Genomic DNA, 133,642 nt, shown 5'->3' on the forward strand with positions numbered 1-133,642 from the left:
TGGGATCCCCGTCAGCTCTGCATGTAGCCCTACAGTATCAGCTCAGAGAGCAAAGATAGTAGCAGCAGTGGCAGCACACATTTTACGAACGGTAACCCTGTGCTGGGCAGTACACTACATGCTTTATAGGCATTAGCTACTCTAATCATCACCACACTCGGTGAGGCGGGTACTATCCATTTTACAGATGAGGAAATTGAGACACCAGTAGAGAAGGGGTAGAACAACATATAGAGGTCTCCAAAATGCCCACCTTCCATCACTTTCTGGCTGCAAGAGAACAAAGGCAAGAGAACTTTCTGTAGGGTTCCAGCGCAAGAGGAGGAGCCAGAGATAAATGCAGGGCCTGGGTCATGTTCTGATGCTGTGGGCCCCCAATGTGACCTCCAAGGCAGGATCCGTACTCTACCGAAGGCAGGTTGCATTGCAATTTTTGTTGTTGCTGCGATTGAGGGTCACATAAGCTGTCCCAAGTGGGGACAGGAAAGGACTGGTCCCCTCCGCCTGTCCCCTCTTTCCTTTGCTTATTCAGCATCTTCTCCCTCATGTTGGGAGCAGCTGGGGTTAGTGAGGTGGAACCCAAGCAGATCAATACCACGTGCGCTTAAGGATGTTCTTAGCAGAGTACTAATGCTTGTCACGGATACATCGCGATGTAGAGGTTAAGTAGACTTTGTCTAATGTCAGGAGGTTCATCCCACTGGAACATGGAACATTTTTCTGCCTCGCTCACCCATAGCTTTAAAGAAGGTAAACTATGTGCTGTTTAAATACTTGTAATAATGCTTGGTATGTGGTGTTTGCATAAATAATAAAAATCCCATCTATCAATACATACATAAAACATACATGTATAACACACACACATTCACTCTTAAAAATTGCATGCAGTTTTCACTGTGCTGTAAGGTGCTCAGATGCCAGATTTTTTTGCAAAATGAAAAATACTGTGGTAATGTACTTACATGTTTTGCAACACTTGTTTTTGTGTTTTCGTTTTTTTGGTCATCTTTTTTTTAAAATGAAGGCATGGCACCATTGCAATGAATAATAACTTACACACACTTGAATTCCTTTCCTGATGTGGCTGCCACCTCCCCATGCAGGAGGACCCTTCCTGGTGGCGAGCAGAGGTGCAGGTCTGTTCCACAAATGCCAGCTTCCCTCCAAACGGTGCATCCGTTCTCTAAGTTGTGTTGGGATTACACACAGAGTCTCTGCTGGTTCTCTGCTTGGTTCTGTGCTCAAGCTTCACATGTTCTGTAGCCCTTTAAGAGCTGTGAAGAAAACAGGAGACAAGCTCAGTAAAATGGAGGAAGGAAGTACTACATTCTTCCTTCTTGCTAGAATATTTCCAGGAATGATTCTCCTCAAAATTAGGGATGTTTCACCGAATTTGGCTAACTGAGGCCATTCATACAAAAATAATAGCTATATATAATAGGCCATGGATTCTGTCTCTCCTAAAGGACATTGCATTTTCAAGAAAATTCCTGCATAAATACAAATGCACAGAGAGATATTTTGTCAGATGTCCAGCCACACAGCTAAAACTGCCCCATGTGTCATTTTTCTTACTAACACCCTAATAGGGAAAGAGGAATCTTAAGTTCCTGTTGCCAAAGGCATCCCTGGGCCCTGAAACACAATGCCAGAAAAAAGAAAAGAAAAGAAAATCCTTTTAAGCCAACAAATAATGATGTATCCCCAACCATTTGGAAAGATGGAACTAACTACCTGGCTCCCCCAGTACTAGAGACCTTTTATCCAAAGTCCCCCGTAAGCTGGAAAGCTGCAGTCAGGGGGATTGTACAGATATTAGCCCTTAAAAGGAGCCCACAGATCTGAATTCCTTGCTGAGCTATTCAACAAAAAGTGCTGTATAAAGCCACAGTGCTGAAGCAGCCCTGTGCAAGGCAGGAACAAGTGGGTAGAACTCACTCCAGTGTGAAATATTTATTTATGCAGCTGTTATCTTTCTGGAGCATAGCTGACCAGAGGTGGACTAGGGCCTGTTTATTTTGTTATATTGCCCTTCTGCTGTATTAATTTAGAGCAGCTTGTAAAATAAACTACAGGACTCTTTAGGCCCCTTTAAACCGGCTATGCATATAAATGTTTAGGGGCAATAACAATGCAGACAATGCAGTAATATGCTTCTAACTACATGTGAAAGTGCTTGGTACACAATGAAAGACTAATAATAACATATAAGATATAATATATATACTAATATAAGATATAATAAAATAAATAATGTACAATGTATATAACTTAAAAGATGTAATAAGAAAGAATAATAATAAGATATTATTCTCCACATTGCTGCTATTTACAAATGAAAGGGACTGTGACATAACGGGAGATTATTAGGCTCAACCTTGTGAGAGAGATTGGGGTTGGAAGGAAATCTGAAGTAGATACACTCGTCCTAGGCAAGAGAAAGGTAAAGAAAGCCCTCCACCTGGATGACTCTGACTTAATCTGGAGTGTTTGAGGTAATTCAGACAGTCTAGGGAACTCGCAAAGCACGTTAACCCTGTTGGAGCTGAACAGCTTGTCTTTATAGTCCAGGCAGCTCAGATCCCTGTAATATTTACCCCACACTGTGTTTCTGTGTTCTGCACTGTCTGCAGGACATCACCCGCATCAGCCAGGAGAGGCGGAGCGCTCAAAACATGAAGTAGTTGTGGAAGAGCTGCTGAACTTAAAATTACTACCAAGTTGTCTTAAGGACCTTTAAAAGTCCAGACATATCCTTCTCCTTTCTGGTCTAGTGCCTGTGGGCACAAGGACAAGAAGCCCATCCTCTGCTGTGTCATTGCGTTCCATCTTCACTTTTCTCAGGGGAAGAAACTTGCAGCCTAGACAACTGAGAGCAACAATCTCCTGCCTTGAAGTACCCTTTAAGAACTTATTTAACTGAAATCCACCCGTGTTCTCATTATACATGTTATGGGTCCCTAAATATTTTCCAGGAACAGCTCTCTCCGCTGTTGTTATGGAAGGGCAACAAAAGAGGATCCCTGCCTCCGACAAGTGAAGGCCACTGTGCCTCGAGGAAGGGAAGCAAGTCATCAGATCACACGGAAAGGTGATGTGTTGTTTGAGTTTATGTGTTTTCTTATAACCGTTTTTTTCTAAACCAAGATGATTTATTCATATTGTTTTCATTGAATGTAATAGATTTTTTAGCCCATCTTCACCTCCACATGACCTTGGGTTTTACGGTGTGAAAACTGTGTTGATTACCATTGCGTTGGATACAAATCAAGTCTAGAATAACCTGGATGACAGCATGGCAGGGAGCTGCTGATAAACAGGGAAGCTCCGGTTATTAGATGGGGGATGACGGGGACTCGCACAGGAGTTATGGCCTGCATGTGGGGACAATCTTCCCAAGAACCGGTGGGACGGGATGAGAGAAGCACAGCCATACTCTTGCCGACTTTTCCATGTGGTTTCCAGGCCTGCACTAGGGAAAACAAAATGTGATCCCGTCCTTGATCTAACTGGGCTGCTCCCAAGGCAAGGCTACTTGAAACTTTGTACTTGCTTCTTCCCCAACCTCCCCATGTTAATAATAGCTCCCAATTTTTGAGCATTTTCTCCGTGCTATGCAGTATCTGTGTGTTTTATAGGCATTGATTATCTCATACTCACAACTACCCTGTGATGTGGGTTATTTTTATCTCCCTTTTACAAATGAGGAGTCTGAGGTGTCGAGATTAGATAATTTGCTCAAGAAGTGGCTGGGATACAAATGGAGGTCTGATGCTCACGTGAAGCAGAACATTGGAGCTTTTCTTTCTTTTTCTTCTTTAACATTCTTTTCCTCCCCCAGGGCCCTTGCTTTGCTCTTCAACCCTCTCAGCTTCAACCTTTTAGCGCTGGTGCTTAAACTCTTACTGAAAGAAATGACAAACGACTAATTGCCTTGAACTTCAGTTTCTAGGTTTGTGTCAACATCTGGGGGTCAGATGTCTTCTTAGCAGCTGATGCTGGGGTATTGGGAAGAGGGAGCAGGACTTTTTGTTTATTGCCCAACAAAGGCATCGTGTTTTAACTCCTGAGCAGTGCTGAGATGCACAGAAAGAAAGGGGCATTTAGAAGAGCCCGAGGTCTGAGGGGGCCTCTTGAAAGAACATCTACCTCTGAGGAGTTTTCAGACATCAGCCAGAGAACCCGTTTTCTCCCATAAGCATAGAACTTTGAGTACACATTTTAGCTGTGGCTTCTAAGTGCCTATTTTTATCGCTGTCCAGTTTTCGGTGAACAGAAATGTCTTTTATTTTCCATCGACACTGTCATCTTTTGCTATGTATTTTAGGTAGATAAGATTCTGTGAGAACAAAACGTCACTGCCACATCCACTCGACAGAATAGGAGCAATTAGAAAACTCTTCGATTTATTCTCAAGGAGACCATTTTCTTAACTAATACAGGTGGTTGCAGTCCTGTTTTGAGTTTTTTGGTGGGACTTTTCAATATTAAAGGTCTCAGATTTTTCCAGAAGAGTTTGTGGTTTGCATCTGCAGTGCAGAGGTTTACATCTTGGAACTATTCTGCTTAGCATCAGGGCTATGTGAGTTGCCGCAGTTGTGTGTCCTCCTGTCCTGTCTCCTCCAGAGGACAAAGATTTCTGCCCAGAAGCGTTGACCAGCCACATTCACAGGTTCAGGTCCTATTAACTCCTCAGCCCCTACTGGAGGAAGTCACAGAGCAACTTCCTGAGGGCTGCTCTTCTCCCTGCCGTCCCTGGGGCAGTGGGGGCACTGCCAATCATGACAGCAGTTCACAAAGATGATTTGAGATCTGGCTGGACTTCTCTTGCCAGTACCTTATAGTAGCTGCCCGAGAAGCCTGCAGTCACCCTCTTCCCCTCTCCAGGGAAAACTGAATGAATGATCCAGAAAACAAAGGTCCTCTTTTCAAGGATCAAGACACCACACGCCCTAATTTCTCTTCCTGATAATTTTGCTGTCAGAGAGAAACCTCTCAAAGATCGTATTTGTAAGAGGAAATCAAGATGGAACACTGCCCCATGGTCTGTTTGTCTAAGTGAAGGCACAGAAAACATGGAGAAGCATCTGACTTTGAAGCCCAGAGACCAGATATGAATTATAGCATAAGAAATGTAGGTGTTCTGTAGGTGATGATTAATTAATTTAACTTTCAAATAGGTAATATAGTCACATGGGTCAAAACTCAAAAATGTATACAGCAAAAATTCCCCACTCCTCTGTGGCTTAGCCATTGGGTTTTCTCCTCTCTTGTGTGTCTTTCCAGAGGTATTCTCTGCATAGACAGACATCCCTCGGTATCCATGGGGGACTGGTTCCAGGACCCCCAAGAATACCAAAATCCATGGATGCTCAAGGACCTTATACAAAATGGCATAGTATTTGCATATAACCTACGCACATCCTCCTGTATACTTTAAATCACCTTCAGATTGCTTATAACACCTAATACAATGTAAATGCTTTGTAAATAGTTGCCCGTGCATGGCAAATTCAAATTTTGCTTTTCAAAAATTTCTGGAATTTTTTTCAAGTGTTTTCCATCTGATGTTAGTTGAATCTACATATGTGGAACCCATGGATACAGAGGGCCAACTGTACAAGCAAGACATATATATATCTAGCTACTTTTCCCCCCAAATAATAATAACCCGTTATATTCAGCACCTTGGTTTATTTTTTTTTCATTTTACAATGTATTTTAAAGATCTTTCAATATCAGTACATAAAGAGCCTTCTCTTTTTCATGGCCACACAGTATTCCACGAAGTTAATGTACTATTTTTTTTTTGTACTGTCCCCTAATGTTAACCAATAATTTCCTGTGTTTTGGCCATTAAAATCTGGACTAGTCACTGAGAGCATTGAAAATCTGCCTACTTAGAGGTATTTAAAAATAAGTTCGAGACTTCCCTGGTGGTCCAGTGGTTAAGAGTCCTCCTTCCAATGCAGGGGATGCAGGTTCAAGCCCTGGTCAGGGAACGAAGATCCCACATGCCACGGGGCAACTAAGCCTGCGTGCCACGACTACTGAGCCCGCGCACTCTGGAGCCCATACACCACAACTAGAGACTCTGCACACTGCAGCTACTGAGCCTGCGTGCTCTGGAGACCATGCACCACAACTAGAGAGATGCCTGAGCACTGCAACAAAGAGCCCGTGCGCTGCAGTGAAAGATCCCTCATGCTGAAGCAAAGATCCCGCGTGCCGCAACTAAGACCCAACCGAGCCAAATAAATAATAACTAAATAAATTTTTTTTAAATGAGGTAAGTTCTTATCACACAGCAATTTGAATAATGCCCGTGAGACAGTTCCTTTTGAATAGTGTCAGCTGAGGATTCCTGAGGACTTGGACTCCCGAATCTTCCACAGCACGCCATAAGGCACTGGGTGGTTGCTAAGAAGGATTCACCCACTTTTACAGCATTTTAAAAAATGAAAGTGAAACATTAATAAATAATTTTGATAAAAACTTACATAAACGTCCATGTGTACTTAAATGAGTGTTATTCTAACATTTTCTTTTAAACAGCTATAATTAAAATATTAAAAAGAAAATATTTGACATCTGCTCTGTTCTGCCATTGCACTTAACGGGGGTAACACTCCCTTTGCCTTATGGTATGCATTGCAAATACAGCAGAAAAGGATTAACTGCCTTCTAATTTGGAGCTTTAAAGATTCAAACTGAAGCTATAGTGATTAACTTTAAACAACATTTGAACTATATTTAATTATAGCCTTCAAATCCATTTCCCCCACTTTTAGAGCTACATTATTTATGTCACTGACATAATAACATCTATTTTTAAAAAATTTATTTATGTTATTTATTTGTTTTTGGCTGCGTTGGGTCTTCGTTGCTGCGCGCGGGCTTTCTCTAGTTGCGGCGAGCGGAGGCTACTCTTCATTGAGATGCGTGGGCTTCTCATTGCTGTGGCTTCTCTTGTTGCGGAGCACAGGCTCTAGGTGCACAGGCTTCAGTAGTTGTGGCATGCGGGCTTAGTTGCTCCACGGCATGTGGGATCTTCCCAGACCAGGGCTCGAACCCGTGTCCTCTGCATTGGCAGGCAGATTCTTAACCACTGCACCACCAGAGAAGCCCCATAACATCTATTTTTGATAGATCTCAGGACCAAGCTTCATCAGCCATACTGGGAGAACAAAGGCCCTCGGAACAGGTGCTGGAGAGGAAAAAAACAATGCGACTGCAGCAACTGACAGCAGATGGGAGAATCTATCTTCCTGAAATCCAGTTTGGAGATCTTGACTTGAAATAAATTACCAGGATGAACTGTTGAGTTATAACTGAGAACAGGGTGAGTGGTGCTCCTCCCAGGACTCACTCTTAGGAGCCTGTGAATTAACTGAATTGTGCACAGGCCATTCGGAGACTCAGCCAAGAGGCCTTGTTGCCATGATTCCTTTATGGATGAGAGCTGAGGCCAGGCACCCAACTTCCTCTCATTGTAGTTCCTGTGTCAGGCACACACTTGGTGCTCAATGTGTGCTTACTGAACTGAGCTGTTCCCAGTGGCCTCACTCTGGGCATGAGACAGTGAAGGAGTTTATATGTTTACCACATATTGTCAAGTGGGGAACAAAACCAACCAACCAACCAACCAACCAAATAGGGCATGAAGAGGGGGATTTACTGAAAAGCTAATGGAGGAGCTAAACTTCAGGACCCCTGATGTGCACAGCCCCTTCCAAGGCCCTGTACATATATTTGTATTCATCATTTTGATATGTTTTCTTAGAGAAGACCCCAAATTTCATAAGCTTCAGATCCACGAAGTCTATATCCTCTCTGGCACAAAATAGCATATAAACACAATTCCATTTTCAAAATGAAAAATTCTAATTTTCATTCTTAATGGAAAATCCTGTTCAAAAACAGAATAACAAATCTCTATGCAACATGCACACAAACATACCCACAGGAAGGGTATATATCAAAAATGTTCAAACCGGTTTTCTCTGAAAGTGACTATTTATTTATTAATTTGCTATTTTCTATTTTACTGGAATGATCAAGGGAATTAGTGCCATGTTAAAACTTACTTTTTTTTCCCCCATGTAAAGAAGTATTCCTTTGAACTCACTAACCTTTTCCCAAACTTTTACTTCCAGTCAATCAATACCATATTTCTCTTCATCCAGCACTAGGAATGAAGTTGTATTTTTAGGTTCCTCGTAATCATAACTCTAACTTGGGGAAGTGAAATGAAAATATATGAGCTAAATTGTCTCCCTCTGGGTTAAAAATCTTCATATTCACGGAAGGATGCACGTCGCTATTTGGCAGGTTTTTGCAGGAAGTTGATAAAAGGGTCAAGAGCCTCTGTTTCCCACCCGCCTTGGTTCTGTCTCTAAGCCCCTCACCCACACGGGCATACTTTGCTTCAACACCAAGCGTCTTCAGCCCTGCTAACTCACGTCCCTCACCATCACCTGGTAACGAACTTGAAATGGGAAACTCTGAGGTTATAGAAGGGACAGCTGGCCTTCAGGTCTATACCCACAAAACCCAGGACAGCAAAGGCTGCGTCCCCTGAGTTCAAGTCTCTGTTAAGATGTCTGAGAGTTACCTTCATCAACAAGAACTGGTGACAAGTCCTGTCAAGCACTGTCCTTTGTCTGTCTCCCATACCCTCACTCTCAGAGCCCAACCTGTCGAGTTTTTCACCTGTCCCTACATCCTGGGCCAGCAAACAGGAGTGGGCAGGAGGCAGTAACATTAACGTTGTCCTGAGGTTACTACTCCTGTCCTGCTGTATTCTCTGTGACCCTTAAAGAAGACCACAGGGGAAAAGACCACACTGTGAGTACATGGCTGTGGTCTTGGTGGGTTTGACTAGGAGAGAAAGAGGCAGAGCTGAGGGTTAGGAGTTGACTTGGGGACCATAGCGTATGTCTGTCGAATTTCACTCATTTATTAATTTGCTCACTCATTCAGTTTTTCAAGCATTCAACAAACATATATAATGTTCTTACTATGTGCCAGGAACTGTTTTATATGCTGTGGATACAGACAAATGGGGTTGAAACAGATGATAACATTGCATTTAGGGATTCACAATAAGGTGAGGTCATTTCCTGGTCATTTTTAGTGTAGTTGTAACTTTTATAAAAATAGGCAGACACAGAAACATACACCCAAAAATACAGACTAGCCATCTTCTACCTTTCTAATGAAATTCAATTATAATGAAGTCTATGCCTCAAAAACATTAGCATGGCTGGAAACCCCAGTCTCAATTTAGTATTCCATAGTGGTACCAGCCCCCAATGGAAGATGAGAGAAGACATAGCACTAGTCCAAGAAATGAGGGTTCTTCTGGAAAAGAAAACACTTAGAACAGTGAGAGGCACATAGTAAGCACCATGTAAGCGTCAGCTATCATCATCATCATCATTATTTTAGACAAAAGAGACAGCAAATGCACAGGTTTGGAGGGAAGAGAGACAGCATGGCATGTCAAGAAGTTTAAAGGAACTTGTGATCAGCATAGGTGTGGTGAGATATTGGGCTGGAGAGACAGGTAGGGGACAAGCCATGGCCCTAGAGAGCCACTGATGTGTTTTTAGTGTCCTTCACCTCCCCCTCCCCTATGTCAGGCTCTTCTTACCATTCCCCTAGACTTCTGCTCAAGTGAAATATGACTTGGCATCTCTGCGTCCCGTTTATCTATTTTACCGTATCCTGGTCGTAGCTGTCTTAGTTTCCCATCATTCCTAAAACAAGGCTCCCCTTGGCTCACTCTCCAACTTAAAAACCTTCGGTGGCTGCCCGTTGTCCGTGGAGTTCAGCCAACTGTCTCAATGTGGCATGCAAGCATTGCTGGGCTAGGGCTGCAGCTAACCGGTCCAGGGTTCTCTTTTCCCATCCCCTGTGTGACCTCTGTATTCAGCCACCTGCGGCCTCTTGCTTCCAAATGCCCCCTTGCCATCAATATCCTCCCTTCTCAATCTTTTTTTTTTTAATTAATTTATTTATTTGTTTTTATTTTTGGCTGCTTTGGGTCTTCGTTGTTGCACATGGGCTTTCTCTAGTTGCAGCGAGCGGGGGCTACTCTGTTGTGGTGCGCGGGCTTCTCATTGTCGTGACTTCTCTTATTGCGGAGCACAGGCTCTAGGCACGCGGGCTTCAGTAGTTGTGGTACGTGGACTCAGTAGTTATGGCTTGTGGGCTTTAGAGCGCAGGCTCAGTAGTTGTGGTCCACGGGCTTGCTTGCTCTGTGGCATGTGGGATCTTCTCAGACTAGGGCTTCAACCCGTGTCCCCTGCGTTGGCAGGTGGATTCTTAACAACTGCGCCATCAAGGAAGCCCCACTTCTCAATCTTTTGAAATCTCTGCCCCTTTCAAAGCTCTTCTGAAGTCTGCCTCGTTTGTGAAGTCTTTTCTCAGCCTCCCAGTGGGTTGTGTCTCCTTCCATCTCTGAAGCCCCACTTTGTGTCTCCTCTGAGGTCCTTTTATGATGCTCTGCACCAGTCTGTTTCCCAGCACAAGGTCGTAAGCTCTCTGAAGTCCTTCCTTGTCTGGAGAATCTTTTGGGGTGAGAGCTCTGTAGAATACGCTTTAGCAAACACAATGGGAAGGTCTGGAACCTGATCCCAGGGTGGGCTGTTCTGCATCCCCACTGCTCAGGTCTGCTTTGCTTTCTGATGGAGGGAGACTAGGGGTCCCCTAGAGAGTGAGGCAGAAAATTCGTGGCCAGAGCAGGATGGAGGCTACAGCCACGCTGCAGCCCACCAGGCTGATGACTGAGCCCAAGGAAATGGCCAGTCCGGGATGTCTTTCAATGTAAGAAAAGCTAATCCAATCATTAAGGCCGTAGGTTGGAGATAAGATAGGTGAAAAGAGATTTACTGAAAGCACATCAAATTTTTCTCCCTCATTTCCTCCCTCCCTCCCTCCCTCCCTCCTTTCCTTCCTTCCTTCCTTCTTTCTGCTAACAAGTATCTCTGCCATGTGGTTAAAAGCCCTTGTCCCAAGGCCTCGCAGCTCACCTAGATGCTCCAGTTTGTCTTGTTTCCCCACTTAATTACTGTTATCAACTTTCCAGATTTTTGTAAACGCAACACACTGAATAATGAGGTTAATAAAACTGGTGAACTCCTTTGCCATGTACACAGACTATTTCTAAAAAATGTCAAATGTATTATTAGCTCAGATTTAATCATCTTTTCTTGTATTTTATAAATTTATCCTAATGACCTATCGGCTTTCCAGTGGGGCCTTTACTTATTCGGTGTTAGATTTTTAATTTCTCTGGACTTGATTAGCGTCTGTATATTTATAGCTTCTAACACTTGTGCACTGAATAATTTCCCCAGTGAACACGCATCTGGAATTCAAATCCGACAAGCATGAAGCCCTCAGCAGAAACATTGACTCTCTCTGGCCATCCTGGACCTTCGGACAGCCACTTCTTCTAAAAAAGCTTCTTATTGACTCTCGGTTCACAGGGTTGTCAGGAGGTTGAATAATGCAAAATATTCAAGTATATGGGCTTCCCTGGTGGCGCAGTGGTTGAGAGTCCGCCTGCTGATGCAGGGGACACGGGTTCGTGCCCCGGTCTGGGAGGATCCCACATGCCGCGGAGCGGCTGTGCCCGTGAGCCATGGCCGCTGAGCCTGCGCGTTGGAGCCTGTGCTCCGCAACGGGAGAGGCCACAACAGTGAGAGGTCCGCGTACCGCAAAAAAAAAAAAAAAAAAAAAAAATCAAGTATCGGATTCTTTTTAATAGAAGAAGCAGTCTTTAAAATTGCCTCACATTCATTCAACAAACACTTGAGAGCTTCCTATGGGTCATACTATACACCAAGCTCCATGGATACAAATTGAATCAGCCAGGTACTGTTCCCAGATGCCCCAGCCTCCTGAAGCTTATACACTCGCCGGGTAGACAGGCTTTTAAATGGCTTTTTTTTAATATATATAAATTAAGGCATGTGTCTATTACAACTTTGCATATGATGAATTCAGGAAGGTTTGTGTTGGGCATAGGAGCAGTGGATTCAGGTTTTTTTTTGGTCCTGATGTTTTTTTGTTTGTTTAATTAATTTATTTAATTTATTTTTGGCTGCGTTGGGTTGCGGTGCGCGGGCTTCTCATTGCAGTGGCTTCTCTTGTTGCAGAGCACAGGCTCTAGGTGCCTGGGCTTCAGGAGTTGTGCCTCGCAGGCTCTGGAGCACAGGCTCAGTAGTTGTGGCACACAGGCATAGCTGCTCTGAGGCATGTGGGATCTTCCCGGACCAGGGCTCGAACCCGTGTCCCCTGCATTGGCAGGCGGATTCTTAACCACTGAGCCACCAGGGAAGCCCTTAAATGGCTTTTTAGGTTATTTTCAGGAGCATAGAAAAATTAGCAATAGGTAAGGGAATAAATAGGCTCAAGCCAAAAACATGTTCTAAAAAAAATCGAGTTCTATTTAAAATGCAAATAAACCCTTGAGACAAAAGATACTTTTTGCTTTCCTTTGGGGTGCAAACTGTCCCTGAAAAATAGCAAATCCTTTGGACTGAATTCATGTACTATTTAGTAGCATGCGAAGAAAGTAAAAACAAACACTGAAGGTCAAAAATGGGGATATAGAAAAATGGAGCACAGTTAAGTAAGGGTTATTTCAGGGAGAAAATTAGCAATGACCATGTGTGCTGGGTTTAACGAAGGATCCAAACATAGAACCCATAAACAACCTAAGGTGGTTTGAAATTTATCAAACAGGTCAGGCTCTGACCAACAGAGAAGCCTGGAAATGTATACTTTGCTTACTCCTTCTTCAGCTGGCTGGGATACACAGTCTAGAAATAAATTCCAACTTTGGGCTAAGTGATGGAGAAACTCTAAAGCTACACTCATACTTCCATGATGACTCCATCCTCGAGCTGTAGTGGGGACTCAGCCACATCAGGCACTGTACCCAGTCCAGTGAAAAAGAGGTGAGAGAAACGAGCCCTACTGCCTAAGGCTTGCAGACGGTGCTGAGGTGATAAGAGAAGAGATGCTCTCAGCAGTTCCCGTAACTATAGCTGACACCTACTGAGTACCTAATATGTGCTTGGTACTGTGCTAAGCACTTGGTTCTTTTTTAATGTCATTCAGTGCTCATTTGAAATAAGTACTGTCATCACCCATTTTAGAGAGAAGAAAATTAAGGCACAGAGAGGTTAAGCAACTTGCCCATGGCCATTTCTGCTGTTGGGTACAAGAACCAGAGTGAACTCAGAGCCTCTGTTTGTAACCTCTGACCTGCTCCCTTTCAAAGACTACATTTTCCACCAGCATAAAAGAGACACTTCTTGCAACATTTACCCTGCTGTTCAATCTACCAATGTGAACTCTTCTGTGATTAGGTCGTCAGTGTATTTGAAAGACAATGTAAAATAAAGTGAATAATTTCTCTCAGTCAAAGTGGAGCTAGAGCTGGGTAAGCGTAGGGTCAGGGTAAGTTTTATCAGAAGCCAAAAGAAATAAGGATAAAAACATGGGCAGAGGCAGAATCCCTCAGAAAAGGGGTGATCAGGAATTGACAATGCAGCCATGTTTGATTGGCATGGCCAGTTGGCTTAATTCCCAGTGCATTGGGGCCCAAGGGAGATTCAGAGGGGAGGGTGACACGGGCTCACTTCAGAATCACAGATTCACAGGGAACTGTTGAGAAAAGAGGTCATTTCAGAAAGGGCTCAAAGTTGGGAAGAAAGAGGTACAAAAGAACGTCAGGGACTCCTCCTGGATACAAAGGTGAAAGGAGTGGCATGACCAGTGCCCGAGAGAAATACGTCAGCCGGGACGGAGGCAGGCAGCCAGCCTTCCTGGGGCAGCTGCACCTGACAGCCTTTCTACGGACTGGCACTTCTGCTGATCCCACCGCCTGATTCAGGGAGAGTGGGGACCCTGCAGATAACTCGTGTCACCAGGAGGAGCTGGGATTTGAGTAAAAGGGCAAAAACTTCTCTCTTCAAGACTCTGAATTGCTGGTAGTAGCGAGATCGCCCCCGAAGCACAAGCTTGGAGTCACGGAGTGTTGCACGGTGGGTAGAGGGAGGCGAGGCAGAAGGAGATGAAACCCCCATTCTGAGAAAAAAGATTTTAGTTTACTCAGTGTCTATAGCAAAACCTTTTCCTTGGAAAGCTCTGAGAGTGCAGGGAGGGGCCCAGAGGGAGACAGGGACACAAAAGGTGGTTCCTCCAGCTCCTTTGACTCACTCTCCTTAGCATATATGTATCAATACATCCCCAGGGCAACCCCACTTGCGGAGGCCAGATGGAGTATGGGGGCTGCCGGGCATCCTGCTCGTACCTGCTGTTAATACCATGTGCACGAGTCATTGAATGAAGAACTGGAGGGCTCCTGGCCTAGGACTGGAGATAACCAGATTCACAGTGGTCTTTCCTCCCACTTGGGGTTCCAGGTGCTGAGAAGGCCAGACTACCAATGAAGGACCCTGTTCAAGGTGAGAGACTGGACACCCAGGCCAACCCTCAGTCCTCCCCTGGGTAAGCCTGTATGGAAACCACAAACCTGGGTGTATTTCTGTTCTAACGTCCCCACGGGGCAACTGGACTGGCACGTAATGTTTGCTTACACGCCTGTTCTGTAGCCTGTAACTGTTCACTAGCTGTGTGCCGCCAGGATGGGGTGAGCACGTGTGGACAGTTATAAACATGAGCCTCAGAGCCAGTGGAATCCCAACACTGTTGACCTTGACAGCACCTCTCTGAGCCTCGTTTTCTTCATCTGGAAGATGGGCTAATGAGAGCATGCACTACTTGCATGTTTGTTCATCACTTGCCCTGTGTTCATCACTCACACGCTATGTTGCCTTCTTCTGTTTCTCACACACCCTGAACTCAATCCCATCTCAGACCTTCCGGAAGGCTCTCCCCACTGTTCTTCCCATGGCTGGTTCCTTTTCACCCTGCAGGCTTCACTCAACTATCACCCTTCGCCATACAATCATACCTTCCTTGGCCAGACAATCTCAAGTAGCTTCTCCCGCAAACTCAAGTTCGTCTTTTTATTCTGATCTACGGTCTTCACAAAGTTTGCTACTCTTTGAAATTATCTTGTTTACTTGTTTACACACTGATTTCACACTCACTCAGTAAGAACTCACCTTACTCCTTATGTAAAATTATACCCTATGTCTCCCCGATTCCCCTTCCCTGCTTTATTTTTCTTCTTGGCACTTATAGCATACCATTTAATTTACTTCCTCCTTTAGTTTACTGTCTGTCTTTTCTCCACTAGAATATAGCTCTGTGAAGGCAGACATTTTTGTTTGTTTGGGTCACTGCTGTATCCTGAGTGCTTAGCAGAACACTTGGCACATAGTAGGTCATCAGTAATGTTTACTGGTTAGAAGGATCCATTTGTTCATTGTCCGTCCCTCTCCACTGGAAAGTAAGCACTATTCGAGCAGGTACTTTATCACCCTGTTCACTGTTGCACATAACAACTCCGTAAGGGCACCCAAGAAATATATGTTCAGTTCATGAGTGGCACCCATTTTCTAGGGATATCTGAAGGTTCAAATGAGATAATCCCCATAAACTTGGCATAAGTGCCATGCACATTGTAAGAGTTCAGTAAAAATTAAGATGCAATTACTATTAAAAATTGAGCTTTTGGTATTGAACCTGTAGAAACTCTTGTGCTTTCTTTTTTTTTTTGTGGTATGTGGGCCACTCACTGCTGTGGCCTCTCCCGTTGTGGAGCACAGGCTCCGGACGCGCAGGCTCAGCGGCCATGGCTCACGGGCCCAGCCGCTCCGTGGCATGCGGGATCTTTCCGGACCAGGGCACGAACCCGCGTCCCCTGCATCGGCAGGCAGACTCTCAACCACTGCACCACCAGGGGAGCCCTCTTGTGCTTTCTTGATTTGGGTTTCAGAACCCAGGACACCTCATATTTGTACGCTGAGACTTTGCATCTGCTTCTGGTTCACAGGGGGCCAGGCAGGATGGGGGCCCCTAGAACTCGATCCTGGTCTAGGAAATACTCTCTTTATTACCCTTTCACGGTAAAACAAATCTTTTTGTTGAGTCGACTTGGAATATTGAAGCTCAACTGTTAACAAGTGCTATGTTAAATTACATTGAAGTCAAGGTTTGAGCATTTCACACCAGCTAATAGTCCCCCACCCCTTGGAAACCTGATTGGCTTTTAGGTCAAGGTGAGTCTAGAAGGAATCTATCCATGGTAGACACATCCTGGCTCTTCCAAAGTTTGCCATGTGTCCACTCCCGTGCTGTTTGATTTTTAATGAACGGCTGTGTTTTCCTATGCCCAGTGGAACTGCATTGAAGCAGAGGGGCTGTCTGGCAGAGAGGCCAGCAGTTTAGAGTACTGTATCATTTTCTCAACAGAGAGAAGCCCAGACCCAGGCCTGCTATACACTGGGTTTCCACCATGAAGAGTATTTTTTTTTAGGAATGGAAGGCCTTGTTTGAGCATTCAGTCCCACATTTAGGGGACTCTTCTGATACAATAGACACATCCTCCCCCAAAAGGAATTTAACAGTTTGATGACCTGGTAAATCCCACTATTTGAGGCTTGAAAGTGGGCACGGAAGCCTTTGAGAACCCAGCTTTCAGCTGATTTTAAGTATTTGCTCTGACTTTAAGAGCACTGGGAACTTAGTGCATATTGTACCTGAGGTTCACTGATTGTCTTTAGACAAATCTTAATCTCACAGGTGTAGCCTTGGAAGGAGAGAACTTGGGTGAGTTCCTGATCAGGCTAATTGTTTGCAATTGGCTGCCTAAAAACAAGACCTGCTACATCTCCAGACCTTTGGAAGTATGGCAGCAACCAAGATTTTTGTTTTTAATGCCATGTTCCTACAATAGCAGATGACAATAGCAGAGACCACTCTACCAGCTCCTCCACCCCTAGGTTGACCCAGGTTCACTGGAGATCTCAAGGCAAAGAGCTGGACCTTCACAACTCTCTTCACCATCCCAGAGACCTCAAAGCTCAAGAAAAATGGAAATCGGTGAGCCCTCACCAGTGATGGGGGAATCCCTCCCCTGGGAAAAGCAAAGGCTAGAGCCCAGCTGCCTTTTATTCTTTGTTAGACGAGCTAATTACAGCCTTAACTCACAACTTTGCTCCTCATTCAAACCTGAAATCTGGACAATTCCCTTTTCTTGCATAATATCCTGGAGTTACCACTGCAAAGGAAGGTGTGTGACAGGTAAGTTGCCTTCTCTGTTTCTAGACTAACTAAGATAGATGTGAGAAGTGATGTAATCACTGACCATGAAAATGTTGTTAAATTATCTAAAAAAATGTTTGTTACAGTTTGCTATCTGTACATTTAGAAGTCACAGTCAGTATTCTGTGAGCACATTTTTTAGGCCTGGTACACTTCATACAACAACCTCCTCTTTGAAAATAGTTCTTAAAACGGAATTAGCACAAAGCATTGATGTCACTTTTAAAAGTGGTATTTTAAAATGAGTTTAAAATGCCATTAAGTTGTAACCACCTTACAAAACAATATGACTAAATATAAAGCAATACAGTACAAGCTGAGTTCACAAGTTTGAAATGAAATTTTTAAAGATGAAGCAAGCAGTGAAGTTCACATTCTGTTTAAGCAGATCTTCTGCCCATTGTAGCTCCTTTTCCCCTATTCCAATAATTTGAATTTTTTTAAATTATGGCAATTTGAAGAGTTCTCAAAATAACACCTACCTTCATCTCAGTAACAACAGACATATGGTTTTATTTACCTTGAATTATAAGTTGGTGAATTTGGGATATTTTTTTCAATCACACATACAGCAAAACTTTATCTATACAAAACTCAGCTATCCTGAAATCTCAGGGAGACAGGGGTTGGCTCAGGACCACAAAAAAATTAAAATAACTAAATAAGTAAAAGAGGCCTCTGGTTAAGCAAATACATTTTGGAAAATCTATGCACTAAAGCTCATGCACTTGATTCAAGTGGCAGCTCAGAATCTGTTTTGGCCTAGTTGATTTACCATTGTAAACTTACAGATTAAACACTACATAGGGGCTTCCCTGGTGGCGCAGTGGTTGAGAGTCTGCCTGCCGATGCAGGGGACACGGGTTCGTGCCTCGGACCGGGAGGATCCTACATGCCACGAAGCGGCTGGGCCCGTGAGCCATGGCCGCTGAGCCTGCGCGTCCGGAGCCTGTGCTCCACAACGGGAGAGGCCACAACAGTGAGAGGCCTGCGTACTGCAAAAAAAACCAAAAACCTAAAAACAAAAAACACTGCATAAAAAAGAGGGAGTTAGAGATATTTCTTCAAGGTTATAACATTATCATCATCAGTGATAGCTGAAATCTCATCAGCAATGAAGGAGGTAAACAAACCAAGAACCAGCCAGTGAAATTACCTATATGAAGTAGATATTTGACAATTTATTACAGGGACAAAATCCCAAGAGCTGTCACTGTGTTTCAGCTAATGTTCACAGTGATAAACCTGAGTCATCAAAGAAAGATAAGTTAGGTTCAGAACATTCTGTGTACAAGTGGAGATAGATGTTTAGCCAAACAGAAAATTAAGCTGAGTTATTCATTCATTCAGCAAATCTTTACTGAATATATTTATTTATGTGCCAAGTACTGTGCTAGGCAGGTCTTGGGGACACACAGATACTGAGACAGCAGTTCCTGCTCTCAAGAAATTCACATTCTGGGACTTCCTTGGTGGTTAAGAATCTGTCTGCCAATGCAGGGGACACGGGTTCGAGCCCTTGTCTGGGAAGATCCCACATGCCGTGGAGCAACTAAGTCCGTGTGCCACAACTACTGAGCCTGCACTCTAGAGCCCACGAGCCACAACTACTGAGCCCACGAGCCACAACTACTGAAGCCTGCGCACCTAGATCCTGTGCTCTGCAACAAGAGAAGCCACTGCAATGAGAAGCCCGCGCACCGCAACAAAGAGTAGCCCCCTCTTGCTGCAACTAGAGAAAGCCCGCACGCAGCAACGAAGACTGAACACAGCCAAAAATGAATAAATAAAAAAATTTATAAAAAAAGAAAACAACTCACATTCTAAGCCAGAGCTTTCAAAATATGGTCAGGGAACCCATAGGGGTCCACAAGATCCTTCCAGGCTATGTTCAAGATGAAAGCTATTTTTATTAATAATACATACTAAGATGGCATTTGCTTTTTTCCCACTGTTTTGGCATTTTCACTTATAGTGCAAAAGTAATGGTGAGTAAAACTGCTGGTTCCTTAGCGTGAATCAGGACAGTGGCACCACACATACTAGTAATCATTGTACCATTCACCCCCCCATGCACAGAAAAAAACAAAAACAAACAAACAACACTTTCACTGCAGAATGTCCTTGACATAGCAGGAAAACTGGTTAATTTTATTAAATTTCAACCTGAAATATATATCTTTTTAATATTCTGTGTAATGAAATGGGAGTTATGCATGAATCACTTTTGCTGCATGTTGAAGTACAATAGTTGTCTAGAGGAAAAACGCTTGTGTGATTGCTTGAATTACAAGCTGAACTAGCCACTTTTTTAATGGAACACAGTTTTCACTTGAAAGGATGATTGACATATAAACTGTGTTCAAACTCGGGTATTTGGCAGAAGTTTTGTCAAAAGTGAGAAAATCACTTCAAGAAAACAACCTGTATTATTGGTTGCCAATAATATAACTTGAGCTTTCAGATGACACTTTGAGTTTTGGAAAACTAGAGCTTGCACCTTCCCAATAATGAAAGATATGTTTGATGAGAATGATACTAAGAATTTTTTAATATTATATAATGAAATCATCAAATTAGAATGATGTGTATAATTCAGTGAACCAATCTTTTCCAGATTGCCAAAATGTATGTTACAAAATCACGCATGGATAAAAAATTTCACTCAAAGTGAAGAATAGACAAAATGGATTTTAATGTAACAAAATACAAAAAGTGCATTGATTTCGCTTTCACGTTACACATCGAACGTAAACTTTAAGAATCTACCACTTGTTGAGTTTTAGCGTAGTATCAAAGAAGCATATCCACAGTTACCTGAAAAGGTTATAAAAATATCTTTCCCTTTTCCAGCTATCTGTGTGAAACTGGATTCTCCTCATATACTTCAACCAAAAGAATTTATTGCAACATATTGAATGCAAAGGCAGACAGCAGAGTCCATGTACAAATGTATAACAATGCCATTTAAAAATTATAACAATGCCATTTTTTCTCTGAAATTTTTGTTTTGAAAAATATAATTTTCATAAAAACATGTCCTTAGATGTTAACATGTAATAAGTTTATTACCATTATTTTTAAATGAATTGATAAAAATATTTTAAGAATTTCCCCATTTTAATTTCTAATACAATAAATATCGATAGTGATACCCACATTTACAAAAGCTCTTCAGGGTCCTTAATAATTTTTAAGAGTACCAAATACTCTGAGTCCAAAAACTTTAAGAACCACTGGTCTAGAAAGAAGACACAGAGCTATAAGTCACTAATTCTAACCTATTCTATATGGACTTTGATAGGAAGCAGCACAAGATAACATGGGGGACTAGGGGATCCAGCCCAGTCTTGGAGAGTCAGAGAAGGCTCCCTGGAGGAAGTTATCTCTATGCTAGGACTTGATGGATGAGAAGCTAGCATAGTAAGAGGGGTAAGATGTTTAGGATAGAAGGAGGAGCTGATGCAAAGGTCCAGAGGAAAAAGAGAGTATGGCTCGTTTATGAAAATAAAAGTTACTTGGCAGAGCTAGAGACTAGTTCGTGATAACCTAGATTGTTCTGCTTATATGATCATTTCAATAAAACGAGCATATATGTGCAGTGAAGGGTTAAAAATGGACTCTCTGTCAAGTATACATAATACTAATAAAGGGGGGAAGGTGGAAATAGTCTCTGGCATGCTGTAGATATTTATGGAAAGTTTAAAAGAACCACCTTAATAAGTTGGCACAAATATTTAATTAGAAGTTGTAATCTACATTCCATAATATCTCTAAACTTAAGCCAAAATTCAGACTATCTTTAAAAGATTTTTTCATGTTTAAAAGAATTCTAATGAGATATTTAAAGTCTGATTTGAATTTGAAATATTACATGTTAAAGTTTAAAGCCTTATATTCTTTATAAATACTGTTTTCACCCCGATCAGTGATAGTTATCTCATGAATTCAGGTTATATCCAACAGTGATTTCCTCTAAGAGTGTCATAGATTGTAATGTCAACTTCTCCACATCTTGGTGGCTTCTTTGTCATGTTTGCCATATGGTCATGGTTTCCTGTTTTCTCATTTCCATTCTCTTTAATAGAATCTTCACATCACACTAAAGAAAACCTTTCAATCAAATGCCCTGGAAAACTCCACCAGGAGTGAGATGTTGGCAGAGGCCAAGGTAGGCATGTGTCCTGAAGACCAGGTAACCAGCAACTCTAAGAGGCATGTTCATACTCAACGCCCCTGGTCTATCCCATGGGTATTCATGAGCTGGAACAGAGCTTCTGAGAGTGATTTTTTCTCTTTTTGGTAGGAGTTCAGAAGCAGCAGAAACAAATATTTCTGGCTCAGAGGTTGGGCTCTGTTTAATTGGTATCTTGGAACAGAAAGCCACCCGCAATCACGTGACTGCAATCTTTGGATGGCAGGCTGCTGTTACATATTATAGAATTAGGATTCACTGTGAGGAAAACGCAGTGGCCAAGGCTGTATTGCTACACTTCACAAACCATCTGAAGGGCTCTATTTATTCATAAACATTTATAGGGCACCCCAGAGATTGTTTAGTCAGCTTCTGTTTGTAAGTCTGCCTGCATGTTGCTTTATCAGTATATCTTCTGCATTATATGTTGCATGTTGTTTTGCTTGTCTATATCTTTTGTGGTTCCTGAGACTCTGAAAGGACAAAATAATACAACCATGGGTGGATTATAGTGTGACATTTTTTATAGTCTATTGTACTTTAAGGTATTATCAAAAACAAACCAAAAAAGCGGCAAAAATATGTCAAACCAGTAAAACTAAGTCGTTTAAAAATAAGGTCAACTCTGGAACTGTGGACACCACCTGTATCTCCTAAAAGATTTAAAAGGACATTAGACGGTTAACATACTGTATCCCCAGCAACTAGCACTGTGTCTGACACCCAGTGTGTGTGTAGTAAACGCTGAAGGAGTAAATGAATGGATGACTGAATTCTATGTTATAGAAATGATAGTTGTGTACAGTTTTCAAATGAGGAGATTGAGACACAATGAGGTGAGGTAGCTTGTCTAATACACACGGCTAATAAAAGGTGGGGCTGGGCTTGGAAGTCAGGCAACCTGACTATAAACTCACTTGATAAACCTCTATGCCATGCTTGAACGTAATGTTAGTGAAGTTTTCAGAGATCATTTATATTTAGGTAATGTGACATTTTTCCATCAAATATGATGATTGAATATTTAGTCATTATTAATATTTAATAATTATTTTTTAGGATGAAAGGTCTAACCTCCTCGCTGTCAGTAATCACTTATTGGGGTCATCTCATTGGTGACAGTGAGGGGGGTGGTGGATGAAAATCTCAGGGGACGGCACGTGTGGCTCAAAGACTAGCACAGTGACCTTCGTATTCACATGACCTAAGTAGCCCCCTCTTGCATGCTTCCCTGCTGTGTGCCCCTCCTTCATGCTGCTGTCATGATTAAGGTCAAATGCTTTTCCAGATCAAATCAGAACCTTCTTTTACAATTACCATTTGTTTTGTTTTGTTTGTAATCCTGATGATTAATACATTTTGGAGTTTCAAATACTTAAAAGGCAGTCGATTTTTATATTTGCCACAGGAGGGCATATGGTTTAAAAGGCTGAGAAACAACAATATAGTCATGTTGCCTCCAGGTTATAATAATACCTGTTAGTGATGGTCCTAATGACCTCCCTGTGCCGGTGTTGTGTCCTGGAAAATGGAAGCATGGGAATTGAGAGAGACAATGTTTCTGAAGCCTGCTACAAGCTGTGAAGGCAGTACAAATGCCCAGTTACACGGGGGCTGTTCTGAGTCTGGTCATCATCCCACACCCCTTTAGTTCTGGCAGATTCTCCACACTTCTCACTGGCAGTTGGCTCTTTCTTCTGTCATGGTCCACTAGCGGCCAGCTTCTCACTCCCTGGTGTGGATGGAGAAACGGTGGTTCAAGGGCATTCAAGATGCCATCTCATTCCACACTGAATCTGTGCCACTTCACAGTTCTTTCAGAGACATTTTGTCCAGTGAACCTTCCTTTATTATCATCTAAAGAATGTTTAAGATGCCGTTTCTCCCCTTTCCCTGGTTTTCCGTATCTGTACTTCTTCCCTTCTGGAGAGTAAGCTCTATGAGGGTAGGGACCAAGCTTGTTTTTCTCATCATTGCATCTTGAGGAAATACAATAGTATCTGGTACATGGTAGGTGGTTATTAAAGACATGCTGACTGAACAAATGTATGAGTGACTTAATAAAGGACTATCCCTTTGTGCACTGATATCACATCTTGGAAAACTTTCTTTTATTCTGCTTGTCTGTATATGATTTCCCTTTTTTTTCCTATCACTTTTAAAAACTTCTCACACGTACACACAGAAGGAATCCATCTCTGAAGTAACTAATCCATAAGCAACTATGGAATTCTAAACAGAACCAAACTCTTTTCAGAAATGGCAAAACTTGAATACCATCTAATGGGAAATCGGATACTTGCTGACTATGGGATTCGAGATAGATGGCCCACAGTTTTCTAAAGGGCAACTTTGATTGTATCGCTATTTTAAATCCCAGTGGTTTTCAGATGTTTTTGCCCAGCTCCAACCTATTTAGAGGGTGAATACCTTGTACTCTGAATGTGCTCTATGAGAAGCACAAAGATGAGAGATGCTGCATCAGGCAGCTTCACAAACAGTCCCAATCCTTCATTCTCAGACCCATTCTCCCCATGACCCAGCCCACAATGGGTGGGACTGGGACATAGCCATCCAGGATGCCAGGCTACATGAGAGCTTCCCAGAAGGCATGACACAAAGAATTAGGTTCCCAAAGTGTTACCTGTGTTAACAAATTACCACAAGTTTAGTGGCTTAAAACAACACAGATGGATTCGTTTACAGTTTTAGGGGTCGGAAGCCCTAAAATCAAGGTGTCAAGCAGAGGTTCGTTCCTTCTGGAACTTCAAGGGGGGAATCCATTTGCGTGTCTTTTCCAGCTTCTAGAGGCCACCCACGTTCCTTGGCTCGTGGCCTTCTTCCCCCATCTTCAAAACCAGCGGAGTACCTTCAAATCTCAATCCCTCTGTCTCTGTCTTTCTCAGCTCATCACATCTCTCTTCCATCATCACATCTCCTTCTCTAACTCAGAAACTCCTGCCTCCCTCTTATAAAGACCTTTGTGATTATACTGGGCCCACCCAAATAATTCAGGGTTATCTCCCCATCTCAAAATCCTGAGCTTAATTACATCTGCAAAGTCTTTTTTGCCAGGTAAAGTAACATATTCACCCATTCCAGGGATTAAGACATGAATGTTTTGTGGGGGGCATTATTCTGCCTATAACCCCACCCCCCTGCCTTCTTCCTAATAGCCTCACAAAGTGGCCTCAGGTCCTCTCCTCTCCTGAGGCTGAGCACACACTCACAGGCTGCTGGAGGCCTCCTGCCATTTCCTCCTTCTTCGTTTTCCTGGTCCTCCCATCCGGATGCCACCTACTTCTTTCTCCACGTTCCTTGGAGCAAGCCGGACCCTCTCGGGGCATTCCTTTCTGCTGCCTTCCACCACGTGTGTGTGTGCATGTGTTACTTTCCTGACTCACCTGAGCCAACTCTCTGTGCCCTCCTGGGCCTAGAGCACTGCGGCGGATTACAGGTGCTCAGCTGTGGCTCCCAGTGCTCAGCGAGCCACTTCTCCCTGGGCCTGGGGCCATCCGGAGGTTTCCCCAAGAGTCCCCAGACAGCACCCCTCACCCCAACCCCGGAGCACCTCTGCCAGCGAGGGATGGCTTCCCTGACTGTAAGCTGGCTGGATCTGGCTGGGGCAGGGGCCGTTTGCCTGTGGCCCGGGAAGGGAGCTTGCATTTATGTCTGCAGCTTCCCACCAAGCCGGCTTGTTATTGCTTTGCTGTTTACTGTGGCCCCGGCAGTTTGTCTGCAGTGCCAGCCGAGGAGCTCCGTCTCCAAGCAGCCTTGGCTATTTCCACTATAATTCTCTTTCCCTCAGGATGCCATCCTCTACATGTGTTTGTATGACTCACTGGGCACTTGTACTTGGTAAGGGCCTGAGCTTAATGAGAAGCCTGGCCGAGAACTTCCCAGACCCGTTTCAGCCACTTCCTGGGCAGGTCTTACCTCAGCACAGGCAGAATCTTACCTCTAGCCATCAAGAAATGCAGAAGTAAGAACTGCTTTATTGCCAGACACTAGGTGAAGCTTGGGGCTGGAGTTGAAGTGGGTGAAAGGGCAGGGCAGGTGAGGGAATAAAAACATGAAATCAAAGTTTCTGCTCTTACACATTCAAAATCGGCTGGGGAGAAAGATAGGTTACCAAGTCATTGCAAAATCTTCTCTCAGCAAAGTGCTGTGGAGCTGAGGCAAAATGAGTGGATTCATGTCTCCCAGTCTTCATCTGGATAAATCCAAATCATTAAGAATAAAGTCTTAAAAGTACTAGAAAACTCCTGGGTGAATTTTTCCTACATAATCTCAGAATGGCAAAGGCCTTTCTAAATATAACATAGGACTCATAAACAATAAATGAAAAAATAGTTAAATTTAACTACATAAAGAATATTCCCCATGGCAAAATCTACAATACATAGAGTCAAAAAAAAAAAAAAAGCCAAAATGAGAAAAAATATTTGTAAATCTTACTACAGAAAAAAAGCAAAGTTCCGTAATGTATAAAAAATAGACACAGATCAATAAGAAAAACACTAATCATCCAATAAAAAAATGGGCAAAGGATATAAGCAGACAGCTCACAGAAGATGAAATGCAAATCACCCTTAAAAGTATGAAAAGATGGTCCAGCTCACTTATAATAAGAGAAGAAATTTTAAATCCATTCATAAAAACTGAGAACAAAATGTAACAAAGGAACCTATTTATGTATTGAGTTAGTGGCATAATATATAAAAAGGAATTAACTCAAGTGACTTTAAAACTGCATCCCTGTGGGATATATCTAATAACAAAGAAAATTGCAAAAAACAAAAAATCCTAAATTGCTTTCAGTAATCCTATTGATATCAGTAGCATTTTTATTGCTATTCTGTTATTCTAAGAGGGTTGTATACGAATTGTAAAATAAAACAAAAAGAAAAATGACCATTTTGGTGTTTTTGGCAACTGGTTATTTTGGTTCTCTAGTGTGACACATTCTAAGGAAAAAAGTAATTGCAAAAATTTTAAACTGCTTTTAGTAGTTGTTGGCAAAAATATTTTGACCTGAGACTCCTGTGAGTATAATTTTTTTTTTTTTTTTTTTTTTGTGGTACGCGGGCCTCTCACTGCTGTGGCCTCTCCCGTTGTGGAGCACAGGCTTCAGACGCGCAGGTTCAGCGGCCATGGCTCATGGGCCCAGCCACCCCGCGGCATGTAGGATCTTCCCGGACTGGGGCACGAACCCGCGTCCCCTGCATCGGCAGGCGGACTCTCAACTACTGCGCCACCAGGGAAGCCCCTGTGAGTATAATTTGTATATATTTTCAGATAAAGAAAATGAGAAATTATATGTTCTTCTAATTCTTTCACCCTTGGTGACTTTGAGAACTGGAATTCTTGGCATAAGACAAAGGAAATACGTTGTAAAATTGAAGGGTAAGCAAAATCTCTGCAGTCCTGATCCTGAATTGGCAATTTCAGAATGAACTCTTATTATCTTGAAAAAAAATTCACTTTCTATTTCTGTCCACTGAAAATATCTACAAACAATGACTAAGATAGTAGCAACAAGTCACTCCTAGTATTCAGACTATGGTCTCTAAATACAATTTCCCTCTTAAGGAACTAGGGTTCCTTAGAGAAATGGCTAATTCCATGTTCTGAGGCCAGGTATATTCAAGGTGAGCTGGGAATATCTTAGCATATCACTGCCCAAAGATTGAAAAATTAAAATATCAATATGAATAATGACTTAATTTATATTCTTAATGATACAAAAAATTATTAATCACCTTTGGAGGGATGTTATGGAATTCATTATTTTCAAAATTAGTAAATAAAGAGAATCATGTGTTTATCTTTCCCTTCCTGCATAAGTGTACCTCAGGCTAACCAAGTGACAGGGTGATATTTCTCCGAACAGAAGTCTCCCAGCTGTCAAATGAAGAAAGAATAATAAAATTAGAATATTATTATATTCCGACCTTTAATGAAATAAAGGATCTAGGTAATGGTCATCAGTGGCTGCCTAGGCCTCAGGACAAGGTCACCTAGTTTTTATGTGCTTCCTGATGGAAGAACACAGTATCACCCAAGAAGTATAATTGCAAAAAAGTATCAAACCTGAATGTGATCAAGCCTTTAGATTTAACTATCAATATACAGATAATTCAGGAGTTGGACGAACATGTTAAATAACACAACAGAGATGCAATCAGCAAAACTCAGACTGTGAAATTCTGTAGAACAGATGTTCCTACTATTCAACAAGAAGTTTCAAAGGAAAAAAAAAAGGGTAGGAACACATAAGGAGACATAAGGAGACATATCAATCAATCGAAATATATGGATCTCATTTGGATCTTGATTTAAATAAGCAAACTGTAAAAATCATTTGATTGGGGATAATGGGTACATGGAGGTTTCTTATACTATTCTCTCTCCTTTTATATACGTTTGAAATTTTCCATAGTAAAATGTTTAACAATAGCAGGAACAACTCACCCTTACTGAGTGCTTATTATATATACGGCACTATTTTAAGCACTTTACGTATTTAAACTGTCCCCCTGTCTGTGAGGTGGGCACTCATCTCTACCGTGCAAATGAGGAAACCAAGGCATAGAGTGGTTAAGCATCTTGCCCAAGGTCACACAGCTAATAAACCATGGTGCTGGGACTTGAAAGCAGGCAGTCTGACTCCAGAACCCAATTTCTAACCTGTACACTACTACCTCTCATGATGATGGTAGCTTGGACCAGGATGGGGACAGTGGAAAGAAGTAGAAGGATTGAAAAGATACTTAGGAGGTAAAATAGACCAGACTCCATGCTAAATTGTACATGGGGCTGAGAGGAAGGAGTCCAAGATGCCTGTGAGGTTTTTGCTTGATCACAGGATAGGTGGTGATACCGTTCACTGAAATAGGAAAAGTGAGAGAGGATCAGGTTTGGAGGCCAAAGACAATTTGGGTTTGGAGCATGTTGAGCCTGAGAGGCCTTTGGGACACCCAGGTAATGTCAAGTGGCAGCAGGTAACACAGGTACTCTTATATGTTCGTTTTCCCCTTCTTCCTTAGGACTGTATCTTTTTTTCCTGAGATGGGGATGGGAGCAACTACTTTTCTTGTTTGTAGTGTCACTTAATATTCAATTCTTCTTTCAGAGGTGTTGGTAGTTGTGCCCAACTTGATGTCACCTACACATTTTGTAAGGGTGCTTTTACTTCATTATATGAGAAACTTGGTCAAAAGAGGTCTATTCATCAATCATGTCTTGAGTGCTTACTATGTTCCGATCACTGTATTAGGCATTTACATTTATATCACTTACTCTTCTCTTATGTAGTTACTCACACAGTTGTAAATATACTCTGCCCAGTATATAGATGAAGAGACTGAAGATAATAAGTCACTTTCCCAAAGTTACAAAGTTTTACAGTGGCAGTCAGCATCTCTGGTCTGTGTTCTTCCATTTTGTCTCTTTCTCAAAGTGTGGGTAATGACTTAGGTGGTTCATGGTCATGGCATTTAATTGCATGAACTCATACAGTAAAAAGGCTCTTCTGTTGTTTATTTTCATCCAACCTTCTGTTATGACAACGGAGAATGACTCTGGTGCTAGTATGTCTTCAATACCTCTCTAACACTTGCTACCTCTGTGTTTAACTTAGGGTACACCTCAGGGTCAGAGTCTTTAGCAAATAACAACAGTGTATAGCAGGAATTTTATTATTTACTTATTTTCATTATGTTTATTCTTAAGGATACCTCCTAATTATAGTAATATTAGTGTTTCCATCTCTACAGCAATAAAGAATTTCATTTAAAATAAATTTAAGTAAAAGAAATAGAGCTAATGAAAACTATTACATAAATAGAAGTCATGGTGGCTCAGAGAAATGGAAGACAATCACTAGCTGACGCTAATTCCAAAGCCTGAAATTGGAAAACAGTGCCCTCGCCATTTCTCCTCCCCCCATTATGGGCTTTGGTGCTGGCCTCATCTCTCTAACAGCAATTGAATGCCTTCTCTTGACCAAAATGTGATCCGTTACCATCTCACTTGGAAACTCTTTGTCACTGCTCACTGGTGAGTGCAGCTCACCAGTAAGGTTGTCACAGACCCCACGTGCTGTGGGCCAGGTGGTATCTTTAGTTCCCATTGATCAGACCGGCATTTAGGATGGGGCTAGGACCATGTCAGGGTTTCAGGAAGGAGCTAAGAGCAAAGAGTACATTACCAATAAGTCAGGGTGGTTAACAGCTAAGACCATGGGCTACTTTGGAAGTCTTAGTATATCCAGGTGATTTTTTAAAATATGCATTCTAGTATTAAAACTATATTGACTACTCTAGTTTCCATCCATTCCGCTTTCCTAAGCCTCTTATCCCCCAGTCTTTTATGATAGTACTGTGTTTGCACGCTTTGTTCCTTCTTCACCACCACCACCCCCTTCCTGGGACAGAAGCTATATTCAGTGTTTGTGAGAAATGGTTGTAGATGGGCTGCCTTTAAACAACATTTTTATGAGTTATTCTAAACATAGACAAAGACAATAAAAATTCCCAATGCTACATGTATTTTAAAAGACATCATTGTCACATGAAATCATTTTTCTTGTGTGTTCCCCAAGGAACTGAAAAGTATATTATAGTCACTATACTCCGGCTGGGTAGAGACAGTATCTTCTCTTTATTCTTTGTTATGCCTGATATCTGTTCAGCATATTATTAAGAAAAATCTGTATCTGGAATAATGCATCTGCATTCTTTTCATTTCCCACGAGCACCACAAAGCCAGTACTTTTTCATCAGTGGCTCCTGCAGAGTAAGGTCCAAAGCCTGAACAATGGTAAGCTTAGGTTTTGCATTTTTGATGTATTCTTTACAGTGAAGGTGGTGAATACTGGTAAATATGTCTTCCTGAATTCACATCAAAGAAGAGACAGGTTCCATCTTCCCGGGCGGGGTACCTTCTGCCCCAGGTCCGCTGTGCTAACACAGCTCCTGAGAACCTGGCTTCAACGCAGACAGGACACAAGGCAGAGACCTGACTTGTGCACCTCGGACAAGGTAAAATATCCCGACTCTGAAAACGGAAACACATCCCATTCTCCTGCACCAGCGGGGTGAGGGTTTGCAGCGGGCGGTGGGTGTGGTGTGGGGTGTAGGTTGGGAGTGTTTTCCCCCCTTAGAGTCCTCCTGCCACTTGACTCGCGGCCCTGCCCTGACCATTGTCCGCACATCTCGTCCCTCCAGCTTCCGGGCCGCGGGCGAGATGATTTGCTGCAGATGACATCAGCTCTGGGCCAACGGCTGGAAGAGCGGAGGCAGCCACCCCGTGAGGATGTGCCGGGTGGTCCTTGCCTCCTCCTCTTCCTCCTCCTCCCCGGTTCCCTGCCTAGTCTCCATATAAGAGGCGCCGCCTCCCCGCCCTCTCTCACTCCCCACTTCTCTCCGCCGCGCGCTCTAGGAGAGGGCGGAGGGGGAGGTGGCGCGCAGCGCCAGGAGGAGGGGAGACGCAGGGGGCGGAGCGGAGACTGCACCTTCGGAGATAATCCTTTCTCCTGCCGCAGAGGAGAGGAGCGGCCGGAGCGCGGCACTTCGCCGAGGCATAGCAAGCCGGCAGGATGGCGACCGTGGTGGTGGAAGCCACCGAGCCTGAGCCGTCCGGCAGCATCGCCAGCCCGGCGGCGACCACCTCGCCCAGCCTGTCGCATCGCTTCCTCGACAGCAAGTTCTACCTGCTGGTGGTCGTGGGCGAGATTGTGACCGAGGAGCACCTGCGACGCGCCATCGGCAACATCGAACTCGGTAAGAGGCCCTGCGCCCCGAGCGGACGCGTCTGGGGAGACGCGCAAACGCGACCCCACCCAGGGCGCGACGGCCACCTTTCTCCTCCGGCACACCCCGCGCCCATGTCTTTCCCCGCTACTTCCCGCACTTGGTCCAGACTCTTTTTCTGGGCTCATTTCGGAGAATAATTCGAATTATCAGATTTGAGACGCAGTGGGAGAGCCTCTCCTAATCTTGACGGATCCGTTACCAGGCTGGGTCGGCAGATCCCAGCTGGCTACCGCCTCTCCCGCTAAATGAGATGCAGGTGTCAAAGGGGCAGAGGCCACAATAAAGCCGCAACCGCAGGAAACCAAAGGGGGGGGGGCGCTGATGCGGCCACTCCTTTCAGCCCCCCCTCTCACCCCCGCAAAATGCTGGGATTGCCCCTCGCCGGCAGACCCCAGGCTGAAGTACCATGTGCCAGGGCTCTCGTGGGAATCATTCCCACCACAAACACCTCAGCCCCCGAGAAGTGCCTTTGCTGGCTTAAAACCTCCCCATCTTTTCTTTCCTTGGAACGACTACGCTAGTCCTAGGGCCACGCCCGCTCCCCCCCACCCCCAGGGATGCGGAGATGGAGAACCGCCTGCGCCTCCTTCCCAGGAGGCGCCTGCCTCGCTACCGCCCCTGGGGCCTTGGTTGCAGCTTTTAGCAAGGACAATGGGACCCCCAAGTTGTGGGGTGGGGCTCCTTTTAAAAGTCTCGGCCTCGGGAGTGATGGCTTAGGGAGGGGGACGGCGGGAGGCCCGCGGGTAGGGCCGGCGCCTCGTCCGGTGCGCGCACTACTGGCGCGCCCTGCAGAGGCCGAATAGCGGTTTGCCTGGAACCCTGGGCGGGGCCGTGCGGGGCCGGCGGGCGCAGCCTCGGGCGAACGGACCGACCCGCCCCGCAGCCCCACCCGGGCTGCCGCAGTGCCCCCGCCCGCCGCACCTGCCCCCCGCACTGCGGCGCCCCCAGTGGGCGCGGCTGGCCGGGAGTGCGCTCCGCCAGGGCTTGGGGGTGCTACCTGCCCCCACCTCTCCCCTGCCCGGCTTTGTTGCGCTCGAAGTCCCCGGGTAGGCAGTCTGTCCTCTGCCTTTCCCTTTACCCTCGGCGTCCCAGACCTCCCCTCGCCCTGACAGAGGTCGCTACTCCCTCCCCAGGCCCAGCCAGCGCTCTATTCTCTCGGGGTGGTGCTGAAGCGGTTCTGCCCGGAGACACCGGCTGGTGGGCGTGGTGCAGTCCGCACTGCGGTCTCTACGGCAGCCCGAGGCGGACAAAGGGCGTTCACGCAGCCCTCGTTCCCCGCGCCCGCCCCCACCCCATAAATTTAAGAAGAGAGAAAAACCTTGTTTTAGATTAAAAAAACAAATAAATAAACGCTAGTAGTCTGCCTCTGCATTTGGAAACGGTCGCCTGTCCCCAGAACAAAAGGCTGCAGGGTGGGGGCTGGAGTTGCAGACCTGGTTCTTTTGTTTAACTTTAAAAGCACTGATGTTCCCTTTCAGATTAAAAAATAAAGAAAGAAAGAAAGAAAAAAGAAAAAGTGAGCAACAAGCAGTCTTGTTATTTTCTTCGGAAAACAATATTTAAGAATAGGATATGTCAATAGTGAAATGCCTCATTTGAGCATCTCAAAAACGCTTCATTTTCAAACTACAGCCCTTTAATCTGATCTGTACTAATTTAGTTTATTTGCACATTTTCTCCTTGGAAGATTTCACACGTACTGATTTTGGGTGTGGCTACTGTATGAATCAATGACTTTGTATTTTTTAAAAAAATATTATTTGTCAGCACCTTTGCTGGGAAGCAATAATACATCAGGAAGTGTTTTTCTATCTATAAAAGGTTCATAACCACCCGATGCAGTGCGAGGAGAGGGACCACCATCCCCAATTTGGAGATGGGGGGCCCAGAGAGGCAGGAAGGATAAAGGGACCAGCTCAAGGTGACACCATTCATAAGTGACAGAGGTGCCAGCACTGCAGCATCACTGGTTTTCTGGCCCTGTCATGATGTTAGTGCAGGACAAGCTAACTTCAGGGAGATCAAACAGCAATTTTCAGAGCTTGCCTTTATACAAAGGCAATAGTCATCCACTTGTGGGCAGCGCCCCATGCAGGGAGGTGGTTCAGCAATCACCTTCCATGTAGTTATACTCCTGCTTTGTTACTCTGCTGATATCCTTTTAGTGCCCTGTTTCTCAGGCTGCTTCTGTTTGAGGATAAACTAGAGGCATTCAAGTATCGTTGTGAAGTGCTCTCTACTGTGTTTTACACTGCTAGCACTTAGTGATAATATTCAGATTTGTCTTCCTGTCTTTTAAAAAACATTTTTTTATTGATGTATTATATAAAGAGGAAAAGGCACAAATCATAAGTGAGGAGCTTGGTGAATTTTCACAAAACGACATACCTGTATGATCCTGATCAAGAAGCAGACATTACTGGAATCCCAGAAGCCCCCTCAGGTTTCCTTTTCAGTCAGCATGCCTTTCTGATTTTTTTTTTTTTTTTTTTTTTCCTTTTTTGCGGTACGCGGGCCTCTCACTGTTGTGGCCTCTCCCGTTGCGGAGCACAGGCTCCAGACGCGCAGGCTCAGCGGCCATGGCTCACAGGCCCAGCCACTCCACAGCATGTGGGATCTTCCCGAACCGGGGCACGAACCCGTGTCTCCTGCATCGGCAGGCGGACTCGCAACCACTGCGCCACCAGGGAAGTCCGTCTTCCTGATTTTGAATTCCCTGATTCAGTCAGGTTTTTGCAGGTACCTCTGAAATGGCAGTATTGATCCCATTAAGAATCAACCAAGTGAGTGAGCAGAGCCATTTCCTAACGCACAGTAACAGATGCTGCTTTTCCTCTGGAGATCACTCTCTTGGGTCCTGGGGTCTCGGATGCAGATCAAGCTGCAGGGCCTTCCAGTGCTAAGTGAAAATACTGCTCCCGTAGCTTTTCCGACAGTCTAAGATGACCTAGCAACAGGGCAGGCTGGCTGTTTCCCTGTGCCGGATTCGCTGCCGCCTCAGCTTTCAGGTCCCAGCTGGACCTCCTCCAGAGGTCACTCTGATACCACGGCTGTAGTTGCTGGTGCCCATGGACCCCGTTGTGTGAAGCAAGATGGAGATGCTCCAGGGTGTTCGGCTCTGATTGTGCGCTGCAGGCTGGGAAAGCCGTTCATCATCTGTTCCTCTTGCTTCCCATTTCCCCTCTTTGCCTTAACAAAGGCTCTGTGGGTTTGGAGACCCTGGTGACTTGGATTTTTGCCATTTGATGACTTAGGCCTCTTTGGGAAGTCCAGCAAATAGGTCTATAGGAAGATGGTGGTAATGCAGTAAATCAACAGGCCTGAAACACCCCAGCATGGATGCTTAGTAAATTCTTCATGAAACCAGGTGTTACTGAACCAAACTCAGGTCTGCTCACCCTTGCACAGTAAAGCCAATCTACTGACACCAGGTTGTGGCGAAGGAAAGTGCAGCTTTATTGTGAGGTGCCAATACAAGGAGAATGGGTAGTTTGTGCTCAAAACCCTGAACTCCGCGAAGGGTTTCAGTGAAGCATTTTTAAAGGCAAGGTGAGGGAGGGCGTCCCAGGGTTTGTGATTAGCTCGTGCACAATTCTCTGGTTGATTGATGATGAGGTAACAAGGCGGTAATGGGCAGTATGTGCTCATGGTCATCAAGTAGTTAATTCCTTCCATTTGGTGGTAGTTTTAGCATCTGAAAAACAAGTCAGGAAGTAATGCATCAGATACTAATATCTAGGTACTTCAGAGAGGAGCTAAAGCAGAGGATATAGGGGAGGGGTCTGTCCCGGGAAGGCCCCATAGGGTCCTGCTTGGTTACACAAGGAAGAGAGACCATCATTCATTTCTTCAGCTGTATTCAAAATGCATAATGGAGGGTCTGGTCATTTCTTCTCAAATTTGAAACAATAGACTTTCCTCAGACTGGTCTAGCTTTAGTTAGTTAGTTATGCAGGACTCAGTGCCAAACCATTGTTGCTCCACCAACTGCTCTTCGGCACCTCTGTTGCCCCCTTCCTAATTAGTCCCCAAGAAGGACTTAACAGTCATCCCTATTTTTAGCAGAGCCTCCACTCCTCCTGTTTATTTTAGGACATGGACTACATATATCCATGCCTTGCAAAACTAATTCTATAGCCTTGTGAAAAGTTTTCTTTGCTTTATTTTTTAAAAAGAAACTAAAACATATAAAGAATACTAAGTGTCCGTTTAATGTTTTCAATTACTGTTAAAGAGTTTAACTTTCCTCTAGTTAATATTGGGAATCAGTGGGATTTGTTCATAATAAGATAGATGTGTGTAACATCTAATGTCCTGGATTTTTAGATGTAAGTTTCGCTAACTACAGTGTTTCTGATGTCATTTATTGAATGTTTTTAGTCTAAGATGGTTAAGAGAATTAAGAACCCAGGAAAGATTTGGGGTTTCATTTCCGTTTTGTTTCAACAGAAAAACAACAACATGGTGGGAATTAAAAGAAATGTTGGGGACTGTTAACTTGATTATATTCATCTTCATACGTTTCAAAGTCAAAAGGCAGATGCCTTTCTGCTTGCACTGCTTAATTGGTATTACCTACTAAGGGTTCTTTGATCCATGCTGAAATATAAGCCAGACACTAAACTTAAGGTCATTAAATTGATGAGTCATTATTAACCTTCTCTAAAGGCTTACTTTTTAAATAAGTTCTGACTTTTAGGCCAATAAATAAATTATTATAAATCACTTCTTTTGCTTGCTTCTAATGTGAAGTGCTAGCCAAGACCTAAATTATTTATCATCAATGCTTTGAAATGATGAACTCTGTAAGATACTGTCTGCATTACACATAACATATAAATTATGAACGTCAAATTGTTGGCTTAAAACAAAAGGAAAAACGCAAATTGAAGGTTAGGTCAAGGGAAAAAATAGGAAAACTTTTCTCTAGGAAAGAAAACCTTATGGAATTTAGCATTTCCTTTGTTTTAATTGTTTCTTTATGATTCAAATCTGACTTCAGATCACGTTTTAGCATAGTTTTGAAAATAGAATCTTATGGTTATAGTTTAGTAATAATTTAGGAACTTGGGCAAAAAATATTCAAAGTCTGTTTCTGAGAGGGAGCAACTAAAGCTCATGGAAGAAAACCAACTTGCTCAAATAGCAGTCAGATAGAATCCGTGTACATTTCAGCACACAATGCATGGTCATTTCTTTCTGCTTTCTTCAATCTATTGTTTATTTCAGGATATAGATTTTCGCCTTTAAATGAGAGGCGTTTTTAAAAAATTGTTGGTTTTATTAAATAATCCTGCAAAATGCTTGCATGATCAGTAAACTTGGCAAGATCTAACCTATGTAAAATAAGGCAACCTGGTTCTTCCTTATTGTTCACCCTGACTTGTCCTGTGATACCCACCCCCCAACAACACACACACACGCACACACACACACACACACACACACACACCCTTTTCTTTTCTCCTTTTTTCATCTGTCAACTTTATGTGCACTTTAGCCTCCCCTTTGTGCACTGCCACTCCTGGAATCAGAGAACTGAGATGGAAATCCATGATCCTTTGTTCCCGCCTGGTCATCAGGCTATACACAGACAGTGATGGTACTTGCTTCCAGGGCTGGAAGACAGTGCCAGGTTAGGTAGGGGTGTTCTCAGGATGCCTAGCCATAGGCCAGCTGCCCATGGGTCACAGATGTTCTCTGGGCCCAGTTTAAAAAGTGGAGGTTGATCTCCTCCAACTGGTGGGGTTGTTTTGTCCCCACCTGGGTAAGCCTGTAAGGGCACAGTCATGGTAGAGTTTGCTGGAGAAGCAGAGGCCCAGGGAGGAGCTTGACCTGGCGTGGACTGGGGGATAGTCAGAAAAAGAGCCAGGAAATTCCATGGCTTTTGTACTCCCACTGGAAACCAGGATGACCTGCTTCTGAAAGCCTCTTCAGACCTTCTTTACCAGCACCCCACTATCCCCTCCAGCCATGAACTCAGGGAGGGGACTATGTGAGAAGAGCCAAAGAAGACATTTTTTTGTCCCGTGAGCTTTAGAGGGGCCACCGCTGGCTTCCTCTTAGGCACAAAGGAGCGATATATAAACTGACTAAATGCAATATGAATCTTCATTGAGAAGTAGTATTTCCCTTTACTAACGTTATCCAGTAGAAGGTACAAGGTAATTACACAGTATTTTCTTTCTAAAATTGGTATAGAAAGTGGCTTGGTTCCAAAATTTTCCTTTCCAACTAAAATTACTAGTAAATCCATTGTAACCTTTATTTTATAAGTGGTAGTAGTGATGATGCATCATTAAGATGTAATTTGGCTGGAAATTGCTCCCTTGAAAAGAGAATCCTGAATTTTTAATTTCACTGGGAGTATAAGTTACATTATCAGCTGTTTGCTAATGTAACTTAAAAATTACTAAATGGTTTTTCTACTGTTTCATACTTTTTCCATTGCTAAATTACAAATCATAGAACCAGGAGTTTATGAAATAAAAAGCAAATGTTTAACTGCATGTGTCATGACATTGAAGTTAATTGAAGCCAAGGGAAAAATGGCAAACAACAATCTAAGAACAAGTCTATGTATAACTCTAGATGAAGCCATTCAAATAATGTAGCAATTTAGACATTTCTTAGAACAAAGGCAGAAAAATTATACGAATTTAATTTTAATACATATGTTCATTATTAACTTTATTGACCCTACTTGACAAGCCTGAAGACAAAGTGGAGCTCAGACCTGGAGCACAGATAATCCAGTCACGAATTTCCAATTAAGCAGCTCAGACAGGAGCTCGATGATTTTCCATGCTAGCCGAATACGTAGTATATATACGTGGAAGTAAAATATTCTAATGAACTCAGGCCTCTCGACCTGTCAAGCTTTCTGTGAAACAAACAAACAAAAACCCATTTATCATTTCTGCACGGAAAAAGATCTGCAAAATCACAACATGCCTTTCTTGTTAAAATTTAAATACTCCATTAGCACAAACGCAAACTGACGCTGTTAATGTTTCCAGGGAGACCCATAAGCTTCTCCCTTGTAATTTAGCCTGTCTTTAGGAATGTTAACTCTTGCACACCTGAATTCTTCCCAAAGATTGTATGAGAAATCTCTGCCTCTGTGTAGTAGATGTATACATCTATTTGAAAATATTTCTCACATTCGTAAAGGTGTTTGGTGTGTCATCTGAAGATATTTTAGATGTGTGGTCAACTCAGTTTCCAGAATCTGTGTGTGTGTGTGTGTGTGTGTGTGTGTGTGTGTGTGTGTATCTACCTTCATTCTTTGCAAGACAGGAAAACTGAACAAGATTTAAATGGGGGTAAGTGCACGTATGCCTTAAGGATTTGAGAGGTGTGTTTAAATAACACACTGCCATTTATGCTTCCGAGTCTGTATGCATGACTAATGACCAGCGAAAATGATTAAATGACCAAGTGTTTATTTAGAGATAGTTCACCTGTGTGGTACCCCTAGACGTTCAAGTCCCTGCCTTTAGTAGATAGGCAAGAATGATAGTTGTTCCAGAGGTTTGTTTCCGGCAATTGAGGATGCTCCATGCAGGGGTACAATCTAGGATACTACCTACATAATGGCTCTACCGTGAGCCGTCTATTTGGGAAGATATAAAAATACATGAAAAACAAACACACACTCCCAGTTCTGTGGTTCCCCAATTTTGCCTGGCCTGCTCCCCAGGACTCCCACCTCTGCTGTACCCTTTAGCCATCTCTCTTGGAAGGTCAGGAGAGAGGAAGTGGGAAGAGATGAGGGAGGTAGGGCGTCAGCACTCCTTACCCTCGTATTCCCCTCACCCCAGCTTCCAGTCTTGTGAACGGAAGCCTCAACTTTTGTGGGAATAGACAGTTCATGGCCCTCAACTCTGTAGAAGTTTTATACAGTATAAAAAGTTGCCACATTTCTTTGCCTCTGGATAAGAAAATTCAGGACAACTAACAATTGTGAATGAAAGAGCTGTCTGCCAAGCTAGTCAGGTAAATGCCTGGGAGGACAGAGAGGCCGGGCGTCTTTTAAGATTGAGATCCAGCTTTCTTAGCAAAGATCACACAAATTTTGATTGATATCTAGGGGTTGAGAAATCAAGGTCAAAAATGGGAGGGGTAAAGAAAAGTGACCAGATACACAAAATGCATATGCACACTGCAAAAAGCTTTAAAAACAGAGCCCTGGACTTGAATGCCAGCCTCCATATCTCTGCTTCCCCACCCTCATTCTACATTTTCTAGCCACGTACAAACGGACCATGGGAAAGCTAGCGATTGTCTGGTAGCCCCCTAACTGCTACAGGCTCACCATCTTCCTGTCCTTTCTACTCCCACCCTGGAGTAAAGCCTGTCATTTTCCTAATAACTGTTTTCCTTTACTCTTCCAGAAGAGCTGCATTTACATTTTATGAGGGGCAGGAGTTCAGTCCACACTGCTAGTTATCCTTCCCCTGTGGCCTGGTGGAGAGACTTCCCCGGCCCTCCCATTTTGTGGGCATCCACTGCTGGTCACCACGCTCTTCAGGAAAGGAGTTTCCACATCCTTCCTTAAAGCTTGAGAAATGCTACCGTGATGTTTTCCAAACCATTTCGAAATGAGTAACTGGAGATCTGTCATCTGTCTTCCTTTCCTTCCTTAGGAATCCGATCATGGGACACAAACCTGATTGAATGCAACCTGGATCAAGAACTGAAACTTTTTGTATCCCGACACTCTGCAAGATTCTCTCCTGAAGTTCCAGGTGAGGCTTAGTTAAGTATTAGTCAACGTAGAATTTGAAAGGATGAGAAACAGGCCATTGGCTGGAAAGCTTTGCCTGGGGCGTGGAAAAGATTTCCTCTTATTGCTAAAGGATGCTTTGTGTTTGTTATTATCAACTAGGTTAGCAAGAAGCCATATTTTAGGAAGGTCAGCTAACTCTTAAGTTGTCACTGTGTGGGTTTCCATTTTGTGGAGTCTTAAAAGTTTTTAAGTTCTAGGGTAAATTAAAAAATTTTTTTCGTATTTATCTCATTGTACTCTGAGCTTAAGGGTTTGTAAACTATTTAAATGTTAATTTTACTCACATGAAGTTATGAATACAAATTGGATGCTCCCAGAATTTCATAACTGCCCTTCCCTCTCAAGAAAATGAAATATCTGCTTTACTGCATTTTCTATCTGAATGAAATATACATTATCATTTTCGTCATTGCATTATCACCTACTTTTCTTAGTGTGGGTAAAAGAGTCTGAAATTCCAAACTACTGTTAAAATAGCCTTTCTTTCAGAGATGAAAAAGAATACTGCAGAATAATTAAAGGTAAGGACACAAACATTTGTCATTTATGAAGATGCTGCCGCTAAGTAGCCGCTTCACTGGGGATGTAGTCTACCTGTGCCTCTAGGCCTGGGGATGTAGGCAGACTCACCCACCTTGTCTTCCTCATGTGAGCTGTGACCCATACTTCTCCCACTTAGTCACATTTGAGGATTATGAACAGAGTTACTTGCCCATAAAGACTCTAAACCTGGGGTGTGTTTTTCAATAGCTCTGCCATTGATCTATCACATACGGTTTTGCATTTTATTTCTTAAATACCACCTAAATTTTATGTAAAAGAGAGAACACCCTTTTCTGTGTACATGATTTTGTTGTATGATTGCAAATTTTGTTGGCGTTGATAAAAGACCAGCAAGGAGGTTCAGCCTTTTTTTTTAATCTTTTTTTTTGCGGTTCGCGGGCCTCTCACTGTTGTGGCCTCTCCCGTCGTGGAGCACAGGCTCCGGACGTGCAGGCTCAGCGGCCATGGCTCACAGGCCCAGCCGCTCCGCGGCATGTGGGAGCTTCCCGGACCGGGGCACGAACCCGCGTCCCCTGCATCGCAGGCGGACTCTCAACCACTGCGCCACCAGGGAAGCCCGGTTCAGCCTTTCTGACTGATTACATCGTTGTACATACTTGTACATACTGAGATTGGAAATCACGTACAGACTGTCAGTGCCTTCATGCATCACACTTGGCTGCAGCAGTATGCCCATGAGACTGGGATAGTGCTTCTCTTTGAGTTTGCTATTAGAATAAAATCCCTTACTTTTCAGTTATCAAATGAATTGTAGCTTTCAAGCATGGAGTTGAGTAAATGTGTTAAGAAAAACTTATCAAGAACTGGTTCATTAAAAGTTAAACTTGCTGTAAAGCCATGTGAAAATCAGCTCTGTAACTTTGCGTCGAGCAAAAAGAATGATCCAGAGACTATCAGACAGCGCGTGATTTGCTGAAGTAAAGGTACAGTATATGGTTGTTTCTCTCGTTGTTATGTTGCATTTTTATGTCTTGCACATTTCTGTGACTTTTGAATTCATCTCACGAGAAGAAAAATAAGGGAAGTACCCTTTTCCAACAAGTATGTTTCAAAATGTAAAATTCAAGCTTTTATCCTTTCTCTGTAGGTTGTTCTGGCTTTCTTGCTATGACTTTTTTTTTGGTAAATGAATCCTGTGATTTGCATTGTGTTCCTTCATACTTGTATTTGACTTTATAGAATGGCAGTATATTGTGAAATGAAAGGCTGCAAGAATTGCTAAAGAATTAACCATTTTTGAACCAGGGACCTAGTATGACTCTTGTGGACTAAGGAAGGTCAGGTCCCCCCCACAAACCACTACCGTGGGCTCATGTAGCCCATTCTCCCTTCTTTTCCTGCTGTCACCCACAGTAAAGGTTGGTTACCGACCTAGTTGTAGCAGTGCTGTGCTAGGCTCTGTGTCTAGAGATTGGCGCCTGGACACACAGCACCCTCTCATTCTTGCCAGGTCCAGGAAGAGGTTATGAGCTTCCTTCCCCAGCCTAAGAGTGCAGCCGTGCAGGGCTGGGCCTGTGCTCTGAGAACCGAGCATCCAGAATATAGCCATGGGGGTGAGGCCCTGTGTGGGAAGCATTCAGAGCGGGGTGAAGGTTTCTAACCAAGGCTACAGCAGAGGATAAAAGCACACATCAGCTTCAGTTCAGGTAGGTAAGTGTGTTTTAGAGAGAAGAGATGTTACGTTAGAGGATGAGGATGCCAGATTGGGGTAAGCAGAGATCGTAGGGTGATCGCTGGATTGGACCCAAAGAAGCCTTTAGCTTTTCCTGGACGAACTGAAGGGTTTTATGGGAAAATGTGAGATCTGTTTTTTAAGTGGCTCCAAATCTAGTGTGTCTTCCCCACGCACTGATAGTCTGTAGAAGCTAATGCATGCACCTGAGGCCCCTAAAATGGAGTCAGCTGAACCTCTGCATTTAGAGTTCCAAGAGTCCGAGTTAACTTAGAGGCAAGGAATGAGATGAAGGTTGAATCCTCTAAAAAAATAAAGCTGTTCCTTCAGCCAATTAAAAAAATACCTAAATAGCACCTACAGTGTGCCAGGCCCTGTGGGGTGTGGAGAAGGTGAACACACAGTGATGAACAAAAAAAACACAGTCACTGCTTTGCTTACTCTTGTCTTCTTGTGAGAAGAGTAGGCATTTAACAGTCGTATACAGACTAGCATCAACTCTAGCACCCTGCATCAAATCCAGACAGTTTTTTTTTTTTGCTTAGGCTGGCAGGGTTTTAATAAAATATTCATTGCCCTCCCTGATGGCACAAGTATAGGGGCACTCAGAATCTGTAGAGATTTGGTCCAGGACTCCTGTGGGTACCAAATCTGATGAATTCTCAAGTCCCTTATATGAAATGGCATGATGTTTACGTATAACCTACGCACATCCTCTCATATACTTTAAATCATCTCTAGATTACTTATAATACAATGTATAATACCTAAAAGCCATGTAGATAGTTGCCAGCCTGTGGCAAATTCAAGTTTTGCTTCTTGGAACTTTCTGGAATTAAAAGTATTTTCAACCCTTGGTTGGTTGAACCTGTAGATGTGGGACCCGCAGATATGGAGGGCAAACTGTAGGTGAGGAGCTAGGGTTGCCCATATATCTGTTTTGCATTCATGCTACCATACCCCTGTTGCTATATTTAAGAATTGGAAAGTCCTTATAAAAGACTGGTGATAGCCTCAAATGCAGCTAATAGCTCATGTGAACAGCGCAACCAGATTTGTCAGATTTGTTCCCTTGTACTAGTTTACGTCTTGTACTAGTTTTTAAACATGGTTTTGAGATTCAGTTGGCCTATTTCTTCAGGATTGCAGGTCTGATTGAATGGCTTAGTCATATCTTGAACAAATATCCTTTGAGCAGGAAGCTGGACTATGTTGCTTTCTCTGCAGAGGTGGAGGTCATCTACTATGAATAATGAGGTGATGGGTCCCCCAGTTCCCCAGAATGTGAGCTCTGGGATCACCAAGTGCCGTCCAAGTCTGGCATGCTCGAATTCTTGGAATAGTCAGTCATCTAGGGTCATCTTACTCGCTCAAACCTGTTGCAGCGTTGACTTCCTCAATATCCTTCAGCAGATGTCTCTGTTCCCAGGGCAGGTCTCTACTGATTAGCCCTGGTGTAACACCACTCCTGGCCACATCTAAGCAGGGTTCAAGTGAGACCAGTTATCTTGAGAGAAAAGGTTATGTATTCTTTCATGAACACCCCCCAGTCTTTTCCCTCAAGTCAAAGTTCAACAGTTGAGTCTTTTCAAAATAGAGGCATAGTCATATATTTCCTTATATGTACAAATTCAAATCCTATTGTAAATTTTTGTTTATATATTACAGTATGTTTCTTGTACCTTAATTGTGTTGGATGAGAATCATTTTGATAAATCTTACCATGAGAGTAGAGCTAGGTTTACCGTGCTGAATGGAATTTATTTCACTCTCCATTCCTGTTTGCTTCTTTCCCTAACTTAACTTTAGATCTGTCTGCCCCTAACAATAGAGAGGACTATATCCTAGGGTTATAGAAAGTGTCCCATGATTGCCCGTGTTAGACAAACATCGTTTCAAAACAACAAACAAATACGGAGCATTCCTAGGACAAGGGACACCAGAATGAAAATTAATTTCAGTCCTTTTTCCATCATTTTGCTACTTCTGCCTAGAAAAATAATTCACCATTTTTGTTAACCCAAATCCTCACCAACAACACTGCACGATGCAGATTCCGGATCCTGGCTCTAAAAGTTATTTGCTGTGGGATCTCTGACAAGTTACCTAAGCATTCTAAGCCTCAGTTTTGTTGTTTGTAAAACAGAGATGATCCCTTCTTCCTCACAGAGTTTTCATGAGGATCAAGTGAATTAATTTGTATAAAGATCTTGAAACAGTGCTTATCACATGGGAAAACAATAAACATAAGCTGGTATTAAAATTGTGGCCCTTGTTGAAAATCTATCAGATTTGTATATTTGGTGATTATTATTATCTAGGGGAAAGAGTGGCTTTAGATACTGGCTGGCTTCCTTTTTGTAATTAAAAAATTTGTATGAAAGGTGTTTCTCGGAGAAGCAGTTGCCATTGACATTATCAGAAGGCACATAGTTGCTGGTTATGTGCAGGAGACAGCACCATTCTTTGGCTGAGTTTAGGAAGGTCCTTTGGGTGTGAGAGCGAAACGGAGGTGATGCATTAAGGTGCTGCCGTAGCAGGACCGTAGGGCAGGGTTGCAGACCCTGTGCAAAGTGGTCCTGTTGCTGCCCCTCTGAGGATGCTGAGGTGGGTGAGGTTGCTAGCCTGCTCTCTCGCTGTGATGATCTGTCCACGGGCGACGTCTTCTGATCCCTCCTACCCCTCGGTTCTTTCTTCTTTTCTCTCCAACCAACAAGTGACTATAGACTTTTCCAGTTTTAAGAAACTGAGATTTCTTATGGCTTATTTTCTTAGTCAGCTGAATAAATAGTAGTAAGACTTTGGTACATTTACATTTTGTCACTCGTTTTATAACTCCTAGATCGCATTCACAAAAACGCTTCATGTGGTGTGATTGACTTTGTAATGCGTATATGGGTGGTTCTGTTTCAGAATCCATGCCTTTTCTCTGCAAGGTAAATAAACCACAGATTTGTGCTGAGTGACTGCTCAAAATATCTTGCCTCAAGATTGGTTTTTGACGGAGAATTAAAATCAAGCCCTTTGAATTTAAGTCATGAGAATCCCTTTCACGTTGAAGAGTCAAGGATTTACAACATTTGCTGGTAGAATGATAAGAAAATACTAAAATGCTCTTAGAAAAGGTCTAAGAATGTTTGTACTCATCTTCTTTCTCTGTCTAGACTTGTATGTTTAGTCTGTCGTTGTACAGAATTATAGCCTAATTGTATGTGCCTAGAATACATCAACCCCTCTATAACAGCCAGTAATGAATGTGTTTTCAGCCCTGCTCCCAACCTTTAAAAGATAAAGCACACAAATACACGTTCACTTGCATTCCAGAGGCTGACTCGACCCTCAGGGATCCTGTGATTTCCGAGGGAAAGCAGATGCGTTATCCTCCTGTTCTCTCTCTCACGTGCACACGCACAGGTACACGCACTTGCTCACATGCCCAGCGGACTCATCTTTTCTCACTGCATCATCATATGAGGTTATGGCAGGAATCCTGGTCTTAGAAGAAAATGGCAAATAAAGAGCCTGAGTTTTGTTGAAGTAACCAGACCTCTGCTTAACATCCATTGAGGTCAATGCCGCCCCGCCTGGGAAGGGGACTCCCATTTTAATGCAAATCACTCGCCTTTCTCCACTCGCCCCCTGCCCTCAGCCTTCCCGGCCCCTCCAGCTTCGTGCTCCACCCAAGTGCTCCCATTCACACGCTGCCCCAAACTGCCTGCTTGCCCCCCCGCCCCCCCCCCCCCCCCGCGCCCCGTCCGCATTCCTTTGAAACAGTGAGAGGGCCAGACTTTCCAAGGAGAAGATCCAGAACTTGGTAGTGTGTGCGATACAGGCGTTAACTCCTGTGAGGTTTGCAGTTTGCTCAGCTTTGAAATGTGGCGATCCTTTATATCCATAGATCCTTACAGCGCATGTGATTTTATTTTTCTTTTTCTGGTGCAAGTGTGGCCAGAGGAATAAAACGGTGTTTCACTGCCCTGTGCAGATGCCTTCATTCCCCAGGGTTGTTAATGATGGCTCATTCGGACCACCCTAGAAATACCTATTCATCTCACTTTTTTTTTCAGAGTCAGAAGGATGCTTTACTCTGCCGGCTGTAATGGCTCTCAAGCAGTTCCTAATGGGCACTGCGGGACCACTCAACATAGGCAAGCATAGGCAGGAAGGTAGCAGAAAATTGGCTGCCCGGGCCCAGTAGCCATTTTGGGGACTGTCAGTAACCCCGCCATTAAATCTCACTCGGTGCATCCCAGAACAGCTGCTACCGTCGCCCACCAAGGACGGCATCTTATGCTGTATGTCAGTGGTTTTGTCTTCATTTCCAGAGACCAAAGAGAGCCCATGGTTTTTGCTAGATTTGTTGCTGGGGTGGGTGTGTATTTGTTTGTTTTTAAAGCACACCACACAGCAACCAGCAAGTACAGTCCCTTTACTTTTTACTGCCTGCTTTTTTTTTTTTTTTTTGGTAGAATGTTTTGTTCAGCATCTATGAAAACATGCTGGAAATGATGGTGGAAGATGAGGAATAAAGCATAAGCTAGTAGATTTCTTTTAAAAAAGTCAAGTAATATTTCTGAGTGTTTAGGAATAAGCAAGGAATTTGTAAAGGGATCTATGGAAGAATTAGGTATCCCCACTGCTTATAAGTTAGTTGGGAAAATATGTCATTCACAGCTTTAAAAGACACTAACAAAGAGTGTTTCCTTAATTTAAAAACCATGTGTGTGAGAGAGACAGACACACGAGGAGGGGTGTGGGGGTGGATTTAGTCAAATTCCTAAAGAAGACAAGCGGTGAGAAATGGACATCATAACAAGCATTGCATTTTGATTGTTCAACCACAGATTGAGTCACAGTGACAGGTTACCCAGGTACCAGCACCCCACCCCAGCCGCAACCGAAGCCTAATTAAACGCTACCCAGGCAACCATCAAGTATCTCCAAACATCATACTCCAGGGCTTACGCCTTTTGTTTTCTCCGCCCGCGGTCTAAGGGTAATTTCTATTGCATGTGAAGTCAGATTTCTTTGGTCCTAGAGAAATGTGAGAAAGTAAGAAGTGCCCCTGGGGACGTGCACGTAAAATTGGGCCACAGGGACTGGAGAAATTAACATAAACACAAGACGAAAATAATGTTGTTTTAATAAACTTTTCTAACCCATGTCGAAGACTTGCCTACAGTCAGGACTAGAGAGGTGACTGCTTGCAGAAAATGCAATATGAGAGTCTACATATGATTTAAAAATAAAATTATCTAATTAAAAATGAGCATTAAAAGCCTGGGGAAGGTGGCGTTCTATGAGATGTAGCTCCTTTCCACAGTTACAGCATTGCTCATTTTAAAGACGCAAACTGAATTGCCTCTAAAAATTGCCTTATGGAGTTAATTACCTGAGGATTTGAGATAAAATATGAACATCCCTAGGATTTCCTTGATTTGGAAAGCTCTCTAAACCTGCCCTTTGCTGGCCCTTTCTTTCCTGATCAAACTGATTTTCATTGGAGGCTGTGAGTAAGTGAGGCACACTGGAGCATTTTGGATGAAATTCATAGATTCCCTGTTTGCATCTCCCATGGAGAGTCTGGGGAAGGGACAGCTGCACCCCTGAGGGAGCACCACATTTTGGTGCACCTTGTCCCTAGGATGCTGCTCCATAGAGACGTTGCTTTTTGGTTCCGGAAATGTCAGTCGGTGGAAATGTCACATTTGGGCAAGCTAACTTGATAGCCATAAAACTAAAGACGGAATAAATTCTGCATCTCAGGCTGACGACACTCTCTTGGTACAGAGCTCCTCAGCCATTTTGGGCAGTGGTTTTCTGCATTCTAAATTCCCATCTGGAAGTGTAGACCTGTGTAAAGAAAAAGGCCAGTGAAATAGGCATGAAGACTGATTGATGGAACTCTTCCCCTTTAATGTTTGTGTGCCTCCAAGACAGAGAGAGAGAGAGAGAGAGAGAGAGAGAGAGAGAGAGGGAGAGGGAGAGAGAGAGAGAGAGATGGAGGGAGGGATACCATATCATATTTGGAAAGGAGATAATCTTTTCATATTATGTCTTTTGAGAAGGTGTCGTAGTATCAGCCAGTCATTAAACATTTACGTGGCAGTTCCTGGGAGCTGTTTACAATTGAGCCTGAAAATAAGATAACTAACAGAACAAGTCAGGGTATAATAATGTGTCAAATGAGAACTTTGCAGGAGAGAATCCTTCTGTAAATTTTTTTGTTCAAGCTATTTAAAAAATACAGGCATAAAAATATGCACTAAAATCTTATTATCTATACAAAATGAGGCATAAATACAACAGATCTAATGTACTGGATTCCCTCTGTGATCGAGAAATTTGGATTCATACTGAATTAATTATTCCCTAGTTTGGAGCTACATTGTAAGCCCTTAAATTTAATTATGAAAAGATTGAAAGTTTTAGGATTCCTTCCCCCCTCTCTCCTCCCCTTCCCCAAAAAAAGAGCATGTGAGAACAGAACTGCCGAACTGAATGTAGAGGCTTGATTTCAAAATTGTCTTCATCTTTGAGTGCTGGAAAATTATCCATTGGCAGACTCTGAAGACACTTGGGAGAGATTGTGGCAGTGAAAGGTTTTATGGAAATAAATCTGAAGTAATCGGTTCACTGCCCCGAGGCTAGAAGGGACACTTTGGAGAGAGCTGGGAGGGGACGTCTGTTGTGAGCTGCTTCCCAGGACTGCCCCCTTCCAGAGAGTCCTCGAAGCCTGACCTAGTCAGCAGCTCTGGGCCACACCTGGAATTACTGTTGCCCACGTAGCCCCCTGAAAAGTTGCTATGAGGCCTTTCCCCTTCTTGCAAAACAAAGAGGCTGGACTAGATTGGGGTATCCGAAGCTTTGTTCTGCCAACTGTTAGTTCTCTAAAATATTAATAGATAGTCAGTGGGGAGGAATGCCATGGTGAAATAAATCTGGGAACTATGGCATACTAGATCTTATGTTTTGAGGAGCCATAAGGTATGTAACTGCGTGTAAATAAACTTGTTTAATTTTGTATAACAGTAAATGTCCTTAACCTGTTTGACCTGTCACTTCCACCGCTGCTGTCTCCCAGGGATCTAAATTTCTCTAGAACACAATTTGGGAAAGGATGGACTAAATGATCTCTGAGTCCCTTCCAGTTTTTGTATTCCGTGATTCATGGATTTTTACTAAATTGTCTCATCTGTGAAATGTAGAAGGGAATTTGTCCTGTTCTGTGTTTAGCTTACAGTGGCTTTTAATCCAAGTTTTAAAATGTCAGTGAACAAATTTAGTTTAGAAAATCTGCCTGTCGCATCTGCTAGGATTATTAATTTTCGGGGAAGATGCACGGCTTTTTGACACTCAGGCTGATTTCCCAGTTTGGTAATCCTTGGCCCTTGGCTTTTCCCATCTGTCTTTACCTTGCAGACAGACCAAACAAGACAAAACTTAATTGTGTTTGCACGATGCCAAACACCTGCATGGAAAGTATTTCAGATGTCATATTCTTGAGTGTTTTGTCTACATAATGCCAAATAGGAAATAGCTCCATTTTTTCCCATTAAAATTAGAATTTCCACGTTGATGTTTGGTGCTGCATTGAGCTTCAGATTAGTTACTTATTCACAGATCTTTGGAAGGAGGCTGAAGACTCAACCTCCTGAGTTCTGGGGATCATCTGTAGGTTGAGTGTATTAAAAGTGCCAGGGACCTCCTTTGTTCTGGATAATTGAGAATGGCCTGCGTTTTAATAAGCATGATCAGCTATGCATATCTTGTCATGTGAACCATCAATTAGCACAACACAATTTAACAAGTCAGTACATGCAGATATGAACACCTTTGGGAAGCAATGCTCAAATCAAATTATTACTGACAGTGTACAGCTTGCATGCAGGTAATCATTATCAGAAAGCCATGATTGTCCAGAAGGGAAAGTGATTTTTATGGTAATGTGTCATGAGATTGACTCTTGGTATCTAATAACCTTTGAGGTAGCGATTTCAATCTGTCCTCTCCCTAATTTGATTATGTTTGCAAAAAATGTTTAATTCACTCCCTAAGACCTATGTGTAATATTTTTACAGCAAACCTTACAGAGTGTTCTAAAACCCAAATGAAATAATCTTTGTACCAAAGACATTACTGATAATATCTCTATGGATGAGAAGACTGGTGGGCTGGTTAATCAAATATTCTATGTAATAGAGAGTTGCCAGTAATTCCTTGTGGGATTATTATTCTTTGAAAGTTTTAGAATCTAGTTATACAGCCCTTTCTTTTATATATACCCTCAAATTTATCTAGAATTAGAATTCCTAAACCAAATTTATTTCTTTAGCTCAGGATATATTTAAACAACGTATAGAAAACATGCCCTTAGAAATCTGTTGTTCCTTTTTCCTTCCGATTATGGTGATATTTTCAAAGGGAGTTTTTAATAAATAACTATTGTACATTTGGGGCAAATATTGGCATTTTATTGAAGCATGGGCCAAGAGAGATGCACTCACACAAGAGAACACACTTTGTTTGCCACCTACTTGGAACCCAAGCTCAGAACAATCTAAGTGAGTCTTCCTTAGATAATTCAGGAGGAAATTCCCCTGTGCTTTGGGTCCTCATTACAAACGCTAGTGGTAACTACACTGTCTACACAGGGGTGTGCTGATTAGAAGCAAGTTCTTGTTATTGAAATATTAGTGAGCAAACCATTTATGTTGAGCTAGCCAAATGGCCACCTCAATACTAATATGATTGTGTTTCTATATAAGACATTGGATATCCCTGGTAGTTATACTGCTTTTGAAGAAGAGTTATTGGATCTAAATATTGCAGTGGAACTCAGAACTGCTGTAGGGAAAGAAGGGGAGAGTGGAGAAAGAGACGACGGCAGTCTTCTAGGTAGCTTTACAAAATGTGACTTTGCAAAATATGTGTTAGCCCACTGCATTTACATTGTCCTGTTATATATACAACTACTACACCCCACTCCTAAGTCCTAGCCATTTTTCCCTTCTGCTTCCTATGTCTCTTGCACATGAAAACATGATTTTTTAAATAGAGAACTGTCTTCTCCATCACACCATCTCCCTCCTCATGAGCTAATAAACAGAAAAACCCAACCAAGTGGTAAAGGAAATGAGAAGTGAGATTATTTTTAAAGGCTTATGGCCTGTGCTTTTAGATGGTCTAGAATAGCTTTGGATCTGGGAATAGACAGGTTGTGTGGCTAAAACTGTGTAAACATTTCCATGCACATATGTAATTATACGTGTGTGCGTGAATGACTTTGCTTTTACATTATTTCAAAAACATCTTTCCTCTTTAAAGAAGCATTCCAACAGCCAAGTAGATATCCGTTGATGAAAAAGTGACATTTCATGTGGGTTTACCTCCTTTACTTCCATTGTTTTATCATCTGTATCAATCACTCAAGCCTTTTTTTTCTAATCTAATGTCATCTATTTCCCCCGTTTCTCTTTTCTTTTTCTTACCCTTTTTCCTAATATGCCCCTCTCCACTCTCCAATCACAGTTTTCTTTTCTACAAATAATGCCGGTTTGGGTTATTTTAAAACATCTGACAAGATCGTTGTCTGCTTTCTAAAGAAGCATTATATTATGTATTCGTTATACATATTATTATACTGTGTCTTATTTTCGTTTTATTGTTTTATACGTAGAACAGAGACTATGTGGAGCCTTTGGAATAACATTCCAGCATATAAATATAAATGAAATCATTTGGCAAATTGACTCACCCTGGGGTCATCTAGAAATATGATTCCATCATCAGATAGAAATTTCTGTTGTTGGGATCCTTTAGCCAGCAAATGGATTTTCTATGCTTGGTAAGCAGACTCATCAAAAATATGAAACTAGTTGTTAAAAAACAAAACAAAACAAAACAAAAAAACCCAAGCTCTAACTTACAACTTAAAAAGAAGGAAAAGAAAAAAACCAACTAACCAAACAAAAACCTATTTCGAATGAAAAAAATGGAGACCAAAGACCTTGAGTCAAGTAATTGTAGGGCTAGATTTTTAATCTTTCAGGATTCTAACTTTTCAGAAATGGCTTTTTCCCAGTCGCAACTGAATGATAAGAGAAAAGGAATGCAATTAGGTCATAACCACAGAACTAAGGAGGCCTTAGGCTAATGTCCCTTAATAAAGAACCGTAGAACAGTGCCTGGCATGTAATACTGGCTTAGTATGTGTATGACAACGAAGAAGAGGTGTCACGGGTTTGAGAAACTATAATTAGCTCTCAGGCTTGACAAATAAGCTGTGTAAGAAATCTGAAAATTTGTAGTGATTACTTATATAGCAAACAGTTTCTTTATTGCAGATGTCCTTTAAACATTGAGGTGTGGCAAAATGTTTATTTACAAACTATTGATTACTTTCAGAGACTTGGTAACCTAGAAGCTCTGGTTAAGAGCCAGTGTCTTGAGAAGCAATGGATAGAACCTTTGGAGGATGGAGGTGAGGGATAGAAAATGTGTTCCAATCCCAGTTTCACTAGTAGATTGTGCTATTGTGGACATATTACTTAGCATTTATTAACTTCAGTTTCATTACCTCTAACGATTCCTTTTATGTTCAGTACTCTGATATAATGCCAACCCATAGTGAAAAAAGTCATTTACATATTAGAAAAAAATGGTTTGCCTGGAAAGTTGATAGGCATAGCCAACGTGTAGAAGCAAGATGTGTTGTTAGTATAAAGTGCTTTGGAATTCTTAGGATACAATAACTTGCTTGGCTGAACAGTGCATAAAAACATATACACTCAGTCTATTCCTTTCACAGATATATATTGCTTGTCTGATGGGGCTGGTCCTGTGTCAAATATTGAGGTTAACGATAATAAGCAAAGTAAATAAATCCGTATCTCCTACATGGTCTCCCATGGAGCTCTCAGTCAAGGTAAGGAGGCAGATATTAATCAAATAGTCATGTAAATATGTATCACAATCTGTGCTAAGTACTAGGGAAGAGAAGATGGTGCTATATAAGGATATAAGAGAGGAAACTGACCTATAAGGGGAAAGTGAGAGAACTGTGGAGCTGAGATGCGAGATGAATGCTTTTTATTTTATATTAAAACATTGGACACTGTATTTATCTTTCCCTTTGAATGCAACATTAGCAATTTAACCTAGTTTTACAGGTTCTAGAATATACAGATATTTCTTGACTTTTACAGGGATCAATGTGAGGTTACAGTAGCACATTTCTCAGGATATAGGAACAATTAAATAGACATGATTTTAAAATATTTCTGTGAAGATACTAACATTCTTGTAAGGATTCCACTACTTTGCTCTGAGTTAAGAATGGAAGTAAAAGAGAGCTATCTGAATATTCATTGGCCTCTTAAAAGCATGGGCTTAATTACAAATTTGCTGGGCTGCAAAAATCCCAATGAGAGGGAAGTGAAGTAACCAAAATTTCTGAATCAGAATTTGAAGGTTTGTGTTGCAAAATAATTATGGTCCCTGAGTCCCTCTGGAACATCCCTCATATACATGGTTCTTAGAGGTTCGTTCAGTACCTTCTTCCCAGCATCTTCCCTGTGCCTCCTTCAGGGATACTCACCTGGTCATTGTAGGGCTCTGTTAGGCCAGACATCCCCTACTGATGTTTTCTTTTTTTTTTTTCAGGCCAATTATAAGCAGCTTCCTCGCATCACCTCTCTGATCATTTGTCATTTACCTTCTGGTTTAAATGTCCATTTCTCCTCTTGCATGGCAATTAATATCTCTTGGCCCTACTTGATGAAATATAAAAATATTTTTGCTTTAACCTGGAGGATATGACCATTGCAAACAATCTGTGTATTATTGGAAACCAGTGTCCCTCACTGGGAAAAAGAAAACCCGACTTTCCCATTAAGTCTAGTATAGAACAGGCTTTCTTGTTCTACATAGGATTTTATGTGAAGGTGTTAAAAATTCAGTTGCGTTCAGATTAACTTTCCCAGTCATTTGTTCACTCCCAGATCTTGGCTACTCTTCTGACGCTATCTGACATTAAAATATGTTGTAAAGAAATGTTGAGATAGAAGTATTTTTCATTATTTTTTTCTGAAATACTCTTGAACCCTTTCGGACTGCAGACTTTGGTCTTTTTTCAGGTGCAAAGTTCCTTTCCATATATCCTTGCCATTGTCTCTGTTCCCGTTCTGATTTTAGCCTTAAGAATATGTATATAATTCTTATAATAGTATAAGTTGTTTTTATACTCATCCTCTGTCTCATCATATTTCTTTGATCTTTTGCCACATGTTCTAGAACACCTCACATTTGCCTTGTACGTCACGGTCAGTATTCTACAGGGTTTGTCCTGCCCTTTATTGCCAATTTAATTTCTGCTACTGCATTTCGTCTTTCCCAGAATTATTTTGTTAATTCCAACTGTCTTCTTTTTCAATCTCTACCTATAATTCGGCCCATTCTATTTTTATTGTTCTCTGTCATTTCACAGAGATGATGTCTGCCATCTTTTGTATCGAGTGTCATTTTCTAAAATTTTATTTTTTTCCCTGTGGAAAGTCATTTTTAGAGATAGGGTTTTCCACCAAGCCTCAAAACAGTGCTCATTTTTTCTTGTGCTGCAGACTCTTTTCAAAGGTCCCATTTTTTTCTATTTATTTTCTGCTTCTTATGACACAGAGAAAGGTCTGTCCAGGCACAGCACTGGCTAACAGAGGGTTGTGGAGACTACTTACTGATCCCCACTGCCCACTTGGGTGCTGACAGTTTCACCCTTTCATAAGTAGAGCCTGGAAGTCAGGTTCAGGTGCATATCCCCACCCCGTGTGTCCGTGGTCCAGCATGTGGCTTGGGATGCAGGCCTGAGAAACGATGGTGTGTCTTTGCTGTCAGAGCTTCTGCCTCTGATAGAGAACTAGATGGAACCTGCAGTTCTGCTTTGTACAAATAAGATGTCAGGAAGACCGTGTACGGTATGGGCTGCTCTCTGAGTTCTTCCTCTCTCTGCTTCCACTTGCGAGTGCTTTTCCTGAGAAACCATTCAGCTCAGGTTGGAATGCAGGATGGCAATAGTTTTCTACCCCCAGTGTCTGCTGGGTTCTGAAGGTGAGTAGCTGGAGGGGAGGGGGGCAGGGAGCAGTGAGAACAGAGTTATCAGTTACCCTGCAGTAAGGGACCAAGACTTCTTTTTCTGGTCTCTGCATCCTAGACTTAGGGGCAGGTATTGAAAGGGTGAGTCAAAACCTTTTTAACCTTCTTGAATCCAGCAAAATGGTGAAGGGCAGGGACTCAAGGGCTGGAGTGCCCATGTTCAAATACAAGCTTCACCTCATGCTTAAGTTCTTTGTGTCATGGTTTTCTCATCTATAAACCCCACCTTTAGGGGATTTATGTTCTTCATCTATAAATCTACCTTACAGAGGATTTATGAAAATTTGGTGGCATTAGGACATGTAAAGCATTGAAGTGGTGGATGGAACATACTAAGTGCTCTACAAACGTTAGCTATTGTTAATATAGGTACTGTTTTTCTGGGGTGGAGAGTGTGTTCAAGTGTGTCCAAAAATGTGTATTTATTTCAGTTCCCTTTGGTGCAATTCTTCTGCCCCCTGCTGAACCCCTCTACCCACCACCTTTCAGCATATGGCCGTCTATTTACTTTTTTTTTTTTTTTTTGGCTGCGTTGGGTCTTCGTTGCTGCACACGAGCTTTCTTTAGTTGCATCAAGCGGGGGCTACTGCTTGTTGCAGTGCGCGGGCTTCTCATTGCGGTGGCTTCTCTTGTTGTGAAGCACGGGCTCTAGTTGTGTGTGGGCTTCAGTAGTTGTGGCACTCGGGCTCAGTAGTTGTGGCTCACGGGCTCTAGAGCGCAGGCTCAGTAGTTGTGGCGCACAGGCTTAGTTGCTCCGCGGCATGTGGGATCTTCCTGGACCGGGGCACGAACCCGTGTCCCCTGCATCGGCAGGCAGACTCTCAACCACCGCGCCACCAGGGAAGCCCCAAAATCATATTTTTAAGAGAGAATTACACATGTCATTTGTACGAAACAAATCCTCTGGTAAACTTGATTCGTTTCATGGTAAACAGCATACCATTCTTATTCTAAATAATGTGTAGAATTCTGTACTATAAACCAATAGTTTTCTTTACCAAATATGTTATATTTTCTAAAGGGATTTTTAGATAAAAGTGCTTTAAAAGAAAACTTTGTGAATGATTAATGCTTTTAACCTGCCGTTCAAGGAAATGAATTAGAAATGTTAGCAGGAAAAGCTGATTCATCTTGATGTAATGTTCAAATGACCTGTAACATTTGCTACTCATGAAATCTACAGTATTATTCAAGCATAATTTGTTTGGGCTTATGGTTTCTTTATAACATTATCAGTTCTCTTTACTTGAAGTTCCCTAGAGCTAAATATCTTTATTTCTCTGTATCTAATCAAGGCTTTACACATTTCAAAAGTTTATGTAAATCCCTCTCTTCTTTACAGTTTAGAAAATTCCTTCCTGCACCTTCTAGTTTCTGCCAAATGAAGTGCCACATTCATTCTTATGTCACTATATGAAAACCTTGTGAATTACAGCTTTCTTTTTTACCTTCAGTTTGTGCATGTTTGTGAGTGTTTTATGTGTGTACATGTTGTCTTTTGTGACACTACAGTTCTACTTGGTTGAATGAGAAACATGCAGTTTTATTTAAGTGGTATCTTGGGGACGTAAAGTTTGCATCAGAAAAATCAAGCCTGAACCCATGGCCCAGGTAGTGCTTTGATTTCTGCTTCTTTTGGTATTGTCCCAGCAAGACTCCACCACTGCATTTGTGGGTCCCATTGTATTCACAGAGAGGGCCCAGTGGGAAGGGCTTGCCTGCCCCTCCCAGCGCCTCCATCACTCTGCATTATTAAGCCTGTAATTACAGCGGACATTACATTTGTCCCCAGCTTCTGTGGGATGATGTCATCACCCGTCAAACAGGGGATTAGCATGAAGAGCGAAATCCTACTGACATGTTCGTTTTCATTAAGAATTTGGTTTTACTTCATTTTGTTAACAGGAACTGTTGTCTTACTTCATAGGATAAATTTTTAAAAAGGAAAAAAAAAAAAAGAAAAACTTGAGAACGTAGAAACAGACATGCGCTTGACTGCATGAATGGGAACGTGCTCGGTAGCGCTACTCTATCAATTAGTGAGAGAGTCTGGGACACAAAGCATGCCTGGGAAATCTGCTCCCTTTCTTACAAAAGCAGAATATCATTCTTCTCAAAGCCCACAATGGCCTGGGCCTGGCTGCAGAAAATGTTCCTGAAAAGAAGGAAAGCAAAGACTGTGGCTACAGCTGAAAGGGTTTGCAGGCGGCTGGTCCCACCCACCTCTGAAATGTTTCCCTTTCTCATGATGGTGTTGATCGAGGATGTCTTAAAGTCTCATTCCTTACATCTTAGGGGAAAGCTTAGTTCCCTTCCCATGTGGAAAAAATAAATCAGGGAGAGAGGCCTGATGGCCAAAGGATGCTTTGGTCCCAGAGCTGAGTCCATAGGAGAACATAATTTATATCAATCATTTTCAGTGCCTCCAACAAAAATAAGCATAGGAAGAAAGTCATGATCAGGCTTGGGAAAGGGAGTCCTATCCTCCTTTGGAGCAAACTACCAATAATTCTGCATCAGGAAAGCTGGACTCAAACGCCAGCTCTGGCTTTTACTTAGCTCTGTGACCTCGGCCAGCTGAATTGCTCTGAGCCTTAGTTTGTTCATCTGTACGGTCGAGTTAACTAGCAGGAGTGCCTGCACCTCATAGGGCTGTGCCTGCTACCTTTTGGCTGGTTTTCATCTCCCAAAATGATGTCCTTTCAGAATATAGTTCTGAAGTGGCCTTATTACTCGAGCGAGTAAAGGAGGCAACCTCCTCTTGTCCTTTGTCTCACCATTTCCCTTAGCGTCTTGCAGGCACAGACCTAGATTCTCGTCAGTCTAGATTCTCTCCCTGGAGCGTGGGCTAGGAGCCGTGAGATTGAGGAGATCGAGGGTCCCTGGATTAGACAGGCTCTGGAATTTCAGTCTTTTTGAATTTTGTCACAGCACTGGAAGAATTTTTAGAAGTTCTCACAGATTTTTCTTGGGAGATTTTCAAACCCTTCTAATGTTTCTCAGTTCTCTATATTTGGACACCAGAATTTTCTTAGCATCCAGTTTCTTTGGAACAGAGTCGTCCTGTGAAGAAGGCTGAATCCAGTCCAAATCAGGCCCTCCTGCCGAGTGATAATTTTCCATCCACACTGCCCTGGGACCTTTCCATTTTCATTTTTGTCTTGCTTTGAAAGGTAGCTGGTAAGCTGTTTCTTTTTTTCTCGTCTGACTTCTCAGGTTCAATTACCTAGCTGATTGTTGCTTGTTAGAATGACATTTTAGAAGATCCTGAACCACACGTGGTTTTAAGGTGTAGCACAGCTGGGTTTGACCAAAGGTCAAAGGTCAATGTGTTTGATTGTTGTGCTGGAAGGGAACCTAGATGTACCAAGCTCTGCGTGAGTGTTCTAGAAAGATCTAGACCTTCCGAATCACCTCTCCCATTGCCCTTGTGTGGAATGAGGAGAAGGGAGAAGGCACTGACTCGCGCTGAGCACTTAACTGCGACGTGAAGTGCCAGTTACTGCCCTGGACATACCTGGGTACATGTGCTCTCTCTGAGTTTCCCCTGAGTTTCTCTACTGAATTTATGGAACTTTGCCATTGTTTCCTTCACCCCCACCTCCAGTACTCCTTAGATTATCTGAAATACAGGACAGGTCTCTTACCACAAGTTACCCGCGTGTAGCTGGAATTCCAAGGAGACGTATTACAAATAGGAAATTGGCAGTTGCTTTTGGAAGCTGAAATTGCTCTCTGTCGGTGGCAAGATGCTCTTTCCTGGGCGGCTGGTGGGGCAGTTAGGTCATCTTCCCAGTGCCTCATTGTGTCCTCTCCAAGCTCTCAGCATGGTGCCAGGATAATTAAATATCTGTTTTCCACCCCCTTGCCCCTCACCTCCCCAGACCTGATAGCTGAGATGGTAGGAAAAGGGAAACATTCTCAGATGCCCCAGATCATACCTGGTCTAATGCTTTGTTCTCTCTACTTAATTGTTGGCCAGCCACTCCCTTCCCTTCCAATTAGAGGGTATTCTTGAGTTGTTTTGCATTCTCCCCTGATTATAAACTGCAGACTTACAAATTTTGTCTACTGAGTCCAAGTCAGCCTATAAGAAGAATCTTGTCTAGAGTTTGCCAAGATGAGTGAATAATATGTGAATCTTTTTTTTTTTGCAAACACAATATAAAAATTTATTTTATTAAAAATGTATTGAATTCAGTTTTGAGTATTTTACATTCGGTCATTACAAGTTGTAGAGAGATTCAGATTTCTGCATCTTCTTCCACCCAAAGAACCGAGTGATTTTACTGGTACTGAAGGCTGTGCTTATGGCACAGCAAATCCGTGGGGTTCTTAGAGTGACTGGCATTTTTGTTTACAGCAGCAGTCTCAAGGGTTGAATGATGATTCACAGTTCCACAAAGTCAGTTCAGTTCATTCATTAGGACGCTTTTTTACAAAGCAGCTTTTCCATTTATCTTCCTAGGGATGACAGACCATTTGGTGATAGATCCTGTAGCTTGGCTGTTGACCTCCATGGGTAGGAGTAAAATCAGTGACGTGTTGGCCCTGTTGCTTTAGTGGTTGATAAGCTTGACAGCCTGTTTCTGTAGAACCTTGGAGTGGATTGTGTTTCCCAGATCAGTTTCTTCGAGACATACAGGCAACAAAGGTGTTCCATAATTGTGGTTTCGTGAAAACCACACATTAAACCATTATTTTTCATTTGAATTACATGAAAACCTTCTGATCTTTAACTGGTAAGACCCATCTTCCTCCAAGATGAAGTGGCAGCATCCTCCCTTAATTGGCCTGGCCTGTATTAATTTTAAATGACCTGTATTAATTTTAAATGATCTGTAACTAGTACATATCATGGTGTAGGAGAAGCTCTGGTTTGAAGATACCTCTTTCTAAAAATGCCTTTTGAAAAAAAATAATAAGGCCACCTCTCTCCATTCATCTGATATTTAAACTTGGGTTTTCAATTATCACGATTCCTTAAATCAAGGCATGCATACCTGTGTCTAAAATTGGTTCCAGAGATGGCTTCAGAACTAAACTTTGCTTTCTCTTAATGATATCTAACATGAATCAAAGCTTGTCTGTTTAAGTGAAGTAACCTTAAAAATATTTAGTGAACAGTTATTTTTTTTTTTTTTTTTTTTTTTTTTTTGCGGTACGCGGGCTTCTCACTGTTGTGGCCTCTCCCATTGCGGAGCACAGGCTCCAGACGGGCAGGCTCAGCGGCCATGGCTCACAGGCCCAGCCGCTCCGCGGCATGTGGGATCCTCCCAGACCGGGGCACGAACCCATGTCCCCTGCATCGGCAGGCGGACTCTCAACCACTGCGCCACCAGGGAAGCCCATGAACAGTTATTTTTAGTCATAAGATCCATGTGCGTGAAATGTCATAAATCGCTCCAGTCCACCATTTGTCTTTTGTTTCCAACACTTTAATATAATCGGCATGGAAAAAGTATTAACTCTGCATCCTATCTTAACTCTGCATCCTATCGTGGAAACATGGAGAATTGTCGTCTGTTTGTTTTGTTTTTTTACCAGCAGGTGGCATGAGTTATTGCTATGCTGGTAACAATGTAAAAACCAATGCATCTTGTTACTTTAAATTATTTTAGAGTTAAGTGATTCCCAAAGTATTTGCTCAAAATATAACAGTCAAGATTTAATATTTATATTATATAAAGAGCTTTTACAAGTTAAAAGTAAATCCTTAACATTTCAGCAGAGAAATGGGTAGATACGAACATTCAGTTTACACATATGTACACAGACACACACACAGCAGGGAGTTGGTGGGGGGTCAGGAAAAAGTGAGGGATAAAAAATGGCCAATAACATAAAATAATAACATAAAAAACACTCAACCTCTCTATCAATTAATACAAATGAACACAATGAGGTACAATTTTTTACCTATAAATTGTAAGGCTTTAAAAAATTATACTAATGACTGGCAAAGAGGACAAGATAGGCAGCTTCATATTTTGTTCTTTGAATATAAATAACCTTTCTGGAATGGAATTTTTTAATATATATCTGGAGTCTTAACAGTACTCACACCCTTTACTCAGTAATTCCCTACAGAGAATTTGTTCTATGGAAAATAAGCAGAGATATGCACACACACACACACACACACACACACACACACACACACACACAAACCTATGTAAAAAGATGCTTACTGCCACATAATTTATATATGTGAAAAACCGGGAAAAAAACCCTCCGAAGTTGTCAGTAATGGATAATGATTCGTCAGCAGGATGCCACATTTGGCCCGTTTTATGAAGCATATATTTAAGGAATCTTTACTGATTCATGTATTTAATGAATCTTTACAATCATTACTGATGTGTAATGTTGAGTGAAAAGGGCAGGATATATGAAAGTATTTTTCAGTTTGATCACAATTTTGTACCGAAAGAATTTTTGTATATTCATAGACAAAATACACCCACATTTTTAATATGGGTTATCACTGACTAATATGTCAACAAGTTATTTTAATTGTCTTCCTTATCTTTTTCTGTAGTTTTTACATTTTACACAGCGGGCACATGCTATGTTACAGTGAGGGAAAAGTGTAAGACTTTTCAAAAATGGGAAGCCTAGCATTGGAGACATGAGTCATGAGTGCTTTTGTGATTCTCATGGAAATGAGATTCAGTAGTAAGTTATATGTCTGGGGAAAATAGAGCTCATTTGAGTCGGAGGTTGGGAAGCTCTTACGAACACTAACCTCAGAAACCTCAAGCCAGTATAAAGTGGAATAATGACATGGCACTAAAAGCCACAGATGTCAGTTTGAGTTAAGGAGGTTAGGGTAAATACATAATACAGCCAACAGAGGAGAAAACTCACTAGTGTCTTATCTCCAGCTCTGGTACCCTCTAGGGTCAGTCTGTGTGGCCATATTTAATCTGTATCAAGGTGCATTGCACTGGGGCTGGGTACTGGAGGCCTGTGTTCTCCTTCTGGCTGCTGTGCTGATACATTTTGTACTTAACCTTGGGCAAGTCACCAAGCTTTCTGAACTCTGAGTTTTCTTCCAGGGCTGGATGTTTATTCCTTTTTGCAGTTTGGCATTCTGATACAGTTTTGAGCCCTATAAGGTGAGTCTCCTGTGGTGTCTGGCCAAGGCTGAGGCAGATTGAGGCCCCTTTGGGGTCACACCCTTGAATCAGATGCGTCTGATGTAATCCTGGTCCTGTCATTTTTGAATAATAAGTTACTCTGACATAAATCCTTGAGAAGGACTGCAGTCGAGGGTAAAAAAGGCAGTTTCATTCTCTCTCATTCTCTCTCGGAGCTCACAAAATGAAAGCAGAGATATGTCACAGAACGTGAATAGACCTGGTATACTTTAACGATATATTTTTTTCTTATATAAAAATTCAAGTTTGCAGACTCACAGACATAAAGAACAGGCTTGTGATTGCCGAGGGGGAGGGAGGGAGCCGGGGTGGGGGCAGTTTGGGACTAACAGATGCAAACTATTACATATAGAATGGATAAACAACAAGATCCTATCATAGTGTATAGCACAGGGAACTATGTTCAGTATCCTGTAATAAACCATAAGGGAAAAGAAAAAATTTCAAGTTTGCAATTATCAAGTTAATTTTCATCCCATCAATGGTAGAGGTGGTTTTAGAATTGAGACTTTAGGGGCCGTGGATCTGCATCCAGTAAGTACACTGGCACGTAAGGAGGGCCCAGTGCAGGAGATTTTATCATTTAACCCAGACGAACTTATATTCAGAGATGTCTAGGAATGTTTTATAGACTTGTTTTACCATAACTGCAGTATAAAAAAATATGTGGTGACTCATGAATACGTATAAAATAGAAATAAAATTCTCACAAGGCAATACCTGTCCTTCCTATTTTCGGTGTGTTAGGATTATTTTTTCTTCTATTTTATTCTATTCTATTAAATACTGGTTGCGGCTCACGAATGTGATTTCCTGCCACACCACCATATTGCAAACTTCATTTTGAAGAACCTGGTATAGAGCTTTTTAAAGAGGTGCCCAGAATGGAGAGAAAAACTATTAACTAACCTTGAGAGCTATTAAATATCACTTACAAATTTCTTTGCAGAGAAATAGGAAAGGAAAACAGATCCTTTCTGTATTAAGTTCTTTGTGAGGAAACAAGAACGCAAATAACATAGGAAGCACACGTCAAAGAGGAGGTTTGCACATATCCAGTAATTTTCAGGTGAGAAGAATGCATCTGAAAAGAGGTAAAATTGTGCTCTTGGAAGCAATCACTTTAAACCTCTGCAGGTGGAGGAAATGGCCACGGACTTTAGACACCTCAGGAAAAGAGAAGGGCCAAGATCTAAGTGGGCCTGTTTCTAGTGTCCACCTAGTTCTTTTTGCTTTTTGTCTCAATACCAACCTCAGTGTATGGGTCCTTGTGATTGAAAGGATTACCACACAATAAACCAGCTCTAGGCAGCAACTCCTGGGGGTGGGGGGGTGGTGCACTGTCCAATTTCCACCTGCCATCTGGACCACTCGATTACTGGGGATGCCCACGACATCACGTGCTTTTTCTGGTGTCTGGGTCTCCTGCAGCATCACCTTGGCTAGCGTAGGGAGGAGTACCCTGCACCCCAGGACTCCACTCCCACCATGTAACTCCCTGCACTCCGTTTCTGCACATTGCCCTCCTCCTGCCCGTGAGCTCTTCTCCTCCTTTCCTCCCATCCTTTCCTCTCTTCCCCTCTTTTCTGCTTTTGCTTTGGTAATGGCACCGGTGACCATATGGCTGGTAAGGCTGAACACTTGTCACCCAGTGTGCCAGGATTTAAGTGGTTGGAGGTCCTTGAATAAGACTTGGTAGCCACAAGTCTTTAATTTCTTCAGCAGGTTTTTAATGGCCTCGGATGCCCAGTTAGAAATAGATGAAAAGACCTTTGTGCCGGGCACTTTATCAGCAGGCCAGCCCTGTCTGTGGGCCGAATGGGTCTCTTGAAATCATTAATGCATCGAGCGGGGACCAGTAGCCAGACTGACCTTTCCCACTCGTGGCCAGCCTGGAGCTTGGAAAGGTTAAGCTCTTTCCTGTGTGAGCTACCCCCTCCGTCCCGGTACTGCATGACTCAGAAAGCTTGAAAGTGCCCTAGGATGACTTTCTCTGTTGAGCCCAAGAAACATTGTGTAAAATCAGTGTGTCTGAAACTCCTTATATGGAGAGGTTCTGAGACTCTATTTTATGTTTGGTTTGTAAGAGGATCACAGCTTTAAAAAAGAAAGAAAAGAAAGGAAAGCCTAAGGCAAGGGAATGATATCATATTACTAAGAGGCTTGGTTAGAGAAAGAAAAATACCCATTCCAATCCGTTCCACCCTAATTCTGGATTACTGTCGGGGCGACAGCAAATCCATCATTTGCACTGGTTCTGGCCGACCTTCCTCTGCATCTTGAACCCTTTGGACCAAGGAAGCCTTCCCTGATGAGACGCTGTCTGCCCGTGTCTCCCAGCGCGGGCTGCAGAGAGGCTGCGAGGCCGAGAAGTCCTGCCACGTGTTTCTGTAAATGGGAGGTTTTTATTATTTCTGGAACGCAGCCCCCAGCCCTAAATCTTAAAATGCTGACAGGGCGAAAGCGAAGGAGATGTGTGGGGCCTTAACCAGCTACAATTTGCTGACCCTCTCCAACCTGGCTCTGTGCCCGGAGGAGTGAGTGACAGCAGTGGGGGACTGGCGTAGGGGCTGGGACACCCTCCCTGTGCCCACCGTGGACCCCCAGCCCTCCTAGCTGCCCTGAGTTGACTGGGGGCGCGGGCTAATCAGTGAAGAGGAGTAATTGATTAGGTACCTCTGTGGGATGGGGGTCTGGGCGCTGCTTATGATACAGATGAGAGTGTGTTGCCAGAAACTTGCCTGCCTGTGGGCGGGGCCTGCCTGCCTGTGGGTGGGGCCTGCCTTTTCACATCCACCTCCTTTCATCCGGGAGGAGCAGGGGTAGGCTTTCTGTGAAACCTCTCAATGTCCTTTAACGTAGTGTTGACCTGGAACCTCTGATGGGTGAGCAAGAGCCGAGAACTGTACCTAGGCGTTTCTAAGCCAGGATATTGGAGCTAATTGAGAAATAATGACGTGGAAACAAATTCAATATCCAATCTTAAATGGATTATTTAAAATGTAGTTAAATAAGCTGTGCACTTCTAATTTTCAAAGGTGATTTGAGAAGACAAGACTTTTCAAGTCAAAGAGACTTGAAATAAAGAAAAAGAGATTTCTCGGGGAAAAAAATTGCTCTCCAAGTGGAACAAGTGAAATTTTCCAGCATAAGTTTCAATGAAAACAAACAAGCAAACAACACCCCGGCAAACTGACTTCAGCACATGGTGTTTGAGCAAAGAATCAAAGACTAAATCAGAACTGTTGTGGGTCATTTTTATATGGCCTGTAATCTATAAACATTTTAAACTTCCAGTTTTGATTTTCTATTTCTTAATAGGTTGGGGGTGGGTGGGTGGATTGAGGCATAGAGTTTTTAAGTGATTTGAAGGAAAGATAATCATTCTAGGTCCAACTGCATAGTTGACCCTTCAGAAATAAGATTTTCTGGTTCTTGTGTGAAATCCATAGTGAAAAGTTTGGTTGTCTAGGTGCCAACATGTTGGTGTTCTAATAAAGGATTCTTCTGTTGTGTTCTTAAGGGGTGTGTGTGTGTGTGTGTGTGTGTGTGTGGTTTCTACAGGAACACACAACTATTGACTAAGTGTGGAAAATCTTTATATTTACTTTAGATAAGCTGTATCGTTTGACCAGGATTCCCAGACAAGAAAATGTGAAATACTGGTCCTGGGAATTTAGTAACAGAAGAATACACTGCCTTGTTGTGATGCTATATAAAAGAGAATGTTCAGTGCAGTCCAAGGGGCAAATATGTTTCCTTTCAAAGACCCTGGGGGGAGGCAGTGCAGTGAGGCCTTGCTTGAACATCCTGAACAAAATCCAGCCTTTTAAAAACCAATTCAAGGTGATCGTTATGAACGTCCACAATTGGATCATGTCATTGTGCATTCATTGTCCCAGCAGAGTGGACCTGTTGGTTTTTCCATCACACTAAATGGTCTCATCTATGTTTTTTTATTTTTTATTTTTAAAAAATTTTTATTGGAGTATAGTTGACTTACAGTGTTGTGTTAGTTTCAGGCATACAGTAAAGTGAATCAGTTATCCATATACATATATCCACTCTTTTTTAGATTCTTTTCCCATATAGCTTCAGCTATGATTTTTTAATTCATAGTCTTTTAGAAAACTTCTCCATCTTGATCTCCTCCATTGGTATCATGCTGTAGGTTGTTTCTTTCTAAGTTACCTTCAGTTGTTTCTAAGTACTCTTCCATGTTAGTTTTCTACGGCTGTCCTAAGGAAGAATCACAAACTGGGTGGCTTATAACAACAGAAACTTATCCTTTCACACTTCTGGAGGCCGGAAGTCTGAAATCAAGATGTCAGCTAGGCTGGTTTCTTCTGGAGGCTCTGAGGAAGAATATGTTTCATGCCTCCGTCCTGGCTTCTTATGGTTGCTGGCAATCCTTGACATTCCTTGGCTCGTAGATGGATCTGCCTCTGTCATCACATGGTGTTTTCTCCCTGTATCTCTGTCTCTGTTTTCTCTTCGTATAAGGACATCAGTCATTGGATTAGGGCCCACCCACCGTAATGTGATATCACCTCATCATAACTAACTATATCTGCAAAGAGCCTATTTCCAAATAAGGTCACATCCTGAGGTTCCATGTGGACATGAATTTGGGGGGAACATTTTTCTTCCTTCTATTTTGTTCTTTTGAATCTGCAGTAGATTAAAAATCTAGCAACAAAGCCTTATTAGACCTCGTATCTAAAGGAGAACAAAAGAGGAGAGACTTGACCCCGCGTGTTAAACCTTGAGGGATTTCCCTGGAATAAAGTCCTTGAGCTTTAGTGCTTTGACTTCGTTGTATCTGTTTTGGAGCTCTTTTCTTTTCTTCCTGGACTCTAGCCTGAATGTCCTGTAGTGGAGATTGCTGAGTAAAGAACCTCTGAATACATGATGTGTTATGGTTGGATCCTTCAGACAGCGCTTTGTAGGGTACTGGGGGAAAATGAGCCAAGTAATGCTTCTCAGAGGTAGTCTAGGCCATTACCAGAAATGGGCAAGAAGAGGCTGTGTGGGAGAGGTCCTAGAATGCATTCCTTCTTACAGCTGAAACACAGATCCCTCTTTTTTCTTGCCCATCTGAGTTGCTGGAAACTGTTGGTGCTTGTGTGTGATTTTAGAAGAGGGCCCATCCCTGCCTATCTCTAGTGCTGCTTGTGAATTACTCTCTGTGTCGGTGCAGGTCATGTTCTGTACAGCTGTGGGGGACAGTGTCTGGGATAAACTCCCTCCTCAGTTCCACTTATTAATATTTTTTAAGAACTACCCTTGTGCAGATTTGCCCACCAGACTGTGGACGGGGAGGGCATTGGCCTCTAAAGAAAATGAGAACAACCCTAGTGGAAAATGGTCATCCACACAGTATGAAGTTATGGAAAGATCTTCCTGGGAATTTGGGAGCCCTTGCCACCAACCTTTTTATTTCTCTGCCGAAAGAAAATACTAAACCTCAGAGGAACACAAAGAAAGAGAATGATATGAACTGCAGAATGATTTTGATCTTTGGCAGCAGCCCACGTACTTAAAAAAAAATCCTGTTTCCATTGTCGTGCACCTGTCATTACACTGAATGAGTTCTTTTTCTCTCTTGATGGATGGTGGTCTTAAAAGCTTGGTGTTTTTCATTAACAAAGTGAACTGGGGTGCCAGTGCGAATGCTCTGTCATTCTGATGGAGTATAATGCCTGAATCGGTGTAATTATTCAGTGTTTGCTTAATCAGCAAGATTTTGAAGGGGAATGTTGCACAACTCACAAGTGGCCTCATTTCACCTACAATATTCCATTCAGACTCCAAGCATCCCCTTCAAGAAGAAGTGAAGTGTTGGTGGATTTCTGTAAGGCACAAGGCAATGATGATGGGAAATTGAGTTGTCCTAAATCACTGGCTAATTATGATAATGCCCAGTGGGCACCTAGAGGGTCTTGCTCTAGATCTCAGGTATATTCATCGCTATTGTTTTAGAAATGTCCTTTATTTATTATGCATGAAGTATGATACGTCGTCCCACATGGGTCCAGTAAGGAACGACCAGCCAAATCCATTAAATTTCCATTCAGGAGGAAAGTGAGACCCAGAAATATGGGCAGTTTGTCGGGAATCCTGACAGAAAGGCAGAAGCTGAATAAAGAGGTAGGTCAAATCAGAGAGACCCATTGGGAGCGATTTGGAAAAAGCTACGTAAGTTAAATGTATACTTTCCTTTCGGAAGGAGAGGGTCTCATTTATCTATACAAGGAAGGAGCTTGCTCAGTTGAGCTGTTTCAGAAACCCTTGTAATACCAGTTGCAAAGAGGGAGACTGAATTTTTCATTAACTCATTTAAATCAATTTATTTCAGCCCTGCGTGACAGCAGAACCAAAAATCTGAACAGTGCCCCAGGGCTGGATCTCACAGTCATCCAGCTTCATCAGACTTGGACTAGATTGCTTTTTTCATTAAATCTAAAAATAATTTCAGGCAGGCCACCTTTCTAGGGATTTCTGTGGTGAATCATATTCTAGGGAAGAATGCTCGCCTTTCTCAGACAGAGCTAGTGGCTTTTGAGTCTGCGTTTGTTCCCCTTTTCTCCATGAAGCCAGCATGTCTTGATCCTCATTTTTTTTTTTTTTCAGTTGAAGTATAGTTGATTTACAATATGGTGTTAGTTTCAGGTGTATAGCAAAGTGATTCATTTATATAGATGTATATATATACGTGCATATATATACATACATAGACATACATATATAATCAAAAACAATATATATATTCCTTTTTTTATTCTTTTCCTTTATAGGTTATTACAAGGTATTGAATATAGTTCCCTGTGCTATACAGTAAATCCTTGTTGTTTATCTATTTTATATACGGTAGTGTGTATCTGTTAATCCCATACTCCTAATATATCCCTCCCTGCTTCTCCTTCTTGATGAGAGTTAATAATAATAATAATAGCTAACATTTGCTGAATGATCACCTTGTGCCAGGCACTGTTCTAAGCACTTTACATGTATTAACTAATGTAATTCTCACAACCTCCCAAGAGGGAGGTACTATTATCATCCCCATTTAACTAGGAAGAAACTGAGGCACAGATCAGTTACGTAGCCTGCCCAAGGTCACATAGCCAGTGAGTAGTGTAGAGAGATGGGGCTCAGACTTCAGCAGTCTGGCACCAGGGCTCACTTCTCAATTCTCCAAACCTCTGAATACAAGTGGAGAGCGTTCTCTAGGTAAAGAACTCCTGCATTCCAAGGCAGACCCTCTGAGCACCTTATAGGTCTGGGGCAAATGGATTCCAAGCACAGGTGGTACATGCATTTGAGATGCAGCATCGACTCCTTTCAGGGACACCTAAAACCTTTTTTGAAAGCGGAGCCTGGGGCTTCCCTGGTGGCATAGTGGTTGAGAGTCCGCCTGCCGATGCAGGAGACACGGGTTCGTGTCCTGGTCCGGGAAGATGCCACATGCCGCGGAGCGGCTGCGCACGTGAGCCATGGCCGCTGAGCCTGCGCGTCTGGAGCCTGTGCTCTGCAACGGGGGAGGCCAGAGCGGTGAGAGGCCCGTGTACCGAAAAAATAAATAAATAAATAAGCGGACCCTGACTGGCAATGAGATATGCTAAAGGATACTCTCATACACAGCTGATGGAAGAATATATTTTATCAAAATCCTCTTTCTTTTTTTTTTTTTTTTTTTTTTTGAGGTACACGGGCCTCTCACTGCTGTGACCTCTCCCGTTGCAGAGCACAGTCTCCGGACGCGCAGGCTCAGCAGCCATAGGCTCACGGGCCCAGCCGCTCCGCGGCATGTGGGATCTTCCCGGACCGGGGCACGAACCCGTGTCCCCTGCATTGGCAGGTGGACTCTCAACCACTGCGCCACCAGGGAAGCCCCCAAAATCCTCTTTTTAAAAAAAAAAAAATGAGCAAAGTCTAGAATCAACACTGCTGGCCACTTTCTCAGTAAGGCTGTACCAGAAAGGCCTGTCTTTTGTCACTGGGCCAACATCCTGAAGGACACCTGTGCCGTATCACTTGCTCTGTAGTTATTTATAGTCCACGTTAGAGGAATTACTGGAAGGATCCCTTTTAGTGATTAAAAAAGAGACGGGGGAGATGTCTGGGAGGGAAAGGCAGGCTCAGTCCCTGGAAACCCAAAGCCTCGGGTGAGGCCCACAGAGGACAGCCCGCTGAGTGATGAACCGGCCAGTGTTCACGTGTCCTCCTAGGACTGCCCATCCTCTCCTCCCACTGCAGTCGGACGATCCGTGGTGGAGTCGGGGTGGCCCGCTGGGAGGGGAGGACTTGGGAGAGATGTCAGGGGAGAAAACTGGTGACTATTGGATGGACCAGGGTTGGTGGCTGTTGTCTGGGAGACCCTGCTGACTACAGAGTGGACCAGAGGAGGAGCCAGTTTGCTGTCTTCACTGACAGTTTTATAGACTGAAAAACAAGGCTTTCTTACCGGACCCCAGTGAGAAGTTAACGTGAGAATGAAAAGGAGTCTCTGCAAAGTGGTGTTCAGGACAGTGGTTTCCAAAACATCTCTTGGGTACAGAGGAGAGAAAATCACCCAAATTAGGGAAATGATAAGTTTCCCTAAATAGAAGAACAATTTCTTACAAAGATGGTACCTAGTTTATATAGCAAATGATCCATATTAATTATAAATAAATTTTTTGGTAGTTAGGAGGGGTATGAAGACTTTAAAAATAGGAATTATTTTGTAAAATACTTATTTCCTGAAACACTTCTTTTGCAATGCTCCTTGGAACCAAAGAACATATCCAGCTCAGTGAAGCCACTTCTGAAGCTTTCTTCTGTGAAATTTTTCATTTCACCCTGAGGCAGCACAGGGCTTCTTAAAGTCCTCTTTCCTCCTAGTCCCCTGGGGATTCAGAGGACACCCCCTCAGCCCCTCTGGTTCTTGGAGACCAGTGGAGGCGTGCAAAAGAAGAGCACTCATGCAGGGAGGTCTTTGCTAGCACCGTCTAAGGAATTGGCCACCCGTCCTCGATGTTACCGTGCTAGGTTTTTCAATATTCTCCTCTTCAGATTCATTGCAGAAAGTCCAGCTTAGCTAAAGCTTTCATCAGACTCCCTTGGTGGGGGCATGCATGTGACAAATCTACAGATTCCTGAGTCTCATCCCAGAGCTGCTGAACTGGAGCCTCCCAGAGTGGGATCCAGGAATCTGCATTTTGAACAAGCTCACCACCAGTGCTCATCAGAGCAGTTTTCTGCTCTTTCTAGAGTTTGGAAAGTGACATGCTCTTAAGCATTTTAAGATCTGTTGAGGTCTTAAGCATCACTGTTCCTTCAAACTAACAAGGAAGAGATTTCCGATTTCTAACCAAATGATTTATCCCCTCTTGGGGCAGTGTACTAGGCAAGCATGTTAGGGGAGGTGGTGAGCAATATCTAATTTCCCTTTTTTTCAAAATAGACATTTATTTCACTGTATACTCTCAACATACGTCTGATGAACATTATATTTGACAAGAAGTGTTTGGTAATTTGTTGCCTTTGTTGAAAAGATTGTTAGCTCATTAGGAAGACTCTGGTCCAGCTTCCTAAGATTGGAGAACTTGATTTTCTAAACAGATTGTTGTAAGTCTCCCAGGACGCCCTCTGGATAGAGTTTGTTTGCTCAGTGGGGATGCCTCTGTCTTCTTCTGTCACTCCTCTGAACTTTTATTTAGAACCATGGAGGCAAGTGGATTGGAACAGAAAATGGGGGAGGTAGGGGCAGGAGGTGGGGAGCAAAAGGAAGGTTTTCTCTTACATATACCCTATAGCCAGAAGGGAGAAAGTGGGATAAATGAAATTCAAAAATAAGAATTGAAATTTATTCCTCAAAGCCAACTTCTCTGTGTATGTTCGGGTTTTTGTTTTTTGTTTTTTCCTGAATATTGATGTAGCCGCTTGAGTGCACCATGGGGAGAGAAATCTTGGCAGGATTAAGTTTGTTTTGGGATTTGGCCGTGTGTGTGTGTGTGTGTGTGTGTGTGTGTGTGTATGTCTGAGAGGGTATATCACATGGGATCCCATTTTCTCCACTAGGAGCTAGGCGTAGGCCATTTCTGCATCTTTACATACGTAGGTTTTCACTCATTTCTTAATATCGGGCTGATATTTATTCCCATTTAGGTTTTTACAAAAATGAGTGTGTTGACTTAGTGTGCAACACAAGCAGACTGGCTCATTTAAAACACCACCATGGTGTTCTAGGTCTTGATGTCTGCTATTTTTATTTTACTATGCACTGATTTCTGATTCAGAACCCATTTAAGATTTTATACCCATGTAACTCAGGGCACTTGCATTCTCTTTTCTTATGGGCCGAAATTTTCTCTGGTGGTCCCTGGCATTTTATTCTAAGCATCATTAACTGACCACAAAGCCAAAATGGACCCAAACATTCTGGAACAACCTGTTGTGCCTAATTTACCAGTGAGGAGTAACTTAACCCCAGAGAGAACTGGATACAGGACTGTTTTTTTCCTTAAGCCATCCCTCTGGTGTATTAACCGAGTGGGCACAACTTGGATGCACCCTGATGCAGTGGCTGTCCGGTTAGGGTGAACTGCAGAGCTGTTGCCCAGTGGAGTTTGTGGGCAGCCATTGAACCTGTGTTTGCAAAGCTTTGGGTTCACGTCGGGAAGTCAATTACGAAGGAACATTAAGTGAAGAAAGCAGGACCGCAGAACGGTGTTTTTCCAACATGCCTTCAACTATGTAAAAAATGTGCGTGTAGAAATGAGAGGAAGTACAATGAAAGATGAACAATAATGATTGTTTCTGGGGAAGGTGAGTATAGGTGAATGCTAGCTGCTGCTTCATTTATGGCATCCAAACTGTCCACAGTGGGACATTACATTTACTTTCAAAATTTGTTACAGGTGTTAGAAAATCCATCTCTGTGAGACTGAAAAGGGCATGGTCTTGCTGTTGGTGTAGGTGGCCTCCCAAGGCGGCAGCGCCGAGCTGGCCTGACCCCAGGGTCCTGGTTCTATCCCTCCGTGGTTGTCACAGCTCCCTCCCTTGTTTTTTGGGTAGGTAGTAACCCCTGTGTGTGGACTGAGCATATGTTTAATCCCTTTTGACATTTATTTTTGAATAATTTTAGCTTTACAGAAAAATTTCAGATGTACAGACATTTGAATAATTCTGGACTTATGCAAAAGTAGTACAGAGAGTTCCTCTAGATCCTTTACCCAGCTTCTCCTAATATTAACGAGTTCTATAACCATGGTACCTTTATCAGAACTAAGGAATTAACATTGGTAGGGTGCTAGTAAAGAAACTGCAGATTTTATTAGAATTTCCCCAGTTTTTCCCATTAATGTCCTTTCATTGTTCAAGGATCCAAGGAAGAATTCCACAGTGCATTTAGAGGGCGGTTCTTCTTAAAGGTACAAATCAGAACAGCATTCTAGCAGGTGTGTATGTAGATTATTCTATCTGTTGTAGATTATCGTATCTGTTTTATGTACATAAAAACCAGATTTGTTTTCCTCTAGGGGTGGAGTGACACAGTTAAGCAATCAGCCTCTAACTTCTCAAAATGAGAATTTATTTTTTCTCCAAAACCCAGGGGTCTAGTCCTATTCTATCCCCTTCCCACCCTGAGCATTATGTTGAACATAGCAGAACAAAAGAGAGCATTTGGAAAATCCCATATTAGTTTTGATGGCATTTCTTATAAATAAATCAGGTTCTGTAAAAAAAAAAAAAAAAAATACAGCTTTTGTTGAGAAATGCCATTTCAAGGGAGGACAGTGTACTACAGCTAGACCTCTGAAAGCAGTGTGGCTGCAGCGTGGCCCCCCGGGCTGCTGGCCGGCCTGGCTGTAACGGGAAGCAGCAGCGTGGTTCCCCCAGCAGAGCCACAGGGAAACCCAGGCCGTCTGAAGTCTGAGAAGAAAGCCTGTCCAGGGTCCCAGGAGTGAGCATAAGAAAACAAAAGTCAGTCGGGAAATCGCACCGTGGCTGTGTCTGGCGTCCGGCTCTACAGAGTCTGACCAGCCGATAGACAGGTGTTCGCTCAGTTACTTTGTATTTGCGGAACCTTTTTGCATAGGTTTGTCTTTCTTTGTGTGCCACCAGCACACGCGAGGCCACAGGTCACCCTTGTTGCATGGCAACCGGCTGCGCTCTCAGTGCCCGAGTTCTCATGGGAGGGTGCTGAGCAGGTGCTGAGCCCACACATCATTGCCCCTGGAAGCTGTTTCACAAATAGGCAGGGGCCGCAGTTGACTTGAAGAGAAGCACTCACTTGATCTTGTGAAGGTATGAGGTCTTTTGATTGGCTCAAGTCAGGAAATATTTGGTAGAGGCAATAGTATTTTTCCATTTTTTCTGCGGGTACCAATCTTCCATTATAGTCGCACTCAAAAATGAAGTGAAGACAGGCAGAACTGAGGCCTTAAAGCTGTTGTGGTGGTGATTTATAAGGGTGGGTTGGAATTGAATCTGGGTGGGACCACACATAGCGGGTGGTGTGTGGCTTTGGGCGGTGGGGGATGAATAAGATAGGCAGTTAGGAACATAAACCCCTGAAGATGTCGGAATTGGTTTACTTTCCCCTTTCCATTCCCTGGGTTCCCTCCTGTGGGTCATGAAACAAGGAGAGAGAGGGCATCCCTTACCCTGGGTTTAGAGACCACAGGTTGACTCTGAATAGCAAATGAGAATGGAAATGCCCAGAACATCTCCAGCTCTCAGCTGTGGGGCCCTGTGGGCAGCATGCTGCACGGACTCGCTCCCAAAGCCTGCGCTGGTGCTTTTACGTTGTGTATTTTTTTTTTTTTTTAATCTCTTTTCCTTAGATGACATTCAAAACACAAATTCTGACTAAACCCTGCAGGTTGGAGCTATAGTTAGGGACCAATTCCTGATTAAAATACCCTGGAAATTTCTCATATATTGAACAAAAGCAAAACCAAAACACGTATAGTGGTATAGAATTATTATTTTGCTTATATTTCCACTGGGGGATTGATTGTCTTTATTACTTGTCTCTTCTTCCTCGCTCACCCTGTGGTGTCTGTCGCAGTGGGCATGAGGCCGTCAGGTTCTCTAGGAACGTTATGTACATGGAGTGTTCTCATGAGCAGAGGGGACAGGATTTTGGGCCAAGGAACAGGGATGGCCCTGCTTAGGGCCCACGTGTAATGCCACACAGACTGAGTGACTTTCTTCCAAGTGTATGTTAGGCTGACATATTTTTGGATCAGTTGAATGTTTTTGGTCCCATTCCAGTTGCTGTTAACAACTTTATCTATTTGTAAACAGACATAGAGGTGGTGTCTCTACAACATGAAGGGAGGTTTGACAACTTACAGTTAATTTGGCCGATCCAGATGGCCACGGGCAGGCGAGAGTCAGAGGGACCTGGGGGAGCAGTGAGCCTTGTGGTTTCAGCTGTGCCCAGCATCCTGTCCGGTGGAGCTCGTGAGCTTTGCCAGCCAGGGTTTCCTGAATCAATAAGCACAGGGCCCCTAGCAGACAGAAGGGTGAATGTAGCACAGGCCTCCAGGCGAGCGATTGTACCATTCTCTGAGCCCAGGCTTGGGGGACTGAGGAGCTGCTGCTTGTTCATGGGGGCCTCTGTCCTCCAGGTGCGCTGGATCCCAGCAGGGCTGGGCTTTCTCATTGCTTCCTTTCGTGCATGCCTCCTTGCATTGTAAACAGGCATCCTGACAGCTCCCGTCTATCTCTGCTCATCTTGAGAGTGTCTTCTAAACAGGCGGAATCTTTTATCTGGGGAAATTTTGCCCTGACAAATCCAGGCGCACTGCAAAGTTTTGAATGTCGTCAGCGTGCTCCAAAGCCTAGGTTATACTACACTCCAGGTTGGACAACAGATTAGGTGTTTTTCCAGAAATAGAGGGCTGAGCAGTGTGGTGAATTGGAGATGAATCCATGTCCTTACCCACTGTGTCCCTTCCCTGGCCTGGCACTTGAATATATACTAGCATATATTTTCTAAATATTTTCTATACAAAAATCTGGCCTCACTGACTAGAATGTTAAACTCCTCAAGAGTGATAATTCCATGTTTTGTACATCTTGTTCCCCCCAGAGTACAGCGAGAAGCCAGCTTGGGAAAGGGCTTAAATTCTAGGCCGAGGAACTTGGATTTAATCCTGAGGGCACTGGGAGCCATTGGTGGTTCTTGAGCTGTGGACTAACTCAACAAAAACAGTGATTGAGAATGTGATTTAGTGAGAGTGTGATGGCTTGAAAACAGGTTGTGGTTTTGTGTATTCCTGTCCTTGAAAGTTTCTGGTAGTTGTGCTAATGACAACAAAAATATGTTATGGATTCCATGAAAATAGTGTTTAAGTCTGTGAAGGGTAATGTCCCTCATCAAGGAATTGCACAACCATCGCGTTATTTCCAGGCTCACACAGCCACATTCAGGGTCTCCATTCTGTGTTCCCAACATCAGCAGACGTGGAAGACCAGTAATGTTCTCTGGTCTATGGTGGCCTTTTCTTTAAAAGCATATATATATATATATATATACACACACACACACATACATACATACATATACATATATGTATATATATTTACTTATTGAAGTATAGTTGATTGACAGTGTTTCAGGTGTACAGCAAAGTGATTCAGTTATGCACATATATATATACACACACACATATATATATGTTCTTTTTCTTTTTCAGATTCTTTTCCATTATAGGTTATTACAAGATATTGAGTATAGTTCCCTGTGCTATACAGTAGGTCCTTGTTGTTTATCTATTTTACATGTAGTAGTGTGTATCTATTAATCCCAAATTCCTAGTTTATCCCTCCCCACCCCTTTCCCCTTTGGTAACTATAAGTTTGTTTTTCCATGATGGCCGTTTTTGAAACATTTCCTAAATCACTTTGTTTCTTGACAGTTTCCCCCTCACTTTCGAGTAGCCTTTTGGTAGAACATCCAATAAGAATGGTGCAGAGGTAGTTGAAGGATTTTCATGTTGAACACACATCCAGCCCCTCAGGCTCACCCCTCTACACCTGCCCTCCGATTTTCACTTCCTCTGCTTCTGAAACACCGAATTTTCTTTATGGCATTCACGTGCCGTCATGCTTGCTACTCCAGGCTGCGTGAAAACAGCAGGGGAGGTGGGGACCTTGCCCACAAAACCCACCCCTTTCTGCTCCTCAGCCTAACTTTCTTCTGTCTGGGGTTTCTTAAGCCCCCTCTGGAGATAAGCACTCAATTTAGGACACAAAACAGAAAGCTTTCTGGCTAAGCAAACATTTACTTATGGACCAAGAAGACAGTAGATGAGGGCAGGAGATTTTTAAAAATCTCATCTTACAAACAGAAGGCCACCTGATCGTGGAGTATAGCATGGCCACATAGTAAGAGCCACTATGTGCTAATGGAATGGTATAAGCGTAAAATATGACAGAGATGCTTAAGCACAGTAGAAAGATAAGCTATTCCTGATCCTGAAGATTGTTACATTCCAGGGATGTGAGTGATACCTTGCCTTCCAACTGCCTTCCAACGCAGTTCTCATGTTACCTCTTAAATTTTGGAACAACCCTGTAGATAAGAATTGTCATTGTTCCCATATTGTATACCAGGAAACTAGGACCTAGTAAGATTTAGGGACTTTATGGTTCTTCTGGTTCCAGCTCCTGTTGCCGTACTTTTCCACGCACAATGTGGGGAACTGTTTTTTCTGACATACACAGGAACACAGAGCAAGACCAAAGTACCCGAGTTCCTCTGGAGTGTCAGAGCAGAAAGAGACTCTCTACGGAAGTCAGTACAAACTCCCTCCCCACCTGTTCCCACTTTACAGATGAGGAAACTGAGGCCAGGGAGACCTTGGGAGTCAGAGTGGAGAAGCAGCGGCATCTCACGGAGCAGACCTTCCGCCTTCCTGGCTCCTAAGCACTTTGCTGTAGGCTTATTTGTACTGGGCAATGGACTGTAAGCTCCCACATCCACCCTAACTGGCTGGGGGCCCGTGACCAGCGCTGGGTTAGTGCTTAGTAAATGTGCGTTGAACAGATGTATGAATGATTGACTGCCTTCAGTTGTAACTGTATGCAAATGGTAAATTTCTTTTGTATCTGATTTTTCACTCTGGATTGAGAGGGTGATGTTTATAAAAATCCTGAGACAATCAGCTGAGAGGCCCCATATGTGTATCAAGGACCATCAGTGGTAATAATGAGTCTCTTTTCTGTGGTACTGTGGGTTAATCAAAGACCTTTGTTATCGTTGTTTTAAACACAAATCTCCAATTTGTTATTTAATTTCTTGCTTTTTCTTAATGTATTTGAAATGCAGATAGTAGCAAAACACAGGTCAACAGCTGCAGCTGTGGGCTGAAGACAGTGGGAGGCAAGGGACAAGCTGGATATGGGATCCCATGCCCTCCCCGGGGACTGACTGGGGAGGACAGCTTCGATTACAGGGAAGGGGGGAGGGTCTAGGAGCAAGGGGGCAGCAAAACCTAAAAGGAATCATTGATCTCATTCCCTCAAAGTGGAAAAAATGACTAGAGAGCCCATACCTGCCTGATAAGATTTATGGCCATCCCCTAATGGATCATGGCTGGAGAAGCAAAGTCCAAGCCTTCCAGTAATTGCTCTGGACTATGGGAAATGACAGTGGTAAAGGAAATAATGCATGCAGAGCACTTTCAACAGTGCCTTGCCCAGGGCATCCCTGGTGGCGCAGTGGTTAAGAATCCGCCTGCCAGGGCTTCCCTGGTGGCGCAGTGGTTGAGAGTCCGCCTGCCAATGCAGGGGACGCGGGTTCGTGCCCCGGTCTGGGAAGTTCCCACATGCCGCGGAGCGGCTGGGCCCGTGAGCCATGGCCGCTGGGCCTGCGCGTCCGGAGCCTGTGCTCCGCGGCGGGAGAGGCCACAGCATTGAGAGGCCCGCGTAACGCAAAAAAAAAAAAAAAAAAAAAAAGAATCCGCCTGCCAATGCAGGGGACACAGGTTCTAGCCCGGGTCCGGGAAGATCCCACATGCCGCGGAGCAACTAAGTCCGTGCGCCACGAGTACTGACCCTGCGCTCTAGAGCCCGCGAGCCACAGCTACCGAGCCCGTGAGCCACAACTACTGAAGCCCACGCGCCTAGAGCCTGGGCTCTGCAACAAGAGAAGCCACCGCAGTGAGAAGCCCGCGCACCGCAACGAAGAGTAGCCCCCGCTCGCTGCAACTAGAGAAAGCCGGCCAGTAGCACCGAAGACCTAACGCTGCCAGAAATAAATAAATAATTAATTTTTAAAATGTCTTGCACATAGAAAGCACCTACTAAATGCTAGCTATTATTACTTTCTCATCTGATTTGTGTAATATTATAGTCCTCATAATCAGATGTATTAGTAAGAGAGAGTGGGAAACTCTAAAATGATGCAAAATGAAATGAACTTTAAATCTTGTCCTAACTTCGCACAACTATTGAGGTGACTAAAGCAATTGGAGAGAAGAAAGAGAGGTGTTTGGGAAGCGTGACCGGGTTCCCTTCCCGCTAGCAGCGATGGATACACAAGGGAAATGTCACGTGGCTGAATGGGGGAACTTTTCAGTGTTGTTTTATAGGTGTGTGACTTTTAGGCTGACTAATTCGGAGAGGATCACCGATGTATCGATTGGTAAAGCAATGACAGCTTGGAATTTTGGTGAGATCTAAAACTCATGCTCAGTGGCAATGATAAAGGAAGTGGCAGGTAAGGTTGAGGCGCACAAAGCACTGTGCTGTCCCTGTTCTAGGACTCTTACGGCAGAGCAGTTGGGGAGTGAGAGCTGATGAGTGGAGGACAATGAATGGAGACAGTCGGGGCTTCCTGGAGAGGAGCACAGGGATGGTCCGGGGGGGCGGTTATATATAAATGTCTCTATTTTTGTATTGAAAGGGTTCATTTATGCAGGAAGTTAGATATTTGGGCAATATATCCGACTCTAATTATGATAGTAATTATAGCTACGCCCATTTAGTGAGTACCCGCATGCCAGGCTCCTAAGGAACAAGACCTCATTTAATCCTCACTGCGGCCCTATGAGGTGTGGGTCCTGTTATTCCCATGTAATGACGGGAACGAGGAACCTGAGGATCAGAGGGTTTCAGTAATCTGCCCAACGTCGTAGCTAGCCAGTTGCAGCGCTGGGATTTGAACTCAGGTTTGCTTTCTCCACAGCTTCTTTCACTGCCTCTATTGAGAGAAGGAGCTTTATACAATCAAGACGGGGGAAAAAAAATCTGTCTTTGATAAAAGGCTGTAGAGAGGTGATCCATCGTTGAAGAAGGATGTTTAGGAATTAGTCAAATTGATAGATTACTACTCCATTATGCCTACATTTGCACTTATTTCTTAAGAATCCTTAAAAGTAGCAACGACTCTCTGAGTCTTTTGAAGGGGCAAAAATATCCAATGTCTGGAAGCTCCTGAATAGGCAGATAGGCTATGTTAACACAGTGAAGAATATTGCTAGGTGCTTACTTCCTAAGGGCTGGTAAGTAATTAACAATAGGCCATCTTCTAGCTTGGCTGTGTATATGAAATTACGTGGTTTAAGTTGACATATTGTGTTGTTGATAAACATCATATACCAGTGATTTAGTTTATGCCCTGGAGGAAGAAGTGCCTTCTAGACTCTCTTAATGTTCATTAAAAGTTGGCATTGGTGGATTTTTGAGGGTGCCCTCTAGCCATTGAATGATGGAAATGAAGAAAGGAACACTTACAAAGATTCAACAGGGATTTCAGGGGCCCTACAGGAACTAGAGTTTCGTACCAAATTCACATCTGAGCCTGAGTCCAATTTTCAGGGCAACAATGTTTCACTAATAGTGTGAGATCCAGGCCTTCCTCATGGTTGTTTAACTTGAGAAATGGCGCACGCACCGCCTCTGTCCACAGGAAATCATGCTTTTCACCTGGTAGAGGACGGGGCTCCATCGGAATCACGCCCAACTTGCTTCTTTTCTGTTTCCTTATCTTTCTGTGGTTTCTTCTCGAGCCAAAATGTGAGGTCTATTTCAGTTTTTGTGGAGAAGGGCAAAAATATGCTTTTGAACTGAGCAAGGGAAGGTTTCAACCCTTTCTTTTCTCTTCCTCGTGTTTCTGTTTTCACTTTGAGCACAAAGGAGGTTGGGGGGGGCAGGGGAAAGGAAGATGACGTTATTGTGTATCAGGGACAGAGGAAGAGGGGGCTGAGTTGGAACTAAAGCCCACCCTAAGTAAAAAGACCTCCTGCAGCCACTTGAAAAGACTCTGAAAGGAGAATAACATCTTTAAGCAGGATCAGTAGTGTTAGGTCTTTTACTACAAGTTATACTTTTCTTTGAGCCTATATTTATTTTGCCTGGCTAGAGATAGCTGACGTTATTTCAGCAGCCGTGACTATTGTCTAGGAATTGGATGTGGGCTGGGAATAGACTGGCTGATTATCACACTGTTTAGAAATAAACTCCTTTTTTGGCAATCTCTTCTGGTGAGAAGGGTTCATAAATGTCCCTGTGGCTGGTTGTTCCATGGTGCTTTTTTTTTTTTTTTAAAATCAATTCAGTAGCCTTATAATGCGAACATCTCCTTCTGGAATATATTATTTTAAGCAGAGTGCACAGGGCTAGTCTTGTTCCTGGAGACAGGTACTATAGGCAATATCAGGAAGCCTTGTAAGAAATCTCTTAATTAGCGCTAGCACTGGTGCTACAGTGAAGGGATGAATGAACTGAAATGCTTCCCTCTCTGAGATTCTTTTCAACTGAAAGGGCCTCTTGCCCCATAACAGCCCGTAGTCCGGCAGACGGACGGACTGGGAAAGTTGCAGTGGCCGCAGTTGGTGATGTTCCTGGCTTCCTCTGCCTTTCTTACCTACTTCTGGGGTTTTCTGCGCCCTCAAGTCACACTTGGCTCTGTTGATGGTGTGGTGAAAAGGTAGGTGTTACAAGAACCAGAATTGACAGCAGTTCAGAGACCTTATGGGCCTTCAGGTCTGAGACAGCAGTGTAGGCAGCATTACTCCATCCAAGGTGAAAGGCAGTGGACTTTCTGTGGTGCTTAAGACCTAACGTTCTGTGATCAGGGATGTGGCCTGTTGTGATAAAACTGGTATGATGGGCAAGATGAGTGTCTGAGCTGGAAAGAAAGGGAAGAACCAAGAATAGAGGCAGAAGTTTTTTTTCTCCTATGAAAGTCATTGTCGATATGACCATTTGAAAGACCTTTTCATTTCCTCTGAGATCTTTTCAAAGTGACTACCTTGAAAAATCTTTGATGTGAGGGTCAGGACATGATGGGGAAAGCATCTTCTTTTTCTCCACTTTTATCTTACTCCTTGGAGGAGAGATGAAAATGAAATGGCTCTAAGGAAAAGGAAAACATTCTTTTAAAAAGAAAGTTCATAAAAAACAAAAGGTGATAGCTCTTTCCTTACCCACTGTGGTTACCTATGTTACCTTATGGTCGTGATAATGAAATATTTCTAAAGAAATATAAGGATGATCGCATGATTTTCCCTCCTTAGATGTTGTCACTTCGGTGGAGCCCAAAGATTTTGTTTATGTGCATCGTGAGGGACCCAACACAGTGGGGACTTCGTAAATATAAAATCATCATCATTAAAAAACACTTCCTACTTCATTCTGAGATCTTTCCGTTTTATGGATGCACATGGGGAGAAATACTAATTACAGCACAGTGAGTGTTGCTTGGAGGTGATTACGCCACCCAGCTTGAAGCCTTCCTGTGCCGGGGTATGAGGATTTTTATTTCGTCCATCCTCCAGAGTTTGCCACGAGGGGTCTCCGAAGACAGGAAAAAAGGAGCCTGAGGAGAGGAGACTTACTGGACATCCTGTGATAGAGTTCCCTGCCTCCACACTATATCGTTTTGTAAATAAGATAGTTATGTTTTCCAGTTTGTTATTTTTCTAAAAGAAGAGAGGATGTGTGACCAACAGTTTTAGCCTAAGTGGATGAGGTTCGATGTTTTTGCCATCACTGATCCAAATAGGTAACCTGAGAACAGAGCTTCAGTTGCTTCTCTCTCAGTCCACTTTGGCTTCCACTAAGGAATCTGAGCAATATCTAGACTGAGAATCAGATACCTTTTATGTCACCTAACAGGATGCTTCCGTTTGCTGTGGGATAGAGCGCAGGTACAGGAGGGAGGCATCTGGATCCCAGAGCCGTGGGGTCACGAAGCTCTGTGGGAGCGTCCTCAGCCTCTGCAGAGTGGTCCTTCCAGGAGAGGGAAAAGCTTGGGTGTCGGGATACCCACGCTTGACTCCTGGCTCTCACATTCTCTTGCTGTGTGACCCTGGACAAGTCACTTAGCCTTTCTGAACCTTAATGTCTGTATCTGTAAGACAGGGGTTTGGAATAGATCCATCCAAATTCACATTTCTCCGAACCTGGATTACTGGCCGTAGGCCTTCTAGTTGGACTGGATCTCCTGACCCCTGATGGCTTATTTCTAGGGCTTGGGGCTCCCTGCTGTACACCTTCTTGCTTCATTTCCCCACCATCTTCTAACTCCCATCTAGATGCCATCTTAGTACGGAAGGCTTCCTAAGCCCTCCAGTTACTCCCATGAGCACTTCTCTCTCCTGGGTCAGAGTGGGGCCATCCTGCTCTTTTTGCTGACCACTACCCCACAGTTCTAGGGTCATGCCAGGGTCAGCACTCTGTCAGGATTTGGTGAATCGAATTATACCCGATCATGAAGTAAAACACAGCCTCTGCCCAGTCATTCGTTCTTGTTCTCACATTGGCTTCTAGCTCCTTCCAGACTTCTTTGACTCTTTGCTCTCCTGGCTTTGTCCTGGCCGGAGGTCTTTTTCTTTCATTCTAGCGTGCCACCTCTTTCTTTTCCTGTTTTCTTAACTTGTGAAAGCCCCTTAGATTATCTCCTGTTTCAAATCCTAGAGATGACTATCTTGATACATTGATAAGAGGAGAACTTTCCCAGAGGAGTTGCTTTTTACAGTGTCACATGTGGTTATAAATCACTGGAACTTAGGATTTAAAGGGGCCCCTAGAGGAGCTTCTGGAGAGGTCAGCCCTCCCCCCAGCACTAGAACAGTCTGTAGAACGGAGCTTCCCAAATCTGCTTGGTGATCAGAATCATCACCCAGTGCTTTTAAATCACAGCTTTCAACCCTGGCTCTAAGGTTCTGACTTAGTAGGTCTAGACGGGGGGCAGCCATGTGTAATTTTCACAAGCGCCTCCCGTGCTCCCGGTGGCCAGCCAGGACCAGGAGCCCCCAGGCTAGAACTGCTGACAGCTGGACCCTCAGCTCCTGGTTTCACACCGCCTCTATAGTGCTGGCAGCCAGCCTCTGGGAATGTGCTTTCAGCCCCCTTTCAGCCAGCCTCTGGGAACGTGCCTTGACTCTACAGTGCTTGAAATTATTAGCTGGATCTAAAACCCATATTTGTAGGTAAAGTCATTTATTTAATGACTGGATTAAATCAGGTACCTGTTTAGCAACTTCTTCTCGGGTATTTATGAATAGGTAGAATCAGCTTATGGGGGATACCTTTATGCAGCTATCTAAACATATCTGAGGATAACTCATAGTCTGAATCAATATCTTTCCCTGTCTGCCTCATTTGCAAAGTCTCTTTTTAATGATTCTGCATCCATTATTCAATTAATAGTACTATACTCTTTTCAAAACCTTGAACTACGATTTCCATTGAGGAGGACTTTTCTTCACACTGTCATCCCACTGATGAATAATAAATAAATGCCAAGCACCCACCTGTAAGAAAGCACCGGATTCCGTCTTGAAACCTGATTTCTGACCACGTGGGAAAGCTGAGAGTGATGTTTACGATCGTGGGAGTGAGCCCCAGCTGCTCTGGGGCTGGGCCCTTCAGGGAAGACTCCCCAGAGGTGGTGGTGTGTCTCCAAGACCTGAAGGAACATAGGAAGCAGCCAGGAGGGGACAAGTCTTCTAGACAAAGGGAGCAACATATGTAAAAACCGAGAAGGACCGGGTAGAACAGGTTGTAACATCCTAGCTACGGTTTGTGTGACTATGGTGTAAAAACTGCATAATTTATGAGGTGTGTCCCAGCACTTAGAGCCTCAGAACGTCTTCCCAACATTTCCTCCCAGAGCCCTGTGGCTTCTGTGGCTCACACAGAGCCTCGCCTCTGAGCAGTGCTGCTGTTTCGTGATCCACATGAGAGTCCAGGGGGTAAGGGCAGCTCGGGGACCCATTTCCCGCGTCTGAGAGGAGAGAACTGACCACTGGAATTGTTGTGGAGAGTATTCCAGGGTCCTGCTATATGATGGACACCTGTGTGTAAAAAGCATGTGGTTTTGGCCCAAAGAGCGTTCAGTGTGGTCTGGTTCTTTGCTCTCATCTGCTGGAATAGGGCCCAGTGATAACAGAGCAGTATTCACTCCCTAGAAATCGCTTCCAGGCACCCAGAGGTGTCTCCCTCATCTTCCCCTCGGCTCTCTGGGGTGGGTGACTACCTTTAGCTCCTTTATTGTCTGCAGCCAGCAAGCCCTTGTGATAACTTGAGACCTTGGAAGTCCAACAGTGCCACAATTTGTCTCTGGGACTCTCCTCTGATAACGTGGAAAGAGAAATACAAGCCCCAGGCACCAGCAGCTGGCCGGCTTCCAGAGCCAAAACTGAATTAGAAACTCATTAAATGCTTCGAGCCAGTTAGGCTGGCTGGGCTGTGCAGCGGCTGGGAAAGCTGGGAGCGGAGGAGGGGACGGGGCGGGCATCTCTGGTTGGCAAATGGCAGGCTGCGCGCCGGGCAGGAAACAAGACAAAACAGGGCCGACTTGCCTGTCACCCAGACGTGTTTGTGGGTGTGCTGGTTTAGCACAGTCACATAATGTATGCTAATTGCTATATTTCCTTTATTTTTTCCACTGGAAACGCTCCGTTGGAAAGCTTTGAAACCAAAGAGGCGGCGCAGAAATGCCCAAATGTAGACGCTAAAAAAAGGGAGGAGGAACAAAGGGAAACGGGGGATGTGGATTTACAGAATGGCTTAGCATTCTGCTCTGTGAGCACCTCCCTCTCCCACGCAACCTTATGGAGAATAAGTAAGCAGAAGGGTCTGGTTTCCTAGTCTGAACTTTGTTAGTTGGATTTTTTTAAACAATGGAGTGAACATAGAGGTAGCAAGATGAAACTCCAGAGTAGTTCTCACAGCTTCCAGGAAATGTTAATAAGAAAGCACGGGCTGGTTCTCTCTCTGCGACTCTTCTGGCCAAGCCAGAAATGCAGAACTGAGGAGGGCATGCAACTGAGCCCACTTAAATAATTATCCATTAATAGGAAAGACTCTCTCAGTAACTTATTTTTGACATGTCAAACCATGTAACTCTACTGCCCCATTAGATACCCTTGAATGACTGTCATTCTTTAAGTCAAGTAAAAACAGACCAACATATTAAAATAATGGTTTTTCTAATGAAGCTTATCAGAGTGCACAGACATTTTATGTTGAAAAAAATGGGCTAGGGAAGAGAAAAATATATTTTCTTCATCAGTGACCTCAAAATCCCAAGGGTTGTAGTATTGATAAGTGAACGTCTTGTCTTTACCCCAATAACCCTTAATTTTTTTATCATTAAAAAATGTAATTTATTTTTTTAAAGCAGTTTTGGAGACATGAGACATTTAGGAAATTTCATAATGAATTTGATTGGTCTGATAGCAAGACAATGTAGATATTTTCCAGAACAGTATAGAAAACACATCAAAGCATCAGATTATATCCTTTAAGAGTTGTAAGAAAAAAGTGGCATAAATTTAAGCATCTTTTTCAGATGTTTTAAACTTCCTATAAGGCTTTTTGTCCCAGGATTAAACATTTAGCCACACTGCACAAAAGATACTGGATACATGGTCAAGTGCCAGTGTGGGGAGGCCTCTATTTTATATACAGAAATCCTCTTCTGGCCCGTTTCCCCCCAAGTCCTGGTTGTCTGAGGGCAGATTCCTTTTGTGAAGCCTAAAGTTGTGAGAGAAAAAGCATCCTCTTTGTCTGGGGCTGGTATTCTGGTCCAATTTCAGTTAGGAAGTTGCCTCCAGAACCACATCCAGACCCTGATCCAGAAGCGTTTCTCTGAAAGAGGGAAGACATCCAGCAGGTCCTGGAACCTCTTCATGGAAAAAAGTTAAGGCTTTAAAGGGAGGATGGTATTGGATTTGCCTGGAGGCAGGATGAACAGTGGTCCCTTTTCTTCAGTGTGATTTGCAGAATAACTATCCTGGCTGCAGTAAAGCCCCTGGTACTTGGTTCTCTGTATAGGAGAACCTCATACTGAAGATTCCAAAACCCGGATTGGGAAGAGCCAGGAACCTTCGAGTGCACTTGTGCAGCCCCTGGTCGTGACCAGCACACTCCAGGCTCTGACCTGTGCTCCAACCTCACAAAATTGAGTCAGTGGTACCTGCTACAACCTTCCTGTACCCAGCTGACCTTTCTAGCTTCTCCAGTGACAGCCTCTACTCCAAAATAAATGGGCAGGTGTTCAGTGTGTTGTTTTCTGGAGCGAATTTTATGTTCTTTCTTTCAGTTATACCCCAGGGCTCCAGCAGAGGACGCTCTGGGGAACCTGATTCTGTCTGTTCTCCAGAGCCAGCTTACCTGGCGACATTTTCTACTTGGGACAAAACATACTCTCACCTCACACTCTTTTATCTGTGAAAGGACAAAGAGTAATGCATTCTAAGAACTTTGCTTAGCATACACATGCAAAGTGCATATATTCCATGTGTATAAATACATAAAAATTAACCAATAAAGAATAATACAAGAGGGCTTCACTGGTGGCACAGTGGTTGAGAGTCCGCAAATAATACAAGATAGGAATGTAGAAAGTGATTTTATGCATGCTAATTTTCTTATGAGAACCTGTTACTTCTCGCCGAAATTAAAATCTGGAGATTCTCTTAAAAGCAAGTTTTCCCAAAGTCCCCAATTTACCTACCTTCCTCTTTGAACTTATTCTAAACTGGAATTTCAGTCTTTCTTAAAAGATGATTGAAGAGGGTAGAATTTGCTTGACTGACTGAATCTGTTAGAATCACTTTGCATCACAGGGTTTGGACTCTTTTTCAGGAGAGCTACCTCTGTTGGTTCAGAGTACACTTAACACTGCCTTGAAAATGCCCTTTAGCCAGATTTGATTGAATCATGTCAAAAACCAATCTCTGCTAAGTAAATATTAATTAATTATATGGCCCTGAATTTAGTCCTTGTTTCCTACATTAAATTTTCCTAAGTCTGCAGATGTAGTCATTCAGCTACAGTCTCCCGCAGAAGGTCAAGTGTGGTTTGGCGACATACCCCACTGATGGTGACCTTGTGAAGACCTTGTAGACGAATAGAAAATCAAGCTGGAATCTTCCTAACGATGCCCTATGTTAATTCTTTAAGGACTCATAAGAGGGTGGCTGAACGACCAGAGGCAGAATTCAGTGAAAAATATGAACACAAACAACTCCTGACATCCTTCTCCTGCCGCTGCCTGTTGGAACAACACACACAGAGTAGAGAGGATAACATGGGAGCAGCCGGTGGGTGGGGGGGACACTAACCTCTCCTTCACTTGGAATAAGAAAAGGAGGGGACTTCCCTGGTGATGCAGTGGTTAAGACTACACACTCGCAATGCAGGGGGCCCGGGTTTGATCCCTGGTCGGGGAACTAGATCCCACATGCATGCTGCAACTAAGAGTTCACAAGCCACAGCTAAGGAGCCCACCTGCCGCAACTAAGACCCAGTGCAACCAAATAAATAAATATTTAAAAAAAAGAATAATAAAAGGAGCAAACTAAGGAGGAAAACATGTGAGCAAAGATGTCAGTCTGCTGGGGCCATTTGTCAGGGCACAGCAAGGGATCGAGGTGAGCAGAAATCATGAAAGACTGGCTAGGAGCCACGAGTTTTCTAAAGAAAAGTCCTTTACAAATGGAAAGAGTGTGCTCCGGAATCAATGAGATGTGAGCAGAGCGTCTGAGTCAGAGAAGCTGAGGACCAGGCTGTTAAGTGAAACTTCACATCCTGGGTCAGCAGACAGGGCACATAACTGAGGGCAAAGAACAGGAAAGCAAAGAGGAATCACGGCTCTGGCCCCAGTGTGCTGAGCATCACCCTTCAGCCCCAGGAGAGGGAAGACCCAGGTCAATCAGAATTGGGTGTACTTTTCTGGGCAGCCCAGGCACCAGCCCAGGACGGGACAACACAGGCACACGTAAAGGAGAAATATACAGATGCTGGGAGGGGCAGCCATTTCCGCACCCCACCCCCAACGCCCGCCTTCTGAATGAGGCAGTGTATAAGTAAACAGAACTAACACAAACAACAAAATTACAGCTCCCTTGGGTTGGGCTAAGGCTTTATGCCAGGTACTTTAAAATATATGACCAGGTTTACTCATAGCAGCTGGAACACAAGACTGTGTATCCACCTTCTCATTACTTACTACAGATGGTGGCAGTGGAGGCACCACTTCAGCTAAGGCCAGATCTCAGGTCCCTTGAGCCTCATACTTCCAGGTCAGGATCTTGACCTCAAGAAGTCCCTTCCTGGCAGATCACCAAGCTGTTTGCTGTGCCCCAGCCTGACGCTACGTCTGCGGGTTGCATTGCCCCCTCGGGACGTTACCAGGAAAAATTCAACTCCTGCTGTTTCTCCCTGGTGTATGGCTAAGAGCTACCAGGGGATTAGTAATTATTAGTTAGTACGTGTGATATATGTTATGTCAGCTATTTTTCTTTTTCTGTTTCCTTTTCAATAGCCAATACCAAAAGGACTGATTTGATTTTTGTTTTTAAGGCAGCTGGCTTTGAGGTTGAATCGTGTGATGATTTGGTTCTGAACAGTAACAGATGAGGGTGAAAGGTCAACCGTTTCCCTGGATTTGATCAATGGCAGAAGTTTGATGGCAAATTAAATGCCAGATAAAGCTGTCAGATGATTCTGAGAATCGATACTTACTGGGGAAAGTCGTTTGAGCCTTTAATGATCACACTGGCTCCCAAGGGAAATAATTCTAGAGTCTGTTCAGACCTTAGGGTAGTAATGCATGAAATCAATGTGAGGATGATTTTAAATAAGATCACTTTTTATGCTGTTATTGAGCAGTAGAATATTCAGCATCTGCACTGTCTTGTTTCTCAAAGAAGGGACCACAGAACCAGAATTGAGACTGCGGAAATGCAGAGTCCCAGGCCCCCCCAAGCCTCCTGAATCAGACTGCCTGAGGGTGGGCCATGCAAATCTGCATTTTATTAAGTCTCTCAGGTGACTGTGGGGAATATTACACCCTGAGAACTGCCAACCTACAGTCTTTTCCCTCCACCAGGCAGATAGATGTCTCCCAGACAAAAAATAAAGCCATGCCCACGGGCTAAGCATAGTATCACGGCAGTGGATATGTAGGTCAAAGTGCGTATGCTTTGGGTTGAATTTGTAAAGCAGGTATCAGTTATTACTGGATTATTTAATGTATTTGCAATATTCTGCCTTGACTCTCCTCTGTGTGGAAGTGGTTTGAGTTTGCAAATCAGGATAGCACTGCAGTTATAGGTCACGTCAGGGGCTGGGGCTGAGGGTGAGCAGAGAAGTCGGTGGCACCATCACTTCTCTCGAGTTTTTCTCCATCACCTTCACCAGCTCTTTCCGCTTTTGCCCACCCTTTAAATAGTGGCATTCCCCAACACTGTTCTCAGCAAAAGGCTCTTTCTCCAAGAGCATCACTTAAAATATGCTGATGCCTCCCTGATCTGTGCTTATGGCCCAACCTGTGGCCTCAGCATCAGATCCACGTTTCTGCCTGCCTATTGGACAGAGCCATCTGGCTCTCCCATAGGAGAGACCTCAAACTCAGCGTGCCCCAAATCGAACTCCCTGTCTTCTGTCTTCCCTCCTCCCGTTTAAAATGACTTTTGTGGTAAGAGCCTGGGCTCTGGACACTAATCACCCAGGTTTCCATCCTTCATTAATATTTCCTTGGGCTATTGCTTAACTACCCTGTGCCTCATTTTTCTCATCTGTAAAATGGGATTAATGACTTCCTCATAGGGTTAACGTGCAGATTAAATGCGATAACCGCGCATAAATAACTTAGGTCAGTGCCTGACCCAGGGCAGGTTTCAGTATATCTTAGCCATTTTTATTATTCATTCCTTTATCAAATATTGATTGAGCTCCCTGCTGTGTGTCAGACACTACTTCTGACTTACGTTTCCCAAATTAGACACTTTCAAAATTCCAAGTCTCCCCATGAAACCATCTTCCCTTCAGGGTAGGTATAGCATCCCATTCGTGCTTTAATCTCAATGCTAGTTTATGAAGGTAGCACTAATTTGCCCAAATTAAACTTTAGAAAGGTGTGTTCTCTAAGTAATTCACATTGTCTTAATAAACAGGGGATATAACATCTCTTACAAAGGCAAGGAAAGACCACTAGGATTAAAAAACATTCTCCGAAACCTACTCTGATCTCAAGAAAGTGAGGTCTAACTGTTGAACCATAGGAAAGTGTCATTTTTGAGTTAAAAAGTAGCTAATAGTGGCAATCTTATGGTTTAACCTTATACTTGGCAGGGTACCTGGAACATGGCAGGTATCCCTCAATACAAAAAGAATTTCCAAACCTGGGTCTCCAATTTTGGGAGTATTCTATAATATACTAAGAGAAATGTATCTCAGATAAACCTTATTTTTAAAAAATAAGGTTTCAGACCTTGTAAACTCCTAAAACAATCTGAGAAGCATTGGGAGGCAGTGACAAGAATGGGGATCAGGATTCAGACGGGCTAGATTTAAAACCTAGTTCAACAGCTTATTTTATCCCTGTGTTGCTGGGTAAGACAGCTGACTCTTATTAGACAACCTCCTTCATCAGCTTCAATTTCGCCATCCGTAAAAAAGGAATCGTTATAACAGTTGAACTTTGTGATGCTCTGAGATAACATGCAAAGTAGAAAAGATTTTATAAGCCACCAAGTGCATAGCAATGAAAGGTAGTGTTAGTATTTTAGCACCTACCCCCAGATAGAACTGTCTACAGTATGCATAGGAATTGCCTTTGGCAGCTGTACAAATACAACAGTCACCTATGATGGGCCTCTGTGCCTCTGAGGCTCGGCTTTCTCTCCTGTAGAGGGAGAAGAGTGGGGTGCAATGTCGCCAGGGCTTCTTCAGGTCCCCCCATTCTATGGGATGAGGAAATTCTAGTTTCTTCTTCCACAGGGCTGGCAAGTCCTTCTCAAGGCTCATGGGTAGGAGTTTCTCTCCTTGGCCTGCTCGACTCCTTGCATCTCAGAGGCAGAAGGGACTCCTGTCTTATGCGTGAGGAGCATATATGTATTTTTCTTTGTCTGCAGCAGGTTTTGCTGAGAACAGGGCACTCAAACGTCCCACCTCGCTGTAGCCCAGAGGACCGGGTTCATAGACTTGGAACACCTTCATCAAGGTTTAAATGGGTGAGCACAGAGGAGGGCGCTTTGCAAATGGTAAAGTGCTAGATAGATGTTGATCTCTGGAGTTGGTGGCCCTGACAGGTTAATACATCGCCCTTCACTAGGTGTGCCTTTTTTTTTTTTCTTTTCTTTTTTTAAAAATCTGTAGCATCTGTACATTTTGAAGAAACAACCTTCAGGTTATCTTATCACCCTCAGCTGGTGCCAACATTGGGTGCCACTGTTTCCCTGTAGATGCTCTCCAGGGAGCCAGACTTTCATCAACACCATCTCTGAGATTTATTTCTACTTCTTTCAGCCAGGGCATAAAATAGGGGGAAAGAAAAAGGAAACAAACAGCTTTCTTCCACTCTCTTCCACTTCTAACCCTTGATAGCCTGGATTCTCATCCCTCTGCCTTGAGACCCTTAGAAAAGGGAGTGGGGAAAGGGAAGAGACTTACCTAGGAGAGCAGGATTGGGTAGGAGAAAACCCCGAAGGGAGGATTTAGAAAAACGGTGCACTGTGAGAACCCTGCAAAAGGAATAGACTTTTTGTCCCTGGCATCCCATTTCCTCACGAGCTGTGCTCCTAGTGTGAGCAGCTGGAACAGGATGGGAAGGAAATGCAAAAGGAGGCTCCGCCCGCCCCCAGGAACAAGGGTGCCTGCACCTTTGTGCGGTGAACGTGCTTGGGACGAGGGAGCCTCGGAAGCCTGGGCAATTTGGGTTGTTTGCTTATCTGGGCATCTAAAGGTCAGGGAAACGTAAAGCAGAAGATGGCAGAGAACCCAAGAGAATGATGGGGTGGAACGACCAGCAGATACATGAAAAACCAAACCAAACCAAATGACAATAAAAAAGAAAGATAGTTCGGTCCAGAAAATGTAAAGAAAAGTAGGTATAGACTCAAATTCCGTTATAACTAAATTCTCTGTAATGCAAAAGTTATCTCTAAGTTTTTGAAAAAAACCTCCCAAGCAATGATCAACTTATTTAAATTTAAAAAATTATTTGTGAGGGGCTTCCCTGGTGGCGCAGTGGTTGAGAGTCCACCTGCTGACGCGGGGGACACGGCATGGTGCCCCGGTCCGGGAAGATCCCACATGCCGCGGAGCGGCTGGGCCCATGAGCCATGGCCGCTGAGCCTGCGCGTCCGGAGCCTGTGCTCCGCAGCGGGAGAGGCCCGCGTACCGCAAAAAAAAAAAATTATTTGTGAAGTCTCCTGAACTTGTTTATAATGGAATTTGAGTTCTTATTCTCTTAAAAAAAAGCAAACACTGAAAATTTGTGGAGTGACATGACACTCAGGAACATACATCGGGGTTGAAACAAATGCAGAAACAGAAAAAATATATTTCCAGTAGAAAAGAAACACCATTTCCAGGAATTTCAGGGGTAAGGTGGGAGAGAACTGGGTTCCACTTGTGCAGCAGAAACAAAGAGGGAATTGGCCTCGGGGTGTGTGGGAGGCCAGTGTGCCCGCTGGAAGGGTGAGTGAGTGAGTGGGCAGGCATTGGCTGAGCAGTGGCTGACCCAGGCTGCGTGTTTACTGCTTACAAAGGAGAATCTTGGCATCACAACTTGAAAACCTTTATTTTGGACGAGGTGGATCAGGAAAAGGGGGAGAAAAGGACAGCGTCACAACCTTGGCCACATGGCTGCATGGCGTGTGACATGGGCCCTAGTCCTGCTCTCCTGTACTGTCCGTGAGGCCTTGGGCAAGTCATTAGACCTCAGATATTTGGTCCATGAAGAGGGGAAAAGAATATTTGCTCCCACCACTTCACAGGAATGTTATGAGGATTAAACAGGGCACCACTACCCACAGGACAAAGTGCTTTGGAAACTCTGAAGCCGTCTACAGGCAGAAGGGTTTACTGCTGTGTTCTTGTGATGGGCTCTCTGGCAAAGTGTTGGATGCTCTCACTTCCACGCATTTGCCTCCTATTTTAGGTGTTTTTTTTTTTTTCTTTTTGCGGTACGCGGGCCTCTCACTGTTGTGGCCTCTCCCGTTGCGGAGCACAGGCTCTGGACGCGCAGGCTCAGCGGCCATGGCTCATGGGCCCAGCCGCTCCGCGGCATGTGGGATCCTCTAGGACCGGGGCACGAACCTGTGTCCCCTGCATCGGCAGGCGGACTCTCAACCACTGCACCACCAGGGAAGCCCCTTTAGGTGTTTTTTGATCCAGGTGGGATAGCGGGAAGCACACAGAAGGTGCTTCCACACCTGTGTGACCTGAAAACCAGCTCGCAGGGTTGGGTCATGCTTCTGCTGTCTTTTCCCCCTTGTTCCCCCTTGCCTCTGGGACACCCTGCCTGGAAAGGGTCCTCTTCCCAGCCCCAGGCTGCAAGCTGCAAGAACAGACAGATGAGAAAGATAAAGAGTTAATTTTGATGTGTGAGAGCCCCTGGGGAATCAAACTCCCTCCAGCATTAGGAGTTTTACTGCCCTGGGGAGGGGATCTGTGTCGTCTCCCTGACAGCCGGTGTCCTGTGGTCTGCACTGACACGGTTGGAGGTGAGAGGTTTCCTCTTTGAGAATCCACTTTGGTGAAGAGGTAGAGTCGGAGAGCTCTCATTGCTGTCATTTTCTCTTTCTTTCCTCCCTCCCTCCCTTCCCTCTGAGGAAAATAGACTTTAACCTCAAGCCCTTCTGCGCTTGTGGGCTTTTCTTGATCTACCAAACCTTACCTTTAGTTAAATAATCACAGTCCTTCTCTACCCCATGCATTTCCCTTTCTAACTCTAGAATCTTCTTTAACCCTAAGATTTCTGCTTCTTCACATTGGACCTTTTTGTAGTGCTAAATCATTATATCAAATTCCTTTTCCAAAAAGAGTCCACTCTGATTTTCATCAGGGCCAGGGGCTGGAGGACTTGTGGGTGAAGACAGGGCAGCGGCGGGAGCTGGCGGAGGAAAGGGCAGGGCTGGCGGGCAGAGGGCTCTTCTTCTCCCGTCCCAGTTACCGGTCCGTCCCTATCAGTGGTTCAGGACCCTTCTCCTCACCCCCCTCGATACTAAATGGATACAGAAGTTATCTTTATTCTTCATATCCATTTCTTGATTATGCTTTTGCAAGAATTCATTTTTTAGGAAAAGCAAGTTGTAGGGATAAGGTTCTGGATTGTGATCATTAATGGAAATGGAGATTCCATATTCATCCCCAAGATATGCAGTTATCATTCCTCTTAAAGACAGTCTAAAAGGTATTAGCGTTACTAGTTATTATTTTCATCAAGAATTTTCTCCCATCTCTTAGCGCTCCTGCAACTTGGGCCCAGCACTCTCTCCTTTGCGCTCAGCGTTTTCATTAAGCGGCTGCCTGCCTGGGCTGAGACCATTGCTGGTGTTGGTCTGGCAGCGGAGATGCCGCAGCCTCCTAGGCCACTGTGTTCTGGGGCCGACGTGTGAGATGTGTGTGGGAGACAAGGGCCAGCTGTGTGCCGGCGAGAAGGCTCTGAGTTTTATGGGTCTTGGTTATGGCTGTTCCTCAACAGTGCGTGTCTTTTAATTTAGCCATGGTCAGACCCTTCTGAAACCAGGAGAGAGCCTGTATGTGTGCGTGTGTGTGTGTGTGTGTGTGTGTCTTTAGATGAATATTAATTCTGTGGAGCTAAGACCCTCTAAGCGTCCTAAAAATCACATACCTAGAAAATGACGTTTTGCTTTCAGAGATTTCAAAGTCACCTGGATACAGTAAAACGTAAACCACTAAAACAGCCCAACCTTACAAGACACATAGATTGAGTTAATCTGTCAGAATTTCAGTAATTAAAAAAGGGTCCAACAATAGCTGAAAAATACAGGCTTATTTGAGTTTTAAGCATAGCCTTTGGGAGCCCACAGACAAGTCTCATTGTGTGTGAGGCCCTGCTGCTTCAGGGGGTCCCCAGGCCTTCCTCTTTTGATTCCAAGGTGCAGCAGGCCCCTTTTTGTCACATAACAGTCCCCCCCCCGCCCTCCCTGCCACCCAGGATTGAGCCTTCACAATGACCCTGAGTTTTGTGGGGAAGCGCTCAAGGACCTTTCTTTCTTATCACAGCAGTAAGTGACACAATCAGTCCATCCCAAGCCCCTGCTTTTGGTGCCCCCAGACCAGTGCTGAGGAGACCTGACTATTCATCCGGGCTGCCTAACGGTTTCCCTGTGAGCTGTTTCTGGAGAATGCAGGCGATAATGGCAGAGACAGAGGCTGCAACCGCGTTGTCTTTCTCTTCTGGGAACTTCTTTTCTGAAGCAACTGAGTGAGACCTCTGCAGGCGAGGGTGGTGGCCTCTCCTTCAGAATGCCTGGCCTGTTTCCCAGTGTGAAACATTCCCCAAATATGCAACTTCGTGAGCGTCGCAGAGCCCAGAGCCGCCTGCGGCCGGGAGAGCTGGCACCCCACTGGGATGTGGGAGTGCGGGCATGGCTTGCCCGGGCCCCTCGTGCAGGCCCTGGGTCTGCCAGATGCCAGGAAGGCCCGGCCCCTGCTTACGTTGTCGGTCGTCTGGGGCGAGAATCTGGCCAACAGTCGGCTGTGATGAGAGCTTGAAGCTTCTCTCTCTCTCTCTCTCTCTCTTTAAATCCCCTTCTTCATTCAAATCCCATCCTGTAAAAAGGCTTTTGTTGAAGGAGCAGCCATGGCATCTCGGTGCATGTCTGTGTCACTGCTGTCCGTATTTCCAAAGATGGGCAGAGAAAACATCCTTGGTTGAATTCCTGAGCCAACAGGTCCAAAAACTGACTTGGGAGGAGTAGAGGTAAACGGCAGCTGTCACGTGGCGTTTGTGTTGTTTGCAAGTGATGAAGCCAAAGAGGAAAGGAACTTCTTGAGGATGGTAAGGACGCCCTTCCAGGGGGCTTGGCAGGAGGGTCCTCACTGCGTGTCTCGGGGAGGGGGTGCTGGGCTTTTGTGCTTGGACTTGCATTTGGGAGGGTGCAGCTAGCAGGGTCTGGGCATTGTGTAGATGACTTAGGAAAGAAAGGAGCTCTGGGGAAGGAGCTGCTTCCATGTACCTCGCTGGATCTACTTTTGTGGTTCCTACAGAGTATAGCCATGACCACAGCCCTGCCTTGGCATTACGCTGCCTGAGGCTTTGGGTGCCAGAAGGAGGCACATCCAAAGTACGATCGAGGAAATGAACACTCACTTTTTCTTAGTCTTAAGCTTTCGTGTAATTTCATCTCAACTTAAGCACCTCTGAAGCTCCTGAAGTCTTTGTTTCGAGGAGGCCACTGATGGAAGGACCTAGAAAAGGGACGGTTTTCTGTGTTTTGCTGATTGTCGTTTTATCATTTGCTTAATTCAGTTTGATGTTCTTTCGCTTTAGCTTGATAATGTACACGCTTGTCAAAAGCAAAAACTAAGCCAAAAAGCCACGCCTAATAAGTTACAGGCTTGAGCGTCCGCAGTAAACAAATGTTCTTTCCCATGGCTTAGTTGGATTCTTTTTCTTGAGGCTTTAGTCCTTCACCTGTTCAAACTGTGTGACATTGTTCTGTTTTGGAGTTTCTTCGTTTCCAGGCATTTGTAGTAAAACATCATGTACCTTCCCTTAACTGTACCCTCTTTTATGTGGGTGTTCTGTCACCTTCGCTTTTTTTTTTTTCTTCTTTTTGCCAATATTCTTCTCCTCATGCTTTCTGAATTCTTGCTTCTTTAAGCACATCTCTGATTTTATTCCTTTGGATTTTTCCCAAGCTCTCCCTTTGGCATTCGATGTCTGAACCATGTCTGTTTTTCCAAACCCTCATCCACAGAGCAGTGAGGCGGAGGGCTCAGGAGCCTGGGTGCAGGTCCTAGCGTGACCACTTCTTAGTTCTGTGACTTGGGGCTCGTTAGTTCTCCTCTATAGGCTTCACTGTCCTCGACAGTAAAAGGGGATAATCACGGTACCTCTGTCATAGAGCTCTTCTGCGGACTAAATGAGCTAGTACTTTGAGGTGCTTGGAACAGTGCCTGAAACGATTATTTACTTTGGGCTTTTTCCATTTCTAATGTGGGGGTTTACTGGTAAGTAGTAGCTATTAGCAAAGATAAGACAATGGAGGAAAATGGGCTTGTCAATGTGATGGTGGTAAGTATTTCAAAATATTCTGTTTCTGTAGTACTTTTGCTCCTTGATGATATAAAGGAAAAAAGCCCTAGCTAAAGCCACCTTCTTTTTTTTCTTAACCTCTTTATTGAGATTCAATTCACACACCATATAATTCACCCCTTTAAAATGTGCTGTTCAACGGTTTTGATACACTGCGTTAATAACTTTTTTTCATTTCTGGTAAAATATATATAAAAAACGAAATTTGCCATTTTAACCATTTCCAGATGTACAATTCAGTGGCATTAATTACATTCATAGTGTTAGGCAACATCACTGCTGTTCCCAAAACTTTTTCATCACCCCGAAGAGAAACTCGTACCCGTTAAGCAGTAACTTCCCCAATCCCTGCCCCTGCAGCCTCTGGTAAATCTCATCTGCTCTGTGAATTAGCCTCCTCTAGATAGGTCATGTAAATGGAATCATGCAATTATTTGTCCTTTAGTGTCTGGTCTATTTCACTTGGCATGTTTTCAAGGTTCGTATTGATGCATGTATCAGAACTTCATTCCTTCTTATGGCTGAATTATATTCCACTGCATGGATAGACCATAATTTGTTTTCCAGTCATCCATCGGTGGACACTTGGGTTGGCTCCACCTTTTGGCTATTGTGAAAAATGCTGCAGTGAACACGGACCTACAAGTCTCTTCAAGTTCCTACTTTCAGTTCACCTAAAGTGGAATTGCTAGGCCATATAGAAATTCTGTTTTAGCTTTTTTGAAGAACTGTTTGCCTGGAAAGCAGTTGCTTTCTGGCCATCCTCTCTTGTATACTCTCCTTTGGTGTCTGTCTCCCTCAGATTCTATTCCATTTCCTCCTGTCACCAGTGTTTCATTGTCCTTCCTTTTCTACCATCCCAAGCACGTGTCTCCCAGCCGTGTGTCTGAGGGACACCCCTCTGCTGCTCTGTCCGTCACCCACTGCCAGAACATGTATCACCCACTCTGGCCATACATCCGCTTGATCGCTTTCATCTCATTGTCTGAGGAGGGAGACGCTTGTAGAAGGTCATCCATAGGCCTCAGACCATGCTGGCTGGAGGTGGTTTCAGCTACATGAAGTTCCTGAATCCTTTTGGGTGCGGGGAGCCAAAAGCCTCGAAGAATTTCAGCCCTCCTCAGACAGGCTCCTTCATCCTCACGTCCCCTTGCTTTCATGGTCTCCATCCACTTTGCTTGTCTTTCTTTCTTGGCCACCCTCTCCAGAGGGAGAGTTGTTCTCCCATCTTTATTTGCTCACAGTTCCTGCACTTTTCTATGAGCAAGTGAATGAATGAATGAATCCCCCAACAGACTGTAAGCCTGCCTCAGACAGACATTCTGGTTGTTGGGCTAATTGTTAGCTGGGGTTTCTGGTATGTCATTCATAGTAAGGCTCCTAGTTAATCTCAGCGCCGTTCTCACCAGAAGAAAGGCTGATACGGAGAAACATCCTCAATTACCATGAGAAAGGAAATGTCAAGAGCCCTGTTGAGTTTTACTGGCATCCACCCCTTGTCTCAGATGAAAACCGCCGTTAACGCGCAGAGGCAGCCTGGCGATCAACCCTGACAACTAGAGGGTTGTGAGAGCCCGTGGAGCCCCGGACCATCTTGTCTGGTGACACCAATTGTGTTTCCCAGGACAGTGGGGAATCCTGGAGCCCTGGGCGGCTGCGCCTCTGCTGTCCCAGAAGCAGGCGGGGCGGTTTTAATTCGGAAAAGCTATAGGTCTCCTCTTTTGTCTGTGTTTCTGTGCCTGCAGGACAAAAGATCCTTCATCACAGAAGTGACGTTTTAGAAACAGTGGTCCTGATCAACCCCTCAGATGAAGCAGTCAGCACTGAGGTAAGTATCTGGCTCCGCGGGGCCTCACACAGTGGACGGAGACCCAGCTGATGAGAGGGGCTGGGCAGGTGGCAAGAGAGGGACAAGGGAGAGACAGGTTCTGGGTCCAGGGATGCTTCCGTACCCCTAGTCAGTGGCTGGTTCTCTGCATCAGTACCACCCGAGACTGCCCCTTTCAGTAAGGACAGAGTGGAAGATGCTGGCCAGAACTGTAGTATTTTGTAGAGGTGAAGCGGGTGTGGAATGTGGGGGTATACCCGGAGGGTGTGCTGCTGGGATGGAGTCTGGCTGGGAGGTAGCAGGGGAAGTAGACTGCAAGCCTTCAGGCTGAGACCTCCATGACCCAAATTTGGAGAATAATGGCTTCTCAGATGCAAGCCTCCTTCAGAGCATCCTGCCCACCCCCTTAGCACTGTTGAAAGGCAGGGCAGCACAGCTGCCAGGGGCACGGCCTCTGCTGCTGGACTGCCTGGGTTCTGCCACTTATTAGCTGGTGGTCTTGGGCAAGTCATCGACCATCTCTTTGTCTCATTCCACCTCTATAAAATGGAGATCATAATAGCACTGACATTTAGTTTTGTGTCCAGAAGTGTCAAGTGCTTAGAACAGAGCATGGCATATGACAACCGAAACATATATGTTGGCGTTTCTCGGTATTAATATTTTTATTACCACCATATGAAATCGTTACCAGAGAGAGTGGGTATTTCAGAGCCTACCGTAAGGTAGGAACTAGGCTGACGCCAAGAATCCCTGCTCACCCAGGGTAGAAGAATTGTTTCACCTCCGTTTCCCACTGTCTTTACTGCAGTTTGGCACCTTTGAGATTGAGCTGCTTCTTGGATGTTAGTTAGAATAGCCACAGGCCCAGGGGCCTGCACCATCCACAGCATCTCTTCTCCCATGCTGAGCATCTCTGTGACTGTAGCTTGTTTTTCAAAATTGAGATAGAATTCACACGCCATAAAATCCATCCTTTTAGAGTATGTAGTTCATTGGGGTTTAGTCTATTCACAGTACTGTGCAACTATCATCAGTGTCTAATTCCTGAATGTGTCCGTCAGCCCCCTAAACCCCAAGCCCATTAGCAGTCACCCCTATTCCCCCAGCCACCGGCAACCACTAATCTACTTTTTGCCTCTATGGATTTTCCTGTTCTGAGCACGTTATTTCAGACAGTGGAATCATACGATATGTGGCCTTTTGTGTCTGGCTTATTTCGCTTTACGTAGTGTTTTCCAGAGTCATCTACATCGTAGCCCGTATCAGCACCTCATTCCTTTCTATGACTGAATAGTATTCCAGTGTATGGGTATACCACTTTTATTTAGTCATTCATCAGTTGATGGACATTTGGTTTGCTTCCACTTTGTGGCTCTCATTATATAGCCTGTTTTGATCCCGTTTCATCTGCTCCAGATGGGCAGGACCTCTCTGACAATCCCTGAAGGTACAAGGTGAGGCAAGTGATGGGCTAGCAATCTGTCTTTGGCCATCAGAATCAGGAAGTAGATACAACTTGAAAAAAGCTGGAGGTTGAATATATGTGCAGGCAGATTGCCTGGAACAGCTGTGAGAAATGAAGAAGGAAAAAATGAGGAATTTCTTTAAGGAAGCCAGGCTTGCCTGTGGAGCAGATGGGGCTGGAACAATTACTTCGGTACATGTGCATTTCCCTGGATCCTGGGGTTCGTGGGGACAGTGGGTCACGTCCTGTTTACTTTGCATCCCTCCCTTAGTGCCTAGCGTGATGCCTGGCAGTCACTTTGTGCCGAACTGAGTTGGGCTCAGAATGAATAACCTTGGTGCTTGGAGTGGTATTTCTGCTGAAGGACAGGCTGGCTCCCTGCCACTTAAAGAACAGAGAGTTCTTTCGTGCAAACCGTTTACAATTCTATTTAAAAGATTCCCAATCAGGGCAGCCTTTTGTTTATGTTCAAGTTCAACGTTAGGCACCTTGCTGATCCCATTGGAGACTGCTTTGGGAGCTGTGTGTTCGGTGTATGGCTTGGCAGGAAAGGGGTCCTGGGTGGGAGGGGCTGACTTGGGACCCTAGCTGGAAACCTATGTTTCCTGAGGCAGCCGTTGGGAGACCTGGACTGTACTTGGTGAGTCAGCCTGTGAGATACTCATGTCTCACGGACTGCACGCTGCTAGTAGGCACAGCTGTGCAACAAATGATCGCCAGCTGTGGAGACTGCTTTGCAAAAGACAAGGAAACTAAGGGGAGAAAGTTAACTCCTACTACTGTCTTGGTGGTGGCCAGATTTGGAAAATGGCATTCATGGGCAGCTGGTGACCACAGTCATTGGCTCTGTCCAACACCCCAGGGGCAAAGTGAATACCGGGGAACGCGTAATTCTTGTTGGTAAGAAACTTCAAGAGCTCCAAGGGCCAGCCTGATCCTGAAGGTGGGATTCCAGCGCCCCCCATGGCTCATGCTCCCCGTGCTTTGTTTCAGGTGCGCTTAATGATCACGGACGCCGCCCGACACAAGCTGCTCGTGTTGACGGGGCAGTGCTTTGAAAATACCGGAGAGCTCATTCTCCAGTCCGGCTCTTTCTCCTTCCAGAACTTCATAGAGATTTTCACCGATCAAGAGGTAGGATCCTGTCTGGGAGTATCCAAGCTTTACAGTTGCTCGGTTATTGTTGTAGCCTTAGGCTGATCTTTGAAAGGCTGGTGGGAGATAGGAGGCTGCCGGGAGGGGGTGTTGCACTCCTTTGAAATAAGCAAAACCGCGTGGTGCAGTGCCCTGCAGTCCTGTGGCTCATCTCCCGAGGAATTTAGAGCACTCATCTATAATTAATTGGAACCATTCTGAATGTGCCCGAGATACAGATGGAGGGGGGTTGGTACAGTCAGCATTTTACAGATGGCAGAGGTGATGGAGAAACTTGGAATGACAGAGTCCAAAAGGAAACCCAGGTTTCCTGTTTTCTGAAAGAATACTCCAAAGATCTCTTGGATTTTGGGTAGGATTTAACTGCCCTGATCTCTTTCAGTGCATGTACTTACTTATCCTGGTCAAATAATTTCTGATTTCTCTTACTTTTGATGCCTGGCCCCAGTGTTTGAACTTGGGCTGCTTGAATAGCCCAAGAAAGGGAGGCATGTAGGAAAACGGGGTGTGTCTATGGGACATGTCCATGCCCCAGGAGAAGGATGGTTAAAATAGCTGGACTGAAGCGTGATCGTTAATATTTCTAACGAATATATCTTATTCAAGGATGATACATGTGAAGTTTTGAAAATTGTAGGATACTAGTGGTATTTGGTAAAATCAGATCGAACATTTGAATTTGGTTATTTCTGCTTGCGAATTTATCTGGTTGGGAAACTTCTCTTTGCAAAATAACGCGCCTCTGGTCTCCTAGTTAGAGCGACAATTCAGGGCTCTCACCATAGCAGCTTGGGGCTGCCCGTAGCTGATAGCAGGTTTCTACATGGAGAGGTTGAGGGACGTGCTGACAGGAGGAGTTGCCACATCTATTTAAAACCATCTTCCTGAGAACTTCCTGAGATGGCAGCGTCTTAGTCTCGTGGATGTTGGGAAGGGCCATCTGTCTTTCTGCATTTAATCTTCCTTGGCCCCGAGAGTCACAGAGAGGCCTCTGTGTACTTTCCACCATTGGCAAGAGCTGTAAATAAACTGCCCAGCTTCATTAGGTTCACCTGGAGGCTTTGTGTAGAAAGACTGGTCGGATGACATCACTGTTTCTCCACTCACTGGGGAGGAATAAAAAGGAACATTTTTCTCCAGCTTTCAGAAGTTATGATGTCATCTGGGTCCCGAGGCAGATAGCCCAGGCTCCCCCCACAGTGAGAAAGGGCCCAGGGCTCCCTCACAACCTTGTTTGATTGCATTGAGATTCCCAAGCCAGAGCTCTAATTCTCACTCTCCCTGCTGCCCTGAGATGGGTGTGTGATCACTGTATTGTCGGAATCTTACACAAGATTGTGTCCCCAGGTTCGTGTTCTGCCCAGGGCCAGCTGGGCATCTGTCTGGTAGCTCAGAGGTCACACCCACTATCAGCACCTTGGCCTGGGCAAGGGAGAGGGCTGCAGAGGCCTGGAAACAGCCCCGTGGCCCAGTACCGGGTGGGCGGTTAACTGGCTTGCTCTAGGTTCAGTTCAGCCCTGAACCCTCAGCTCATTTACGTGAACACAGGTGCCTCTCCTACATTCCTGTGCAGTTCCACAGTTAGTTTCTAGTGGTTGGTTTCTACCCCCATGTCATTGGTTTGTCTTTTTTTTTTTTTACAGTAAAATAGAACAGAGGACATATGTAAACAAAAGGGTTTGTCATTGCCAGAATTTTAAATCTGGAGGTATCACAATCCACCCAGCTGGACCCCAAATAATACCCCTCTCTCTGTCTTTAAATAAGGCAGTGTCAATAAGGTAGTGTTGTGAATATTGCTGCTTAAATCATTTTTACTAGCCCACAGAAGTAGAATTTTAGCACAAGGGACTGTGCATGTATCAGAATTTACCACTAATTACAGAAGAAAAAGAAGAAAAAGAAACAGCTTTAACTGGAGAATGGGAGTTCCGTGCAAGGGCTGAATTCTAGTCACTGAGGCATGTTCGGAAGGGCACACATTTTCATTATACCAGGCAGGCGTTTTAAAGGCCAGAGGCTCTGTCATAGTCTCCTCTGCCGGCCCCGTAACCCCCACCCCGATACTTTGGGGAAGTAATGCTCAACACACGTTAGAAGATCTCTAGAACTTTCCCTTACAGACTAGATCAGTGGTGTCAGGGGTGCTGGGGGAAGACAAGAAAAGGGGGAGACACAGGGTAGAATTCACTCACTTCCCCTTGTCCCAACCAGAGTACCTGGGCCTTTACCTTTTTTACATTCTGGACTTTGGAGAAAAGATGCCATAGCCAAAGTGGATTGGAAACCACCGGAGCAGGCCAATGGTTAGCAGGCTTTTGAGCTGTGATTGCCTCTTGTTGCCTTGGGAAGAGGTTTTGAGTACAGAGTGACTCAGTAACTAAGGGATCTTAAAGGCCATCTGATGTCTACTCTTGCTCCTTTTATTTAGTCCTTGAAACACACTAGTCACTCCAGAGAAACCAGAAACACGATTTGGCAAAACCAAAAATGACACTTTTTTTAAACAAGAATAGCTAAAAATAAATGGGCTGAAAAATAGAATTATCAGTGCATTTTGAGCTTCAGCTTTTGTGAGTCATTGGAGGTCAACGACAAAACCAGAGCCTACAGATAGAACAGTCATCTGGCTAACCCATCCCTCCCTGAAATCTGAGGATGGTGAAATCACCATCTCCTGGGGACATTTTTCATTCTGTTAGAAAGTTTTTCCTCATTTGTCTCATCGTATCTTCATGGAAGGAATGTGATCCCTTTTCCACCTGACAGTGTCTTAACACCCTTCACCAGTGCTGCCAATTTTTTTCCCCTCCAGATTAAGCATTTTCATCTACTCAGTGTTCTCCATGAAACAAGATATTAAAAGTTCCTTACATTCTCTGGTCACTGTCCATTGGCAGGAAACGGGGGTAGGGTGGGGATGGGGGAAACTCAGGAGCTCATTCTTGGCCATGTTTCAGTGCCTTGGCGTTATCGGACAATTACACATAGGAGTCCAGAGCTCGGGGAACTAAGAGTGGGCTAGAGACATTAATGTGGAAGCCATCAGCACATTAGAAAACAGATGAAGTAGTCTAGAGGGAGGAATGTGTTAGAAGAGAAGGGGGCCCAGGTCTAGCGTTTAGAGGTTAAGGCCAAGGAGGAGGAGCGAGCAATTTCAGTTTGTTTGTTTTTGGTCCAGTTTCTCTAAAATGCTATGACTCACACTGGACACCACACTCCAGGGGTCACTGACCAGGTTAGGAGTGTGAGGGTCAGTGACTTCTACAGTTTTCAATACAATTTTCTATTCAATAAGTCTAAAACTAACTTTTGACCATCACCATCCACAATTAAACGTCAGTGAAGAAGGGATGCAGGCTCTGAGGAGCTCTGTAATTAACAGTTTGGGGGGGTTCCCTTTAAGAAAAAGAAAACAAAATTATTAATACACGATTAAGTACAGGACTTTGGGAGGGGACCAGGCCACTGAGGAGCCTTGAAATTTAAACTTCTTTAGCTTTATGATAAATGCACTTGACTGTCAACTAAAATCCCTGAGTCTTTTCCATGGATATTGTTGATAAGCCCCATCTCCCAATCCTGCTTTCCCAGCTGGTTTATTGGACTTTACATTTATCCCTTTAGAATACCTCTGTTAGAGCTGACTTAGTCATCATCATCCCAATGTCAGTCAATGGCTTTCCTAAATGTCTTAATTCTGCCACCCCACAATGCCTAGGCCTCCTATTTTTATGCTGTCCACAGATTTGATAAGCATGCCTTCACCATTTTCATTCACGTCAATACCAACAGGACATAAATGAGCCCATCGCAGACCTCCCTCCAGGTTGACATGGAGCAGCAGAATTTATATGGCTGGCTAGGACCACCCAGTTCTACTGTCACACCGTGCAGAGATCCTGTTAAACATCTTGCTAAAACCCACAGATACGCTGTCTGCTGTATCTCCTCATTAGCCAAGCAAGTAATCTAACCACAAAAGGAAATGTAGTTAGTAGGCTATGGTTTAGAAATTGCAATCTTATTTCATTAATATTATCTGCTGTAAAGTCATTTATTTCCTATATGTTCCTTCCTCTTCCAGTATGCCTGCATTTAATTAGAAAAGGTAATTAATGAAAAGGACTATCTTTGCCCCAAACAATATTCCTTCTGGTCATGTCACCCACCCGTCTTTGTAAGAACAAGGGGAGGGTAGCAGAGTCAGTGTGCTTGAGAAGTATTAGTGGGCTCTGGTCACTTCCCAAGTGTCCACTTCAGGAGGACAGCACGTATTTAACTGGCCAAGTTCAGTGAGGTTCAACAAACATCGACTGAGCCTGATGATGTGCTGGGGAAACAAAGGTAACAGAGATAGAGAAGACGTGTTTCCGCCTATTCAGGAGCTTTTAGTATAACGGGCTCTACTAGCTAGCATTTATCATGGTGATGATTTGCAAACCCTTTTAGAGGAAGCCTCAGGTCCCGAGTCTAGGACCTACTCACAGGTACCCTTGTCACTGCTCACATTGTTGGCTCCTCCTCGTTGCTCTCGCCTGTCCCTTGGTTGAGCGGGCACTTGTGAGACCCGGTCTTTGCCCTTGAGGCCCTGTCTCTCCAGTGTACGTGCTGGCACAGGTCTGGAAGCCGGTTCTGGGGGGACATCGGGGCTTTGTTTCTGCTGTGCTGCTCCAAGGCCGTAGCGCTTGTTCTTCCTCCTCCTCCCGGACCCTCTCCATCTGTCTCTTTCATGACGGGTTCTCTCCAGCCTGAGACTGTGTTCTTGTCTCATGCACAGTGCGTTGTTGCTTCTCCAAAGGTACCGGATTTTCCCTCTGTGAAAAAAAACCTGTCTGGCAGTGCTGACTTTTGTTTTCTGCTTTCTCTTGTACGTCATAGCTTTCCATTCACCAGCCTCTTTGCTGTTGAGTCAAGGCCCTTGACTTCCTCAGAATTCTGCACAGCTTTGTTTCCTTTGGGGGGGTCATTTCCTTCGTTTCATAGAAACTCTCTGGGTAGAGGTGAAAAGATGGAAAGTAAGGAGGTATTCCACAAGTCCTTCTACCTTCTCCTTGATGTTGATGATTACCCACGTCACATAAAAAGAGCTAATGACTGAATACCCCCTGCACACAGCTGGATCATACCTTTACCTGCCACACCCCTCAGGGTAGAATTTCAAAAATTAAAAAGAACTAAACTTAATTTTTGCATTTCACTATTAAAGACTCAGCAGTTTGAGTTATCCTGGATTTCTCCTCAAAAATGTGTTATAAAACATGAATAGTTTGCATGCGCTCTGTGTGAAAATTAGGACTGAGACAATTGTAACTGTTCTATAGTGATGGTGATGTGGGTCTATGCTAATTATTGGACAGGAAACCATAGTTGGTGCTGATGTTTGCTTTGGTCAGCAAATAATTTGAGCAAAGACTCCCCCATGGATGGCTACCATTTGCTGTTTATCAGTTTTCTTAGCTTCCAAAATAGTTGATTCTTATCCCTTTTATAGAAGATCATCAAGTCAGAGGAGAACAGCAAAGTCAAAGAAAGACTTGTTGTTTTGTGACCCTTCACATAAAATGTAGGACAAATAGGCTAACAGAACAAAAATGGCTATTCTACTGCAATCTAACGTTGGAAAATTCAGATTTTATAACCCTTCTAAACATTCATACTAGTAGCCTCAGAACGCTGGTATCCAGGAGGTTGTATGAGACAGAGAAAACCACTCCAATACTAGAAGGGAAGAGTTTAGACCCACGGGCTCAGGGATGCCTGGACCAAATGAAATCTTTGCTTTGCCCTCATCATTTACCGTTAAGGACACAGAGCTCTTTTCACTGGAAACGCTGAGCCGATTTATGAGCTTTGCTGTTAACTGAAGGAAGAAGACTGGAGTTTATGGCATGATTCTCCCTCACTACCTACTAGGCATAGGGCCATAATATGGAGTGAGAAAGAAAACAGCATTTTCATTAAGTCACAGTCTCTGTTTTGGTCCCAATTAACTCTTCTGCATTTCGCATCCTGCAGTACTAAACAATGTGTTGAAAACTTTTCAGCCAGATTTGATTTTAGCCACTCATGCCCAGCTTGAACAGGACAGGAGTTGTAATAGAGTAGAATATCTCACCCTGGATTCAAACAAGAGCAAATGGGGGACAAATTTTGGCTCCTTGCTCACATAATTATCCAACTGCTCTGACCATCTTGGTTTCAGAGTGTCTGTCTGTATTTGCTGGATGAACTACTCATGCTTTACACAGTGTGAACTGATGCCAGAACCAGTAATTTTTTGTAGTAATGTGCAGTCTATAACTTTCTGTCTCCAAGATGCAAAAAAACCCCACCAAACTGTTTTCTTCTCTACCCACCAGATTCTAAAAATTGACACCATGTGCACTCTATCAAAATTCATTTAATGTGTCATCAGTCCTTTTTGCCCAGCCCGGTGGAATAAAAGAAAATATTTCATATCAGTGGTGAAATGACTCACCGAGCCATCCCCTGTGATAGTTTGTTACTTTTTAAAGGGCATTTTTGCATGGCAAGTACCCAGGGGTTGTATCCAGAGTATTTCATAACCACACAGGCACCGATCATCCAGATGGTCACTAGTCTTAGAAGTGGAGCAGAGTTCTGAAGATCCCCTGCTGGGCAAGAACAGATGGTGGTGAGGTCTGAGGGGGAGGTGCTTGGGGCAGGGGGGAGCGGAGTAGGGAGTTGAGGGAGAAGGGAATGGTAGGAGTGGTCAGGACAGAGGCTGTTCACTTACCAGTATGGAAATATTTACCAACCAACATCTCTGACGTTTGCCCTGTGTGCATCCAGTGATCCTGTAATACCTAGTAGTAGATGGAGAGGATGGATCAGTGATGACAGTCACTTGAACTTCTTCTTTCTTTGTTTCTTATGATTTTTTAAATCCCAGATTGGGGAGTTACTGAGTACCACCCATCCTGCCAACAAAGCCAGCTTAACCCTTTTCTGTCCCGAAGAAGGGGACTGGAAAAACTCCAATCTTGACAGACATAATCTCCAAGACTTCATCAATATTAAACTCAACTCCGCTTCTATATTGCCAGAAATGGAAGGACTTTCCGAGTTTACCGAGTATCTCTCAGAATCCGTGGAAGTCCCATCTCCCTTTGATATCCTAGAACCTCCCACATCAGGTGGATTTCTGAAGCTATCCAAGCCCTGCTGTTACATTTTTCCAGGAGGGAGGGGCGATTCTGCATTGTTTGCAGTGAACGGATTCAATATGCTCATCAACGGAGGATCAGAGAGAAAATCCTGCTTCTGGAAGCTCATCCGACACTTGGACCGAGTGGACTCCATCCTGCTCACCCACATTGGGGATGACAATTTGCCTGGAATAAACAGCGTGCTCCAGCGGAAAATCGCAGAGCTCGAGGAGGAACAGTCCCAGGGCTCCACCACAAATAGTGACTGGATGAAAAACCTCATCTCCCCCGACTTAGGAGTTGTGTTTCTCAATGTACCTGAAAATCTGAAAAACCCAGAGCCAAACATCAAGATGAAGAGAAGCATAGAAGAAGCTTGCTTCACTCTCCAGTACCTAAACAAATTGTCCATGAAGCCAGAACCTCTGTTCAGAAGTGTAGGCAATACCATTGATCCTGTCATTCTTTTCCAAAAAATGGGAGTTGGTAAACTAGAGATGTATGTGCTTAACCCAGTCAAGAGCAGCAAGGAAATGCAGTACTTTATGCAGCAGTGGACTGGCACCAACAAAGACAAGGCTGAACTAATCCTGCCTAACGGTCAAGAAATAGACATCCCAATTTCCTACTTAACTTCAGTCTCATCTTTGATCGTGTGGCATCCAGCAAACCCTGCAGAGAAAATCATCCGAGTCTTATTTCCTGGCAACAGCACCCAATACAATATCCTGGAAGGACTGGAAAAGCTCAAACATTTGGACTTCCTGAAGCAGCCACTGGCCACCCAGAAGGATCTAACTGGCCAGGTGGCCACCCCTGCTGTGAAACAAGTAAGACTGAAGCAGAGGGCCGACAGTCGGGAGAGCCTGAAGCCAGCTGCAAAGCCACTCCCCAGCAAATCTGGGCGAAAGGAGTCAAAAGAAGAAACCCCTGAAGTCACAAAAGCTAATCACGTGGAAAAGGCACCCAAAGTTGAAAGCAAAGACAAGGTAATGGTGAAAAAAGACAAACCAGTAAAAACGGAAACCAAACCTCCAGTGACAGAAAAGGAGGTGCCCAGCAAAGAAGAGCTGCCTCCGGCCAAAGCCGAGGGGCCTGAAAAGCAAGGCACAGACGTCAAACCCAAAGTCACCAAGGAGAAGACTGTGAAAAAGGAAACAAAGGCAAAACCCGAAGAAAAGAAAGAGGAGAAGGAAAAGGAAAAGCCAAAGAAAGAAGTGGCTAAAAAGGAGGACAAAACACCTGTCAAGAAGGAGGAAAAACCAAAAAAGGAAGAGGTGAAAAAGGAAGTCAAAAAAGAAATCAAGAAAGAAGAGAAAAAAGAAGTCAAAAAAGAGGTTAAGAAAGAAACCCCACTGAAGGAAGCCAAGAAGGAAGTTAAGAAGGAGGAAAAGAAGGAAATTAAAAAGGAGGAAAAGGAACCCAAAAAAGAAATTAAGAAACTTCCTAAAGACACAAAGAAATCACCTACTCCCGTATCTGAAGCAAAAAAACCGGCTGCATTAAAACCAAAAGTACCCAAGAAGGAAGAGACTGTCAAGAAAGATTCTGTTGCTGCTGGGCAGCTGAAGGAGAAGGGGAAAATTAAAGTCGTTAAGAAGGAAGGTAAGGCTGCAGAGGCTGTGGCTGCGGCCGCCGGCACCATGGCCACTGCGGCGGCTGTGGCGGCAGCGGCTGGAATAGTGACCGCGGGCCCCGCCAAAGAACTCGAAGCCGAGAGGTCCCTTATGTCATCCCCCGAGGATCTGACCAAGGACTTTGAAGAGCTGAAGGCTGAAGAGGTCGACGTAGCAAAAGACATCCAGCCTCAGCTGGAGCTGATCGAAGATGAAGAGAAACTGAAGGAAAGCGAGCCCGTCGAAGCCTATGTCATCCAGAAAGAGACAGAAGTCACCAGGGGTCCTGCCGAGTCCCCCGATGAGGGAATCACCACCACTGAAGGGGAGGGTGAGTGCGAGCAAACCCCCGAGGAGCTGGAGCCCGTCGAGAAGCAGGGGGTGGAGGACACTGAAAAGTTTGAAGACGAAGGAGCGGGTTTTGAGGAGTCCTCCGAGACCGGAGACTATGAAGAGAAGGCGGAAACTGAGGAGGCCGAGGAGCCAGAAGAGGACGGAGAGGAGAGCGTGTGTGTGAGCGCCTCCAAGCACAGCCTGGCGGCGGAGGAGGAGAGCGCCAAGGCTGAGGCCGACGGGCACGTCAAGGAGAAGAGGGAGTCGGTGGCCAGTGGTGATGAGCGAGCAGAAGAAGACAGGGACGAGGTACTGGAGAAGGGAGAAGCTGAACAATCCGAGGAGGAGGGCGACGAGGAGGACAGAGCCGAGGATGCCAGGGAGGAAGACTACGAGCCTGAAAAGGCTGAAGCTGAAGATTACGTGATGGCCGTGGTTGACAAGGCTGCGGAGGCTAGCGGTGCCGAGGACCAGTATGGATTCCTTACCACGTCCACCAAGCTAGCGGGAGCCCAGTCTCCTGTCCGAGAACCTGCATCTTCAATTCACGATGAGACTTTACCCGGAGGCTCAGAGAGTGAGGCCACTGCCTCCGACGAGGAGAATCGGGAAGACCAGCCTGAAGAATTCACTGCCACCTCCGGCTACACCCAGTCTACCATTGAGATATCCAGCGAGCCCACCCCCATGGACGAGATGTCTACTCCTCGAGATGTGATGAGCGACGAGACCAACAATGAAGAGACCGAGTCCCCATCTCAAGAATTTGTAAACGTCACCAAATACGAGTCTTCACCGTATCCTCAGGAATACTCCAGACCTGCTGTGACGTCACTCAACGGACTTTCTGAAGGGTCAAAAACAGATGCCACCGATGGGAAGGATTACAGTGCTTCCGCCTCCACCATCTCACCACCCTCGTCCATGGAGGAAGACAAATTCAGCAGGTCTGCTCTGCGTGACGCCTACTGCTCTGAAGAGAAAGACGTGAGAGCTAGTGCCACGCTGGAGATCAAAGACATCGTCGCGGCAGTTTCAGATGAAAAACTCAGCCCAGCCAAGAGCCCGTCCCTGAGTGCATCTCCACCGTCGCCCATAGAAAAGACCCCGGTGGGTGAACGTAGCGTGAACTTTTCTCTGACGCCCAGTGAGATTAAAGTCTCAGCAGAGGCAGAAGTAGTCCCAGCATCTCTGGAGGTGACCCAAGAAGTAGTGGAAGAACACTGTGCCAGTCCTGAGGATAAGACCCTGGAAGTGGTGTCTCCATCTCAGTCTGTGACTGGCAGTGCTGGCCACACACCGTACTACCAATCCCCCACTGATGAGAAATCTAGTCACCTTCCCACAGAGGTCATTGAAAAACCAGCGGCAGTCCCAGTGAGCTTTGAATTCGGTGATGCCAAAGATGAGAGTGAACGGGCTTCCGTAAGCCCCATGGATGAACCTGTGCCTGACTCGGAGTCTCCTATTGAAAAAGTTTTGTCTCCTTTACGGAGCCCTCCCCTAATTGGTTCTGAGTCTGCATATGAAAGTTTTCCAAGTGCGGATGACAGGGCTCCTGATAGATGTACCGAAAGCCCCTTTGAAGGAAAGAATGGAAAAGAAGGCTTTCCAGACCAAATAAGTCCAGTTTCTGACACGACTTCCACTGGTCTTTCCCCAGACAAACAGGAAGGGAAAAGCACAGACTTTGTACCGATAAAGGAAGACTTTGGTCAAGAAAAGAAAACTGATGATGTTGAAGCCATGAGTTCTCAAGCAGGACTGGCTTTAGATGAAAGGAAGTTAGGAGGAGATGTTTCTCCTACACAAATAGATGTCGGTCAGTTTGGATCTTTTAAAGAAGACACTAAGATGTCCATTTCTGAAGGCACTATCTCAGACAAGTCAGCTACCCCTGTTGATGAGGGTGTGGCAGAAGACACATACTCTCACATGGAGGGTGTGGCCTCGGTCTCCACAGCTTCTGTGGCTACAAGCTCATTTCCAGAGCCGACAACAGATGACGTGTCTCCCTCGCTGCATGCTGAGGTTGGTTCCCCACATTCCACTGAAGTAGACGACTCCCTTTCAGTATCTGTCGTGCAAACGCCTACCACTTTCCAGGAAACAGAAATGTCTCCGTCTAAAGAAGAATGCCCAAGACCAATGTCAATTTCTCCACCAGACTTCTCCCCTAAAACAGCCAAGTCTAGGACACCAGTTCAAGATCACAGATCTGAACAATCCTCGATGTCTATTGAATTTGGCCAGGAATCCCCCGAGCACTCCCTTGCTATGGACTTCAGTCGTCAGTCTCCAGATCACCCTACAGTGGGTGCAAGTATGCTTCACATCACTGAAAATGGGCCAACTGAGGTGGACTACAGTCCTTCTGACATGCAGGACTCTAGTTTATCACACAAGATCCCACCAACGGAGGAGCCGTCCTACACCCAAGATAATGATCTTTCTGAGCTCATCTCAGTCTCTCAGGTGGAGGCCTCCCCATCCACCTCCTCCGCACATACCCCTTCTCAGATCGCTTCTCCTCTCCAAGAAGATACTCTATCCGATGTTGTTCCTCCCAGAGATATATCCGTATATGCCTCGCTCACCACTGAAAAAGTGCAAAGTCTGGAAGGCGAGAAGCTCTCACCAAAATCTGATATCTCTCCACTCACCCCGAGAGAGTCCTCTCCTTTGTATTCCCCTAGTTTTTCAGACTCTACCTCTGCAGTCAAGGAGAGCACAGCAGCTTGCCACACTGCCTCTCCCCCACCAATGGGTGCAGCATCTGCAGAGCCATATGGCTTCCGTGCCTCCATGTTGTTTGATACAATGCCACACCATCTAGCCTTGCAGAGAGATTTGACCACATCCAGCCTGGAGAAGGACAGTGGAGGGAAGACACCTGGAGACTTCAGCTACGCCTATCAGAAACCTGAGAAGACAACCAGGTCCCCAGATGAAGAAGGTTACAGCTATGAGGCTTATGAGAAAACTACCCGGACCCCAGATGTGAGTGGCTATTACTATGAGAAAACAGAGGGCACCACCAAATCCCCATGTGACAGAGGCTACTCCTATGAGACCATTGAGAAAACCACCAAGACTCCCGAAGATGGTGGCTATGCCTATGAAATTACTGAAAAGCCCACACAGAGCCCCGAAGAGTCTGGGTACGCATACGAGATAAGTGAGAAGACAATAAGGACCCCCGAAGTGAGTGCTTACAGCTATGAAAAGACTGAGCGGTCTCAAAGGCTCCTGGATGACATCAGCAATGGCTATGACGACTCTGAAGAGGGTGGCCCCACACTTGGGGATTCCAGCTACTCTTATGAGACCACTGAGAAAACTGCCAGTTTCCCCGGGTCTGAAAGTTACTCCTATGAGACATCGACAACAACTACACGAACCCCTGTTACCTCCGCATACTGTTATGAGACCCCCGATAAAGGCGCTAGAACCCCCCAGACGTCTACATATGCCTTTGAGACTTCAGACCAGCGCTACACTGCTAAGAAGTCCCCCTCCGAGGCTCGCCAGGATGTTGACTTATGCCTCGTGTCCTCCTGTGAATACAAGCATCCCAAGACGGAGCTTTCACCCTCCTTCATTAACCCCAATCCTCTCGAGTGGTTCGCCAGTGAAGAGCCAACGGAAGAATCGGAGAAGCCCCTCACCCAATCCGGGGGAGCCCCACCACCTCCTGGAGGAAAGCCCCAGGGCCGACAATGTGATGAAACCCCTCCCACCTCAGTCAGCGAGTCAGCCCCGTCCCAGACCGACTCTGATGTCCCCCCAGAGACAGAAGAGTGCCCCTCCATCACAGCTGATGCGAATATCGACTCGGAAGATGAATCAGAAACCATCCCCACAGACAAAACCGTCACATACAAACACATGGATCCACCTCCGGCCCCCATGCAGGACCGCAGCCCTTCTCCACGCCACCCTGATGTGTCCATGATGGACCCGGAGGCCTTGGCCATCGAGCAGAACCTGGGCAAAGCTCTGAAGAAGGACCTGAAGGAGAAGACCAAAACCAAAAAGCCAGGTACAAAGACCAAGTCATCCTCACCTGTCAAGAAGGGTGATGGGAAGTCCAAGCCCTCTGCAGCTTCACCCAAGCCAGGGGCCTTGAAGGAATCCTCAGATAAGGTGTCCCGAGTGGCTTCTCCTAAGAAGAAGGAATCTGTGGAAAAAGCAACAAAAACCACCACCACCGCTCCTGAGGTCAAAGCCGCACGTGGAGAAGAGAAAGACAAGGAGACCAAGAATGCCGCGAACGCCTCCACATCCAAATCGGTAAAGACGGCGACTGCAGGTAGGTGGAAGGTGCTGGCATCCTGGTACAGGGCACGACAATTCTACTTTTCACTGCAGCCTCTGCATTTCCATTTGACTTTGTACTGGGGAGGTGAGAGAACACAACTTGGTGCTCTCCCTTCCCTTCACTGTTTTCTTCTGCCAAAAGGTATAGATCTCAGCCCAGTGTAGCCTGTAGGCCTGGGGGTAGCTCAGCTTATGGCCCAGGGCAGCTCTGATTTCCCAGATGCGACCCCTGGGTTTGCTCCCTTTTGCAACACAGCAACCGCAGCCTTGTTCTGAATCTTCAGAACCAAGGATGTGTGTTTCACGCTCCTCAGGAAGATTCTGTTGGCATTGGCTTCGGCCACGCCGGCCCCAGAATCAAGCTGAGGTGACACAGGCCAGGAGCTCTCAAAGGCCTAGGGAGAACCAGAGTTCCAAGCCAAGCCTGGAATAAGCAGCATAGGTCCAAGATTTAGGTCCCATTTTTTACAAATAAAAACATTTAAAATAAAGTTATAACATTTTAAAAATTAAAAGTTATACAGTTTTTAAATAGAAAAAAATGACCAGGCTGGAGATGCATCCCCATTAAAGGCAGTGCTTTGTTTGATCAACCAGCGAATTCACTTGACCACTGGGTACCCAGTACAAATAGACAGAAAAGCATCCAAGGCTCTACTTATCCCATTCTGACCACACGGCCTCACTAACAGAGACTCAGCATTCTATTTCAGATTGAAATTCCACTTGGCAAGAGCAGATATCCCTGACTTCAGATTCTTAAGACTTATCAAGGTCTCAGCAATGACCTGGGTTTTGGATGGAACAGGTCTCTGATGGCCCAGCTTCATTTTGTTGCTTCAAACCAATTACAGGGATTTGAATTCATATATTTTATTTGCTTTACACAGTTATTCAGGGATTTTAGATCACAGTTCACAAAGTTACATAAATTGACTCAAACGTGTAAAGCAAACAGTAATTTAAGCAACACTTCCTTGATTTATTATGGAAAATCTGAGAGATGAACCTTTGGGACTCTCAAATTCAGTACATTTTAGGAAGTATTAGTTACAGGTACAAATTTTTACTTTTAAGCAACATGGAGCATCAATTTCAAGACTCAGGTCTTAGCAGGTTTCCTCTTTTTACTTGCATGTAGAAAACAAACTGAATTTGTTCATGCTTAGACTTAATGGAAAACCACCAGATAATTAACTCCTTGATCTAAAGGACTTGACAACTTGACCTGCACTTAGGAGAAAACATGAAATCCATCCAAACAGATAACATCCAACTGAAATCTGCTACCAAACTTGCTGAACACACACTCTAGCCCTCACAATTGATTTATTTTTTAAACTTTTTTTTGGTCACTTAAAGAGAGAATTTTGAGGCAAAGTGAGTTAATTTGAACTTACTTTGAAGATGCTTCCCCAGTAGTTTTTTAAAAAAGATAAAATTGCACTATTAATTTTAAAACAAACCTGGGTCGACGTCTGGCTTGGGCTGCTATGAGCAATGTTCAAGGGTGTTGATGGGAGTGATTTAGTGTGCAAGGGGAAACCGCAGACATTTTTAAATATTAGAAGAAATGTAACTCACAAACTTCTGTTACAAGTCAGAATTCTCGGGGAGACTTACACATGGATATGTTGAGGGCTTTTAGCTTAGGTTCATTATAAAGGCTGGCTAATCTATTCATAAAATGAGTCGGTTTATCCAAATACCAGTTTGGCTGATTCTCACCACGTCCCTACCCACCCTGAAAATAAAACTAGACCAATTCACTGCTGGTTTCGACTCTGGGATGACAGCCTCTATACATCCCATGGAGAAAGGCAAGAGGATTAAATATATAGGGTCCAGCTGGTATTTTAAATGGCTTTACAGCAGTGGTCTCAAACCAGATACACATTAGCATCAGCTGGGGTGCTTTTAAAAAATGGTGGTGCCCAGCCCAATGAAGCCAGACTCTGGGGCATGGGGCCTGGTATTAAGCGTGCTAAGTGATTGTAATCGTGTGGCCAGGGAAAGAATCACTGCCTTAGAATGCTAGTTGTATTAATGTTTCAAAAAGTTTAAACCTTCTAATTAGAGCAAATCAGAAAGCCAGCTCACCAAACAAGGTGCCCGGAAACTTTGGGGTTAGTCTGAATCTTTACTTTGCCCGGGCTTTCTGATTTAGACTGGGGATTTTGGCTGCTACGTGCGCCTGACCTCAGTCTGGTATGTCCTGATTGGCTAGAGAAAGCCTAGTCTTTCTGACCCTTCCTCTTGCCTCATACCTCTTGGTATCCGATCTTGTCTAAGGAGAGACGTCTCACATTTTAGAGTACTGTCCTAAGGAGAGGATACAGTGTTTCATCAGTTGATGAATGAGGCTGAGGTGCTGAGGGTCTTGGAAATCATATGATGTTCATTAAGATCTGACCACTGGCTAGGTCGAATGTGAGGGTATGATATTCAGCTGTGGGCAAAATTGCTTTCAAATGAGATCTTAACTGGATTACAAAGATTGCTTAACTGTGTTTTACCACATGCAGACATTTTCTTTTGTCCTTTAGAAATCTGTTTCTTAGCCTCTTCAAATTAAAATCACATTAGTAGCTCTTTCAGAAGGAGTGTTACTACCTAGCTCCATCTTTGAGGAAGGCCTGAACTCTTCTTCCTAATGGGTTGTCCACAAAGGGAAACATTCCATTCTTCAGTTCTCCTGTTGAGATGGTAAACAACCAGGTCATATTTTCTCAAACTGTCAGTGTTAAATGCCCTCTATGAGAGAGAGGAATGCCCAGTACCCCCTCCCCATGCCCTAGAGGACCTTCTTGGGAAGGAGTAGGGAAGGTGTACTGGACAGATGGGTCTCTTCGCATTCCTGTGACCCCGGCTTTCTCTTTATTTTTGTTCATTTACTGAAGGGCCAGGAAACACCAAGACATCCAAGCCCTCAGCTGTGCCTCCAGGCCCCCCTGTGTACTTGGACCTGTGCTATATTCCCAACCACAGCAATAGTAAGAACGTCGATGTTGAATTTTTCAAGAGAGTGAGGTCGTCCTACTACGTGGTGAGTGGGAATGACCCCGCTGCTGAGGAGCCCAGCCGGGCTGTCCTGGATGCCTTGTTGGAAGGGAAGGCCCAGTGGGGCAGCAACATGCAGGTAAGAGCTCCAGGACAGTGTCCGCACTGCACATGGAGCTGTGTCCAGAGGCAGAGGGAAGGGATCATGTTTAATGAGGCACCATTATGACTGTGGATCCACATGAGGTACCCTGGGGGGTCTGCCACACATAAACTGTCCTGAGAACAAAGTAGACTTAACACACAGAAGGTGGTCTAAAAGTATTCTTGTTACCACCAGCCACCAGGGACTTGGAGGAAAGCCACTTTACCACCCTAAAGCATAATACATTTATCTGCAAAATGGGACCAAGATTACTTGCCCTTCACCCTAATATACCAAGAATATTAACCAGTGTAACCAAGTGGTCATATTTCCATGTGATGCGGATGAGGACTTGTCTTTACTCCTTTGTGCTTCACAAGTAGACCAAAGCTTGGAATATGGCCGTTTAGAAAATCGGCTGTCCAGTGAGATGCTGCAGGAGGGGCACTGCTGAAAATGGTCCCCAGCAGGATACTCCCGGCTCCCAAGCATCATAACTAGGCACGAACCACTCTTAATACTATGTCAGCTATGGTTTTTGCTTATCTTAAGTTTTCCTTATGGTTTTGTAGTCATTCAGTAAACTGTGCTTGCATAACATTGAATAGAAATGCTGGTTATTTCATCATATGAAATCTATGAGAAACACCCAGTGGCCTCTTACTGAATAAGAGGTGGAATGTTTACTGTTCAAGTCAGTGCCCGCCTACCCACCCAACTCCTCTGCCCCTAAGCACACACACAAATTAAACATACAAACGTTTGTTCTTAGGATCAGTTATGTTAAAGGAAATACAAGAAATTCCACCTTAACCGAAGCACTTCTCTTAACACTAAAGAACTGAAAAACCTACGACTCATTGATAAACTAATTAGCTAGTCATGACGTGCTTTTGGTTCCAGTGTTCAGCTCCCCCAGAAAAACTGATTTTTTGGCAGCTTTATTCTGGTTCCTAGAAAACGTTAAGTTGAAAAATTCTTTGAATTTCCTAAGGACAATAGAAGATTTTTCTCTTTGCCCTTCTTTTTCTAATGGTCTAAATACCTCACTGTTCTGTTTGTTTTTCATCCGATTTCCGGTTCTGCTCTTCAGCAGCTGTTTTCTCTCTCCCTGCAGGTGACCCTGATCCCAACACATGACTCGGAAGTGATGAGGGAATGGTACCAGGAGACCCATGAGAAACAGCAGGAGCTCAACATCATGGTTTTAGCAAGCAGCAGTACCGTGGTTATGCAAGACGAGTCCTTCCCTGCATGTAAGATTGAACTGTAACAACCTGACCAGCCGCACCACAGGGTTTGAACTTTGTTTCCAGAAATTCTTCAGTTTGAAACCACCTTTTCTAACAAAAGTCAATTCACCTAAATAAGTCGCTGAACTGTTACCTGCCAAACGCTATACTGTGTCATGGTGATACAAGTCACTAATATTTCTCAGTTTTTGCTGAATGCTAAGGGAAGTAGCAGTCTTCCCACACTAGGGTTCAAGTTACTGCAAAATTACCTACCCCAGTTCATCTCTGCTGAACATTTGGAAACCATGCACTAGCAAACCCAACTGATTTCTGCTAGGTAGAGGCATCTGTCTTAGAGAGAGAAAGAGAGAGAGAGCGCGCACGCACAAAAGAGAGGGAACGCAGAACAGAGAGAGAGAGAGAGAAAATGAGAAAGAAAAAAAGAATGCAAGAGGAGGAGATGTAATGGTAGAGAATGCTGGTGAGATACCAGAGAGAAAGAGAGGGCAGGGTGGGGCAGAGAAGAGAAAATAACCATTAGTTAGGTCTGCATTTTGTCTATTCTGTAGTTTGCATAGGCAAAGTTTGCAACTTGTGTCAGTCTGAGTCATCAAAAAGGGTCTTAATTTCCTAAAACAAGTTGGCTGGAAGAAAACGGAAAAGAACAAAACTTGTAATGAGGGCATGTGAGATTTTTCACGCCTTAATTAAGCTCCTTCAGCTTGAAGGCTGCACACTGACAAAATGTAGTGAGTGTAGACTGGACATGCAAGTGGTTTGAACCCCATTCAGAACTCTCAGACTCTTCAAACACACGAGTAGATTGATCTAAGGCATGCTCCCAGCATCTGTGCACCCAGTTAGTCCACTCTGAGTCAATTAACCTGCATGTGGAGACACCCAAGTCCACCCCGATAAACAAGCAAATACCAAAGCAGTTGGGAGTACATACGGTAGACAATTTGCCTTAGGAAGTGACTTGAATGTACAAAGATACTTGATGCACTTATTTTTTAATGTGAGACAGCGAGTTTATAAAACATCCGTGTAGGATTATAGATACTCCAGTTAAAGGAGCATGTGTGTGCGCGTGGGAGGGGTACTAGGCGCTTACCTGATTGGTGCAACAGTCTGATGCTGAGCATTGCGTGTTGAATACCACCTCAGGCCCCTCAGCCAAGCACGTTGAGCCTTTCATAGCTTCTTTACTACTGCAAGTTCAAGATTGAAACGGCTTCTATGATCAGAACTGGGAAAACAGTGAATCTTAATGGTGGAAGAGGTTCTCAGCAAGTGTACAGTATTTAGCTTCCCTCATCTTACATTGGCTTTTTTTTTTTAATTTTCCATTAATTTCAGCATAATTATGGGAACAAGTGTACAGAAGAATTTTTTTTTTTTAGATATGTGAGAACTTTTCATAGATGAACTTTTTAACAAATGTTTTCATTTACAGGAAAATGCAAAGAAAATTTTCAAGTGACAGTCTTTTTTTTTAAAGTGTTTCGTAAGACAAAAAAAATGAATAATGTTTTTTGAAGTTCTGGTGAGATTGAAGTCTGATATTGCAGTAATAATATTTATTAAAAGCCCATCGCTACCCGGAATAGTGATACCTCCCACCCCTTGAGTCCCATAACAAAAATCTGAGTATGTGCTATCTTAGAGTGGGAGAGAATGGCTACTTTTCCAGGCCTTTACGAGTACATCACCCAGTGGTATCCTACGTACTTCTTTCAAGATCTTCAACCATGAGGTAAAAGAGCCAAGACAAGTTCAAAGAACCCTAGCAAAAATTTGCTTTGGGATTTTCTTTTTTGGAAAAAAAAAAGAAAAATACGTTGAAAACAAATGAATTCCCAACTCCTACGGTTCATCATGTAGAGTTCAGAGATCATTTCCATCATTGTCATCATTGAACTATGAACCTGGGAAGCCAGATCATGATTAAAACTGACGTTAAGTTTCAAGTTGCAGATCAACGCACCCAGTGTTCAGATGTGGCAAACTTTTCAGTGACAGCTGTGCTGGGCTCTGTCGAGTTGCGTCTCCTGCAGACTCTAAGATCTACGGAGTAGTCAACAATCACCTCGTTTTATTTTCTATGTTAGTTATTTATTTCAGAATTAACATTTTAGTTTATTTTTGTCTGATAAGTGTGTGTTTTGCACTGCTAACTACTATGAGGGTTTAAACAATGCTTCTTCCGGGTCCCTTCACCGAGGACCTAATGCAGTCTACTTAATGCTGTGAATTACATTTTTCAAATGTTTAATTTTTTTAAAAAATTAATCTATTTTTTTTTAGGCTTCTCTAGAAATGCAGCTTTTATTTATTACCCTATTTCTTTGAAGTCCTTAAGAACAACGCATTGATTTAGGGTACAAAAAAACGAGCACACGATGGAAAACACATTGTGACAAAAAAGGATTTCAGTGAGTATAAACTCACCTACTTAAAAGGTATTTTAAGAGACAACCTAAGATACTCAAGACGATTATTTAATAATTAGTTAAGTTAGTTCACATGATGCATTGGAAGAGAAACAGATTTCCAGCCTTCTTGCCAAATCCAGACCTCTGGTTGATTTTTCTTTGATAGAAGATGGAATTATTTTCCAATTTCCCAAATTAAATTTATTTAACATGTACATTATTTTGCTTTAAGAAAAAAACCAAACATTTTAGGAAAATTATAGCCAGTCTTCAATTATAACCATTCTATCCCACTCCTTTTTTTTTTTTTCTTTTTTTCTTTTCTTTTTTGCTATGGAATTTAATGGAAAAAATATACAAAAGCTGTCACTGGTCAGCTGGCTCTTTTTCCTATGAAATAGATCAGTACCTTTCTCCATCCATTGTTCTCAGTGATGACCACAGAGCCTGAATATAACAGGAACACCAATATTTACATTACAGGTTGCTCCTGTCCTTCCAGACACCTTTCCTACCTGTGTGACTAACCTAATTTTGCTAGTTTCATAAATACACAATTAGTTTAGTAACAGCCATCACAATGTACCATGTACATTCATGGTGAGAGCTAAAGATTGACACAGACTTCTAGGAGCTTTATTCATACTGATTACTTAATCCAATTGTATAGATTGAATATTTGAGTGAAAGGAATTTACACTCTGTTTAAATGATGGGATTCCATCAAGATAGCACTCATGATCATGAACTTTTTGGTAGTATTCTTAAAATTCTACAGAGACTAAACGTTAGAGATGATCCTCCATTTTCAATTTTAACTAATTCTATCCCCTTTCTCAAAACCCAATCCCTGTGCATGCTTTCCCAGTCTTGTGGTGGGGCTGGATACAGTGACTGACCCTCCCCCCCTTCCCAACCCTTAAATGCCATTTTCCATGGTGTTCCAAAAAAAAAAAAAAAGTTGTTTTTTTTTTTCTTAACCTTACATATCATAGTGAATGGTTTCCCCAGTGTATATGAATGTTTTAAGTGTCTCCAATAGCTTACACAGTTTAGGAGCTTTCCAGTACTTATTTAATAAGATTTAATCATTTGCTAATGGAAATTTTATCACTTCCCATTTTCCCTGTTACCAAATTTCAGCTCTCAGGAGCTGCTCTACAATTCTAAAATTGCTTTTCTTGCCTCTTTAGTCACCTGTCACAGGAGGTTCTTGCTCAGTAATGACATTGTGAGTTAGATTAATAACTTTTTTTTTGCGCTTCAGATTTAGAAGAAAAGACCCTGTTTCCATCTGAAAGGAACTGTAAGCTTTTATCTTTTAACCAACTGAACAACACACCAAAAGCAGCCTAGGGGATGAGCATTTCTTTGAAAGCAATTAGGTTATTCACCTGGTATTAAAACTATTTACTATGAAAAAAAAAATGTGACTTTATTAATTTAAAAGGCAGCATCAACAACTGAAAAGGAAGGGAAGAAATAAATAGCTTCTCTGCACTCATTTGGAGCTCCCCAAAAAAGGAGCCATCGAGATGGGGCATCAAGACCGGGGCTGCCCTTTTCAGAACGCCCCTGCGGCACTGAGTCAGGCTTATGGCGCTGCATGCAGCCCTTCTCCTTCCACCCTGGAAGGACATGGTCTTGAGCCTGGCTGAGAAGCACCTCCCACTCCTCTCTCTTGTTCTGAATGGTGTTTGTGTCAGTCTGCAGCTGTGTATGGTATTATGTCTTATAATCCTGCATCACTTCTATCCTATCCAGTCATATCTAATGTAGAAAATTAGTTTCCAGTGAAAGTAATATGTAGTGCTTTTATGATATTTGTGTGCAATATCCCCTCTTCCATTGAGGATATTTGATGTAAAAGAAAAAAAAACACCTCAGTTCCACAATAAAATACAAAAGTGGCAAAAGTTGGTGTGTGTGCTGTGCTGTCTTTTGTCGTGTGTTACTGAGTTGGGTGCGTTGGGGGGCTGGGGCGTGTATGGTGGGTTCATTCACAAGGGGTGATTGATTGTGTTCTTTTCAGAGTGGGCTCCCTGGCTTTTGGTAAACCGCTGAGAGGGCCCTGCTACTATTTCTACAACTGTTGTCTCATTATCCTTTATAGCCAAGCCCTAGAGGACCTTGGGGTCTAAGGACAGAATCCGGAAGATCAGAGAAAGAGTTAAAATTACTGCTTAAAAAGAAAAAGTCAACAGAGCAGTGTATCTGAAGGAGGATACTGGGAGGGTTTCCTACTAAATCACAATATAAACCAAAAACCAGGTTTTAATCTTAGCTCTGCCACACCTGGCTGTGTGACCTCAGTCACTTAATCCATCCGGAACTCCCTTTCTTACCTGTAAAATGAGAGGATTTGACAAGATGGTCAAACTGGATGACCCCTCCTAGGGCTGACTTTCTGGGGCTCTACAAAGTCATCACACTCGGTCATTATATCCAGTACGTTACCTCCTTTTTGGTTTCTTGCTCAGTTACAGTGTAAGCTCTATATAACATAATATGCTGTGGATTGGATTCACACCTAGGAAATAAAAGTTTTTTAGGAAAAGTGATGATAAATAATAAAGAAAAAAAGGAGGAATTCTCCTCAGTCATTCAATGATTATTGTACCTTTACTCTATACCCAGCAGTGGGTAAGACCATGGGGGTTTAAAGGTGAGCAAAACATAAGTCCTGCCCTAACTGAACGCGGTGACTGGGACTCCCAAGATCCAAGGATGAGTGAAGGTGACCATAGGAAAAGCACCAGAAATGATGTCTAAACTGAGACTGTGTGTGTGGTGTGTGTGTACCTCAATTCCCGCCACAGAAGACGTGCCCACAGAGTGATCAACAGACCTCCAGTACCTGGTCTTGTCTGTCCTCAGAGATGGTCCTTTGGCCTCAAAAGGCCACTGCAGCCTGTCTGAAGTCATAATGATGTTCCTCTGTCACAAACACTCCTTTTAATCTTACACTGTGCTTCCAAGCCATGGGGCTGGTCGACTGGTCCCATTAGAAGTCACTGTGTACCAGAAGGCATTCTGAAATCCCTCCAGAAATTAAAGGGTTAAGCATGTGAGCACTCAGGGTGGGAAATAATCACCAAGAGATTTTGATTACATCTGTCAGATTAAATTTAAATAAGTTGTTTTCTATTCCACTGGCAAACTACTCAGTTCCAAGAAGTCTTTCTGGCCTGAACACAGGGTGACCAAGCATCCTGCTTTGCCCAGGACTGCCCTGGTTTCAGCATGGGAAGTCCTGTGTCCCAGGAGACCCCCTCAGCCCCAGGGAAGCCCCAGAGTTGACCATACCTGAACCCCTCTGTGTGTCTCTATCCCACTCCCTCCGGACCGAGCACGGCGGAGATGGTGACGAGTTCATCTCCTTCCAGCTGGTCCTTTTCTACTTTGAAGGTAGCTTTTCTTCAGTTTCTGTTTTCCTATTTTGCAGGCAAATCAACAAAGATCTGTTAAGGTACTATGGCTACATTTTCTTTCTCTTTATAAATGTATTGCTCATTCTAGATGCTTCTCTGTGTCCCTTCAATGACCTTTCAACACACACTTGACTCATGAATTCTTGGGTCTCTTGCATAATCCTGGATCCCACCATTTCCTCTCTGATCTTATATTGTACGTCTTAGAAATTCACTGGAGCCATACAGGCAGATTGAGTTTTGGTCACAGTCAGTTCCTTTAATATGAGCAGTTCTGGCTAATTCTCTGGGGGTTACTGGCAATGTTTTCACAGATGATGGAACACCATTATGAGGCCACGTTCATGGGGTAATCACCTCTAAAAAGTAGGCACAGTTCTAGTTCATGGATTCGACTATCCCTGACTCAAACCAATAATGCATGTTACTTTAATGCAGTCTCATGGATTTAAATGCTATGTGTCAACTGGTGACTTTTACAATTTGTATCTCCAGTCTGTACCTCTTCTCTGATCTCCAGACTCATATATTCAGCTGTCCATTAAAAGCTCCATTCGGGTGTGCAGTAGGGACCTTTAAAATATCCCAAATCAAATTTAACATGCCCTCAAATAAATCCCTGGTCTCCCCTGACTGCTTCTCCTTTTAGGCTTTTCCTAAAAAATGTGTGATGGTACACACATCATCCCAGTTGCTCAGGTCAAAAATCTTGGCCCATCAGCAAATCTGCTGGCTCCACCTTCAAGACACACCCAGTCTAACCCCTTCTCCTCACGTGCACTGTTAACACTGTTGTGCAGGCCAGTCATTTCTCCCCTGGATAACTGCAGTAGCCCCCTAACTGGTCTCCTGTTTCCTGTCCTCGCCCTCCAAGTATCTGCACATAGCAGCTAGACTAGAATAATCCTCTAAAAATGTTAGGTTACACCATGCCATCCGGTGCTCAAAACCTTCAAATGGGTTCTCATCTCAGAGTAAAAGCCAGCGTCCTTACTAATGGGCTGGCAGTCTTCACCACCTGTCCTTTCCTTTACCCCTCGTCTCCCTGGCCTCAAATCCTGCTGCTCTGCGCCTTGTGCAGTCCGCTCCAGCCACATGGGCCTTCCTCATACACGCTAGGCACAGTTCCCTCCAGGGCCTCAGCACTGGTGTCTTTGTCTGCCACGCGTTTCCCCAGGCGACCGACCCCATGATCCTCGGCCTCATCCGCGTGGGTCTTTTCTCAAATGTCATCTTCTCAGGAAGGCCTTCCCTCACCGCCTGTGTTAGGCTGCAACCTCCACCACTTAACCAGAACTCTTTCCTTCTTCCTTGCTTTGTCTCTGTATCACATATCACCACGTGACATGTTATATACTTATTATGTGTCTCCTTCCGTAGACTAGAAACACCACGAGGGAAGGGATCTTAGTCTATTTTGTTCCCTTCTGTATCCTCAGTGACTATTTTAACCATTCCTGACACACTAGATGTTCAATAAATATTTGTTCAATGACTGAACGAATGAATGAACGTACGTAGTCCCAGGTTAGCACAGTGATGATAGGGGGTTGTTGTTTGAAAGGGGCTTTGGAATCAGACAAGCATGGGTTCAAGCACTGTCCTTGCCACTTATTAATTGTGTGGCCCTAGGCAATTCACATAAGTCTCAGTTTTCTCCTCTGCAAAATGAGGGTAATAATCCCTGCCCTGAAGGGTTGCTGTAAGGATTAGAGAGGATTTATTTAATTAGGATTAAATTACGTAGGAATGGGCTTCACAAAGAGCAGTTGTTAAATATAATTTGTGTAATCAAGATGGGTACATGATTGCTTGTGAACCAGATCCGGGAAAACGCTGACACCCAACAGTGGCGCAGCAGACTGTCACTGGAGGAAACTTAGCGGGCATTCTTGCAGTCTATTCCAGATACTATCTTAGGCATATTAACCTCGGCATTTTAAGAATTAAAATGTTGAACTCTGCAGAGATGAAGCATCATGGAAACCAAAAGGGCAAGCAAATTCTCTTACCACTGGGTATATCAGAGGATATAATGTCCCTTTTATAAATCCTTTATAAACCTTCCCCAAAGTCCTTGATCTAGCATTTAAAGCCCATAATGGAATTTATTTTCAGACACTTCTTTTTTAAAGAACAAACCATTTTCTGAACATGTCCAGCTCAGATCTGGAATCATCACGTTCATGTATAATAAACACAAAACCTAAGTGTCACTCACTGCTTTGTTTTAAACAAAGATCCTAGTGGTAACTGCCACACTCTCAGAGGCGTTGCCACCATCCTTTGTTTGGACTTCCTTGTTACCACACAGGTAATAACATCCTCATGGCAGCATGCAATGTCAGTGAAAAGGCCAAATCAATGAGGAAAGAAAAGGTTATTTTCAAGTGAAGAAGTTATTTAGAATAAAAGGCAACTTTCTGACATAACTATGTTTGTTAAAAAGTACTCCTTTCCCTGATTCACTAAAGCCAAAACTTCATCCCTTCCTCAGCCACACGACTGGGTGCAATGGTGTCAGGTTCCGCTGACTCAGGGGAGGAAGCAGCTTCATTGTGGAACTCAAGACTCCTGGTTCCAGCTACATACCCCCAGGTAGCAAATCATATAAATCACAGACAGCCTACGGACTGGGAGAAACTATCTGCAAATGATGCGACCGACAAGGGATTAATTTCCAAAATATACAAACAGCTCACACAATCCAATAACGAAAAAACAAACAACCCAATCCAAAAATGGGCAGAAGATCTAAACAGACATTTCCCCAAACAAGACATACAGATGGCCAAGAAGCACATGAAAAGATGCTCAACATCGCTAATTATTATAGAAATGCAAATCAATACTACAATGAGGTATCACCTCACACCAGTCAGAATGGCCATCATCAAAAAGTCTGCAAACAATAAATGCTGGAGAGGGTGTGAAGAAAAGGGAACCCTCTTACACTGTTAGTGGGAATGTAAACTGGTGCAGCCACCATGGAGAACAGTATGGAGGTTCCTTAAAAAACAAAAGTAGAGTTACCATATGATCCAGCAATCCACTCCTAGGCATATATCTGGAAAAACTCAAATTCGAAAAGATACATGTACCCCAGTGTTCACAGCAGCACTATTTACAACAGACAAGACATGGAAGCAACCGAAGTGTCCACTGACAGATGAATGGATAAAGATGTGGTACACACACACACACACACACACACACACACACACACACACACACACACACACAGAATGGAATACTACTCAGCCATAAAAAAGAATGAAATAATGCCATTTGCAGCAACATGGATGGACCTAGAGATTATCATACTAAGTAGAATAAGTCAGACAGAGAAAGACAAATATGATATCACTTATATGTGGAATCTAAAATATGATACAAATGGACTTGTTTACAAAACAGAAACAGACTCACAGACATAGGAAACAAACTAATGGTTACCAAAGGGGAAAAGCGACAGGGGGGGTAAAGTAGGAGTTCGAGATTAGCAGATACAAACTACTACATATAAAATAGATAAACAAAGTCCCATTGTATAGTACAGGGAACGGTATTCAATATCTTGTAATAAACTATAATGGAAAAAAATATATATATCTGAATCACTTTGCTGTACACCAGAAACTAACACAACATTGTAAATTAACTATACTTCAATTAAAAAAAAGAAAAAAATCATATAAATCACCATTTATCCTTTTCCATATGGACTTTTCTGAGGAAGGATAATGGCCCACCCTCTATCACTGCAAATTTTATACTCATATACAGTTAGACAAGAAACAACTAATGTACATCACTGCAAAAATTCCTGTGGCTGCCTGGATCGTATACCCTAGACGAGGGTTTGTAAGCTTGGCACCACTGACATCTTGGACCAGATAGTTCTTTGTTATGAGGGCTGCCCTATGCACTGTAAGAGGTTTAGCAGCACCCCTGGACTCACTAATATTTCATTCAGAGTGAAAAAACGACTTTGATAAACCAGTTTTCAAGGCCTCTATTTGTAAAATGGACAAACTTCCCACACACATATCTGATGTCCACAGCCAGCTAGAAGGTATGAAAACAAAAGGCAAAGTTTGGTGCCAAGGCAACACAGCCCCAAGAAGAGGAGAGCAAGGTATGTGTACCTCATCATTGTTTTTTCTTCTTCTACTACTCTGCCTTTTTCTTCTATTTCTTCTTCCTTTTTTGGTGGGGGAGCGGGGGACGCGCAGGGTGGGTGTGGGTTCGTTCCAGTTCCATTTAATTTCTCTTGAACACCTACTTTACACGACTCCATGGGGAAGAAGAGGACCATCTCTACCCCAAGACAGCCTGAGACAGACCTATGTGACTAACTAAAGCACAAAGCAGGTGATGATGATTTCCCTTCATTAGAGCTTTCCCATCTCTGGGCTTGAAGTGCTCTTGCTGTGAACACCCATATCACTCTGTGTCTCTAATGATAATTTTTGGTTTATCAAGGGCAGGGCTTTTTCAACCACTCCATTATTATATCAAGAGGAAGGTTCAAGACACATCAAAAGGCGCCTTTTGCTCAGTAAATTAACCATCATGAAGCATGATAGGTGCACATGTGCCTGCCCCCTCTCTCTCCCTAGAATGTAAGTTATTTGAGGGTAGGGTCTATCGTTTACTCATCTGTGTAAACTCAACAGTTCTTAGAACAGTGCCCAGCATACAGTATGTGCCACACAGAGGCCTGTGAGCGCATGAAAGCAGTGCCAGAACACAGATAGCCTGTGTGCTGTAGTCACCAAGCTTCTAAGGGAGTGATCAGTGCTGCTAAACAGAGCAGAGGGGAAAGAATTATTGCAGTTGGTATGCAGCAGAGTGAAAGCCAAATTCTCAGGGTCTAATGAACCAGCAATGAACCAGTAAGTGGAGATACCCTTTTAAGAAGTTTGGAGACAAAAGGAAGGAGGGACAGGGAAGGAGCTTGACTGATGGCAGGATAAAGACATTTTTGTTTCTAAAAGGGAAGGAAGTCTTGAATAAGATTGCAGGCTTGGAAGAAGAAATCTGTAGAGACGATGCAAGATGGAAAGAGAAGATGGCTCTGGAATAGGCAGGCAGGTAAGGAATCAGGTCACAAGTGAAGAGCCTAACCTTGGAAAGGAGGGCGGGGACACCTATCACTTTGAAGTAGAAGGGATGATGGAGAGAACAGGAAAGGAGAGAGCTGTTAAGGCAGAAACAAGGGAGACTGAGGTTGTATTATGTGGCCTAAATTTTCTTGATAAAGCAGGAGGCAGGAACATCTGCTCACAGTTCTGGTGGGGCAAGGGTCTAGGGCTTAAGCAGACCCAATAGAGAAGCTACTGAGGTAAAAACGAGAGTCAGTAAGAGAAATGAAAGAACTACTAAGTTGAAGAGGACAGCTGTAAATCTGTAGAGGAATCAGCCTGACATTACAACTTTGTATGTCAAACTTAGTGGGTCAGAAGCAAGGAGACAGAGAACAAGTGGCGGTGTGTTTGTCTCCTAGGGCTGCTGTAACAAAGTACCAAAAACTGAGTGGCTTAAAAAAGCAGAACTGGAGGCTAGAAGTTCAAAATCAAGCTGTCAGCAGGGTCACACTCTCTGGTGGCTCCAGGAGACAATCCTTGTCTCTTCTGGCTTCTGCTGTTGGCTTGCAATCCTTGGCTTGTGGATGCACCACTCCATTCAGGTAGCCATCTTCTCCCTGTGTGTCTTCACCTTGTCTTCCTTCTGTATCTATCTTTTGTCCAAATTTCTCCTTTTTATAATTTGATTTTAATTTGATCATCTTTGTAAAGACCTTATTTCCAGCTAAGGTCAGATTCTAAGGCATTGGGGTCAGGGCTTCAACATATTTTTTCCTTGGTGGTGGTGGGTGGACACCATTCAACCCATAACAGGTGGCTCCAAGGATACAGGTCCGTGGACGGCAAGTGGGCCTGGATAAAGGGAATGAGAAGAAATTAGAGATGTATCAGTGGGATGGCCAACCACGGGGCCCAGACTGGAAGGAAGGCAAGCAGAGTCTGAATTCTGGAGATTGAGGGTTTGAGTGCCAGGGTTAAGGCTAAGGGTTTTACAGGCAGAAAGTACAGGGAAGAGCTGGTTCTGCGGGAGTCACATGATGAGAGAAAGGGAAGACTGGGAGAATGCGACTTCAGGCTGTAAGATCTTGGATTAGTGATACGAGACTGGAGGTCTGGCTGTGACTATGGCAGGTCAGCTAGAGGGAAGGTCATCTGTTACAGTTCAGGTCATCCCCAGAGGCCAGGGGTCAGTTTCTCCATCCACGTGGTAGAAATACAGACTGTGATATTGGTGAAAAGACCAAGGACAACTGTGGTCAGCTCTCACCATCTAG

General features: G+C 43.9%; 1 protein-coding gene across 1 annotated transcript; it reads left to right on the forward strand.

Annotated features, from left to right (window-relative positions):
- Positions 1-30,939: 30,939 nt before the first annotated feature.
- MAP1B (microtubule associated protein 1B) lies at positions 30,940-121,450 on the forward strand. The gene is made up of 7 exons (XM_065873417.1): positions 30,940-31,236; positions 39,918-40,019; positions 100,886-100,968; positions 103,430-103,570; positions 110,508-117,024; positions 119,933-120,171; positions 121,295-121,450. The coding sequence occupies exons 1-7, from the start codon at positions 31,053-31,055 to the stop codon at positions 121,448-121,450; spliced, it is 7,422 nt and encodes a 2,473-aa protein (XP_065729489.1). The 5' UTR covers positions 30,940-31,052.
- The last annotated feature ends 12,192 nt before the right edge of the window (positions 121,451-133,642 follow it).

The sequence above is a fragment of the Phocoena phocoena genome, chromosome 3, assembly GCF_963924675.1.
Source record: "Phocoena phocoena chromosome 3, mPhoPho1.1, whole genome shotgun sequence".
Lineage (NCBI taxonomy): Eukaryota > Metazoa > Chordata > Mammalia > Artiodactyla > Phocoenidae > Phocoena > Phocoena phocoena.

Excerpts from the sequence above, each read along its gene's own strand:
- MAP1B (XM_065873417.1), top strand. The coding sequence starts at position 31,053 with ATGGCGACCGTGGTGGTGGAAGCCACCGAGCCTGAGCCGTCCGGCAGC. Across the intron at positions 31,237-39,917 it reads CATCGGCAACATCGAACTCG|GAATCCGATCATGGGACACA; the intron begins GTAAGAGGCCCT and ends TTCCTTCCTTAG. Across the intron at positions 100,969-103,429 it reads ATGAAGCAGTCAGCACTGAG|GTGCGCTTAATGATCACGGA; the intron begins GTAAGTATCTGG and ends GCTTTGTTTCAG.